This window comes from Panthera leo, chromosome A2 (assembly GCF_018350215.1).
Source record: "Panthera leo isolate Ple1 chromosome A2, P.leo_Ple1_pat1.1, whole genome shotgun sequence".
Lineage (NCBI taxonomy): Eukaryota > Metazoa > Chordata > Mammalia > Carnivora > Felidae > Panthera > Panthera leo.
The window spans coordinates 7,873,889-7,991,835 of NC_056680.1; the positions used below are offsets into that span (position 1 = coordinate 7,873,889).

Below are 117,947 nucleotides of genomic sequence, written 5' to 3' on the forward strand. Positions count from 1 at the left end.
CCCCTTGGCTGAGGGCTTCCTGTCACCCACCCCCGCCCCCCGCAGCCGGAAGGAGCGTCGCCACCCCTTTGCAATTTGCGCAGATCCAAGGCTGGGGTGTCCCGCATGGTGCGGACCGCGAAGCCCCGCCCCCAGCCGGAGACAGGGGGAAGGCAAGACCCAGCGCCCCCTCAAAGTGTGTGCCTGTTGGGGGGTGGGGGGACACCAGCTGACACAGGAACTTACCCTGTCACCTGAGAAATTGTGTAAGGAACTGGGGCTGTTTCTCCTAAAATGGGAGCCGCAGGAAGGATCAGTGCCCTGAAATATTTATCAATATTCAACATCAGTATTGCTGCCGTGGTCAGCAGGACCTTACGGAGTCATTGGATATGCGTGGGACTGTCACCTGGAAGAGGGACTACTTAGGGTCCATGAAGTCCCAAGAGATCTGATGGTAAGGTTAGAGGGGGAGGTCAAAAGGGCTTCCCTGGGTGGAGCTGAAATCCCAACAGGCGGAGCGCACCGAGCTGGCCAAATCCGCAGGCTGGAAGGCCTGGCCTTTCAGTCCCATTCAGCCCCGCGAAGATTCCTTGTCCGTCCACCGGCGATCAAGAATTGTCTAGTCGATATTCCAATGTGTGTGCGCCGCCTATACGTGCCAGTGCATCGGTGGAGGAAGAATGGAAGGATTCTGAACAGAGGCCTTGGGGACTTCCGCAAGCGACTCTTGCCTCAGGGATCATTAAGGAACAGTCTGTCTGTGTCCCGCTGCCTCGGTGACTATACGCTGCAGGAGGGCAGAAACTGCTCCTAGTTGTCTCTACACAGTGCCTGGAACATGGTGGGCACGGAAGTGCTTGCTGTCCCTGCCCTAACCCCTCACTTGGTGAATCCTTAGAGGGACTGAGAGATGACCAGGGAGGGTGAAATGTGATAAGGGGAAGGCACGCAGTGCAGATGGTGTCAGCACAGAGCCAGGTGCGGGGCTGAGACTCAAACACCAGCTCCTCGGCTAACCTTCTTCGTCTTTCCTGACCGTGAAGCTACCAGCAAGTGAAGACAAAGAGGCCGCAGAAGTCAGCCTGGGGCGGTTCGGTTTAAAATTTCCCACTAAACGGGGCGCCTGGGTGGCTCAGTCGGTGAAGCGTCGGATTTCGGCTCAGGAGTTTGAGCCCCGCATGGCCTGGAGCCTGTTTCGGGTTCTGTGTCTCCCCCTCTCTCTGCCCCTCCCCTGCTCATACTCTGTCTCTCTCTCTCTCAAAAATAAAGAAACAGTAAAAAATTTAAAATTTCCCACCAAAGTTGTCTGAATCAGCTGATTGAATCTCTGGGAGGATCCTGGAATATGTAGTCTGAAAAATGTTCCTGAGTGCCCTGTTTAAAATGTGGCCTGATATAAGCAAAGTCATGACCTTAAGGTCTGGATGGGGTGCTGGGGCTCACAGGAGGGAGAGTTCTTTATATAGGGGGAGCTGTGGATGCCTTTGCAAATTGTGTTCCGTTTCTTATAAATATAATTTGCCCAGGAGTTTTGAAGAATGCTAATTAAAAAAAAAAAAAAATAGGGGGCACCTGGGTGGCTCAGTCGGTTAAGCGCCGGACTCTGGCTCAGGTCATGATCTCACGGTGGGTTTGAGCCCCGGGTCTGGCTCTGTGCTGACAGCTCAGAGCCTGGAGCCTGCTTCGGATTCTGTCTCCGTCTCTCTGCCGTCCCCCCTCCGGCCCCTCCACTCTCTCCCTCAAATATAAATAAATATTAAAAAATAAGAGTAATAAAAATAAAGATAAAAAGCAGGAACAAGCCTCAATCAGGTAATTCTACACCCTGAGCTTCACGAATCTTTTCTAGCTCTCCTAGTCTGGAGATAGTTCCTTTTTTGTCTGAAGCCCACAAGAGGGCGCTGCATTCCTTTTAGCCCACACCTCCCGCATCAGCCCAGATACGGTTGATCAGGAGCCGGATCCGGCCTGAGGGCTGTGGGGAGCTGCAAAAGCATCACAAAATAAGGCAGATGGGTTGGTGGAAGCCCCGAGTTTTCACAGGTAACAAGAGCCAGTGAGGAATTTTAAGGTATGCAGGTAAAGTGCTCCGGGGTCCTGCAACGTTACCATTATCGTGCCGACTTTGACCACCTTGATAATTCTGAGTGGTGTTAAGCTGAGTAATTAATCAGGTTTCCAGTGCTTCCCTCATTCCTATCAGTGATACTACATTTATTGTGCTCTTACTGGGTGCCAGGTGCTACGCACTGTTGGTACCCCCGTTTTACAGATGAGGGAAGCCAGGCACAGAAAGGATTTGCACTAAGTGCCGGATATGGGTCTCCAGCCTAGTCTGTGGATTCTAGGGTATTCTTCCCCCCCCCCACCCCTTGCATTCTATCTTCTGCAATATTTATGTCCACTAATATTTTAAAACCAGAACGCACGCCCAAGGGAGAAGATATTCACTGCGTTGAAGGCACGTTGTATTGCACAAAGCAAGGGACTCTAACATCCAGAACAACAGTGCCCTTCACAGAACTAACGTCGTCCACTTGACGGCGAGTGGGAAGTTATCCGCTTACTGTCCCTATGGATCCTTCCTCTTTCGCCTTCATCTTTGATATGGCCTTCTAGACCGAGAATTCCCCTCAGCTTGTAAACATGCTGTCTTCTGAATCTCAAAAACAAAACCCCACACCGTCCCTGAATGCTTTGGTTCTCTCTCGCTTTCATCCAGTCTTTTTTCTGCCTCTTCTCACCCAGGTGTCTCGAAAGAGATGTTCTCTTCCCCAGCTTCCTTCGCCAGTTCAGTGCTGCCTTCTCAGCAACAGGACCAGTTCCAAGGAGGCGTCCCATAAACACTTACTGAAGGAATCTATTGCTTTACCTTCACAAATCGACCAAAGTGGTTCTCAGCAAGATTACTTTCCAGTCCACAAACCCAGGGGGCATTTGAAGGGTTCTATCTTTCTCAACTTCTTTGCCTTTCTTTCTTTCCTTTTTTCTTTTTCTTTCTCTTTCTTTCTTCCTCTTTCTTTTCTTTCCTTCCTTCCTTCCTTCTTTTTTCTTTCCTTCCTTTTTTCTCTTTCCTTCTTTCTTTTTCTCTTTCTTCCTTTTTCTTTCTTTCCTTTCTTTCTTTTCTTTCTTTCCTTCCTTTTCTTTCTTTCTTTCTTTCTTTCTTTCTTTCTTTCCTCCTTTCAGAGAGCACTCTTGTGCACATGAGCAGGGAAGGGACAGAGAGAGAGAATCTTAAGCAGGCTCCACACCCAGCGTGGAGCCTGATGCCTCGCTCGATCCCATGACCCTGGGATCGTGACCTGAGCTGAAATCAAGAGTAAGACGCTCTGAGCCACGCAGGTCCACCCCCACCTTTGCATTTCACAGCGTTGTTCCTTAAATCTTTTTGTGCTCAATTTTTTCTCCACTTAGCTTATGTGATGTTGCATTTTTGTTGGTTTTCCTCATGACTTCCTGCTGCTGTTATGTTTCTTGGAGCTTCTCTTCCATTAACTCTTTAATGTTTCTTGGAATGTGCCTTTAACCTGTTGTTCTTGTTATAATGTTTTTTTTTTTTTGAGAGAGAGACAGAGACAGAGCATGAGTGGGGGAGGGACAGAGAGAGACACACAGAATCCGAAGCAGGCTCCAGGCTCTGACCCGTCAGCACAGAGCACGACGCGGGGCTCAGACTCATGGGCCACGAGATCATGACCTGAGCCGAAGTCGGACGCTTAACTGATTGAACTGCTCAGGTGCCCCCATTGTTCTACACCAGTATGTGTTGCAGTGTGGTCCCTGCACAACAGCATCAGCATCCACTGGGCATTTGTCAGAAATGCAATTTCTTGGGATGCAATTGAATGAGAGACTTCTGGAAAATCCAACACCCATTTATGATTTAAAAACAACAACAACAATGTAGCAAACTGGATACAGAAGAGAGTTTCCTGAACTTGATAAAAGTTCCAGCAAAAGTTAAGGTACAGATTACAGACCATCTTTTGGCAAACATCAGATTTACTAGTGGCGGATTAGAAGCAGCCCTCTTATTATTAGGAAGAAGACAGGGTGCATGGCTGGTTCAGACAGAGGAGTGTGTTACTCTTGATCTCTGGGTCATGAGTTTGAGCCCCACATTGGGTGTAGAGATTACTTAAATAAAACTTTTTTTAAAAAAAGGAATAAGACAATTATCCCCACTATTACCACAACTAACCAACATTTCACAGATGGTCTTAGCTACTGGTATAAGGCAAGAAAAAGAAATGAGTGGTAGAACTATTGGAAAGGTGACATTACACTGTTATTGTTTACAGGTGATTTAGTTACCGGCTTTAAAAAAAAAAAAAAAAAAACTAGAAAGAGGGAGGTAGAAGATCAATATACCAACAACTTTCCCATATGCCAGAAATACCAATTTTAAAGGATCAAAGAGTAAAGATCTCACTGACAACAGCAACCAGACCTATAAAACTCCCAAGAAAAAACCCTTTGTGGAGTAAGTATAAAGCTTTCCTGTGGACAGGAAAGAAAAATTCCCTAAATAGATAAATCAAGTTCATGAATTGAGAGACCTAATGTTGTAAAAATGTTCTTTCTCCCCAACTCAATAATTTGAATGCAACCCAATTAAAATTCTGATTTTTCGTTGGATTTCATTCATCACAGGAATAAATAATGCAATAACAGAATAGCTCGGGTTTTTTTTTTTTAATAGAAAAAGGGAGAAAGGAGTTATTCTATATATTAAGACACGTTATAAAACTGTAGTAATTAAAATGAAGTTGATGCAAAAATGGATATTTAGGTAAAACAGCAGAGAATCAATAAAACAGAAGAGAGGTCCCCATGCACTTATGAGAATGTTCTATATGATTGGGATAGCATCTCAAAACTATGCCTAAAGAAGTAATGAGTTAAGAAATTGTTTGAAAAATAAATGGTTGAACAGCAGTAGCTATCCATACAAAAAAAAAAAATCCCACTAAATTCCTACTTGATACCATTCATACCAACAATTCCTGTTGGATTTAAAAATAGTACAAAAACAAAACAATAATATCGGAGGGAAAAATATTACCAAAATGTCTTAATTTCTCTATTATTCAGGATTCTTGATTTTAGCAGAACCAACAAAAACAAAGTCTGGTTAACTAAGGCAGAAACAATTTATGGGTAGGCAGCTGCAGAAAATGGTGAGAACCAAAAGTCCTTCTTAAATATGACACAAAATGGGAGAAACACCGAAAGTGATACATTTGATTGTGTGAAATTTATAAAGAGCTTCTAGAAACAGTAAGGATAGGGTTTGTTACCACCATTTTGGAGGACGATCTGGCAGCATCTAAGGAAAGCTGTGCTTAGCCTACAATCTAGTAAGTTCCACCTCTTAGCCCCCTGGAGAAATATACACATTTGTGCCCAAGGAGACATGGTTGAGAGTGGGCATTTCGTCCTTATCTGTAATTCTGAGAAATGAAAAGACCTAAACATCTGTCAGTAGTGGAAGAGATAAAACACAACATGGGTAGCTGGTAAAAGGAATGTGTGTGACATCGCACATGGAAAGATCTAGAAGTCTGAGGAGGAAAAGCAAGTTGCAGAATAATACAGGCAACATTGTGCCACTTTTGTAAGGAAACACAGAACATTACTTACTGCATTGTGTGTGTGTGTGCGTGTGTGTGTTTAACTTAGAGGGGGCTAGAATGGAGAGATAGTAATATTTCAGCTCAATCTATAATGCTCTAATTTCAAAGTTAATACTTAGGTATTTAACAAAGAGAAATGAACATGGCCCACAGGGCCCCATCTGACACCATGTTCCTACTCCCTCTCAGAGCTTCATCCAGACTTGCTTCCCAGTGCCTCAGGACCTTTGCACATGATGTTTCCCCTGTCCAGAATCTTGCCCCTCCTTTCTCCACCTAGTTGACGCTACCAGTTCCTTTGGATTTCTGTGGGAAAGCCAACTGCTCAACAATGCTTTCTCAGGGCCTCTGACCTAGGTCGAGCTCCTGGCTTTCAGAAAGCTTACCTTTGAGCTTAATTACATACGTATTTTGTGATTATGAACTCTAGCTCTAGGAGAAAGAGGCAGTGTCATGTTTGTTTCTTCACATCTGGTAGAGTAGCCATTCGGGAACTGGTTGGAAGCATTAAAGCCTAAGGGCTAGAAAAATAGGACTGTGTACTTTCCTAAAACAGTTGCTATCTTGAGGCCTCAAAGCTGACACACCCCAAAACACGGTCACTTCCCTTCCGGAACTGCGGCCTCCTCAAAGGTTCTCCACCTCTGGCTGCTTAAGGTTGAGGCCACCCGGGAGCATTCCTAATTCTCTGCCCTTCTTATCTAATCAGTCTCTCCACTCCCACAACCTAATCCAAACTGCCATCCTCTCTCACCAGGCCAATGCGATAGCTGCTTGGCCCTCCCCGGCGCGCCCCAGGTCCCAGCCACGTGCACGCGGCTTCCAGAGCCGTCGACGTTCAAATGCAAACCTCACCGTGACCCTCAGCTGCCTGCCACTTAGCACGGTTTTAACATGGCTTCTGCAGCCTCTGGCTTACCTGGAGAGTTGGCCCGGTTTCCCGGGGACTGGGGCGTCCTGGGACGCCAGGCTTTCAGCGTTCAGACCGGGAATGTCCCGGGCAAACCGGAACCGGTTGGAGGCCCTGCTCCACTGCTAGGCTATAATCTCCATGAGGGCGGGAATCGTTTGGGGCCTGTTCACTACCGTTGCCCCAGTGCCCAGCACAGCAAGGGCTTTTTTAAATGGCTGTTTTTGCGGAGTTTGAAAGGGAACGTAAATACTTACCTTTGTTGGGCCAGCAAGCTTACACAGGGCCTGTCGCCCAGTAGGTGTCCCAAGTACCATTTTTGCGGGTAAGAAACTGCACCTGACTGCTGATTCCCGAATTGCTTTACCGAATCAGCTAAACCTGACCTCCAGAGGGGGGAGGAGACGCCACTCTGGGACAGGCCGTGTGGCTTCTGGCCACTGAACTACATGCAAATTCCCCTGGACTCTAGATTCGATCACTGTTTCCAGAACCACCGATCTACACACTGGCCCCCACGGGACCCCCTTCTATCCCTTCTCACGATCACAGTGGCAGAGCTGCCCGAACCACTCTACCACTGAGTGGCCACGTGACCTCGGGCAAGTCGCTTCTCGGAACCTCGATCTGTAAAGAATTCAGGCTTGGCCTTCCTAGAACCCAGCACTCTCGGGCATCAAATCATGTGTAGAAACACTCTGCCAATGCTAAGAGGCTATCCAGATGTTACATTTGCAACTTCTAGTTCTCCCCCATCCACTCAGTGCAGCCAGCGTAGACTTGTTTTCTGCTTCCAGGAAGCGGCCCAGCCAAGACAGCCTTCAGGTGAACTGAGTGAATGAAGCTGAACAGATGGGCAGTTAGGCTTTCCCTGGAAGGGAAGGAATCAAATGTTTCCTGGCTCAGCTACTTGGGAGAGCCTATGAAATTCCTCATAGTTGAGGTCATACTTCTTCCCTCTTTGCTCCACTCTCCCAGCACAGAGAGAGTTAATCGGCTTAAGAGATCCAGGCCAGGGACGCCTGGGTGGCTCAGTTGGTTGAACGTCCAACTCTTGATTTCGGCCCAGAGTCGTGGGATCAAGCCCTTCGTTGGGCTCTGCACCAAGCGTGGAGCCCGCTTAAGATTCTGTCTCCCTCTTCCCTGCTTGCATGCTCTAAATTGAAAAATAAATAAATAAAAGAGATTGAGAGAGAGAGAGAGAGAGAGAGAGAGAGAGAGAGAGATCCTGGCCATATAATGCCTTCACAGGAATTGTTTAGAAGAGACCAGGCTATACGGAGCCTAAGAACATTCCCAAGAACCCCTTTGTCTTTTTAATACCCAGGCGCCAAAACAAAAGGCTCAGTCTGTGTGACTGAAGCACATAAGAATGACTGGATAGATTTTCAGTGACCTGGAAGGCATGTTGGGATGGTTTGCCTTACAATAGAGCTCCAGGGAGCCCTAAGAGAGGTGTCAAGGAGCTGGGTCATTGTCTTCAAAGCAGCCAAAAGTGACAAAGTGAGCCCTGTGTGGCCTGTCTACTGGGAGAAAGATGCCCTACATGTCAAGTTGATGGGCAGAGATAACGGGCTGCTTTCAAATTCAAAGTCGAAATCAAAGACTTGGGTACATCTCAGAAGACTTCTTTCTGTCCCCAGGTTCGAGACCTCCAGCTGAGAGCCCGGGTGGAAGACACTAGTTAGTTTGTTCTTTATTTTCATTGGAAAGTTATATGGTTACTTATCAACAAAATTGACTGTCCAGGGCAGAGATATCCAGTGGTTTCTATGTACAGGACCATCCCTGGGGTCCACACCTCTGCAGAGGCCTCACCCCTCGAGGCCTCAGTCAGCTCCTTCCCAGGCCTCCAGGAACCAATCACAAAGACACAAGGAACAAAAACGGGCCCGACCTCGGCACCTGCTTTCACCCCAAGGGGAGGTGGCGGCTGCTGGTATGGGCCGCGGGCCTATTCTCAGGGAGTGGGTGCAGGGGCCTCTCTCCTGGGAGCCTGCCCTCATGCCTCCCCTGCCCAGAAAGGCTCTCTTGGACATTCCTGGGACTACTCTGACAGGCTCGTGGGTCCCACTCTGGCCTTCTTTTCTCTCTACTTGTCATTTTAACACCGAGGCATCTCAGCCTCCCATCTTGGAGGATAAGCATTTGCTCTGGCGCCTTTTCTTTTGTCCCTGTTTTTGTACAAAAACAACAATACTCTCAATCGGACCGTTTTTTTGCCCAAGAAACAAAAGTGGCTCAACAGGTACAGTTCTGCTGGTCGATCTGCTTTCGGCAGGGTTCCATGGTGACGGCGACACCCACCCCGCTCCGGCCGGATGTCATGTGGGTCACCTCGCTCCAGGTGTCGGTGTCTGGGTCATAACACTCTACACTGTCCAGGAACGTGTGACCGTCGTAGCCTCCTGCAGGGACAGCAGAGGACACAATCACCCCCTCTGAGGGCAGGGGAAAGAAAGAGGGGGGAGGACCCACAAGAAGCCTTCCTGCTGGGACGTGAGCCCACCCCCAAAAGACGGGGCTAATCAGTTCTCTCCACCCAGGTTTCCGCCCCCAGGGCCTCACCCAGAACGTAGATTCTTCCCTGGTGCACAGTAATCCCCAGGGCGCTTCGCCGATGCTTCATGGGAGCTACAAAAGTCCACGTTTCTGTCTCCACATCATAGCGCTCCACGCTGTTCAGCTGGTCCTGACCATCGTAGCCCCCCGCAGCATAGATACAGTTGTGCAAGACACAGACTCCTAAACCGTACCATGCAGAGAGGGTGACTCCGGGGCCTGGCACTGGGGGCCTAGCCACCACCTTCTTGGGGGCGCCCTCCCCTCTCCCCTGTCCCGGGAGACCCTTTAGAAACAAAGCCGCGAGAGAAGAGCTTGGACTCGGTCAGAATCGAGCTCTTCTGTGTGTGCCACAGGGTTTAAGATCAAAACAGGAAGCCTTCCCCAGGCCTGGCCGAGTTTCATCCTCAGGAGTGGGAGGGTGTCCCTCCACCGTCCCCTCCCGCAGCCCCCACCCACCTGCCCCACTTCGGATGGTGTTCATGGGTGCGATCATCCGCCACTCGTTTCTCTCTGGGTAGTAACACTCGGCTGAGTTGAGGCGGTTTGTGCCATCAAAGCCCCCAACGGCATAGAGCAAACGGTTGAGGACAGCCACTCCCACCCCGATCCTTCGAGTCAGCATTGGGGCCACCAGGTGCCACTCGTCCCGCTCTGGCTCATACCTGCAAAGGAAGGACAGCGACAATGGCAGTCGTAGCTGACCTCGGGGGAACACGTACTGTGACCCGATATTCTGCCAGTTCTGTAGGCACTCGAGCTCTCTCATCCTTCTAGCTATTCTGAGGGAAACTGAGGCTCACAGCCCTCATCTGTTCAAGGTTACTGCCGGTGGCCACGCCCTGCCCCGCGGCCAGGCCCCGTGCTGTTATGTGTCATCCCACCCAAACCGCACCCAGCCTGTTGGGCAGGTGGTCCCCGTTGCCATCTCCCGTCACCTCCGGGTGACAAGATGGAAGCACAGAGGGATGATACGGCATGTCCAGGGTCGCCAAGGACGTGGCGCTGGGGTTTGACGCAGCCTTCTAAGACACCAGAATCCTAACTCTAGCAACTAGGCTACCACGCAGGATGGTTTTTGCCCAAGTGTGGGGCTTACTTAAAATTCCCATTGCCCAGCCTCACTCCGAGCCCACCACCGATGCCAGGTCTCCAGCAGTGGGCTAGGGAGTTTGTTTTAACAAGTGCTCCAGGGGAGAACTGTATCCTGGATCACACTTCTGCAAGAGGAGAGGGCAGAGGACTGGCTGTGCAAAAGCAGAAAGACCAAAATACTCAGCTTCTAAGCGCAGGGTCACCATGCAGTTGTGCAGGTTGTGCACTGTACAAGGGTACCATATCCCAGGGGCACCTTCCACACAGAACACCTCGTACATCTGTTTATTATGGCAATTTTGAGGCAGATGGCAGCGAGGTGTCATGGTTTAATAAAATTAGCATTTTACAGTAACTTCAAAAGCATAGAACTCTTTCCAGACCTGCAGAAGAAGAGTCGTATGGGTTTGTGACAGCCCTGTAGGCGATTCCCGGGCCCAGACACATCATCCAAGGTCCCTGACCCTACATCTCCCAGGAATTTAGCTTCACCTGGAGGCGTCCACTCCCTGAAGGCAGGGCACAGAGAGACAGGCACTCGACAACAGGGGAAGTCTCCACACCCCAACGGGTTGGGACCCGGTAGCAATGGGACCCTCAGCGTCCACCCCGTCCGGGCCCTGCCACTCACCTCTCCACACTGTTGTGGTGGATGCAGCCATGGGAGCCACCCACGGCATAGATGTGCCCGTCGATGACCCCAACCCCAATCCGATTGCGTGGCACGCTCATGGGGGCACAGGGTGACCACTGGTTGGTCATGGGGTTATAGCAGTCCAGGGCGCTGGAGTCGGTGTTGCCGTCGGGCGAGTTGTTCCGGCCACCCACGGCATACAGCAGCCCGCCCACGACGCAGCCCGCCAGGCCACTGCGAGGCACCTGCAGGTCCGCCAGTCGGAGCCAAGTGCCATCGCTGGGGTTGTAGGCCTCCAGGTAGCTGAGCGACTGGCGGAAGTAGCCGCCGGCGGTGTAGATGAGCCGGCCCACTTTGGGCGCCCGGCAGGGCATCACCTGCGTGGGCTTGTGCAAGGTCAGCTCCTGGAAGATCTTGACCAGGTAGTCCTTGCAGCGGGAGTCCGCCTGCAAGATCTCGCACTTCTGCAGCTGCATCTGCAGGAAGCGGGGTGTCAGCGAGTGGCATCGCACGGCCCTGAGCAGCGCCTGCACGTAGAACCGCCGCTGCTCGCAGTCGTACTTGACCCAGTTGATGCAGGCGTGGAAGACCTCGGACTCGCAGCGCACGTTCAGATCGTCTCGGCTGATGAGAGTCACCAGCTGGCAGTGGGACAGGTTGAAGAACTCCTCTTGCTTGGCCACCTGTAGAGGACATTACCGTGACAGGCTGACTCCCGCGTGCCGCTCCCCTGAGCCCGCCACGGCGGCGCGATCGGGGGGACACGTCTCTCAACCTGCCTCGGACAGTCTCAGTTGCCAGTTTGGTAAAACGGGGATTTGAACGGTATAAATTTCACAGGTCGCGAAGATTAGATGGGCTGGTGCCACACACGCCAGGCGTATGGGACGTAGGCACTCAGGTAAACGGGCAAAGAGACGATGTACCACGTACCTTTTTGTTTCATTTTGTGCTTGACCTACAAGGTTACCCGTTTGTTGTCTTTTTTAAACAACCTTACTTTTTCTTTGTTTTTCTTTTTAAGTTTCTTTTTTATTTTAAGAGAGACAGACAGTGCAAGTGGGGGAGGGGCAGAGAGGGAGAAGGAGACAGAGAATCCCGAGCAGGCTCAACACTGTCCGCGCAGAGCCCGACGCGGGGCTCGAACTCACGAAACCATGAGATCGTGACCTGAGCTGAAACCACGAGTCAGCCGCTTGACCGACCGAGCCATCCAGGCACCTCCGACCTTACTTTTTCAAAAGGGTAGATTGGCTAAAAAGGAAAAAGTAGCAGCGCTAGAATGTTCTAGAAAAGTGTAGGCTCTAAAGAAGAAGGCTGAGCTACAATATGGCCCACTACTTTCTAAGTAGGTGACTTGGGCAAATACCTGAAACGCTCCAGGCCTTGGTTTTCTTCCTCTGTAAAGGGGGTTTGTGTTAGCAGCTACCTCACAGCCGGGCGAGGTAGCCAACTATATAGTAGGGTAGACAGGGCCCCAGGCAAGTATTTCTTGTCAGGTACCAGTCTATAAAAGCAATTTCAGTCAGCCCACATCAGCAGGCCACCAATGCTCTGGTAGGTACCCCAAGCCCATGCAATCCCTTTAAAGAAACATTATGCAAGCCTGTCGGAAAGCCCTGCTCACAGACCGCCTTTCTGGAAGCCATAGGCCCTAGGACCAGTGCCAGAGGTCCACAGGGCATCTGGTCAACCCCACATGTGTGGTAGAAGGGAGAACATCTGTCCCTTAAGGGGAGAAATGGAAACCAGGGCACTATCTACCCCAGCTGATCCTAGCCCCTGGAGGAGGGCTTTGAACATTTCCAGGAAGAAGGGGCGCCTGGGTGGCTCAGTTGGTTGAGCCTCCGACTTCGGCTCAGGTCATGACTCACAGTGTGTGAGTTCGAGCCCTGCATCAGGCTCTGTCCTGACGGCTCAGAGCCTGGAGCCTGCTTTGGATTCTGTGTCTCCCTCTCTCTCTGCCCCTCCCCTGCTCACACTCTGTCTCTCTCTCAAAATAAATAAATATTAAAAAATTTTAGAGAGAAAGAAAGAAAGAAAGAAAGAAAGAAAGAAAGGAAGGAAGGAAGGAAATTTTCAGGAAGGCACTCTAAACCACGGGACTCTCCAAGGCTTGGGACCTGGGGTACAGCCCTCTTGGGTCAGACCTAGGGGTGGTACTTCCTCTTAAGAGAGTTGAGAAAATCCAACGCTTTGAAGAATGGAAATCACTTAGAACCGGGGTTGGCCCAGCCAGGGCTCAACAAACACTTATGATTAGCATCATCCCAAGGGCACAGCCACCAGTGGGTGCCACCCAAGAATTTGGGCTCATCACTGTGATTTTATAAGGAATCTGTCATTTTATGCTCACAACTTCCTCCACTCAAAAACGAAAATGAAACCAAGAACAGTGTAAGGACGACACTGCGTCGACCAAAGAAAACTCGTCTAAGGGTCACATCTGAGGGAGGCAGCATGTCACGGGTGTTCCACAAAGATCTGCTGACGGCCTGAAGCATCGGGCCCTGCTCCGCGCACCCCAGGGCTGAGCTGCTGTCATGTTCCCTGCATGGGAACGAGCTTCATGGGTCCATCTTCGTGGGTCACTGCCTTCTCTTGACCCCGGAGAAGTCAGTGACCCACGAAGATGGACCCATGAAGCGCTCGCCTTCCTCGGCTGTTTCCCAGAGTCACCCCAGATGTGTAGACTAGGACCCCAGAACCCTGTTTTTCTCCAGCTCCCTGATCTGACCCTTGTCCATCCGTCGCCGGTCCTTCCGACACCGCCCCCAAGCCCTGCCTTACGTCTCCCCCCACCACTCACCTCTCCGAAGTGCATGTAGATGTACTCGCGGGCTCGCTGGTGCAGCTCGGCACAGCCGATCTGTTCGGCGAAGTTGGCAATGCCAATGGCGTTGCTGGGGTCCAGCTGCTGCACCAGGAAGTCGCTGCAGGCGCGGACGACACTGTCGATCTGGTACATGACGGCACCGTTCATCACGTGGAGCACGCACTTCTCACCCATGGAGATGGAGGCCGTGTAGGCAAACTCAATTAGGCGCTCCATGACCTTGGGGTGGATGCCCTCAATGGACACCACCTCCATGCCCTGCTCCCGCAGCCCGTTGGTGAACATGGCCTTGAAGACAGGGCTAGATGAGGCCAGCACCACCTTGTGAGCCATGAACTGGGCGGCCGGCGCGTCCTCGTATTTGACCTGCAGTGTGACATCACACAGCTGCTGGCTGAGCCGCAGCTCGTTCATGATGCCAAAGGCCTGCTTGGTGTGGTCCTCTAGCGTGTAGCTGAAGGTGCGGTTGCCGTGCTGGGAGGGCGTCACCTCGGCTTTGCACTCGGTGGAGGCGTACATCACCGCGTCCCCTGCCCCCTCGGGGCGCTGTGACCTCAGGGGAAGGAATCGGGTGCGGGCCCCAGCCCCGCTAGGCCTCGGTTCCGGCTGCATGGGGTTCCAGGTGACAAGGGACAACAGCACCACGGGCACTCAGAGGCCTGGAGGAGGGAGAGCACAGGGCTGGGGCAGGGCCTGGGGTCGGGCCTCCTTTTATAAGATAAAGCGACTCCTAGACCAGTTTTCCTTCCCAAGCCCAGGCGAAGCAACGTCCGTTTGTGCTAACTGCCACGTGGCCCCACCAGCCCAGGATTCCATCTTAAAAACACGGGTCAGACGATGTCCCTCCCTTGCTCAGAATCCCCCCACAACCCCCCGTGGCACAAAGGGTAAAACCAAACTCTTCAATGGCCTCGTAAGCCCTACACAGTCGGCCTCCGTCCCCTCTCCCCTTGGCTCACTCTGTTCCAGCTTCCCTTCCCTTCCTAGATAGAGCATGTCTATTTTTTTTAATGTTTATTTTTGAAAGAGAGAGAAAAAGCATGAGCGGTGGAGGGGCAGAGAGGGGGTGGACAGAGGATGCAAGCAGGCTCCGTGCTGACAGCAGAGAGCCCGACACGGGGCTTGAACCCATGGACAGTGAGATCATGACCTGAGCCAAAGTCAGTCAGATAGAGCGTGTCTAGCTCCTTCTTTCATTCTCCTCACCAACATTTACTGAGTATCTACTGTGTGCCAGGCGCTGTTCTAAGCACTGGAAACACAGCAGTGAGAAAGGGGCATAAACTGTGCCCCCCCTGGAGATGATGAGGGATGGGCCATGAGTAAAATAAGCAAGAGTTGACTATAAATTATGGTTATTAAAAAAAAAAAGAAAAAAGACGACAGCACTGTGATAGTGTGACTTGGGGCAGTTACTTTATCTTTTTTTTTTTTTTTTCAACGTTTTTTATGTATTTTTGGGACAGAGAGAGACAGAGCATGAACGGGGGAGGGGCAGAGAGAGAGGGAGACACAGAACCGGAAGCAGGCTCCAGGCTCCGAGCCGTCAGCCCGGAGCCCGACGCGGGGCTCGAACTCACGGACCGCGAGATCGTGACCTGAGCCGAAGTCGGCCGCTTAAGCGACTGCGCCACCCAGGCGCCAAGGGGCAGTTACTTTAAATCACGTAGTCCAGGGCTCTGTGAGAGCTGAGACCAGAAGGATGTACACACCAAAGGGATGTTCCAGGCAGAGGGAAGGGCAAGGGCAAAGGCTCAGAGGCAGAATGAGAGAGACAATCTGGGGACTGGGAGGAGTGTAATGAGAGCGACTGACGACTAAAGGGAGGGTTTCCCATGAAACCTGTGGAGTCTGGAGGGCCGGGCCATGAGCTGCCCTTTTGAAAGGTCCTTCAGGGAGAAGCCGGGGAAATCTGCAAGAGGCTCCCCAGGTTCTCCATTTATCTTTCCCGGGCTCCGCGCACAGTCATCTCCTTCCTGTTTGATTTCCACCGCAGCACTTGTCAGAAACCGAAATGAGCTCCGAGCTCCGAGGCTTGCTCTGACTGGATGGCCCAAGCCCCGGGCCCTCAGCCCCGGCGCTTCAGAAGGCAGGGAGCCCTGCGTAGGTCACGGTGGTGCCCACCCTGTCGTGTGCCTCCCCCACGGCCTGCCCGGGGCCTGGCACTGCTCAGGGGTCAGTAAGCGACTGGCTGGCCGACTGCCCGCTTCACTGTGCCTGCCAGAGCACCCTCCTCCACCGGGGCCCAGGGCGCCGCTTGACCGCCTCTCCCCGGCTGAGGCCCCTGCCCTGCCTCCTGGTCTTTGGCCAGTCGGTCAGCGGTGCCCCTTGGACACTGGACACTTCCCCCCACGAAGCAGATAAGTGGGGGGGACTGCGCATGCCCTGCCTGAGCCGCCACCGAGGCCTGGAGAAGGGAGGAAGTGACCCCCGCCGCAGCCTTTCGACTGCCGACCCCAGGGCGCAAACCAAGCTCCCCAACGCGCCGCGCTCCCCGGCAGCCGGCCCGAGGGGCACTCCCTGGGCCTCTCGCCCGGCTTGCGTAGCTCCCGGGCCACCCCTCGAGTCGCGCCGTCCAACAAAAGGCCAGGACTCGAGCCGCGCCCTCCGCGGGGCCGCGGGAACCCCAAGGCGACCGGGCCCGCGGCGCCCTGTCCCCCGACCCCCGGGGCCCTCCCGGCCCGCGGCGCCCGCAGCCCGGGCGCAGGCCGCCTCACTCACCCCGCCATGGCCGCGCTCGAGCTCCGCCTCCGTCGCCCAGGCCCGGGCGCCTCCATCGCTGCGCGCCGGGGGGAGGCGCGGAGCGCGCGCAGGTCACCATGACTAAGCAGAGCCGGGCGCCGGCCGTGTCAGAATAAAAGTCCCCGCGGCCCCGGGGCCTCGGGCGGCGGGGACGGCAGAGGGGCCGTTCTCCCCGCCCCCGCTCCCGCGGGCGTTGGCGGAGCAGCGCAGCCCCAGCGCGGCGACCGCTACGCCCGTCACTACGGCGCGGCGCACCCGGCCGCGTGGTCGGAGCCGCCGTGAATCAGCCCCGGGTTCGAGGCCCGGAGCGCCCCTGCCTGCACCGGAGATCGGTGGACAGCCCTCCCGGCCGGCGCGCTCACCTCGGCCCCCGCGTAGCCTCGTAGCTCTCGCCGCGAGGTGGGGATGCCCGGGGCGCCGCGGCGGCTCCGGGCACAGTGGTGCCACCCGCGCGTAGAGCTTCCGGGAAACCCGAGGGTCCGGGGCCCGGCCGGGGCGGCTCCCGCCTAACTTTCGCTGTGGGGGGCCTGAGGGCGCCTCCGCTGTCGGGGGACCTTGGCTCCGGGGCCGCAAGGCCAGCGGGGTCTCGGACGTCGGGTGGGGGGCGGCCTCGGGAAGGCCTGGAAGGAGGCGGGGAGAGGGCGGGGAGGGCGCGGCGGGGAAGGAGCCGAGATTCCCCGCCCTTCCCGCAGGTGCCCGGCGCCCCGGAGCGAGGAGCGGGCGAGGGCGAGGGTACACGGCCGGGCGGGCGCGGTCCGTCCCCGCTTCGCACTGTCCCTTCCATCCGTCCGATTCGGTCGTCTCAGCTGCGCGGGGCTGCTCTGCCCGACCCGCTCTGCTCTCGCGAGCCCCACACAACCCAGGCCTCACGGTCCAGCGGCCGCCGGATCCTGCTAGAATTATTTACCTAGTTGGCTTTTCCTTGCCTTTATTTTTCAGTCCCCTCCAATCTAGAGGCGCGTGAAGCTCGCCTGCGGGGGTTTGAAGCCCGGCCCCGCCACTCTACCTCTGTAGGGATACTTCCATAACTCAACTTCTCCACTCTTCAGTTTCCTCTGTAAAATGGTTACTAATACTAGCAGCCACGTGAGGACCGAATGCGAATGCTGGTGCCCAATAGATATGAACAATTGTTATTTTTCATGGTAACGGATGCTGATTCATCATTTTTGCTGATTATGATATAAAGTTAATTTTTAAATGTATTTTATTTATTTATTTATTTATTTATTTATTTGCACGTGTGCACAGGGAGGGACAGAGGGAGAGACTCTTAGGCAGGCTTCGCTCCCAAGAGGGAGCCTGGGGAGAGGGGGCAACCAAAATCAAAAGACAGAGGCTTTTACTGACTGAGCCCTAGGCACCCCTAAATGTACTTGTTTTTGAAAGAATCCATCTTGGGGCACCTGGGTGGCTCAGTCGGTTAAGCATCCAACTGCGGTTCAGGTCATGAGCTAATGGTTCATGGTTCATGAGTTCTGGCCCCATATTGGGCTCAGCCCTGATGGTGCAGAGCGTGCTTGGGATTCCCTCTCTCTATGCCCCTCCCCTGCTCTCGCTCTCTCTCAAAAATAAATAAACTTTAAGAGAGTCCATCTTAGCCAAACTATGGAAGGAGCCTAAGTGTCTATCCATAGATGAATGGATAAAGATGTGATATATATATATACCTATACACACACACACACACACACACACACACACACACACACACAATGGGATATTACTCACCATAGATAAAGAATAAAATCTTGCCATTTGCAGCAACATGCATGGATCTAGAAAGTATTATGCGAAGCGAAACAAGCCAGTCAGAGAAAGACAAATACCATATGACTTCACGCGTGTGGAATTTAAGAAACAAAAGAAACAAAGCCAAAGAGACAACCCAAAAAACAGACTCTAAACTATAGAGCACAGTGATGGTTACCAGAGGGGAGTAGGGTGGGGGGGGATGGGTGAAACAGGTGAAGGAGATTAAGGAGTGCACTTATCCTGATGAGCACTGCGTAATGTATAGAATTGTTGAATCACTATATTGGACACCTGAAAGGAATATAATACTCTCTTTCTCCCCATTTGCGCTCTCCCAAAGTAAATAAACTTACTGGAGGGGTTGTGGGAGGGAGGATGAGCTAAATGGGTAAGGGGCACTAAGGAATCTACTCCTGAAATCATTGTTTCACTATATGCTAACTAACTTGGATGTAAATTTCAAAATAAAATAAAATCTATATATATAAACTTAAAAGAAAACAGAACGATTAAAAAAAACGAGGTCAACATTCAGCAAATATCTTAATCCTTTTCACTGGCTGCATAGTATCTCACAGTTTGGATGTGCCACAGCTTATTACACCAGGATCCTGTAGAGGGCCATGTGGGTTGAGTTCAATCCTTTGCCTTCGTACACAGTACTGCAATACACATCCGTGTTCATGCATCCTCCTGCACGTGTGCAAGTGTACCTTGGATAAAGCTCTCCAAGTGGCACCACTGGCTCACAGGGTCCATAGATTTGATTTTGAGATAGGAGAGATTGCCTTCCGCCACGTTCTAGAGGTTTCCCGTAACCTGGGCCATTCCGTTTATTCGCTGACTATGCTATAGCGCCCCTTCTGGAGCGGTCCAGAACTGCAGCTTCACTCAACAGCACCCCCTTCTACCGTCCTCTGGCTTGGATTTAATCCTAGACAGCAGGGATGTTGAATCTTGAAAATTCACTCCTAAGGCTGGCGGAATCTTTTCTTAGACCAACATCTTTTTAGCCTGGCATTTCTTTCCATTATTCACCTAGTTTTCATTGAGATGGACTCTTTTTTTCCTTGTATAAAAGACTTTATATAGAGTATCTTAGGAAGCAAACTTCCCGAGTTGAAATTTGAATCAGTTTGTCATCTAGCTTTTCAGGAATGCATGTATATCACATATGGTAAGAATTATTCCTATGAGATACTCGTTTAAAAAAATTGGGGGGGGCAATCTTCAGATTCTGTGTCTCCCTCTCTCTCTGCCCCTCCCCTGCTCGTGTCCTCTCTCTCTCTCTCTCTCTCTCTCTCTCTCTCAAAAATAAATACATTGTTGCACTATATGCTAACTAATTTGGCTGTAAATTTAAAAAACTAAAATTAAAAATAAATAAATAAACATTTACATTTGTTTTAATTTTTAAAAAAAAATTTTTAACGTTTATTTACTTTTGAGACAGAGAGAGACAGAGCATGAACAGGGGAGGGGCAGAGAGAGAGGGAGACACAGAATCCGAAACAGGCTCCAGGCTCTGAGCTGTCAGCACAGAGCCCGACGCGGGGCTCGAACCCACGGACTGTGAGATCATGACCTGAGCCGAACTCGGACGCTTAACCGACCAAGCCACCCAGGCGCCCCTTTTTAAAAAAAATTTTTTTAACGTTTATTTACTTTTGAGACAGAGAGAGACAGAGCATGAACAGGGGAGGGGCAGAGAGAGAGGGAGACACAGAATCCGAAACAGGCTCCAGGCTCTGAGCTGTCAGCACAGAGCCCGACGCGGGGCTCGAACCCACGGACTGTGAGATCATGACCTGAGCCGAACTCGGACGCTTAACCGACCAAGCCACCCAGGCGCCCCTTTTTAAAAAAATTTTTTTTAACGTTTATTTACTTTTGAGACAGAGAGAGAGCATGAACAGGGGAGGGGCAGAGAGAGAGGGAGACACAGAATCTGAAAGAGGAATATCTCTATACCATGAGGATACAGCAGCAGGAAGGGAGTTAACTGTTACCAGGTCATGCCGGTACCCTCATCTTGGACTTCCAGCCTCCAGAACTGTGAGAAATAAATTTCTGTTGTTTAAACTGCCCAGATAAACGTGTTTGTCATGGCAGCCTGAGCCGACGAAAACAGCAAGACGGCACAGAATCTGTGGGTAGGCAACAATTCCCCCCAAGATCTACTATTAAGTGAACAAAGCAAGGTGCAAAGCAATGCTAGAGTTGTACAAAGAGAGAAAAGTGTTTACGTGTCAGCTCATTTATCCGCAGAACAGCTCTGGAACTTTCCAAGGAATCCCCGTGGTGATCACGTCCGAAAAGGGGAACTGTTGCTTTTCAAATTTTGTAAAATTGGAACAAGTGGATAAATCCCCTACCATCACACTATCAAACAACCCAACGAAGGAGCGAGCTTCAGGTTCCCCTGGAAGATAAAGGAGTCTGGGGTTAGGGGTGCCAGGCCGGGGCGGCGGGAGTGGGGGGGAGGATTAGGTCCAGTCCTGGGAGTGTCCAGCCTTGAGTGTGTTTGTGTTCCAGGAAATAGGTTGATTTCCGGTGCGTGTGGCCTTCAGGGACGCCCTGAGCGAAGTCAGCGGGACACTCAGGCCTCCAGGCTGGGTCAGTGGCCCTCAAAAGACACTGCTGTCTTTGCGGCTGCCTGCAGTTGTAGGGTCTCCTGGAGCCCGAAGCCCCCTGCCCCTCCCCTGGGTCAGCAATGTGGCACTAGGGTCGGGAATGCATCTAGGGACATCCTGTGGCCACAGCCAGCATGCCTGGAGCTTCTCAAGGGCACAAAGAGGGGCCTCCCCCAGACAAGGATGCAGACCACCGAGGCAGGGAGCGTCTGGCTTTGCCACACCCCTCCACCAGAACCAGACACCAGGCCTACGGTTCTTAGGGCCCTGGGGCCTGACAGTCTGGGTCAGTATTATCCTAGCCCAGACACCAGGCAAGGTACTCACTGCTTGGAATTTCCTCATCTGTCAAATCAGGGTGAGGAAACCCACTTTGCAAGGTTGCAGTAAGGGTGAGAGGGGTGTCCTGGGCCTACCACTGTGGGGATGACTAGCCAGACACAATAAGCTGTAACTGTTCTCCTTATTTCATTATATTTTCATTTTTTTTACGAAGGATCTGACACCACGCTCAGAGAAATCCTGTTTCCGAGAGGAATTGGCTGAGTCTCCCACAGTCAAATTTTAGGTCTGCCCTGTCTTTGGTATCCTCTCCTCTAAACCGGGGAGGGAAACGGTCCTTGATTTTTTTCTTTCTCTCACACTCCATTTCTCGGGAATCCTGTCTGCTGTCTCCAAGACCTATTCAGAATCCATATGGTCCGAGTCCCCATCGCTGCTCCCCTGGACCAGTGCGGGCACCTTCACCTTGTTCTAGCTTCTACCTTCACCCTTCCAGAGATCTGTGAACAGCTGAAGCACATCAAGTCCGCCCTCTGCCTCTCACCTCGCTCAGAGCAAAACCAAAGTCCTCCAGGGGACCTACAGGGCTCTGCACTGTGGGTCCCATCATCTCCCTGCCTTTGTTTCTCCCACCATCCACCCCCTCCAGCGCTGCTCCAGCTGTGAGGGGATCTTTGCTTTTCATAGAACACGCAGGCATGTTCCAGCCTCAGGGCCTTTGCACTGCTGTTCCTCACCCTGAAATGCTCTTCTTTCAAGTGCCCCCAGGGCAATGACCTCTCAGCTTACATCATATGTCACCACTCCAGCAGAGAAGCATCCCCTGACCACCATCGCATCACGGTATTGCAGCTGGAATCATCTCCATGATTTCCCCCCTCCGATATTGCCCGTGCCCCCCATCAGAATGTCAATCCCACAAGGGCCGCGATTCTTGTCTGTTTTGTTTGTTCGCTGCTGTGGGGTTTAGCATCAATAAAATACATTTCCCTTCATCTCTTCTGTCTCCACCACCTTCGGCTGCTTTTCCTACAAATTCCTTTAAGAAGAAAAGTCTGCAAAAACAGGTCTTCGGGAGGGCAATGGCAGGCCAAGGGGCGTCAGTCTGCGGCAGGTGCCGGTACCAGGGTCCGGGCGGCTGTGGGCGCACCCGGGCCGCCAGTGGAGCCGCTAGTGTCCGGCCCGGCCCGCTGGGGTGAGGAGCGCTCGGAGCGGCTGGAGCTGCCGTCCAAGCCAGGGGGCAGCGAGCGGCTCAAGCGTCCCGAAGCCCCAGCCGCGCTCTCGGACCCCTGGGAAGCGCCGTGCCCTCCGCCGCAGGGGCAGCGGCCGCGGCGGCCGAGACACAGGAGAGCGTTGCGCAGGTCGCGGTTGGTGAGCGTGTAAATGATCGGGTTCAGAAGCGAGTTGGCCATGGCCAGACCCAGGAAGGGGTCGGCCTGCAGGAGCACGGGGCAGGCGCGCGCTGGGCACGCCACGTCGAGTAAGAGCAGCAGGAAGAGAGGGCCCCAACACACCACGAAGGCCAGGAGCACCACGCTGAGCGTGCGCAGCAGGGCCAGCGAGCGCGGCGTGTGGCGTGCCCGAGCCGAGGCGCCCCCGGCGGCCCGGGGGCGCTCCCGCAGGCGGCGCGCGTTGGCACGCACCTGGCAGTAGATGCGCGCGTAGAGCGCACAGATGGCGGCCAGGATGCCGAGGAAGGCGAGCACACAGAAGAGCACGTAGGCCTTGGCGTAGAGCGGCAGGACGGTGGAGCAGGCGTCCAGGCGGCCCAGGCAGTTCCAGCCGAGCGAGGGCAGTAGTCCGAGAAGCACCGACACGCCCCAGGCGGCGGCCACCAGCGCCAGCGTGCGTCCCCAACGGGAGGCGGGTGCGGGTCCTCGGCGGGCCATGGTGAGGCGGCGCTCGAGCGCGATGGCCAGGAGGCTCAGCACGGACGCGGCGAGCGCCACGAAGACGCCCCCTTCGCGCGCGAACCAGAGCGTGGGCGACAGGCGCAGCGTGAGAGGCCCCGACAGCAGGATGTTGGCGGCATAGACCGCGCCCGCCAGCAGGTCGGACAGCGTAAGGCTGCCCAGGAGCAGGAACATGGGCGCGTGGAAGCGCGAGTGGCGCCCAAGCACGATCAGCACCGCCAAGTTCTCCAGCACGATGAGCGCGCACACGGCCAGGAACACGACAGCGTCCGCACGCAGCCCGGCGCCGGGCTGGTAGCGTGCTCCGCGAAGCTTGCCTGTGTAGTTGTAATGCAAGACGATGACCTCGCTCACCGGCGCCGGCCGCAGCAGCCCGGGCTCCATGGGCCGCCCGCCCCAAGGCTGCGGAGAGGTAAGGTGGTGTGTCAGGTGAGGGGGCTGGCAGGGTGGGGCGGGGTTTCGCAGCTCTGGGAAAGGGGCCTTGACCCCCTACGCACCACTGCACACCTCCGCTGGGGCCCAAAGGGAGTTCGGGATGAAAAGGAGGTGGCCGTGGAGACAGGCCGACGCAAAGACACGCAAGGAATATCACGAGGGGACACGGTGACACAGAGTCCCACAGGAAAGGGACACGAAAAAGCCCATAATCTGGGCTATCCAGGGGCAGATTCAATCATAAGCAGACAGGAACGCACACAAATACAGTGACACGCTGACAAAGACATGTATACACAGTCACAAAGTAGGGGCAACCTGCACAGTCACACCCCATCAGGGAAACGAGAAAATATATTCACACATGAACAGAGCTACGTAGGCACGTACAGAGACCCAAATTCAGCCACACTCACACAGGTTCTCAAGCCCACTCGTATAGGCCACAATTTCACAACCTCCACCCAGGCCCAGCCCGGAGCCCGCAGCTCTACAATCTGCCCGCCTCAGCTGCACCCAGTGCCTCTCCCTGCTGAACCCCCGGCTTCCTATTTTGCAGAGACAGAGCCTGAGGGCAGCAGACAGGATCCAGATCTCACAGACAGGCTTTTGCAGAGGGGTGCACGTGTCATTAGGGTATAATAATACTTCACAGGGGCGCCTGGGTGGCTCAGTTGGTTAAGGGTGGCACTCTCGACCTAGGCTCAGGTCATGATCTCACGGTTGGGGAGTTCCAGCCCCATGTGGGGCTCTGTGCTGACAGTAAGGAGCCTGGAGCCTGCTCCGGATTCAGTGTCTCCCTCTCTCTCTGCCCCACCCCACTTCAAAATAAATAAATAAACTTAAAAAAAAAATACTTCCCATTTCACCCTTTAATCCCCTGGACAGCTCTCCCCTTAGTCCCAATTTACAGACAGGAAACTGGCTAAAAAGAAGTACCCCCCATAGAAGGAGACACAAAGGTTCTCACGCAGCTGCGCAAATACAGCTACTCAGAAACGGTCACACAGTCGTGCGAATCCCACTTAATAGATGAGAAAACCGAGGCCTGGGAAGGGGAGCCGACTTGTTTGGACCTGGCAGGAACAAATGCATCCCAGACGGCCTCAGCTGCACTCAAGGAACAAGCGCAAATACAAATCCACAGAGAGTCACGGACTCAGCCACGCTGAAGGTGGGGGGGGGGGGTGGAGAAGCATCGAATACAGGCAGACACGGGTTACACTCGCTCTGATGGGGACATCTCCCGCCTCGCCTCGGCTTGCCTGGCAGCAGGACTGAAGTAGCGAAACTTGCAGTGGCATGGCCCGGAGAGGGCGAGGCCAGGGGATTCCAGGCGTCCCCACCCCCATCCCCGGCCCCGCATCCAGCCCGGGAGTCGCCGGCTTCCCCCTGGCCCCCGCCCCAGGCCTCCGGGGAAACCGGAGACAAGGAGACCGGGGTAGTGGTCAGGGTAACCCCCTGCGGGCCAGGCTGAGTCCCCGCGCGCCTGGAGACCCAGTGCTGTATACTCACCCCTGCGCCCTGGTCGTGCGCCCCCCGCAGTCGCGCTGCCAGGAGCAGAGTGACGGGACGCTGCTAAGGGGGGGGGGGGGGGGGCGGGGAGCGGGGCTGGAGCTGAGGGGGCGGGCCCGCAACGCGGACCGCTGGCCGTCGCAAGCGGTTGCCCCCTCCCCTTGGCGCCCGGGCACCCAGCCCGTGGCTGCCAGCCTGTGCCACCCGCCGCGGCACCGGAGCGCGCCCCGGCGGCGACTGGCACCGGCGAGCCCTTGGCTGCCCCCTCCGGACCTGAACTTCTTTCCCAGGGACGCTCCGTCGCGGTGGGAGGACCCGGAATCGCGGGAAGGGGAGGTTCTCTGCAGGGGCGGTCGCAGCCTGCGCCTCTTCCCGCCCCACACCAGAGGGGTCTCGTCTGTCCTCTGGGGACTGGACACTGGCCCCTCCCTGTTTCCCGCCTACCTTCCAGCTGAGCCTCCGGGCTGCACCCCAAGAACGCCCCATCGTTGAGGGACCCTGGCAGCGCAGGTTAGGGGGGGTCTTCAGCAAGAGCAGCGGTGGCCTCAGTCCCCTTTCCCCAGCAGATAGGGACTCGGGCGCAGCCCCCTCTCCATTTCTCCTATCCCACACCTGGCTTACAGCGAGTTCGGGAGGAGAAGGTGAAGGCAGGATTCTGGTGGGAACCTCCCTCTCTCCAAATGAGAAAGGTCTGGCTCCTAAGCCCTCCTGCCCCCCCCCCCCCCCCATTGCTTCCAACACTGTGATTTACTCATTTAACGTGTTTCTGGGCTGTGTCCCCATCAGACTGTCAGTCCCCATGGAGGCAGGGATTTGCATCTGTCGTGAGCACTGCTGGGACACAGCCCAGGCCCTATAAATTAACCGATGAGTGAGTGAATGAATGAATGTTTCCCTCGCTTTCTGTGTGTGTATCTCTTTCATTGGGTCTCCCAGGGTGGGTCTCTTTCAGTCGTTGGCTGTGTCTTTGTGTCACTCTCCCACGCCTCTCCCAGGCCTCCAGCGGGCCAGTCTCAGCTGGCCCCACGCCCCCTCTCCCAGTTCCCAGGAGCTTCCTGGCCAGGCCCAGCTCCTGCACCCTCAGACCAGAGGCTCCAGGCAGGAAAGGGGCTGGGCCCGGTGGCCGCGGACCTTCTCCAGGATGGTGCCCTTTGACTTGGCCTCTGCTCGGGCTCTGCCAGCAGCGGGTGGGGTGAGGGCGTCCCAGGGGCGCTGAATCAGAGGCTGGGGGTAAAGGATCTCGGGGGGCACCCAGGCCTGGTTGCGTCTCCAGGTAGCCCCTTGGGAATCCTGGTGGCTTCTGCCGGCCGTGTTCCTTGGGGAGGCAGAACAGTTCCTTCTAGCTCCAACCAAAGATGCCAGAGACACATGCGAGGTAGTGCAGTCAGTGGGGCCAGAGTAAAGGGATGGGTAATGCTTTAGTGCTGGTGCCCCACAGCCTTGCCCTCCAAGCCCTGAAGATTCCCCAAAAGCTGTGGGGCCGCACAGGCCTGGATACATGAATGACCCTTTTCTGTAAAGGGGAAGCCACACCCCCTGTGGGAAGGTGGCCTCTTCACACCCCCAGGCGTCAATCTCACCTCCTTGGGGCTCAAAGCTGTGAAGGGAGGCTCTTCCGGCCTCCCTTCAGGGCCTCCAACCCTCCCTACCTCCTGTGCCTCTTTTCTATAGACTGGGACCCTGACTTCTCCAGAAGATGTCAGGAGACTGGACGCCTCTGTGCATCCACCTCGACCCGCCATTCCACACCTGTGGTACAGTTCTTAACACTCAGATCAGGTCCCTCTCCTGCTCTAAATTCTCCCATGGCTCCCTAGGTCACTCAGAGGAAACGCCAGTCCTCACCACGGTCCACGGGGCCCTGCTTGGTGTCTCCTCCTTACTTACTCCCTGCCTTACTGCCCTCCAGCCCCACTGGCCTCCTCCCAATTCTTCACACAATTTAGGACCTTTGTACTTTGGGATAGGTCTCCCTGGAGACCTCCCTTCTTCCAACCCTTCCCAGTTGGTCACCTCCTCAGAGAGGCCTCCATTAATCTGTCCCTCTCCTCCCCAAGCTCGCACAGCATTTGGCACCATCTGAAATTACCTTGATTATTTATTCATGTGGCCTATCATTCCCAGATCCAGGAAGGCAGACTCTTGTCTGCTCCTCTGCCCAGAGGTCATATAAAGATCAAGGGTCCAGAGTCTGTTGCCAGGCTCAGTGACTTTGTAGTCTAGGACTATGGGCAAAGGATATCCTCTCTGAGCCTCGGTGGCCTCATCTGTAAAATGGAGTCAATAACAGTATCCACTCTAAGGGATATTGTTGAGGATGAAAGGTATGATTTAGAACAGAACAAGGATATACAGGGAAAGCGCAATAAATGTTGGGGATTATTGGTCACCACTGTATCCCCAAGGAGGAATTAGGGGACTCCGTTCAGATCCCATGGGCCTCAGGCACCACCACCCCCAGCCCATTCCCACTGAGGAAGGGCGCCCACCCTTCCCTCCCCCACTGCTGCCAAGGCTGGTTTCTTCCCAGGGGAAGGGCATCCCTGGCCTCCCAGCTCCTGCCACAGCCCGCCCACCTGATGCATGCCTGGGCGGGCTCACCCACCAAGCAGGTTCTGCCACCAGAGCCCTCGCACACGCACACGGGGGCCACCCCACCCTGGTCTGCACCCACTCTCAAAGCAGAGTCAGTGCCTGTGACGGGACAAAATGCCTAATATGGTCCCTCCTTCTTCTTCTGTTTTTAAATGTTTATTTTTGAGAGAGGGTGCGCGCACAAGCCGGAGAGGGGCAGAGAGAGAGGGAGATAGAGAATCCGAAGCCAGCATCCGAGCTGTCAGCGCAGAGCCCGATGTGGGGCTCGAACTCACGAACCGTGAGATCATGACCTGAGCCGAAGCCGGACACTCAACCGACGAAGCCACCCAGGCGCCCCTAACACAGTCCCTTCTGACCCCCACCCCCCTAGAGAATAGGAGGACCACAGCAGGGTTCTCTTTCTGCCTTCTCCACCCCCTTCAGACCAATCCTGAGGCGTGAATGTGGCTGCAGGGGGTGCAAACTGACAGCTTTCCCGTGGCTGGAGACCAGAGCAGTCATGGTTTGGGGGGATCTCAAAATGGAGGCTCGAGGACCACCTCTGTCCCACAACCACACTCTGGTTTTGCTTAGCGGAGAGGCTTCCCAAACAACTGTCTAAACAGTTTGCGCCTTCGTTGGCAAATTTGTTGGTCACAAGGGTCCAGGTTAACAATTCCAGAACTGTTTATGTGCCAGGGTTGAACATAAAAGTTCATATTGCAGATATGGACAGCCAGGTTTCATGCTGCTGCAGAAGGAAGTTACAAATGAGCAATGTGGCTCAGTTCATGGGAGCATAAGACTCTTGATTGCAGGGTTGTGGGTTTGAGCCCCACCTTGGGTGTAGCGATTACTTGAAAATAAAAATCTAAAAAAAAAACCAAACAAAAAAACACAAGCAATGTGGTGCTGGGCTGAGGTTAGGTTAACAGTATGACATGTTTATTTTAATAGATAGATATAAAAATAAATATCACTGTGTGTATCCATGGGTCAGTTCACATATTTCCTAGATCTGTCTGCTGAAGGTTCAGAAGCATTGGCATTCTAGAAAAAGCATGAGTACACTCAGCACCCAGGTCTTGATTTCTTACAAAAGAAATGTATTGGGGTGCCTGGGTGGCTCTGTCTGACTCTTGATTTCAGCTCAGGTCATGATCTCACGGTTTGTGGGTTTGAGCCCTACCCAGGTGCCCCTTAAGGCTTTTTTTTTTTTTAATGTTTATTTATTTTTGAGAGAGAGAGAGAGAGAGCGTGAGCAGGAGGGGAGCAGAGAGAGGGAGACAGAAAATCCCAAGCAGGTTCCATGCTGTCGGCCCAATATGGAGCTTGAACTTGGGAAAGGTGAGATCGCGACCTGAGCTGAAGTTAGATGCTCAACCAACTGAGCCGCCCAGGCGCCCTTGCATTCGTGTAGTTCTTATTAAGGGTTCTAAAAGGTTCCCAGAAGAGACTTTCAATTGGTGGGGAAAGGGAGGAGAAGGGAGCTTGGTGGTGGGGCCTCACCTTGTGCCAAGAGGGTGGGCAGGACTTGGGCAGAGCCACACGTCTCTCTCCTCACCTGCTCACCCCAGGCCTGGCGAACTGCCCAGGGGAAAAGCTGACCTCATCCTCTTTTGGCATGTGGCCCCAGCTACAGCTTGGGTTAAATTCAGGCCAAGGACTTCTAAAGTGGTTAATGAGGGTTGGGATCCAAGTCCCCAGGAGACAGAGGAGGCAGGCCCTGATCTTTCCCCTCCAGGCAGTCCCCCTAGGTGCCCTTAACTCCTTGCAACTCTCACTTCCTAAGCCCTAGGCTTGGAAACTGGGAGTCAGCACCTCCTCTTTCTTGCCCCCTCACACTTAGACATTCATTTTACAGTCTAGGCAGGAGGGAAGGGGGAAAGAACAGCTGGGCAGAGGGAGTCAATCAGCACATGCAAAGGCCCGGGGGCTGCAAAGAGTGCGGTGGGTAAAAGAAACTAGAATCAGTCAGTTGGTTAGGAGCTTGGCTTAGGGGGAGGAAAGTACAGGGAAGGTGGGGGTGGATTGGGGGTGAGAGAAGGGTCAAGTCTGCTGGCCTGAAATGCCAAGCCTCTGCTATCTGACCACCACCTCACTATATAACTTGCCAAACCTCTCTCTGATCTGTTTCTGTATCTGTAAAATGGAGCCTTTCTCACCGTGATCTTGTGAATACGAATGCAGTCATTGGTGCAGTGTTAACACCTCACCTGACAGAGCAAACCACTCTGTAAATGTCAAGTATGTTTTAACAGCTTTATTGAGATGCTAATTTGCATGCCTTACAATTCACCCATTTAAAGTGTATATTTCTCTGCTTCGTAGTGTATCATAGAGTGGATAAGTACAACCACAACCAATTTTATTTTATTTTATTTTTAATTTATCTTTTAAAGTTTATTTCTTTTTTTTTAACGTTTATTTATTTATTTATTTATTTATTTATTTATTTTGAGACAGAGAGAGACAGAGCATGAACGGGGAAGAGTCAGAGAGAGAGGGAGACACAGAATCCGAAACAGGCTCCAGGCTCCGAGCTGTCGGCACAGAGCCTGACGCGGGGCTCGAACTCACAGACCGTGAGATCATGACCCGAGCCAAAGTCGGACGCTCAACCGACTGAGCCACCCAGGCGCCCCTAAAGTTTATTTCTTTATTTTGAGAGAGAGAGAAAGGGAGAGAGCACATGGGTGAGGGGCAGAGAGAGAGGGAGAGAGAATCCCAAACAGGCTCCGCACCATCAGCACCAAGCCCCACACGGGGTTCAGTTCCATGAACCCGTGACATCATGACCCGAACCGAAATCGAGAGCTGGACGCTTAACCTACTGAGCCACCCAGGCAGCCCTAGAACCAATTTTAGAATAATTTATCACTCAAAAAGGAAACTCCAGGGGCGCCTGGGTGGCTAGTCGGTTGAGCTTCTGACTTCAGCTCAGGTCATGATCTCACAGTTCGTGGGTTCGAGCCCCGCGTCAGGCTCTGTGCCGACAGCTCGGAGCCTGGAGCCTGTTTCGGATTCTGTGTCTCCCTCTCTCTCTGCCCCTCCCTCACTTGCGCTCTGTCTCTCACTGTCTCAAAAATAAATTTAAAAAAATTTTTAAAAAAAGGAAACTCCATACACTTGCCAATATTCTCATTTCTCCCCTCCTTCCACCCCCTGGAAACCACTAATCTACTCTCTATCTCCAAGGATTTGTCTCTTCTTGGCATTTCATATGCATGGAGTCATACACTATTTGATATTTTGTGTCTGGCTGCTTCTTTCACTCAGCATAACGTTTTTTTGTTTCTTTATTTTTATTTTTTAAATGTATTTATTTTGAGAGAGAGAGAGAGCACAAACAGGGGAGGGGCATAGAGGAGAGACAGAGCCCCAACGTGCTCCTTGCCATCAGTGCACAGCCCGATGCAGGGCTCAAACTCACAAACTGTGAGATCATGATCTGAGCCGAGATCAAGAGCTGTTCACCTACCCAACTGCACCACCCAGGCGCCCCACGTTTTTGAGTTTCATCCATGTCGTGGCATGAATCAGTACATCATCCCTTTTTATGGCTGAATAGGATGTCATTGTATAGATACGCAATATTTTTTCTGTTCAACTCGTGGAACTTGGGTTGTTTCTGCCTTTTTGGATAGCTAGAAAAAAAATGCTACGAATCTTCGTGTATAGGCTTTTTGTGTGGATATATATTTTTATTTCTCCTGCAAGGGACAGAGTGCAAGCAGTGGAGAGGCAGACAGAGGGAGACACAGAATCCGAAGCAGACTTCAGGCCCCGAGCTGTCAGCACAGAGCCCGACGTGGGGCTCGAACTCACAAACTGAGAGATCATGACCTGAGCAGAAGCCGAGAGCTGGATGCTCAACGGACCGAGCCACCCAGGCACCCCTTTTTTGTTACTATTTTTAATGATCCATTGTTCACCCTGCAGTCCACCTTTCCTCCGGTCCTCCTGCTCACAACCCTCTGTTCCTCCTTGGTGCTCTTTGAAGAAAGTTCAAAGGGTCCTGGCCTTTGGCATCTGGCTCTTTCCCCTTCACCCCACAGCATAGTTCTTGCCTCTGAATCTCCAAATCTGGCAACTTCTCCTCATGGTCAAACGGAGGCAGGCTTTGGGGTCAGACAGGCAGGGGCTGGAATCCTGGCTCTGATGATCTTGGGTGGATGGATTCACCTCTGTGAGCCTCAATTTGCTCATCAGTTAAATGGGAATCAGATTATTCCCTCTCTCATAGGGTTCAACAAAACAGTTCATGTCAACTCTTTTTTTTTTTTTAACATTTTTTTAATGTTTATTTCTGAGACAGAGAGACACAGAGCATGAGTGGGGGAGGGGCAGAGAGAGAGGGAGACACAGAATCCGAAACAGGCTCCAGGCTCTGAGCGGTCAGCACAGAGCCCGAGGCGGGGCTCGAACTCACCAACTGCGAGATCATGACCTGAGCCGAAGGCGGACCCTCAGCAGGCTTCCCGCTGCCAATGCGGAGCCTGACACAGTCTGAACCCACGAAACCGCGAGATCACGACCTGAGCCGAAACCCAGAGTCAGACAGACGCCCAACAGATCGAGCCACCTAGGTGCCCCAAGTTCATGTCAACTCTTTAGTGCAATGTCTAGCATTGAGTAGGGGCTATATTTATCAGGATGTGCTTAGTTGGAAGTTCCAGGGGAAAAAAAAAAAACAAAACAAAACTGAGTTCCACTAAAAAACAGCTCATATTCGTGTGAGGAAAAGGAAGGAAATGAATAGGCTGCTGTAACTGAAAATCTAGGGGTCTAGGAGTTGCAGTGACTTTAGGCGGAGCTGGATCAAGAAGCTCCAGGGTCCGTCGGAATCTAACTTGCTGTCCCTTGGCTCAACTAGGCTTTCATCTCATCAGGCTCCCCTTTGGGTGGCAGAGACGCTGTCGGGCACCCTGGATCCATGATTTCCACACGGCAGCCCCTTGGAAAGAGACATCTCTCCTTCATTGGTCCAGCTAGGATCACATGACACAACCAAACCAATCACCAGGCCTAGGGGATGGACTGCTCTGATTGGCCAGGTTGGAGGGGCGGAGTCATCCCAGATTTGTATGGGCACCTCCATTTAAGCCACTGAGAGTCCTCAAACCTTGGTAGGTTGCTTTCAGGCATCCGAGATGCCAAGGCCCCCGAGCGTCAGAAAGCTCAGGAGTTACATTTGTGGAGTTCAGTTTATTCCAGTGGAGTCTGAGATGCCTCCCAGCCATCACGTGGTGCCCTGAGTCATCCACTGGATCCGAGACGCGCATTCACCTGGTGTCTCGGTGGCTCACATTCTTTTTATTGCTTTTTATGGAAATGTAATTTCATTTCCCTTTGAAGGATACAATTGGAAAGTGTAATTATTGTGATATATAATTAATCCATCTGGAGATAATTACCTATTTCTTTCTTGCTTTTTTTTTTTTTTTTTTTCCTTCTTGGATGTTCTGGCAATACACCTCAATTCAGCTTTCCAAATGATCGCATCTTCCAGATAATGTATCTATAGGTAGAATTCTGTTTTCTTCCTGGGTTCTTTGTGCTGGAGAATTTCTCCTGCCCCTGCCCCAGGAATTATCTTCATGTCCTATATTGGGACATCTGTTTCCTCACTCTTGTGTCTTCCTTTTTTTCTTGGTTTGCCCCCTTGGTTTTCGTGGAGTGCATCCTGCAATAATTTTTTTTTTCAACGTTTTTTATTTATTTTTGGGACAGAGAGAGACAGAGCATGAACGGGGGAGGGGCAGAGAGAGAGGGAGACACAGAATCAGAAGCAGGCTCCAGGCTCCGAGCCATCAGCCCAGAGCCTGACGCGGGGCTCGAACTCACGGACCGCGAGATCGTGACCTGGCTGAAGTCGGACGCTTAACCGACTGCGCCACCCAGGCGCCCCAATAATTTTCTAAGACTATAAGAACGTGGGAGATGACATTTTTGAACCCTTCCGGGTTTTGAAATGTCTTTACTGGCTCCTCATACTTGATCACTGTTTTGGCTGGAAATAGTGGTCTGGGTAAAAAATCCTTCTCTATCAGAATTTTGGAGCTGTAGACCTACTGTCCCTTTATTTCCGGTGTCTTTGAATTTGCTGTTTGTGCTGGGGAATGCATTTCCTTCCTTTCTTTTTTCTGGCTAATTCCTCCACATCCTTTGCATCCCATGATGGACTTTTGTAGGGTAAACCAATAACAATTGACTGAGAACGTCCATTCAATTCAGTGACTGCATTGACTAATTTTGGCCACTGAAATGCAAGTGGAAATGAAATACATCACTTCCGGGGAGCCTGGATGGCTCAGTCGGCTAAGCGTCAGACTTTGGCTCCGGTCATGATCTCATAATCTGTGAGTTCGAGTCCCGCATCAGGCTCTGTGCTGACAGTTCAGAGTCTGGATCCTGCTTCAGATTGTGTCTCCCTCTCTCTGCCCCTCCCCTACTCATGCTCTGCCTGCCCCCCCCCCCAAATAAAATAAAACATTAAAAAAAATTTTAGGGGCACCTGAGTGGCTCAGTAGGTTAAGCATATGACTTTAACTCAGGTCATGGTCTCACGGTTAGTGGGTTCGAGCCCCATGTCAGGCTGTGTGCTGACAGCTCAGAGCCTAGAGCCTGTTTCGGATTCTGTGTCTCCCTCTGTCCCTGTCCCTCCCCTGCTCATGCTCTGTCTCTGTCTCTTGAAAACAAATAAATGTTAAAAATTTATTTATTTATTTTCTTATAATAATAAAGGGGCACCTGGGTGGCTCAGTTGGTTGAGCGGCCGACTTTGGCTCAGGTCGTGATCTCCTGGTTCATGAGTTTGAACCCCACATCAGGCTCTATGCCGACAGCTCAGAGCCTGGAACCTGCTTAGGATTCTGTGTCTCCCTCTCTCTCTGCCCCTCCCCCCGCTCACACTCTGTCTCTCTCTGTCTCAAAAAAATAAGTTAACATTAAAAAAAATTTTTAATAATAAAATAAAGTAAAATAAAACAACATAAAATAAAATTTAAGGGGTTCATGGGCGGCTCAGTCAGTTAAGTGTCAGAGTCTTGACTTCGGCTCAGGTCACGATCGCATGGTTCGTGAGTTTGAGTTCCACATAGGGCTCTGAGCTGACAGCGTGGAGCCTGCCTGAGATTCTGTTTCCCTCTCTCTCTCTACCCCTGTCTCGCTTGCTCTCTCTCTCTCTCTCTCTCAAAATAAAAATAAACTAAATATATATATTTAAAAATTGTCTTAAAAATAAAAAATAAATAAATGAAATACATCACTTCTATACGTCGGTCACTGCTGACCAGCGGCATTGGGAAGCCCCCCGCCCCCCACTGCTCCAGTCTCCCTCTTGTCCCTGTAGCAGCTGAGGCAGTGAGTTCAACATGGTGCGGCCACAGGGTGGTGGGTGCCTCCTCAGCTCGAGTCCCTGCATGACCATGCGGAGCCGAGCCCCTGCCCGCTGATATAGAACGAGTAACACGAGGGAGAGATAAACTTTGGTTTCCTTAAACTACTGTGCTTTGGACTTCTTTGTTACTGCAACGAAACTTGACCTATACTAATATAAAGCCCGCCTTAAATGTGTCTTCCTCAGAGAGGTCCTCCTGGATCATAGCCCCTAAACCAGATAACTAGATCACTTCCTTTCCCGGATTGTAAGCTTGTATTTTCCTACATGACCCTTACTGCAATCATAACTGCGAAGTTCTTTGTGCAATGAATTCATCACCAGTCTCCCGCACCCCACTTCTGAGACCCCGGGACAGAGCCTGGCCCGTAGTAGATGTTTGGGATACATTTGTTGAATGAAAGAAGAACGTTACCTCCTTTCAGCCGAAAAGGCAGCAACGAGCAGAGCTTTCTAGAGCATTTTCTCACACAACTCCGGACAGTAGCAGTGGCGTGAGAGGCAGCACAGGAAGCACGGCACAGCCCAACGAAGCAGGGATGTTTGACAAAGGAGAGTGATCTATGGTGAGAAAGCATCTATCCGCAGATTTAGTTTTCTTCAAGAGTGTGTAATTTATTCTAGCAACTGCTCAGCCTGGGAGGGATTTCCGGGGCATGATGTACTTCACGAAGGGGCATGGGAACGGGGTGGAGAGGCACGGAGGCATCCTTGGAATTGCTGAGAGACCCACGATAAGATTCATGCACTGACACCAAAATACAGTCACCGGAAGGCAATCCTACCTTACTGAATTCCACTCAAGGGCCATCTTGTGCCCTAACGTGACCATACTGATTTGTTCCTTCGACTTTACTGAGATGTCAGTGACATACAACACGCGGCATGTAAGTTACATGTTCCTGTTCCCCCGCGTCTTCTCCAGCACCGGGTCTGGGCAGTCTCTTTCATTTGCACCCTTCTGATGGGTTTGTGCTGGTATCTGGCTGTCATGTTGTTTTGCGTCTACCTGATGGCCAATGACATTGAGATGCTTCTGTGTGCTTATTGGCATCCATTTATCTGCTTTTGTGAAGAGCCTGTTGAAATCTTTTGCCAGTGTATTTATTGGGCTGCTTTCTAAATTGTCAATGCCCGGGGACTATGAAGATTATCCCTGGGGATAATCTGTATGACCTCTATTCCCAAGAGCCTCTATTTCCTCATCTGCAAAAGGGGGATAATAAGTGTACCTGCTTCATAGGGTAGCGCTGAGTGTTAAGTGACTTAAGACAGGTAAAGTCAGTAGGGAATTGATCTGGAACCTTGGAGAAGCCAGCTCTGCAGACTCAGAAACAGCTGGGAGGAGGCTTTGAGGATGGCTAAGTTCTGCAATCGTTTAGTCGTTCAACAAACAGTTACTGCGAATCCGTCGTGGCCCAACACTAGAGACATGAGGGAGTGGGGTTGTCTGGTTTTCTCTCGTTGTCCTTGCTAGCTCTGGGGGCAGGCACGTGGCGAGGGATGATGGATATTCTTGAAAGAAGAGTCAGGACAGTCATAGCTCCTGTCTCTGGGGGGCTTTTGCTCTCACAGGGCACCAGAATTAATGAGCAATGACACAGCCAATGAGGAATGATTACAGTTGTGGTCCAGGGGGGACTGAGAACACATAAAGGGCCCTAGACCAGTGGAGGTGAGGACAGGCCTCAGAACAGATGATGTGCAAACTGAGGCCTGAAGGGGAGAGGTACCAACAGGCTGTATTAGTTTCCTATGGCCACTGTAATAAATAACAAACAGGGTGGCTTGAAATGGAAATGGCTCCTCCCACAGTTCTGGGAGCTAGGAGTTCAAAGCCAAGGTGTCAGCAGGGCCGTGCTCTCTCAGAAGGCCCCAGGGGAGAGGAGAGACTCGTTCCTTGCCTCTTCCCTAGCATCTGGCTGTTGCCGGCATTGTTTGGTTTGTAGGCGAATAACTCCAATGGCCGCCTCTATGGTCACATGACCTTCTTCCTGGTGTCTATGTCTCTCTGTCTCATCATCTTCTTTTTTTCAATGTGTATTTATTTTTGAGAGGGAGAGGGAGACAGAGAATCTGAAGCAGGCTCCATGCTATCAGCGCAAAGCCCAACATGGGGCTCAAACCCACAAACTGTGAGATCGCGACCTGAGCCAAAGTCAGACACTCAACCAACTGAGCCTCCCCACCCCCCAGGCGCCCTGTGTCTCCTCTTCTTATAGGGACACTGGTTGTCTTGCATTCAGGGCCCGCCCGAATCCAGTATGACTGCATCTTCACTAATTACACCTGCCAAGACCCTAGTTCCAAATAAAGTCACAGCCACAGGTGCCTGGGTTTAGGATTTCAAAATATCTTTCTGGGAGAGACAATACGGCCCGGAAGGCAGACTGGCCTCTGACAATGCTAGCATTTGGAGTCTGAGGTGGTGGCCACAGTCGGAACCAGACTAGTCTGGGGTGGCCCAGTGGAGAGTTCCTGGGTTCGGGTGCCTGGCGACTGGCTTAAGGGGATGGGACCTTGCGGGAGGAGGGCAGAGGCAGAGAGGAGAAGAAGGAGTTCAAAGAGCAGGGCCAGCACGGATGGAGATACAGAGTGGGCGCGGAACAGCTCGAAGTGGTCATCCCTGAATCAGGCAGAGGTGATCCGTGGACACGAGGGAAGGACCCAGGAGACAAACTGGTTACAGTTCCTTCACTGTCCAGTAGAGTAGCGACCGGCCACATGGGGCTGGTGAACACCTGAAATACGGCCAGTCCGTACTGAGATGTGCTAAGGGTGTAAAATACACAGCGGCTTTTGAAGACAGTACCAAAAAAGGTAAAATAGCTCAATAATATTTTTTTATACTTAGTACATGCTGAAATGATAATATTTTGTGTATACCGGGTAAAATAAAAGGTATTATTATTTAAAACAATTGTTTAAATGTTTATTTAATTTTGAGAGAGAGAGGGAGACACAGAATCCGAAGCAGGCTCCAGGCTCTGAGCCATCAGCACAGAGCCTGATGCGGGGCTCGAACCCACAAACCGCGAGATCATGACCTGAGCCCAAGTCCACCAGGCGCCTCTAAAAAGTATTATTAAAATTAATTTTACCTGGGGCACCCGACTGGTTCAGTCAGTAGAGCACGTGGCTCTTGATCTTGGGGTTGTGAGTTTGAGCCCCACACTGGGTATAGAGATTACTTAAAAATAAAATTTTAAAAATAATAATTTGGAGGCACCTGGGTGGCTCAGTCAGTTAGGCATCTGACTTCGGCTCAGGTCATGATCTCACGGTTGGTGAATTTGAATCCTGCATTGGGTGAGCCCAAGCCCCTCATCGGGTGAACCCCGCTTCTCTCTCTCTCTCTCTCACCTCGCCCTTGCTCACTTGCGCCCTCTGTCTCTCAATAAAAAAACTAATTTTATCTGTTTCTTTTTATTTGTTTTTATTGAGATATAATGGACATACAACATTGTATTAGTTTCAAGTGTACAACATAATGAATTGATATTTGTATATATTGCCAAATCATTAGCACACTAAATTTACTTAATATCCTTCACCTCACATAGTTACAAATTCTTTTTGTTATGATGACAACTTTTAAGATAGCAACTTACAAATAGATAATATAGTATTGTTTTTTTTAAGGTTGTTTACTTTTAAGAGAGACAGAGAGAGAGAGACAGATGTGAGTGCGGAGGGACAGAGAGAGAGAATCCCAAGCAGGCTCCGAGCTGTCGGTACAGAGCCCGACATGGGGCTCGATCCCACGAACTGTGAGTTCACGACCTGAGCCGAAATCAAGAGTCGGTTGCTTAACTGACTGAGCCAGCCAGGCGCCCCTACAGTATTGTTAACTGTATTCACCATGCTGTACATTACATCCCCCAGGAAATTATTTATCTTATAACTGGAAGTTTGTGCCATTTGACTCCCTTCACACATTTCCTCACCCCTACCCTTTGCCTCCGGCAATTACCAGTCTTTTTTCTGTATCTATGATCTCATTTTGTTGTTGTTTCTTTTTTTTGTTGTTCAGGCTTTTGTTTTTTATTGTTTTAAATTTTCTTTAGAGAGAGAGAGAGAGCATTAGTGGGGAGAGGGGCAGAGCGGGAGAGAGAGAGAATCTCAAGCTAGCTCAGTCTCACAACCCCTGGATCACGACCTGAGCCACAATCAACAAGAATCGAACGCTCAACTGACTGAGCCACCCAGCCACCCCTTAAGGCTTTTTTTTTTTTTAAGAATTTTTTTTATTTTTAAGCAATCTGTATACCCACATGGGGCTCAAACTTACAACCCCGAGATCAAGAGTCTCATGCTCCACTGACTGAGCCCACCAGGTGCCCGATGTTTGGTCTTTTTTTCAGATTCCCCATATAAGGGAGATCATATGCAGTATTTGTTTTTCTCCGTCTGATTTAGTTCACTTAGCATAATGCCCTCAGGGTCTATCCATGTTGTTTCAAAAGACAGGATTAGGGGCGCCTGGGTGGCTTGGTCGTTTAAGCGTCCAACTTCGGCTCAGGTCATGATCTCACGGTCCGTGAGTTCGAGCCCCGCGTCGGGCTCTGTGCTGACAGCTCGGAGCCTGGAGCCTGTTTCAGATTCTGTGTCTCCCTCTGTCTCTGACCCTCCCCCGTTCATGCTCTGTCTCTCTCTGTCTCAAAAATAAACATTAAAAAAAAATTTTTAATAAAAAAAAAGGCAGGATTAAGGCTCAGTAATGTTCCATTATTTGTGTAGAAACACATTTTTCTTCTCTCTTCAACCACGAAGGGACAGTTAGATTGTTTCCAGGTCTTGACTACTATAAATAATCCCGCAGTGACAGGGAGTGCAGAGATCTCTTCGAGACCTTGTTCGCATTTCCTTTGGATAAATACCCAGAAGCGGGATTTCTGGGTCAGCTGGTAGCTTACGTCTGAATTTTGTGAGGATCCTCAATACTGTTTTCCAGAGCGGCTGCCCCAACATAACATTCCCACCCACAGTGCATGAGGGTTCCCTTTTATCTACAACCTCACCAACCCTTGTTACCTTTTTTTTTTTTTTTTAATGTTTATTTTTGAGAGAGACAGAAAGACAGAGAGACAGAGACAGAGTGTGAGCAGGGGAGGGGCAGAGAGAGGGAGACACAGAATCTGAGCTGTCAGCACAGAGCCTGATGAGGGGCTTGAACTCATGAACCGCGAGACCATGACCTGAGCCAAAGTCGGCCGCTTAACTGACTGAGCCATCCGAGTGCCCCTTGTTATCTTTTTTATAATAGCCATTATTGTTTTTAATAAGATTTTATACTTTATGTAATGTCTACACCCAATGTGGGGCTCGAACTCACAGCCCTGAGATCAAGAGTCGCGTGCTCTACTGACTGAGCCAGTCGGGTGCCCCTATAATAGCCATTCTAACAAGTGTGAGGTGATATCTCATTGTGGTTTTGATTTGCGTTTCCCTTACGATTAATGGTGTTGGGTGCCTTTTCATGTACCTGTTGGCCATTTGTATGTCTTCTTTGGAAAAATATCTATTGAGATCCTGTGTCCATTTTTATTATTTTTTTAAATGTTTATTTATTATTTTAAGAGAGAGAGTGGGAGTGGGAGAGGGGAAGAGAGAGAGGGAGACACAGAATCCAAAGCAGGCTCCAGGCTCTGAGCTGTCAGCAGAGCCGGATGTGGGGCTTGAACTCACGAGAAACATGAGATCATGACCTGAGTTGAAGTTGGCCGCTTAACCGACTAGCTACCCAGATGCCCCAAGCATCCAACTCTTGATTTTGGCTCAGATCATGATCTCAAGGTTCATCAGATGGAGCCCTGTGTCGGGCTCTACACTGACAGCACAGCCTGCTTGGGATTCTCTCTCTCTCTCTCTCTCTCTCTCTCTCTGCCCTTCCCCTGCTTGTGATCTGTCTCTCTCTCAAAATAAATAAATAAACTTAAGAAAAATATCTTGGGACACCTGAGTGGTTCAATCAGATGAGTGTCCAACTTCGGCCAAAGTCATGATCTCCTGGTGTGTGAGTTCGAGCCCCACATGCGCTCACCGCTGTCAGCCTGGAGCCTGCTTCGGACCCTCTGTCCCCCTTTCTCTCTGCCCCTCCCCTGCTTGCTCTCGGTCAAAAAATAAACAAAACATTTACAAAATGACTTGATAAATAGATAGGTTCTTCTAGCTGTTGTGGAGACTAGAGGAGTCAGAATTGGCCTGTGGACACTTGGTGATTGGTGATGGGGGCCAGACGTGGGAGGGCAGTGATGAATAAGAATGACAATAGCGGAGGCCCCTGGGTGGCTCGGTTGGTTGAGTGTCTGACTCTTGATTTCAGCTCTGGTCATGATCCCAGGGCCGCGTGACCCAGCCCTGAGTGCGCTGAGTGTGGAGCCTGCTTGAGATTTCCTCTTTTTCCCCTGCCCTTTCCCTGCTAAAAAAAAAAAAAAAAAAAAAAAAAAAAAAAAAAAGGACAATAGCAACAGTTCACACTGAAGTGGTGGCTGCTGTGAGCCAGTTCTTTTCTTTTCTTTTTTTTTTTTTTAATATTTATTTATTTGGGGGAGACAGAGAGACAGAGTGCAAGCAGGGGAGGGGCAGAGGGAGAGAGAGAATTGGAAGCAGGCTCCAGGCTCCGAGCTGTCAGCACAGAGCCAGACGCGGGGCTTGAACCCACAAAGGGGGGTTTCATAACCTGGGCTGAACTCAGATGCTTAAGTTCAGTGAGCCACCCAGGTGCTCCTGCTGTGAGCCAGTTCCTAGCATTCTGCATATTCATTTCATCCTTCTCCAATACCCTAGGAATTAGGGACTATTACTAGCCCGTTTGGCAGATGAGGAAACTGAGGTGTTGAGAGGTGAGGTCACACTGCAGCATCTGCCTAGGTGGCCATGACTATTGTGCTGCTTTGGGAGTATGAAGACAACTGAAGACAGATTATGAGGTGGACTGACGGATCCTGGTAAGGGAGGTGATGGAGGCTGCGGGTGGGGGTGGGGCAAGGGTATGGGAGGAAAAGCCAGTGCGAGCGAAATGCAGGGTCAATTAGGGACACACAGAACCTGGGGAGCCTGAGAGACATTCCAAGGGGCACAGATGTGGAGGCTGGCCCCCAGGATGGGGACAGAGACCCAGGCAGGGAGATGATGTGGTGGTACTCATTGGGAAGGGGGATGAACGGCAAGGAATCGAGGGCCACACCATAAAACACTCCCCTCCTCCAAGGAACCGGCTTGGGGGTGGTCAGGCACCAGATCAAACGGAAGGGGGTCACCTGTAGCCCCACAGCCCAGTTGTCCCCCCTGTTGTGTACCAGGCCACATGCTGAGTGTTGAGGGGCGAACAGTGAACAAGATGGACAGAGACCCATGGCCTTGTGGCACGGTGGGGACGGAGGTCATAAATATACTATATCTATATCTATATCTATATCTATATCTATATCTATATCTATATCTATATCTATGATCAGTGCTATGGGCTGAATGTTTGTGCCCCTCCACCCAATGCATAGATTGAAACTCTAACCCCCAGTGGGATGGCATTAGGAGGTGGGGCCTTTGGGAGGTGATCAGGGTTAGATGAGGTCTTGAGGGTGGAGACTCCATGATGGGATTAATACTCTTATAAAAACGTAGAAGAGACAAGATCTCTCTCTCTCTCTCTCTCTCTCTCTCTCTCTCTCTCTGTCTCTCTGTCTCTCTGTCTCTCTGTCTCTCTGCACAGCACCATGATCTCACATTTCCATCCTCCAGAATCGTGAGAAAGGAATGTTTATTGTTTAAGCCACCCAGTCTGCAGTATTTTTTTTACAGCAGCCTGAGCTGACTCAGTCAGGTTGTGGTAGCTGCTCTGGAAAAAAATAGAATGGAGAATGGGAAAAGAGCCTAAAGGTGGGCGTGGGGTAGATTTTGAGCACAGTCAGCCTGCTGGGATGACATCTGAATAAATTCCTGAAAGAGGTCCAGGAGGAGCCATGCAGATACCCAGGATGAGAGAACTAGGCGGGCAGGGGGAATGGCAAGAGCAAAGGTCCTGGGGTGGGATTGCACATGTTTGATGAGAAAGGAGGCAGGTGTGACTGAAGGCAGGTGTAGTTACGGAAGAGGGGAGGGAAAGTCAGGGAGGGGACTGTCTTTTTTCGTGCTGTTTATGACCCACGCCCTCGGCCAAATCTTCATCGTACTTCCTTCAGCCTGCTGGGGACAGGGCCCTTGGATTGGCCACTAGAGGCCACCCTCCCTGCGGTTTACAGGGTCACTCCGCTGTCATCTGCCTTTGAGGTCGCGATCGGGTTTTCCCTGAGCCCTGACTGTGCCTCAAATGTCATGCTAAAGTGCTTTACACGGATGAACTCAGCTGATCCTCCTAACACTCCTGAGTCAGACGCATTGAAATTTTTTTTACAACTTTATTGAGGTATAACTGACATACATCATACCACACACCTTTCAAGTGTTCAATCCGATGAGTTTCACATCCTGAAAAACAGCACCGGGATCAAGATACTAAACACATCCACCACCTCAAGAAGTATATTCTAGCCCTTTTTGGTCCCTCCCTCTAGCCTCTCGCCACCCCACCCCACCCCCAGACACCCCGAAACCGATCTGCTTTCGGTTACTAGAGACGAAGTTGCATTTTCTGGAGTTTTATATACACGGGACCAGAGAGTATATACTCTTCTTTTTTTATCTGGCTTCTTTCCCTCCGCAGGATTATCACGAAGATTCCTCAATGTTGTTGTGTGTATTTGAGGCCCTTTTTGGCTCCTAAGGAAACTGAGCACACAGAGGTGTAGTTTGGGGGAGTGAGGAGGGGGCGTCACACGGGTTTGGCCCCATAGCAAGGCGGGTCTCGGATGCGCAGGCCGCGGAGGGGCGCTCTGGCGGGTGGGACGCGGGCAGGTGCACACACGCGCGGCGGCCGCGCCTGGACCGCCTTTGCCGGCGCGCCGTCGGGGGCGGGGCCGGGGCGGGCCCGGGGCGGGGCTTCCCGACTCTGGAGCCTCCGATAAGGGCCTGCGGGGGGCTCGGACGCGCCTGGGCGCTGCGATAGGGTGGCGGGGCGTGCTCGTGGGGCGCCGCGGGGAGGCGCCGCGGCCCGAGGTCCCGGTGCGGCCACCCGGAACCGGGGCCGGGCGGGGCGGGGCGGGGCGTCCGGCCGTGTCGCGCCCGCCCGGCTCCCGGGGCCAGGGCCGCTAAAATGGCGGCGGCGGCGGCGGAGGTGACAGCGTCCCGCGCCGGGCCCGGGGGCCTGGCCGCCGCGTCGGGGGCCGACTAGCGCCTTCCTGGGCGCCGCGGCCCGGCCCCCACCCCGGGCGCTCGCGCGCGGCCCCCACCTGGGCCCTCCGTCCGCCCTCCCGGCGCGCCCATGAACTCCGTGTCGCCGGCCGCCGCGCAATACCGGAGCGGGAGCCCGGAGGACGCGCGCCGCCCCGAGGGCCGCAGGCCGCGGGGCCCCCGAGTCCCGGACCCCAACGGCCTGGGGCCCTCTGGAGCCAGCGGCCCGGCTCTTGGCTCGCCCGGGACCGCCCCTGGGGAGCCGGACGAGGTGGACAAGTTTAAGGCGAAGTTCCTGACGGCCTGGAACAACGTCAAGTACGGTGAGGAGGGGGCGGGCCCGGGGGTTGTGTTCTGAGATAGGAGCCAGCCGGGGGTTGGGCTTGGCGGGGGAGGGGGGGTGCTCGAGGTCGGTGGGAGTCCAGGAGAACCAGACGCTGGCCCTCCGAGTGTTCCACCCTTTGCTCGCCTCTTGTGAGTCACCTGTGGGTCCCCCGCCCTGTCCTGTCCTGCCCTGCCCCGGGCGGACCTGCAGCAGGTCCAAAAGGAATGTGTTTTCAAGTCTCCATTCCCGTGTGACCTTGGGCAAGGTTTCTTTGCTCTGCTGTGCCTTCATTTTTCCCCTCTGTAAAACGGATACAATAATCAGAACTGCTTTATTCGTCCCGAATTAATGGCAAACACTCATGTGGCCGTTACTACGGTCCCTGCCTCCCTCCGAGAGGACTGTGGCATGGATTTCCCCGTGCCAGCCCTGAGATAGGACCTAGGATGGTCTCCGTTTCACAGACCGGGGAGTAGAAGCGCTGTTGCTGTGAAGCAGGTGCTTCAAGTCGCTGGGTGCTGCCCCACCCACGTCTCCCCCCAGGCTGGGCAGTCAAAAGCCGGACCAGCTTTAGCAAGATCTCCAGCGTCCACCTCTGTGGCCGCCGCTACCGCTTCGAGAGCGAGGGTGAGCTGGTGGCCCCGGTCCGCGGTTGAGGGAGGCCCCCAAGGCTGTTCCTGACGGCAGCTGACAAGCCTGGTCTCGCAGGTGACATCCAGCGTTTCCAGCGGGATTTCGTCTCCCGGCTGTGGCTCACCTACCGCCGGGACTTCCCGCCCCTCGCTGGAGGCTGCCTGACCTCGGACTGTGGCTGGGGATGCATGCTTCGCAGCGGGCAGATGATGCTGGCACAGGGCCTGCTGCTGCACTTCCTGCCCAGAGGTGAGTGGGGGGAGGGAAGGGCCCCCTCAGAGTGCAGCGCCAAGGGCACAGGGCGGCACAGGGCAGCGGTGTTGGGCTTGTTTGTAAACTAAGTTTACAGTTAAGTTAGATTGTGTGCCAAGTAAGTTTTGAGGGGGGCGTGAGAGTTTATCAAATAAGTTGCAGGAATGGGAAAATTGTTGGGAAACGTGGCGTCTCGGGAGCCTTAGAATTGTACGTAAAGCATGAGCTGATGGGAAGCGTGCCCCCCTCCGGCCCCCACTGGCACCGTCTGACTGTGTACTCCATCCCCACCAGACTGGACGTGGTCCGAGGCCTCAGGCCTGGGCCCCTCTGAGCCATCAGGGTTGGCCTCTCCCAACCGTTACCGCGGGCCTGCACGCTGGATGCCCCCCCGCTGGGCCCAGGGCACCCCCGAGCTGGAGCAGGAACGTCGGCACCGGCAGATAGTGTCCTGGTTCGCCGACCACCCCCAGGCCCCCTTTGGTCTACACCGGCTGGTGGAGCTTGGGCAGAGCTCAGGCAAGAAGGCGGGTGACTGGTATGGGCCATCTCTGGTGGCACACATACTCAGGTGAGGGCCGCTGCAGGGGACACGGGAACCACTGGGTTTCCCCCAGGAACTCAGGCCTTCCCTCTCACCCCCAGGAAAGCTGTGGAGAGCTGCTCAGAGGTCACCCGCCTGGTGGTGTATGTTTCTCAGGACTGCACAGGTAAGAGACCGGAAACCACGGTCACAGAGTTCTCACCCTGAGCCAGTCGCTAGGACTTAACCTGCCTCAGAGGCTGAAACCAGTTCTGGGGCAGAGGGACCCTTGGAAAGGATTCAAGGCCCACACAGTGGAAGGTCCTCAGGATCCCTCCACTCCCTCTGGAACCAGGAGAGGAAACTTTAGGGGCTTCTCTACAAGTGATAGAATAAAGGACATAAGGACTTCCCTCCATCAGGTCCAATTTACTCCTACTCTGTAAATAATTCTTAAAGAATTCTTTTTTTTTAATTAATTTTTTAATGTTTATTTATTTATTTTTTTTATTTTTTTTTTTTTTTAATTTTTTTTTTTCAACGTTTTTTATTTATTTTTTGGGACAGAGAGAGACAGAGCATGAACGGGGGAGGGGCAGAGAGAGAGGGAGACACAGAATCGGAATCAGGCTCCAGGCTCTGAGCCATCAGCCCAGAGCCTGATGCGGGGCTCGAACTCGCGGACTGCGAGATCGTGACCTGGCCGAAGTCGGACGCTCAACCGACTGCGCCACCCAGGCGCCCCAATGTTTATTTATTTTTGAGAGACAGAGTGCAAACGGGAGAGGGGCAGAGAGAGAGGCAGACACAGAATCTGAGCAGGCTCCAGGCTCTGAGCTGTCAGCACACAGCCTGACGTGGGGCTCTAACTCACCAACCTGACCTGAGCCGAAGTTAGCCACTTAATTGACTGAGCCACCCAGGCGCCCTCCTCCAAATCAGTCTAGATAGGGTTTTTATTAATAGGAGCCTCGGTGGATTGGTATCAGGGAATCTACAAAACCTATTCGTTTTTATGCAGAATTGTAGAGATTTGGGCAACGTTTGATTTTCACGGACAACCCGATCTTACTCTGTTTGGGCTGTTAGAACAGAAGTGCCACAGACTATAGAGGCTTCTAAATAACGGGAATTTATTTTCGTAGTTCTGGGGGCTGAGAAGTCCAAGATCAGGACATCAGCAGACTCAGTGTCTGGTGGGCACCCACTTCCTGGTTCATTTTGCTGTGTCCACATGGTGGAAGGGGCTCTCTCAGGTCTTTTTTATAAAGGCACTAATCCCATTCATGAGGATTCCACCTTCATGACCTAGTCGCCTCCCAAAGGCCCCACCTCTTAATACCATCGCCTTAGGGATTAGAATTTCTTCTCCGGGGGCGCCTGGGTGGCGCAGTCGGTTAAGCGTCCGACTTCAGCCAGGTCACGATCTCGCGGTCCGTGAGTTCGAGCCCCGCGAGTTCGAGCCCCGCGTCAGGCTCTGGGCTGATGGCTCGGAGCCTGGAGCCTGTTTCCGATTCTGTGTCTCCCTCTCTCTCTGCCCCTCCCCTGTTCATGCTCTGTCTCTCTCTGTCCCAAAAAAAAAAAAAAAAAAAAAAAAAGAATTTCTTCTCCGTCTTTGTCTTCTTCTTCTTTTTTTTAATGTTTATTTTATTTTTTAAGAGAGAGAGACAGAGTGCAAGCAGGGGAGGGGCAGAGAGAGAGGGAGACAGAATCCAAAGCAGGCTCCAGGCTCTGAGCTGACAGCACAAAGCCCGACGCGGGGCTCAAACCCAGGAGCCATAAGATCATGACCCGGGTTGAAGTCAGATGCCTAACCCCCTGAGCCACCCAGGCACCCCCCCCCAACTTTTTTTAATGTTTATTTTTGACAGAGAATGCATGTGTGTGTGCGAGTGGGGGAGGGGCAGAGAGACTAGAGAGAGAATCCCAAGCAGGCTCACCGTGTCAGCACGGAACCTGATGCGTGACTCTATCCCATGACTGCAAGATCATGACCTGAGCTGAAATCAAGAGCTGGACGCTCAACCGACTGAGCCACCCAGGCGCTCTGGGGATTAGAATTTCAACATCTGAATTTTGGAGGGGGGAGACACAAGCATTCAGACCATAGCAGCTGCGTTTCCAGAAGGGTCGAATCCACTTTTCTGGGAGCCAGGCAGGGGCTTACTTAGCAGTAAGGCAGGAGGTGGGAGAATGGAGACCAGCGTTTTGGACTCGAGGAGGAGGGACACACAGGGACATTCAGCTGAGGGGCAGTCTGCTTGGTGTTGCCATTTCTATATGGGCAAACCCATGCTCTGAGTAAGTAAAGACTAACCAGGCCTGGAACTGGGGAGGTGCTCTGCCTCCTCCTGGTTTTCTGTTCTTCATCGAAACCTCGGGGCCTCAATTGCCCTGTCTGTAAAATGGGGATGTTGACACCTACCTGGAGGCCCTGGAATTGTCTGGGGGAATTTGGGGCGGGTGGGGCACCAGAAAGACATCCTTTTCCGCCGGTGACAGGAGTAGGACCCTGAGAGGCTGCATAGGCTTCGGGAGGGCCGCGCTCTGAGGCTTGAAGGGTGGGCGAGAACGTGACTTGCCGCGCTGTCCTTCCAGTGTACAAGGCAGATGTGGCACGCCTGGTGGCCAGGCCAGACCCCACAGCTGAGTGGAAGTCTGTGGTCATCTTGGTGCCGGTGCGGCTGGGTGGCGAGACGCTCAACCCTGTGTATGTGCCCTGCGTGAAGGTAGGTTCTGCCGAGCCTCCCCTGGGAACTGCCCCGGCTTCATTAGCTCGGCTTGGGTGTTTCTGCTTCCCCCGTCTCTATCTGTTGCTTCAGTGGTTCCGAGCACCTATTATGTGCCGAGCACCGTCCCAGCTGCTGGGGGCTTGGAGGCCAACAGGCAAACGTTCGTGCCCTCTGGGAGTGGGGAAGGTCAGACAGTGGATCTGAAACCACACTGACAGCTGTGGCATTACGCCGTAGATTCTAGAGGGACTAAAACTAACACTGAAGGGCAGATGGGGGTGGCTGCAGCCTAGGAAAGCCCCTCTCCAGCAGGGCGGGAGAGGAGGCAGAGGCGTGCTCTAGGCAAAAGGAATGGCAAGGCTGGAAAAAACCCTGGTGTTTTTACTCAGAATGAAGGCCAGAATTGTCCCTACAGCCTGCAAGGCTTTGCACTGTGTCCCTGTTCCTTGACCTCATCTGCCCCCACTCTCCTTTCTCAGTTCACTCTGCCCCAACCACACAGGCCTCCCCACTGTTCTCAGAACACACCTGCCCCAGGGCCTTTGCCCTCACTTCCATCTGCTTGGAGTGCTCTTTGTGCAGAGATACACTCCTAACTCCCTCTCTTACTTCATTCAGGTCTTTGCTGAAGTGGCACCTTTTAGTGAGGCCGTTCTGATTCCCCTTATTTCAAATTGCAAAGCCCTCTTTCATCCTTTATTCTCCCAGTGTTACTGCCCGCTGATGCGACAGAACTTACTCATCTTGTTCCTTGTTCGTCTCCTACGGTAGAATGTCTGCTCCATGAGAACAGGCTGGGGCTTTTGCTAAGTGTTTCTCAAGGGACTGTCTCTGACAGCACCTGCCCAAAGCACACTCCTTCACCCCCTTTCCTCCCTGCAGGAGCTCCTGCGTTCAGAGCTGTGCCTGGGCATCATGGGGGGCAAGCCACGGCATTCACTGTACTTCATCGGCTACCAGGGTAGGCCCACCCCTTCCCACTCCATCCTGCCCCACCTTACCCCTCCCCAGCCCCTCTCATGCCTCCACCCTTGCAGATGACTTCCTGCTCTACCTGGACCCCCACTACTGCCAGCCCACTGTGGATGTCAGTCAGGCTGACTTCCCCCTGGAGGTGAGCTGGCTGGGATCCCTGGGGTGGGGCTGGGGAACGTGGAGGGAGCCGGGGCCCTAAGCTTCCCACGTCTTATGCCCCAGTCCTTCCACTGCACCTCACCCCGAAAGATGGCCTTTGCCAAGATGGACCCAAGCTGTACGGTGGGGTTCTATGCTGGAGACCGGAAGGAGTTTGAGACGCTCTGCTCAGAGCTGACCAGGGTGAGCAAGGAGGGGTGGAGGGTGGAGGGCAAGGGGCAAGGAGGGAGTGGAAGAGGAACAGAGATCTTGAGTCTAGCAGACACGGGCGGGGCAGGGGGGTGCTACTTGCAGGCTGTGTTGTCAAGATTGTTATCCTGTCCCCAAGCTACTAACGCCCAGCTATGACCAATTAGACAAAAGAAGGGCATAAAAGGAGAAGTGAGGAGCATTGTTGCTTGAGCTGCCCCCATGAGCTCAAGTGGTGGGGCCTCTCCCCATCCCCTGGCTCTACAGCCCCACCAGGGCCTTACCCTTATAATAGTGTCAAAAGGTAGCCACCAGCCTTCCTGGGCACCCACCTCCCAGTTCAGTGGAAAGGAAGCCTCACTTTCCCAGCAGATGCAGCAAAAACCACAGGGTTGCTGTTCATTGGTTACACTGGGCCATATGTCCATCACTGGGCCAATCACTCGGGCCAGGGAATGGACGGTGCTGACTGGCTGGCCTGGGTCATCGCCCAGAGGGATGGGAGCTGAGCTCAGGAAGCACCTGATAAATATACCTATTGGGATATTTACCTACTGGGTAATACCTATTGGGAAATACCTATTGGGATACCAATTGGATAATTATAGGATAATTAACATGGTTTGGAGCTAAGCCACTCTCTCTCTCTCTTCCCTCCAGGTCCTCAGCTGCTCCTCAGCCACAGAGCGGTACCCCATGTTCACCCTGGCCGAGGGCCATGCTCAGGACCACAGCCTGGATGCCCTCTGCTCCCAGCTCTCCCAGCCGGCGCTGCGGCTCCCTCGCCCGGGGCGGCTCCTCAAAGCCAAACGCCCAAGTTCTGACGACTTTGTGTTTTTATGACGGGTGGCGTTGGGGGAGAAGATGCGCACTATTTATTTGTTTATTTATGTCATGCTGGGTGTGGGAGCTTGACATCGGGAGGTGATGGGTCTTCCCCTTCTCACTCCCTTGACAAGCGCAGCTGAGACCAGTCCAGGAAAGCTCTGAACTGGGGCCATTCGGACAATGGGCCTCCCGCCAGCTGGGCCCTCCTCACAGGGCAGGGAGGGAGAGCTTCCGGACACCCACTCAGGGCCTGACTCAAGTACTGTAGTTTGCACTGGACCACCCATGCCCCTCACTGGTCCCAAAGCCCCTACCCTGCTAAGGACGGGGGGGGGTACGGGAGGGAGGGGAACTGTGGCCACTGGGGGCTAATAAAGCCGTTTAATTTGACTGTGGCTATGGCTGGGCCCAGCATTTAAGGGATGGGGTCCAAGGGGTCCAAGGCGTGTCTCAAGGTGAGACGCTGGGGGAAGCGTGTTAGGTAGGCCTCACTTCCACAACTTCTTCGGCCACAGGCAGACACCAGGGTCTACACAGTCCCCAAGCTCGATTGGAGGGGAGGAGCCCCAGGGCCCCTGCCTGCTCCCCGGAGCTCAGGGGCCGCTCTTGGGACCCTGTTGCTTCCTCCGCTGCCGGCCCAGCTGCCGGAAGTGCAGCCGTTTGGGGTTGAGGCCAAAGGCCTGCAGTCTCTGGCGGCTAAACTCACGGCCACCAAGGGTCACGGTGGGGCCCAGGAGACGCGCCTTCTTGCCCCTCCTCCGCCTGTGGGGGACTGACTTCTGGGTGGGAGACACAGGACCCGCCTCTTCCTGTGCCGGGGGGCTCCCAGGCTGGGGCCGCTGCCCACAGGCCCCATCAGGCGCCAGCAGCTGCCCCGGAGGGTCGGCTTTGTCTCTGTGTGGCTTCCCTGTGGCTTCCGTGAGCGTCTCCGTCCTGAGGAGAAAAGCAGGGGCTCAGCCCAAGCCTGGCAGGCCTGTTCCTGAGCACACATCTCCCATTTTACAGATGAGGAAAGGAGAGGTTCAGAGAAGCAAGGCAGAAGATCAGAGGCCTGCCTCAGATTCAAACCCAAGTCTGACACCAAAACTGGGGCTTTTCTACTGAAGTCGGAGGCTGGACTGTATTGCTGATAATTCTGGTACCTGGGCTTATTTCAGCTTTAAATCAACTCTGTGAGCTTCTATCACCCCTGCTTTATAGATCAGGAAATAACGGTCTTAATACTATTACTACCTACATAGCATTTACTCTGTTTTAAACGCTTCAAATGAATGAATTCACTTAATCCTCAAAAACCCAGTAAGAAATGAGCCATCTTTACCCCCATTTTAAAAATGAGGAAACAGGCCCAGAAAAGGCAAGTGCCTTGCCCAAGGTCACACAGCTGTGGCCCAGTCAGAATTTGAACCCAGGTATCAGAGAAAGGAAGCCCCATTCCCAGGGCCATGCAGCAAAATGGCTGACCGAGCAAGACTCGAACCCGGGCCCAGCTGGCTCCCGAGCCCGCCCTCCTCCAGCCAGTGACACTCACCCCTCTGGGCAAAGTGACTTGAAGATCTGCCTCTTCTTCCAGGAGTTCTGGGCCTTCTGGCTGTATGCCCTCTTGTCCTGCAACTCCTCTTGCTCTGACCTGCAGATGCCCAGCAGACAGGCCTATTGCCCGACGCTCTGGGAGGGACCCGTGCCTGCTCACCTGCCTGCCTGCCGCCCCCCCACCCCCCCCCCCACCCCCCCCCGGACACCCGGCCCAGTCCCAACCTGTCACCTGTACATGCAGGTCTTCTTCAGGGAGCACCACCGGTTCAGCTCTTTATCATCAGCAGCGAGGATCTACACAGGGAGGGAGGGTGGGATCCTGCTTGTTTGAGCCCTGGGTCGGGGGGTGTAGGCGGCCTGGCTCTCTCGGAGCCTTAGCCACCTCACTGTTCAAAGCAGGGTAACGCTCCTCCCAAGTTCAGCAGGATGTCACCATAGCGGGAGAGGACTGATTTCTGCGGAGGCCACTAGAGGTCTTTGGCAGGGGACATCAGATGGGGAAACTGAGGCCCATCAAGGAGATCCTTGCCGTAGTCACACGGCCACGGAATGGCTGATTTAAGATCCCAGTTTGGGGGTCCAGGGGTCCCAGCAGCCTCAGAACAGGGCAAGGGTCTCTGCTAATGACCGGGTGTGCAAATTACAGATGAGGCCCAGCCTCCCAGCTCCAGGCCTCGGTTTCCTCATCTATAAGGTGAGCAAGCCCCTTAGAAACTATTCAGATTGAGTAAATGCAGATGATATGAGCTCCATAAACGTTGGCTTTGCGGGCCATGCACAGTCAAGCACCCACAGCCACATGGCTGAGGGACAAATGCCATTCCGAGAGCCATACATGTTCATCGCACCTCCGTAGCCACAAGGGGGGGCTGTTATTAGGCCCGTTTTAAGTGGGGAAACAGGCACGGCGTTCTAGGTCACGCAGCTGGTGAGTGACCAAAGCAAGATTTGAATCCAGGCCATCTGTTTCCAGGGCCACCCAACCGCAGACGTACGGTGACAGAATGGAAAGTACTATTTACAGGGGTGTCTGTGGGCACAGCCGCTGGAGGCAGGTGACATTACTCGTGTTGTTAGCGCTAACACTCCTCTTGTTTTCAAGGTGAGGGAGCAGGGGTGTTGCAACCCCTGCGGGGTCCACACTCCCTCTTGCCCCCGGGGCACCCCCTGCCCCTGTGCTGGGCACCCCTCTGGGGCCTCACCTCCTCGGTGCTCAGCCCGAAGTCGCAGGGAACCACAGTGCGGTACTTAAAGCGACAGGGCAGATCGTCAACGATGTCCTCGTAGTCCAGCCGGTAATACTCATCCAGGTACTCCTCGAACGTCTGGTCTCCTGTGAGGGGAGGGAGCCAGGCTGCCAGGGTGTGCCGGGCCCCGCGGAGCCCCTGCCCGCCCCCCCGCCAGCAGCCCGGGCCTCACCAGGGTTGAACACGGGCTTTTCCTGCCCCACCGCCGTGGCGAAGGGCGACTTGCGCTTCTTCTTGCCTGTCAAGGGGGCCTCGCGCCGCTTTTTCCGCGGCTGGCTGGGGTCGTAGTCAGCATCCATCTGCCAAGATGCAAAAGTCAGGCCAGCCCCCGGGGGGACCCCACACACCCCCAGGTCCCCCTCCACCCTGGGCACCTACATTGAAGTCGGGGTCCTCGCAGTGCGGTTCCTGCCGGCTCCAAGCTCCATCCTGCTCGGGCCCAGCCCATGTGTCCCAGTTCCAGTCATCTGCTTCCAAAGGAGACAGGGTAGGGGGTCAGGGTGGGACTTTGGACTTGAGACCCAGCCACTCCCCCAGCTGGTGCCCGCCGCCGTCCCCCCCCCCCCCCCCCCCCGCCGTGACCTCACCTTCAAGCCCTTCCTCTTCCTCAAATTGCGGCTTCTCCTCCTCCGTGGTGCCATAGTACTCGTCCCCAAAACATCTCTATGGGGTCAGAGCCAGGAGGGATCAGCAAGGCCTCTCCCCCCAGACAGTTTCATTCCTGCACCTTACATGGCTCCCAGCACCCTCAAGGCCTAGCTGCTGCCTGTGTGCCCAGGCCCCTCCAGGCCCCAATCCCCCTGATTCTGTTCCAACGAGCCGCGGTTCTTTCCCTCCCACAGGCCTTTGCGCCTGCAGTACCCCCTCCCCGGCTGCCTAACTGCGGCTCAGGCCTCCGGTCTCCGCTGCCTGCCCTCAACCCGCTCACCACCACACCTGCCAAAGCCGATCAGGGACTCCCTGAATACCCCACCTCCCCCTGCACACCGCCCATCACCACTCTGATCCCTGGGGGCACTCACTGTACAGTTAAGTGCCTGCCATCAGACTGGGAGCTCTGGGAGAGCAGCAACCACTATGTCGCCTGATGCTCAGTGACCACCAGACTGGCTCTCGCCGTTACATGAGCTCCGAGGCCGTTGGGCCCTTGCTGGAACCCCGGCACCCAGTGGGCACCTGGCAAAGGCAGATATTGCTCACGGTGTCACTTATTAAGCCCCTACTGTATGCCCAATGCTGGGCTGCATCTTGCTGCGTTCTCACAAACACCCCAAGGGACAGAAACTACCTCCGTTCTACTGAGGAAACTGAAGCCTACGCGTCCTCAGTCTCCTTCCCTGGCCTCCGAGGCTTGGTCGGGGGCCTCTTTGGGGCTCCCGGGGTCCCCGCTGCTTTCCTCATAAGGCCCTATCGCCTGTTTCCATGGCCTGACACTATGTCCCCTCTGACCCAACAATAAACATCCACAGCAACAAGACGAAAGGAAACACAGCTACCCCGTTCCTTGAGCATTACCAATGTTTACACGTACTCCTCTTAGGCCGTCCTTACAACAGCCCTGAGGTAGACAGTATGGCTGAGCTCACTTTGCAGACAGGGACACATGCTCAGATCGAGTCACTTCTCAGAGGTCACACAGCCGGGAAACCACCACTGATTCCAGAGCCCTGTCCCAAGCACTGCGTGGCGGGGGTGGGGTGCAGGGGCCGCACCTGCATGAGCTGGTCATGCTGGGTAGGATCAAAGTCGTCCTCCAGGTCCTTCTCCTCGAAGCCCAGTGTCTCATTGCCTGTGACCTGCCGCAGCCTCTCCAGCTTGGCCAGGATCTCCTTCCTTTTCAGGTTCTTCAGCTGCTTGAGCTCTTCCTGCTTCTTCGCTTTCTCCTGCAGGTGACAGGCCAGGGAGAGAGGGAGGGCGTGGGCTCTCCCCGCAGGGCTGACAGCCCTCCCCGGCCTGACACCCCCACACTCACCCTCTTCTTTCGCTCCCTCGTCTCCTCTCTCCGCTCCTTCCTGCGCTCGTCCTTGCGGCGCACAGAGGACGCGATGCTTCGAGGGTAGGTCTTGACCTGTGGGCAGCAAGGGAGCCCAGAAAGGGCCACAGAGATGATTCTGGGCTCTCCCGGCCCGGGCCCCAAGGTCCGGGTCCTGCTCGGCGCCCGCCCTGGCCACGCACCAAGGCCGAGTCCGGCTCCTCGAAGCGGAAGTTGTACTTGTGCTCAAAGTCCTCCTGCTTCTTCAGAAACAGCTCCCCCTCATCCGAGGAATCATCCACGGCCAGCTGGACGGGGAGGCTGGGGCCCCTGAGGGACGAGACGGGGCAGGGCTGGGGGTCAGCCGAGCCCCTGCACTCCTGTGTACCAGCTGTGTGAACTCATTGCCTCCTAAGAATCCTACTTTTGGGGCACCAGGGGGGTTTGGTTGGTTAAGCGTCCGACTCTTGATTTCGGCTCAGGTCATGATCTTACGGTTCGTGAGTTCGAGCCCCACATCGGGCTCTGTGCTGACAGCTCAGAACCGGCTTAGGCACCTCTCTCAATCCCTCTGTCTGCCCCTCTGCTGCCTGTGTGCACACTCTCTCCCTCTCCCTCTCCTCTCTCAAAATAAATAAACCAGCTTAAAAAAAGATCCCTACTTCCGAGGCACCCCCATTTGACAGATGGGGAACCCGGGGACAATGTCTAACGACAAGGCCACCTAGCTCCAGACCCCATGCCCCTCGCCCCACCGCTCTTCCTCACAGAACAAGACCTCTGCTACCATCTGTGCAAAAAAGTAAACAGCCGGTGCCCTTTGCTGTCTGGCTGGCTTGGCTCCAGGCCCCTGGGGGACGTGGTTACTCACGCTTCCTCCTCCTCCTCTTCCTCCTCCTCGCCCTCCTCCTCTTCCTCATAGTGTTTGTTAAGGATATAATCTCGCAGGAACCGCTCGCCTTCATCTAGCTCTGGGTCGTTCCAATATTCTTTGAGGTGGGTCTGGGGGGGCGGGGGGGGGGCAGACAGGACACAGGTCAGGGACTTGTGGGCCGGGAAGGAGGTAGGCACGGACACCATGTAGATTTAAGTAACTGACACTTCACGGCCAGCCTATAAACTAGAGGGGATAACCCCCATCTTATAGAAATAGAAACTGGCGCCCAGAGAGGGGCACGCCCCACCTTCAGACTAGGTGCTCTTGACTACTCCCTCAAGGATTCGTTTCCAGAAAAAGGCTGGAAACGGTATAGACACGAGAACTCACCAGTTCTTGCAGGGTATCGGTGTTGCGAATCTCCTTCTGCCCCTTCAGCCATTCCACGTAGTCCGCATCCTCCTGGGCCTGAGGGTAGGCCAGCACTGAGGGTCTGGGGACCCCTTCCTGTCAGCAGCACCCCCCCACCTCGGTCCATCCAGGCCCCAGCACTTACCTTCTCCTCCCTGGTTTTAGCGCGTTTCTGCAGCAACCCGGAGCCGCCCTCCCCGGCACTGTCCTCGCTCTCGCTGTCTTCCACAAATGCCCGGAAGCTGCCCACGTGAGAGAATAAGCCTCAGGATATGCAGGCTGGTCTCTGCCCACAGTCCCAGCATTAACCCCATTTACGGAGTCCTGAGCCCTTCACAACAAGCTCAGAGCAGTACTGTGACCCAGAGAGCATCGTCAACCCCATTTAACAGATGGAGAAACTGAGGCACGGAAAGACTAAGTGACGTGCCTAAGGGCACACAGCCATGAAGTACCACAGCTGGATTTGAACCCAGGCCTGTCCGATCCTGTGGCCTCAGTCCTATCCATTTGGCCATTCAATCCGCCCAGGCTCACCTTTCCTTGAGCTGTTTCTGCTCTTCTACGTAACTTTTTGACGAGATCTGCTGCAGAGAGAGCGACACAGGCCTCAGGCCCAGCCCCAAGCCCCTCAGCCCCCGACCAGGCCTCCACCCCACCTACCTGGAATCTCTGATTGGAGGTCTCCTCATCTGAATTTTCCTCATCGATATATTTGCTGCGCAAGGAAGAATGGGGCTCTCAGAACAGACTCCCCATGGCTCGTCTGTCCCGATGGGGTGGGCAGCTGTTAGAGCAGCAGTTGGGGGGCAGTGGGGTACAGGTGAGTCACTGACGATGCTGTTCTCTGGGGTTCCCTCAATCCTGGCGAGTCTCCGCCAGCTTCTTTCCACCCTTGCTTCTAAGACTCCCATGTGCCTGTCTGCCTGCCCTGGGAAGACTGTGGGGGGACGGTGGAGAGTCAAGGTCTCTCCTCACCCTTCTTTCTCCAAGATAACCTTCCTTTCGTAGTCCTTCAGGTACATGGGCCGCATCTTCTTTTGCTTCTCCTTGGCTGCTGGCACTTCCTCACTCTCCGAGGAGGATACTATCGGGTTGCCAGAGACACCTGCCATCACTCACAGCCCCCTTCCTTTCCCAGGCAGAGAATCCCACAGGGCTTGGGCCAGGACACCCCCAAGGTTTCAAATCCCCGAGCCACCAGTTCCCAGCTGTGAGACAGGTATCACACTTATACTACTTCAGTAGTAGCTGGCTACGCTCATTCAGCGAGTAATTCATGCTCTGAACAGTGCTAAGCACACAGTTGTTATTAACAGCAAGCGATAACCTAAAACACTGCTATGCACTGTAAACCTAGAACATATAACATATAAGCAAGGGTTCATTAAGTAGTCACAAAAGCCAGTAAGGCAGTGGGGAGCCTGGGCCATAGGGATGAGCAGCCCCAGACCTGTTCTCTGATAGAAGGTGGCATCTTTCTGGTAAATGCGGGGGTCCTTCTTCTTCAACAGGGAGAGAGTCCTGTAAAAGTCACGTTCTTGCTGGGGATCAAATTCCTAAGGCATGAAAAGGATCAGGAACAGACTTCAGAAAGGAGATGGGGAGAGCCTTGGTGGAGGTTAGGGGACACTAAGTAAGAGGGGCAGGTGGGTTGTGAGCCTGTGGAAATTAGGGTGGAGGGAGGGGTATACATTAGGAGGCTGGAGAAGGGATCCAGCTGGACAGAGGCAGGTAGGGGGCTCCAGGGTGGTATGAGGGGAGGTCCGAAGACAGCAAAGAGGTGGAGGAGGAAGAGGGCGCCTTTTGGGGGTGGGGAGGGGCAGGCCACACAGGTGCAGGATCTGAAACAGGGGAAGGGGGTGGGCAAGGGGAGGATACTTCCTGAGGACAAAGGATTGACAGCGGGGCAGGTGAGCAGACAGGGAGCATGTGTGGGACAGCAAGCAGGGGCTGGGTTGCACAGCGAGACCCCGAAGATCAGGGCTGATGTGAGAGGCCGAGCGTCCCATGTGGCAAAGAGATGTCCCACTTCGGGGACTGACAAATGGTTAAATTCTTGGGGATGAGGAAATGGACACAGCCGTTGCTCCTCACATCAGGATGGGCAGGTGGATCGTGCGTGGCGAGAGAGAGGAAGTAGGGGGGCATTGGGCCACCCCGTGGGGATGGGGAGGGCGCTGTGTGTCGTCCATGGGATTAGAAAAAGGAGGTTGGACGCTCCCGTAGGGTGGAAGGGGGCTGGAGACTAGCCACCCTCTGCTTATCAGGATAGGGGTGCGGTGGGGAGCTTGGATGCTTCCCGAAAGTACGGGGCCGGAGTGAGAAAGCTCACCACGCGCTCGTCGCCAGAGTCGGACTCAGAGCTGGAGTCGCCGCCGCTGTCTCGGTCCCCGTAGCGATCTTTAACTGCGGGGCAGATGAGAGCCCCTCACAGATGAGCTTGGAAGACCAGATCAACCCCCGCTTCCCGACGACCCTGTCCGCGCCGCCGCCCCGCGCGCATGCGCCCCGCACTCACGCCGCTGCAGCTCCTCGCGCTCCCGGTAGCGGCCGTACCGCGCGGCAAACGCCGCGTTTACCCGAAGGGGTGACGACCCGCGCGGTTCCGGCATGGCGGCTCTGCGACCCACTGCGCACGCGTGTGGCGAGTGTCCCAAGGGGGTGGGGCTACCCTCAGCCCCAGCCTCGGCAGGCCTTAAAGGAGGCGGAGCCTCGCAGGCCGCCCCTAATCCCTCCCCCAGTCTTTCCGGGATCCCTTACGCCACCCGACCGCAGTCCCCGCCCGCGGGTCACGCCTCTGTGGGTCAGACTACAGCCATCGCCCCCCCTCCCCCCCCCCACCACTCCGGGGCTCCCGGCACCCAGCTGACATCTGGGGGCCCTTTCTCCACTCGCGGTTTCCTGCCTCCCTTCCGTTCCGACAGCGTAAACCGCTGCCCCACCCAGCACACTCACCTCTGTCACCCTGGGAATTACCACTCTCTCCCCTCCCCCAAAGTATCCACGATTTGCGACCCCCGTGCCCACCCCCCACAAACATACTGGACGTGCGACTCTCCATCGCAGACTCAAAAATCAGAAGCCACCAGCTCTGTGATCATGCACAAGTCTTAATTTAATGGGTAAAAACATTAAATTATCACACAACAATATTTTTCCATAAAGCTTAATAAATAGAATCTTTTTTTTAACGCTGTACAAGAGACTGAAAAACAAGTTTCCAACAAAATATGAACTCATACTACCCTTCTATTGATTTTAAACACTCCCCCCTCCCCCCATGCTTGAAAGCAGTGTGCACATTTGAGGTCTGTCTCTGGGTACAGCTAGCCAAGGTCGCCAGGTTCCAGGAGCCCTGGAAGCGATGACCTCACTCGGGCTGGGGCTTTAAACGCTCTGCCCTTGGGCGTCTGCAGCCCCAGCAATCTGAGGCGCAGAGAAAACTGAACCGTTTAGACGGCTGTTGCCTGCAGGAGCCCTTCTCTGCCCAACACATCAAAAGGGGTGAGAAAAACAAATGAGAAATGTCCCTCAAACACACACACCCCACAAATCAACACCAACAAGCCACAAACTGGTGCCCCTCCCCTTTTGACAGGGGGCAGAAGGAGTGAGGGGAGAAAGTGTTTCTTTCCTCCTCTTTTGACACAGAACCCTGTTGGGTCTGGTTGCTGCAGTGGGCGCCCCGGGTCACAGCAGTACCACCGAGTGCCCCTGCAGTATGTCCATGAGATCCTGGGCCCCTATCCCCTGGGCCAGCTCCAGGGGTGTGAGCCCCCTGGCGTCCCTGTGATGGAGATCAGACTCAGAAGCCAGGAAGCTGACCACAGCGGTGTGGCCCTCTCGCACCGCCAGATGGATGGGGAGTGCCCCGGTGCTGTCAGGCACGTTGACATCAGCACCATGCTCTACCAAAACCTTCAGGGTGTCCAGGAATCCAGTGCGTGCCGCATCATGGGCTGGAGTGGTGCCGGAGGTGTCCTGGACATTGGGGCTGGCACCTTGCTTGAGAAGTTCCAACGCAATGGTGGAGCTTCCAAACATCATGACCTGTGTGGGGGCAGAGAGTGAGGGGTCCTCAAGGGAGAGGTTCCAGGAAAAGGGGTCACTGTAGAGAGGGATCATTCAAGAATAGGGAACACTAGAGCTCTTCTAAAGAATGGGGACACACCAGGGAACACAAGCTCTCAGGCGGTTGTTTGATACCCCAGAGAAAGACGTCTCCTTGGAATAGGGACCCCGAAGAAAGTGGTCACCCCACTAAGGATAAGAAAACCACGTAGGGAATAGCCTCCAAGGAAACGTTCAAGAAACCTAAGACCCTCCCCAAGGAAGCAGAGATATGCCCCATCCCATATGGGAAATTGCTAGGAAATGTGACCCCTCCCCCACCCCCAGAAATAGGCCTCATAGAATGAGAACTGCTCCAAAGAACTTGGAGAGCAACCTGAAGGGAAAGGAAATGCCCAGGGAATTTGAAACCCCAGGGTACTTGCCCTGAAGAAATAGGGTTCCCCCTGTAAAATGCCCCCCAGGGAATAAGGATGCCCATGCAACGTGTAACTGTGCCCCACTTAGGACTTCCCTTAATATACTAGGAATCTGGAAACACACACACACACACACACACACACACACACCCCAAAACAGGAATGGAGAGTTACCCAAATAACTGGATACATCTCAGAGAACCCTCCAGAAAATAGGGAACACCTGGAAACATGAATCCCTCCTTCCAGTGATTGGATCCCCCCACAGAAGTTCCAAGAAACAAGAGCCAGTCCTATGAAGCCGGGATCCAAAGAAGCTGCTCTCACATCGCGGAATAAGAACCTCCCCAGGGAAAATTAATCTTCTGCACCCAGAAAACAAGAAATCCTCCAGAGAAGATGGAAAGTCCTCCCCTCCCCCCACCTAACTCCATCCACCACCCACCCACGAAAGTAGACATCAAGGAGCAACAGCGCCCCAGGGGGAAAGGACCGAACCCCCCCCCCCCCCCCCCAGTCAGCCACCACCGCGGTCAAGGAGACTTGAGGGAAAGGGTCTGGGGTTCCAGCCTCGCCGTCGCTCCCGGCCAGCCGGGCCTCACCTGCAGCGCCGTCTTGCCGAAGCGGTTCAGGGCATCGGGGTGCACCAGCTCACGGTGCAGAAGGCGGCGCACCTCCTGCACGTCGCCTCGGGCCGCGGCCCCGCTTAGCCTGTCGCCTGCGCGGACCTCCTCCAGCAGCATGTCGACGCTGGCAGCCTGCGAAGCCCCCCGCCCCACGCCGGCGCGGTCAGTGTGGGGAAATCCACTGGCGCTGGCCCTAAGATCTCCCCCGAGGTGCACCTGGCCTGCGCGACGCTCCCAGCCCAGCACACTAGTCGGCCCTCTGCGCGACCCCCGCCCTGCCGGCGGGCTCCTCCCCCTGTCGGCCAGCGGGTCGCCAGGGGCTGGGAGCCGGGCCCAACCCTCCGCGGCTCGCAGGGCCCGGCCCGGCGCCCGCCCCTTGGGGGCCGGGTCTCCCCCCAACTCACCCTCCCTCCTCCTCCTCGACGGGCGGGGTCTGTTCTGAGCCGCCGCCGCTGCCGCCGCTGAGCTGGCCGCCAGGGGGCGGAGATAGCGCGCTTGAGGCCCCGCCCCGAACGCTGCGGATTTGTTTTCTTACGAACTCGCTACACTGTAGCCCAGCCGCGTTGCCCGGCGCGCGACCCGGCAGCGCCCCGCCCATGCGGCCAGGGCAACCAATGGCAACGCGTCGCCGGGGGCAGATTTACGCTCCGGCCTGGGCGGTGCCTATCCTGATTGGCTGAGCCTCGGCGACCGGTGGACCGCCGGCAATGGCGGGGTTTTCGGTTTTCAAACTCGCCAGGCGGGCGGGAAAGACAAGCCGGTTTAACTGACCCGCGGGAGAAAGGTCAGGGGCAGGGTAGCGCGGGTTGCTTCGGGACCTCGGCACCTCTGGGAGGAAGGGAGGCAAGGCTGGGGCAGCCCAGTTCGGGGTTCCACCGTTCAGTCACGGGATAAGCATTTATTAGCCCTTACTATGTTCAGAGTGTTTTATTTCATTCACTCACCCAGTGTGTGCCGGTACCGTTTTCGGCGCTGGGGAGCGTACATTCTGGCAACTACATAATTTTAAAGACCGTTAAGCACCGCCAAGAAAATAAAACGGGGAAATGGGGTGGGTGAGAAGGACTCACGTTCTGGCTCAGAGTGAGCCAAACCCGGCACAGCAAGGGCCGGGGCGAGGGCAAGTTCACGCTGCAGCCGCGGCCGCCACGTGGACGAGCCAGGGAGGCGAGAGAGCTGAGGTCGGAGGCGACTCTTGCAAATGCTTGCGTTGAAACATTTACTGAGCACCCTCTGTGTACTAGGCGCCCAACTGGAGAGCGAGCCAGCCAGGTGGTTCCTGCTGCGGGACCCCCACCATTTAGGCTGGGAGAAGACAGGAATTAAATCTTTTCAGAATGGTAAACTCTGTGGAGGTGATAAAACGGGTAAGTTATAGTCTCTTGGGAAAAGAAGGCCGTTGAAATAGAGAGGTCAGGGAGGGCCTCCCTGAGGTGACGTGTGCGACCTGAAAGGGAAGGAGCCATGTGACTATCTGGGGAAAGGCATGCCAGGTGAAGGGCATTAGAACCACAAAGGCCTAGGTGGGAGCGCACTTGTGCACAGGAAGCGTGAGGTCTAGAGGAGGAGAGTGGGAGAAGGTGAAGGCAGCTAAGTGAGGAGGAGGGGTAGCGCAGATCAGGCTTGGGTACTGCGGCGAGCGCTTGACTTTTACTTTTAACACAGGAAGCTCGTGGGAAGGTTCTGAGACCCACGAGCTGACTTAGAAGTTAACAGGCGCCCTCTGGCGGCCGCAAGAGGAACTGACGGTGGTGTGGGAGCCCGGTTGGAGCCTGGGCCCAAGGAGAGAGTTGGGCAGATGCCACGAGGGGGGCTGGGGAGTGGATGTGTGTTGCCCATCCCCATCCCGGCACTTCGGGGGGGGGGGGGGTGTCCCTGGCATTCCCAGTCCCCAGTCAGTAATATACACAGCAGCCAGATTCATTCTTTTTAATACCATCCTAAAACTCAGGGTGGCCTCTGGGCTCAGCAGCTGTGAAGGAGGGGCCCCGACACCCCTAAGGCAGGTCACTGCAAGAAGGCACTCACGAGGGGGGCTTCAAGACCCTCCTCTATTCTTCATATAAAATTGGAGGAGTGGGGAGCCCGGAGGCAGAGGGAGGTGGGGAGACTGTTCCTCCTAGCCTGTGGGTAGAGAGAAAGGCAGGGAGGATGCTGGGTGCTGGGAGCAAGAAACGGCTAAGTCAGGGGCCTTCCCTCACACACATCCCCCATCTTCCTCCCAGGAAGTCTACAGTCCCAGCCTGGGGAGAGGGAAGGCCCCATGTCTAGGCCCCACCTCTTCTCTCTCCTAGCTGGTACGAAGTTGATAATCTGCAGGGAAACAATGAGCAGAGACCATCTCAGAATTGGGGAAAGGGAACAGACAGAAAGCCCTCCCCCCAACCTATCCCCCACCCCAGTGCTCATGATCAACCCATGGATATGTAACAAGGACAAGAATGGGGTTGTAACACAGGGATAGTAACCATAGCAATAAGCTCGTTTCCAGGTGCAGATGGGGGTACTATGCGTTCACTCCCTTGCCCAAACCTGATCAGTACCCTAGAACTGCAGCTGCCCCCATTTTAAAGATGGGCCAAACTGAGGCCCAGGGTGGCACAGGGATAAAGACAGGATAGGCCTGGGGCCAGGCCTGTTGAATTTTGGTGCCCTCCAAGCCAGGGAGTAGTCAAAGCCCCGAGACCATCCTTCTGATCTCCTTGACCCCAGCGTCCCAGGGAGCCCGGCTGCCTTACCGCCACTCTGGGTGATGTAGCGAACCCACGGCAGGGCCTGGTAACCGCTTTTCTCAATGATCTTCATGTATCGGACCTGAAACGGAATAGAAAGAGGCGGCCCAGGTGGTGGGGGCAGGCTGGCTGTGGCGAGGGTACCGCGTGGAACGCAACTCGGGGGATTATGCTGGCGCGGTTGGGGAGTGATGAGGGGACCTGGCTCGCGTCAAAGGTTTGGCACATGCAGCGGGAGTAGGGGAAGGGGGAGGCGGCACAGGAGAGTGGGAAAGAGCACGGTGTAAGGGAATAGACACAATGTGGTTTTGGGGGGACGAGGCGACACAGGCCAAGGGAACGGCGCATGGTTTGCGGGTGGGTGAAGACACAGTGAACGTACTGGTGGGGAACAAGATGGCACAGGCCGGCTGCAGAGGGGAGGTGATACCGGCTAGGGAAGGAGCCAAGGGGTAGGAGAATGGGGAGCCCACTGCACTCACCTGGATCCCGGAGACAGTGAAGTAGGGGATCTCAAACTTGACCCCAATAGGGGGCCGGCCCTCCACCTCCTCCTTCTCCACGCTGGGGAGGCCAAAGTGGGCGCGCATCAGGTACTCCTTGCCCCCCTGAGGGCACATGGGGGCGTCAGATACACCAAGAGGCCTCTACACGCCCCACGCTATCCTCACAGTGGCCCCCAAGCAGGCTCTGCTCTCGGTCCATTTCTGACAAGACAGTAAAAGCTCCTGGCCGAGATTCACAGCCGAAGGTTTTTGTCTGTTTTTTTAATGTTTATTTATTTTGGCGGGGGGGGAGGAGAGAGAGAGGACGCAGGAACAGGGGAGGGGCAGGGAGAGACAGAGAATCCCAACCAGGCTCCAAGGTCAGCTCAGAGCTTGAACCCACAGGCCGTGAGATCATGCCCCGAGCTGAAATCAAGAGTTGGACGCTTAACCGACTTAGCCGGCCAGGTGCCCCTCACAGCTGAAGTTTCTAACGACGCAGCCTGGTCAGAGTGCTTCTCATGACCATCTCCCATTTTCCAGTCCCCTGATGAGCCCTCGCCACCCCCCCCACCCCCCCTACCCGATCCCCAGGGACTGATCGAATCCTCCGGCAGCCCCAGGATGGGGTATCGTGATCCTGTCTATTTCACAGATGAGCAAACAGAGGTTCCGTGGAGGGAAGTGGGTTTCCAAAGGCTGTCTAGCTCAGGGAGGCAAGGGTGGAGAACTTGAACCCAGGGCTGGTGTCCTCAAGACCTGGGAGGCAGGGACCTGCCGGCCTGGTTTCCGGCTTTATTACCCCTAAAGGATAACCATGTGCATGCATACATGGGTCTCCAGTTTATTCTCCGCCTCTCGTGAGCAGCAGGGGCAGGCGCCTCAGGCCCCACCCCGTACTCAGTACCCAGTACTCACCGGGAAGGACTTAATACTCCAAATAACGACATTCTTTTCGGGCACGTACTTGGCACTGCCTACACTGGTCTTGAAGCGCGGGGAGTCGGCATCACTGGGCACGGGCACGGATATCTCCACGCCGTTGGCCACCGACTGCTTCTTAAACTGCCCCTTGGCCTGTCAGGGGAGAGGACGGGGCGTGAAGAACTCACTCCTGCATTCTGCCAATGTTCAGCAAGCCCTTTCCCCACAGTACCTCACAGAGAGCCTCCCCAGCCCCGAGGTGCGTACGACCATCCTGCCCATTTCACAGGCGAGGAAATGGAGACGCGGGGCAGCTGCGGCAGTTGCTTGCAGACACACGGCCAACAAGTGGCAGAGCCGGGATTCACACCCACACGAGACTCCAGAAACCCCGTTCTTGGCGCCTTCCGTTTAGACCTTTCGCTGGTCTAAAATGCTGCCTCTTAGCCCATCACACAGGAGTTTTCATTTGATAGCTAGCATTTATTTTTTTTAATTGTTTAATGTTTATTTATTTTTGAGAGAGAAAGAGGGAGACACAGAATCCGAGGCAGGCTCCGGGCTCTGAGCCGTCAGCACAGAGCCTGACGTGGGGCTCGAACTCACGAACTGCGAGATCGTGACCTGAGCCGAAGTCAGACGCTTAACCGACTGAGCCACCCAGGCGCTCCTATTTATTTTTATTTTTAAAATAATTTTTTTTTAAATTTATTTGAGAGAGACAGAGCATCTGTGTGCATGGACACCTGAGAGCTCACCCGCAAGCTGAGGAGGGGCAGAGAGAGAGGCAGAGAGAGAGAACCCCAAGCAGGCTCAGCACTGTCAGCACAGAGCCTGAGGCGGGGCCCCATCTCACGAACTGTGAGGCCATGACCTGAGCCGACATCGAGAATCGGACACTTAACTGAGCCACCCAGGTGCCCCAAAGATTTTATTTTTAAGTAATCTCTACACCCAAGGAGTTAGAACCCACAACCCTGAGATCGAGAGTCCTATTCTCCACCAACTGAGGCAGCCAGGTGTCCCAAGGAGTTGAAATTTTAAATAAGGAAATCAGGAAAAGCCTCTGAAGAGGTGACATTTAGCAAAAAATCGAGGGAGATCAGGGAAGGAGCCACGTGGACATCTGGGGCGGGGAGGGGGTGTGATCCAAGGAAAGGGAACAACCAGTGTAAAGGCTCTGAGGTAGGACCTTGCTTGGTGTGAACAAAGAGGAAGCCGATATAGCTGGAATGGAGTGAGAGAGGGAGACCGTGGAAGGACACAAAGGTGACAGCAGATGGTCATAGGGTCTAGTGGGCTGCCAGGACTTTGGCTTTTCCTCTCAGTGAAGTGGGAGCCATGGAAGGTTCTGGGCAGAAGAGAGACACGCAGCCAGACTCAAGTGCTCACGGGTGTCCTTTAGAGGAACAGTGGGGGGGCAAGGGCAGGAGATGGGGGACCAGGGTAGATGTGGTGGAGGGAGTGCAAAGCGGGCAGATGAGGGATCTATTCTGACAGTATTTGCTGATGGTTTGTCTGTGTCCCCCAGGTAGCAAGCTCCCTGAGGGCAGCATATCTTTTATTTCTTCCCTCTTGTCCCTCAGTTCCCTTACAAAGTAGAGGCTCAGTTAAAACCACAATGTGAATAGTTGCGATTTGTGCGCCATTTAGACGTTATTGGGAACTTACTATGTTCTTACTGGGGAAAAGAAATCCACACAGGAGTAGATGCAGTACCGACGCAGGTCAGTAGAGCAGAGGCCAGAGGAGGTGAGAGGGTGGGGAGCCGAAACCGTGGGCCCGGCTGCTGGAACAGCAGCCCAAGTAGGAGCAACAGCCAATGCAAAACCCCCACAGGGAACTGTGCCTGACCCGTCTGAGAACCAGCCGGGAGACCCGTGTGGCCGAAGGGGAGTGAGGAGCCAGGGAGGGTGAGAGAGAAGGTTAGGGTGGAGATTGTGGGGAGGGGCAGATCAAACACCGTAAGTAAGTCATTGTTCCCCTGGGCCTACCTTGACCATGATCTCCACACGGCTGTGGGAGAACTTCTCAATGACGGACTCAATCCAGATCAACGGCTTGACCTACAGGTGGCAGAAGAGGGGGCTGTTGGAGGTTCTGGGGTCACCTCTCACCCCCTCCAGGGGGCCTCTCCCCTGCTTCACCTGGGTGCTGAGGCGGTAGGACATGAGCTCAAAGTCGCCGTCGGGTGGGATGAAGGAGATAGTGCGGTCATTGTCAAAGCGAGACAGCCGCACGCACTGGTGGAATTTGACGTCTTCCAGTTCCACAGACTTGTTCTTGCTTCCTGAAACTCGGAGCCAAGCAGGCAGGTGACCCTGGGGGTCTGGGACAGGGTCTTTAGCCCTGTCTTCCCTGCCTACCACTTATCATTACTTCTGTTTTAGAGATAAGGAAACTGAGGCCCAGAGAGGACAAGGAATTTGCCCAGGGTCACCGAGCTGGCCAGGGGCACAGCTAGGATCTGAACCCAGGGAATCTGGCTCTTGCTGTCAGGTTTTCTTTTTTTTTTTAATTTAAGTTTATTTTGAGAGAGGGAGAGAGAATCCCCAGCAGGCTAAACTGTCAACGTGGAGCCCGATGTGGGGCTTGAACTCACATACCGTGAGATCATGACCTGAGCCAAAACCAAGAGTCGGACACTCAACCAACTGAGCCACCCAGGCGCCCTGCTATCAGGTTTTTCAATATGATGTTCTTCTGTCTCCTACTCCCACTGAAATGTCAGCGCCAAGGGCAGGGATTGGTCTTTTTCTCCATTGTATTTGTGCCAGGCGGTATCCACTTTTGGCACCAGTGAACCAGCAGCCGCAGCACCGGCTGTGACCAGCAGAGGGCACGCGAGTGCTTATTTCAGAGCCGGCTGCGATTCTCTGGGTCCCCAGATGGGGTAGGGTCAGCTCCCTCGCGCGCCCCCCTCCAGATGCTTACGGCCAGTGAGCTCAAAGAGCACACGGTCGTTGAGGCCAAGCCGCAGCTCTGGCATTCCCGACAGAAACACCTTGAGCTTGATGGTGCCCACGATCTCGCTCAGCAGGACGCTGCCATTGGCATTGACCTGAGGGTGCACATGACACAGGACGGGGTGTCAACGGGCATAGAGCCTCCTCTCCTGCCCCCAGGCCATGGAAGGAGAGGGGTAGAGGTGTGGGGGGCTCACCAGCAGGTTGACAGACTCTATGACATCAATGAACACCTCATTCTTCTTGTACTTGATGCCCTCAGAGCGCCAGGACACAGCATTGGTGACAGTGGGTGGCACTCGAGATTTGCCGGTCTCCAGCTTGTTGCCCTGCTGTGTGATGTACCTGTCAGGAAGGCAGGGGCGACAAGCAGCTGGACCCAGGGACACTTCCCTGACCCTCCCCGACTTCCTTCCATTAGTGGCCCACTCACTCCTGCAGGATCTTGCTGTCGGTGGTCTGTGGGAAGCCGAAGTCCATGAGCTCGTCCAGCAGCTCGTAGACGATGACGAAGTTGTCTCGGATGCTCTCCTCCTCCAGCTCCTTGAAGTATTCAGAGAATACCTGGGGGTGTGGGGAAACAGACACCAACAGAGGCGTGGCTGTGGTGTAGCTGGGGCCGTGGGCTGCGGCCCCACTCATCCAGCCATCAATTCAACAAGCAGCTGATGGGTGTCTGCCATATACCAGTGCTGGAACATTAATGGTGAGCGGAGTCAACAATGTCCGTGCCTCCGTGGAACAGTCTAGCGAGGGAAATGGACTGGTAACAGAACCAACACGATACAACGTGCTGAGTGCAAAAAATGAGGAAACCACAAAGTGGGAACCCTGAGGCATGGAGGTCCAGGAAGCCTTCCTGGAGGAGGGATCGGAAGGGCTCAGAACTATTTTGTGTGTGTGTGTGTGTGTGTGTGTGTGTGTGTGTGTGTACCATGAAACGCTGTGTATCTGGTGCTATTTATGGAGTAAGGTTTCCAGTACATAAAATATACAAGATGACAAAGGAAACCCATTATATAGAAATACAGCTAAGCTCGTGGATTCCCTGAATTCTATCCACAGGGCTTTAGGGGTTTGGGGACCCCAAGTCCAGAGCCTCTGGGGATTAGGAGGCGTGACCTCAGCAGAGAGCCTGTCACCCTCCGTGTCTCACTCTGTTCCAGCCCCATTGGCCTTCTTTCTGTTCTCACCTCAGAGCCTTCGCATATGCTGTCCCCTCTGCCCGGGACATTCTTGCCATTCAGGCCTCAGCTCCAATATCACCTCCTCAGTGAAGCCACCACCATCCCTCCTGCCCCCTTGAGTATCAAGGTGAGTCTAGCACCCTCGTCACTGGTTCTCCTAATGTCCTGTTGAATCACCTTCATGTCCTTTAACTCCTCAGGACAGGCAGGGACTGTGCCTCTCTTATGCAGAGCTGCTCCCCTCTCTGCCTGGCAGGAGGCAAGTCAATACATATTTCTTGTTGGTTGGAAAGTATTTACCAAGCACCTTCTCAGTCATTGAAAATGGCATGGGGGTGCCTGGGTGGCTCAGTTGGTTGAGCTTCCAACTTCGGCTCAGGTCGTGATCTCCCAGTTCATGGGTTCAAGCCCCACATCTGGGGCTGTGCTGACAGCTCAGAGCCTGGAGCCTGCTTCAGATTCGGTGTCTCCCTCCCTCTGCCCCTCCCCCATTCATGCTCTGTCTCTGTCTCTCTCAAAAATGAATAAACATGAACAAAAATTTTTTTTAGGAAAAGGGGGCACTGGGATTGGAACCCGGTTTTCTCTGGCTCAGATTTGAGTAGTATACCCTCTTGGGACCTCTTTGGTCCTTGCCCTATAGGGAGAGATGATCCCACAGCAGCTAATGAGAACACAGAGATAGATGCGGCTTCCATGGGGCGAGGTCAGGGAAAGCTTCCTAGGAAAGATGGATCCTGAAAGACAAGGGCGAGACAGGTAGACAGACAGACAGCCGGCCGATGGGAAGCCAGAACTTACCTCCACCGTCTTGTAGAGGAAGGAGTACACGAGGGAGGCGTTGGCGTTCTTCAGCGTGGTGGCCACCACTATGGGCAGCAAGGTTAAGGAAAAGGTGCCATTTTGGAGGTCTCAAATGGAGCACGGACCCTAAAACCTCACCCTGTCCTCCCACCCTCATCTCACCTCTGTCCACCCACCCCCTGCCCCCAACCTGAACCACTGATGTGCTGTGCAACTTCTGTCCTCAGTCCAGCCTCTCTGGACCTGAGCTGCCAACACCCCAGGCCTCCAGGGACCCAGCCAGAGTCTGGATACAATAGAGGTTGCTGTGTTTGATCCACAAAAAGTGGACCCGGCCATGGCTCAGCAGCGGGGCCAAGGCGCCCTCCTCCTCCCGCTGCATGAGCAGAGGCATGAAGTTCTCAATCTCACTCATGGCCACATCGCCCTTGTAGTTGCGGCTGATCAGGGGCTAAGCGTGAGCAGAGAAGGCCCGGTCACTGCTGGGATCTGGGACCCTTCATCCGGGGGCATCAGAGTGTCTGGTTCTGACCCTAATTCCTGAGTGAAGGGCAGGGACAAGACTCTGCCACTCTGTGCCTCAGTTTCCTCTTCTGTAAAATGGGTGCACGATAACAACAGCAAACATGTCTGGAGTCCTCCAGGAAGACCAGGCCGTGTCCTACTAAAGACTGGATGTTTGCTAACTGATTTTGTTCTCACTACAATCTGCGGGGGGTGTGCCATCACCCTCTTCATTTGAAGGATGGGGAAACTGAGGTGTGACCCACGTGTATAACAGCTGGGGAGACTGGGAATTGAACCAACACACCCTGGATCCAGAATTCCCGCTCTTGCCCAGGGCTTCAGAGGCACCAAATTGGTGAGGTAGGGATGACAGGAGGGAAGGGGGAAGGAGGAAGGGAAGGCGGGAAGGAAGGCGGGAAGGAAGGCGGGAAGGCAGGAAGGCAGGCAGGAAGGAAGGAAGCTTATAGGAAGAAAGATAGATTATATAGCTCCTGTTAGCTCATATACCTCTGTCTGGCAGGAAATAAGCAGTCAATGATAATAGTACCTACTTCCTAAGGTGGTTTAGTCCAGTGTTTAGAACCAGGATGGCACAGGGCTGGTCCTCAAACACCCTAGGCTTCACCACCACCGTTTTTGTTGATATTAAATGACAAGACGAATGAGAGGGGGCTCCAGAAAGGGAGAGCCCCAAAAGGGAATGAGGGTCTCCTGCCCCTGCCATCTTCCCCAAATATTAATAATGTGGATGATGAAGGTGACAGAAATAACTTCAATCGACTGAATGCCTAATGTTTGGAGCAGGGCTACTGTGCTAAGTAGTTTACATTCATCGGGTTATATTAATTCCTATTGGGTGGGGACCTGTTATTCCCATCTTTACGGGTAGGGAGACTGAGGCTCGGAGAGGCAAAGCCCCTAGCCCCGGCACCTGGTTGGGAAACAGTGGAGGTGGGATTCGACCCGCGACTTCCAGGGATTGGGGGAGGGGTGTACCCGCTCTCCCGGAGCTTTCTGGAGCCTCCCGGCCTGCGAGGAGGGGCCGCCCCTGGCTCCAGGGGAGCGCAGCCTCACCTGTCCTTCCCCCGTATCCCCAGCTCCCGGCCTTACCTTGCCCTTGACGTCGAGGATGAAGACAGCCGAGGCGGACATTGTGGCGGCCGGCGGACCTGGGAGGCGGGGAGGGAGCGCCGGGAGGCGACGGCGGCGCCGCTTCCTTCTTCCTGCGGAAGCGCCGGCGCGCAGGTGAGAGCCCAGGTGAGTGCGTCTTAAAGGGGAGGCCTCCAGGTGAGCGGCGCGGTTGGCCGACGCGAAGACTGCTGCAGGGCGGAGCTTTGGAGGGGAGCGCTGCCCCGCCTCACTGTCCCTCTGCACCCAGGAGTGCTGATGGGAGGAGTCTCCAGACCAACCACCCATCCATTCGTCCACCCAGCCAGCAAGCCAGCCAGCCATCCGCCCACTCACCTATCCATCTACCCCCCTACTCATTCACCCACCCACCCGTCCATCCACCTACTCACACATCCCTCCACTCAACCCACCCATCCATCCACCCATTCACCTCCATCCATCCACCCACCCACCCACCCATCCATCCACCCACCCACCCACCCACCCATCCATCTACCCACCCACCCATCCACCCCCCACCCACCCACCCATCCATCCCTCCACTCAACCCACCCATCCATCCACCCCCCACCCACCATCCGCCCATCCATCCACCCACCTATCCATCTATTCACCAATCCCACCCACCCACCCATCCACCCCCCACCCACCCACCCATCCATCCCTCCACTCAACCCACCCATCCATCCACCCCCCACTCACCATCCGCCCATCCATCCACCCACCTATCCATCTATTCACCAATCCCACCCACCACCCACCCATCCATCCACCTACTCACCCATCCCTCCACTCACCCACACATTCACCCACCCACCCACCCATCCATCCATCCATCTCCATCCATCCACCTACTCACACATCCCTTCACTCAACCCACACATGCATCCTCATCCACCCATCCATCTACCCACCTACTCATCCACCCATTCACCCGCCCACCCATCTATCCATCCACCCACCCATCCACCCACCCATTCATCCACCCATTCATTCATTCATTCATCTTGTTTCTCCTCCGTCTTGTTATCACCCCCATGCATATCAGCCCCATTAGGGCAGAGATTTTGTCCTGTTCATCTCTGTGTCCCCAGTGCCCCATACTGGGTACTCAATATTATTTGTCCAGATCATTCATTCATTCGTACAATAACTATTGACTAATTAATTTATTCTTTCACTCAAATATTTACCGACTAGTAAATTCCTTCACTGAGGAACTGTGGGTAGCACTGTGAGCAGAAGAAATGTAGCTGCCTTTATTATTATTCTTAAAGTTAGTCTTACTGATACCAAAAATATTCATGCTCCTACTGTGTGACACGAAGATGTTGATAGAGGGGTGCCTGGGTGGCTTAGCTGGTTAAGCGTCTGACTCTTGACTTTGGCTCAGGTCGTTATCTCACTGTTCATGGGTTTGAGCCCTGAGTAAGGCTCTGCATTGACGGTGCAGAGCCTGCTTGGGATTCTCTCTCTTTCTCTCTCTGCCCCTACCCCATTCTCAATCTCTCTCTCTCTCTCTCTCTCTCTCTCTCTCTCTCTCAATAAATAAACTTAAAAAGTTTTTTAGAGGGGCACCTGGGTGGCTCAGTTGGTTGGGCATCCGACTTTGGCTCAGATCATGATCTCTTGGTTTCTGGGTTTGAATCCCACCTCAGGCTCTGTGCACAGAGCCTGGACCCTGCTTCAGATCCTGTGTCTCCCCCTCTCTCTGCCCGTCCCATGCTCATGCTCTGTCTCTCTCTGTCTCTCAATAATAAATAAACATTAAAAACAAATTTTTTTAATTTTTTTAGAAAGATGTTGATAGAATGTTGAAAAGATAGGGGTGCCTGGGTGGCTCAGTCGGTTCAGCATCCGACTCTTGATTTCTGCCCAAGTCATGATCTCACAGTTCATGAGTTCAAGCCCCGCATCAGGATCTGCACTAACAGAGTGCAGCCTACTTGGGATTCACTCTCTCCCTCTCTCTCTCTTTCTGTCCCTCCCCCACTCTCTCTATCTCTCAAAATATATAAATAAACATTTTTTGGAAAAAATAATGTAGACAAGGTAAATGATCAGTATTATTGTGAGTATATTAGAAAATTATTCACTCAACGAACATTTATTGAGCACCTACTGGGTGCTGGACTGAACATACAGAAGCCGCTTTCGTTATGGTGATGCTGCTGATGCTGTTGATGATGATTCGCAGAGTGAGTAAATATTTATTGGGTAGCCTCTGTGGCACTATAGGTGGCAAATGGACAAAGCCACTCCGCTGCTCTCTTGAAGGGAGGGTGAGAGGCACATAACATAAGACGATCTCTGATCATGACAGGAGCCCTGAAGGCCAGTAGAGTGGTGGCGAGGTTGGGGGCTGTTAGAGAAGGAATGCCGGGCTGTGAGACGGATCAGGGAAGGGACTGACATTTGGAAATTCCCTACCATGACATTATGAGTAGGAATAAGCCAGCAGAAAGAGTCCCCGTGCAGAGCCCGGCAAGGCAACTGGAACCAGCTGCTTGAGCTCAAGTCCTGGCCCTGCCACCAGCCAGCTGGCTGGCCTTGGGCACCTGCCCTCCCCTCCCTGGATTCCTGTCTGCACATCTGTGAGATAGAGTTAACTACACTCTCCTCATTAGGCTATTGTGCACAGGCATGGGTTATCACCCCCAATGGGACTCTTGGAGCAGGCCTGGGACGGAGCCAGCCCCCAGTAAATTATTAGTATTAGCTATTATTGGTGCTATTATTGTTGCTGTTGTTGTTATTATTATTCTTATTATTACTATTATTTACTGTGTAGTGGGGATGGTCCCTCTTGGGCCTCAGTCTCTCCTTCTGTTAAATGGGAGTAAGAGTCTTGGTGCTTCGCTCACTGGCCTGCCGGGCATACCTCGATATCTGCCCATTAACTGTTGTGGACCCCATACTGTCTGCCCTCCTAGCGGGACGAGCTGGGGCAGGAAAGGGAAAACTCACTTTCAGCCTGGCTGGAACTGATCCTGCTGGGAGCGGTGGGGAGGGTCCCGAAGGGCCTGGTGGAGGGGAGAGGGCACTCAGCTCTCCCAGGCTTCATCCTTCTGCAAACCCAGCCCCACACCTTTATCAGCTGCTGGGGGTGGGGTGGGGTGGGTGTCCCCATAAGGGGACTTGAGGCAGGGTGGTGAGAGCAGCAGATATGAGAACCACCACTCCCCTCTCTGCTGGTGTCTAACGTGGATAATATCACGGCACCGAGAGCTGATGTGCACGTTCATTGAACACTCCTAACGCTTTTTTTAAGTTTATTTATTTTGCAAGAGAGAGCGAGCAGGAGAGGGGCAGAGAGAGAACGAGAGCGAGAGAATCCCAAGCAGGCTGCGCGCTGTCAGTGCAGAGCCTGATGTGGGGCTCGAACCCACAAAGCACAAGATCACGATGTGAGCCAAAACTAAGAGTCAGACGTTGAACCGACTGAGCCACCCAGGCCCCACTCCTGACACTTCTTTGTGTCTTCCTCAATTATTTTTTCAAGTTTGTTATTTTTTCGCTGTTTGACTTTGGCCTTCCCATCTTTGGTCTTCCTGAAAATTCAGGACCTGAGGGGGAAAACATTTCCTGTCTTCTCACATTGGAAGAAGCAGAGGCACAGAGAGGTGAAGCCACTTGCCCAACGTCACACAGCTCTGAAGCAGCTGGACCAGAATTTGAACCTGAGTCCTGGCATTCAAGAGCCCAATCCCAACCCACTCCCAACTGCTCTGCCATATTGCCAGATACAAGTATTGCTACTAAATGGGGCGCCTGTGTGGCTCAGTCGGTTGAGTGTTCGACTCTTGATCCTGGCTCCAGTCATGATCTCACGGTTCGTGAGTTCAAGCCCCGCATTGCACTCTGTGCTGACCTCTAGGAGCCTGTTTGGGATTCTCTCTCTCTCTCTCTCTCTCTCTCTCTCTGCCTCTCCCCCACGCTCTCTCAAAATAAGCAAATAAACTTAAAACAAACAAACACATATTGCCACTACTAATAACAGCTCTCGTTTGTGTGGTGCTCATTATACCCAGGCCCTGCCCTCCATGTCCTCCATGTGGGAATCCTCCTAGCAACAATTAGAAACAATGCCTTGAGTTCTGGAGGCCTATTCCATTCCACAGATGGGAAAGCTGAGGTGAGGAGAACATCTGCTGACTTGGACAAAGTCATCCAGTCAGCAATGGAAAACCCAAGGTTTTATGATGTCTTTGCTCAAAAGAGGGGGATTCCTGCCCCTCTCCTACCTGTCCCCTGCTCAGAAGGTGGCCCGGGGGGTTGCAGACACTGTCGGGCCCTTGCCCCAGCCCATCACCACCGAACCTCTCAAGAGCCCTTCTCCTGGGTCCCTGAGATGTTTTCAGGCAGTAAATAGAACCCAAAAGCCTGGGCCCAGAGCCCTGGAATCTGAAACTCAAGGCCCGTTTGGCTGAAAAATTCATGAACCCAAAAGCTTCTGTGGGGTCAGAGAACAGAGCAGCTCTGTGTGCCCAGCCGCCCCGCCTCAGCTGCAACCTCTCCTATCCCCAGGGGCTGTGGCCTTGTCCCAGTTCCTCCGAGATGCCTACCGTCTGCCCCAGCCTCCCCTCTGGGACTCTGCCTCTAGGCTCCCCCTTCAATCCCTTCTCCACACTTTACTAAAGGGATCCATCTGAAACTCAAAACTTCCTCACTCTCACATCCCCCATGGCTCCCATTGCCCTCGAGTTGCCTGACCTGGTACAGTCAGGATCAACCCCTGCTGACCTCTCCCACGAGCCACTGCTTGAACCCACTACCCCAGATGAAATTGACTTCCTTAATTTCAGTTCCTCTCTCCCTTTCTCTCTTTCCTCAGACACCTAACCGCGCAGGATACAACGCCTGCCCCTTTGTGCTTTCTTGGCCTCTTTCTCAAGCAGCAAGGTCTCCTCTTCAAGGAGTCCTCTCTGATCTTCCGATCCACGTCTAGGTCACGTCTGTTCTCTGGGCTCTCTCAAATGTCCCATGCTTCCCTGTCACAGCTGTGTTGCACTGTGTTTTTAAAAATCTATTTTTTTTTAATTTTTTTTTTTTAACGTTTATTTTTGAGACAGAGACAGAGCATGAACAGGGGAGGGGCAGAGAGAGAGGGAGACAAAGAATCCGAAACAGGCTCCAGGCTCTGAGCCATCAGCACAGAGCCCGACGCGGGGCTCGAACTCACGGACCGCGAGATCGTGACCTGAGCCGAAGCCGGACGCTCAACCAACTGAGCCACCCAGGCACCCCTTTAAAAATCTATTTTTTAAAAAAAACCCTTTTATTATCATCGCTGTATTTATACATATGGCATAAACTACCATTTTATCCATTTCAAATGTACAGTCCAGGAACATCAAGCAGATTCACACCATTATGTAACAACCCTCACCATCTATCTCCAGGACTCCTTTCACCTTGCAGGGCGCCTGGGGCTCAGTCGGTTGCACATCCGACTTGATTCAGGTCATGACCTCGCGGTTTGAGAGGCCCTTGTCAGGCTCTGTGCTCACAGCTCAGAGCCTGGAGCCTGCTTCCAGTTCTGTCTGTCTGTCTGTCTCTTTCTCTGCCCCTCCCGCACTCACGCTTTGTCTCTCTCTCTCTCAAAAATAAATTAAAAAACAAAACAAAACTCCTTTCACCTTGCAAAACTGAGACTCTGTCCCATGAAACCCTAACCTCCCAGCCCCTTGGGCCCCTCCCTAGCCCCTGGTGCCCACCGTCTCCTTTCTTTCTCCATGAATTTGACTCCTTTGGGGACCTCAAATAAATGGAATCATACAGCATTTATCCTTTTGTGACTGGCCTGTTTAAATCCATTTTTAAAAATTTCTAATGTTTATTTATTTATTTTGAGAGAGAGACAGCAGGGGAGGGGCAGAGAGAGAGAGAGAGAGAATCCCAAACCGGGGTCTACACTGTCACTGTAGAGTCGGATACAGGGCTCCGTCTCACCAACCTCGAGATCATGACCTGAGCCGAAATCCAGTCAGACACTCAACCAACTGAGACACCCAGGTGCCCCTAAATCTATTTTTTACCAACAGGGCACCAGGGGCCCTTTTTCCTCCACATTCAGTCTTTTTTAAAACAAAATTTTAATCACCCAACAAACGCATGAATATTTTCTCCTATTAAAGAAAGAGGAAGAAAGAGAGAACATTGTAGATTGGGAAAAGGTCCCCTGTGCCCACCCCCCATCTTGGTCTTTCTGACAACCACTGATTCGTTCAGATCTTTTTCTATTAAGGTACAGGCAGGTGTGTGTGTGTGTGTGTGTGTGTGTGTGTGTGTGTGTGTGTGGTCATATCTCTCTATTCCCCCATACCATCCACAACTACCGACTAAATACAACTTACGATTTCTACTCACCAACAGGACCTGGCAATCTAACTGGGCTACTCTGGCAGGGTTATGGATTATCTGTGAATGGTGAAGTCAGGCTCCATGAGTTCAAATCCTTGTAGAGCCCCACATTCACTAACTGGGTGACTGTGGAGAAATTAGTTAACCCCTCTCTCCAACTGGAAAATGGTTGCAAGGATTTAAGACAAAGCACTTAATGAGTGGCTTAGCCTCTTTGTGTCACTTTCCCCCACTGGAAAATGCTTGTAAAGATTTAATATAAAGCATTTAATACCTCTTCTGATGCTGACTAAGCTCCCTATAAACATTCACTCTTGTTATAACCTGCAGGGCCACCTCCTTCCTTCTTAGGGTATTTAAAATTTTTCCACTTTTAAAACGAAACGTGTTAGGAAGGGGCAGATGTCAAATACTTGCCACAAACTGAACCCACCTGTGTGACCACAGCCCTGGTTCCTGTCACCCCGGAAGCTGCCTCAGAGGTGCTACCACCCACAAAGGCAACTGAACCCATGCTTAGTTACCATAGGTTGATGAACTATGTCTGTCTTAGAATTTCATTCAAAAGTACCTGGTCTTTGTCACTTGACACAATACTTTCTTTGCTACTCATCCACGCTATTGAACTTACCGGTAATTGGTGCCTTTTGATTGCTGAGGACTATTCTGTGGTATGGATGGGACCACAGTGTGTTGAACTGTGAATTCACAGCTGTTGAAGTGTGACTTCACCCATTTATGGACATTTGGGTTCCTACCAATTTCTGGCCGTTATGAACAAAGCTGTATAAAGTTGCTGTGAACATTCGTATACAAGACTTTGTATTTTCTTTCTTTCTTTCTTTCTTTCTTTCTTTCTTTTTTTCTTTCTTTCTTTCTTTCTTAATCTTATGGTTTTATTTTTCTGTGATAAACACCTACGAGTAAAATGGTTGGATCATAAGGCACCTGTTAAACTTTATAAGAAACTGAAAAAACTTTTTCTTTTTTATAACATTTATTTATTTATTTTTGTTTATTTATTTTTGAGACCGAGAGGTGACAGAAAGAGAGAGAGAAAGAGGAGAGCCACCCCGGCGCCCCAAGAGACCCTTCCCCCAAGTGGTTGTGTCAGTCTGCATTCCCACCAGCAGTGTAGGAGAGTCTCATTTGCTCCAGTTCTTTAAGCAATACTTGGTACCCTTCACCTTCTTACTTGTAGCTTTTCTGGTGGGTGTGTGGTGGCATATCTCTGAATTTTAATTTGCATCTCCTTGACGGCGTCATTCTTTTTGTTCACTGCATAGTATTCCCTCCCTCTCAGCGAGTTGCGTGCGCGCCTTTGTCCGCGCGCGTGCAAGCCTCCCCCGTTTTTTACAATGACGATCAAAGCAGCAGGTAGCAACCTTTGACAGGTGCTCCCCATGCACACGCGCCGCCGATGGCTTCTCCAGGGTCGATGGCAGAGATGAATCGCACAGGGTGAACACGGTTGGATTTAATCTTTTTTTCCAGGTAACATTTTGTCCCACAGCCTGTGCTCACCCCGCTGGTTGTTACCAGACTAAAATTCTTGCCGATCTGATGAATTAAAAAAAAAGGCATCTTTCTGTCTGTTTCACTGGTACACAGTCAGCGCTCAATACCTATTTGATGAGTGAATGGGTGGGCGGACGAATGAATGGGTGACCACTGCTCCTCGCCCACCAAACACGCCAAGCTAGAGAGTCTCCCGAGAGCCCAGATGGGAAACAAAGGTTGGGGCCCCACCCTCTCCCGAGCCCGGCCCCGCCCCCCGCCCCGCCCCGGCCCGCTCCGGGCTCCCATTGGAGGCAGCGTGCGGGGCTGGCCTGGCGGGCGGGGCGGAGCCGGACCGGGCCGGGGCGGGGCGCTGCAGCCCGCGGAGCCTCCCGCCCGCGCGGGCTGGGGTCGCTCCGGCTCGGACTCCCCTCCTCGCCCGACGCGGCCATGGAGGACGAGCGGAAGGACGGAGCCTACGGTAGGAGCCGCCTCTGGCCCGCGACCGCCTCTGCTGAGTTGGGGGGCTTTGGGGGAGGGGGACATCGGAGATCTCAAACACCCGCGCTGCAGCTGGGGGCCCCCCTCCGGCTTCTCCGCCCAGCATTCCTCTCTGCGCCGGCCCCACGCCCCCCTGCTCCCGCCGGGTCGCCCTGCGTCCCCTCTCCCGCGAGCCCCCGCACCCCCTCCGGCTGATGGGCCAGGACGCACGGCGCATGCTCCACCCGGGGAGGTCCCGTTATCTGGGCGGCTCAGATGCCAGGCGGGGGAGGGGAGGCTTGGCGACCGGGGCTCGGAAAAGGGACAGGGCCCCGACTTCCCCAAATCCCCCTCCTCTTCTGGTCGCCTTAGTCCGTTTCTTTCTGCTGCTCCCACCCCCCTGGAAGTAGCCATCTCGGGCTTCTGGCCAGATGGGGAAACTGAGGCAAGCCTGGGCAGACCGAATGCTGGGGTGGAAGGCCATCGGTTCTTGCTAGCGGCCTGGAAGGACAGAAAGAAGGGCGCCCTCGGTGAGGTCGCTGTAAGGAAGAGGAAACCATTGAGAAACTTTCCTGGCCGTGTACAAGGGGCTGGGGGGTGCCCGCTACCGTTTCGCAAAGTCCCTGCGACGCGGACCCCCCCTTCCGGGGTGGGTGGCCTTCGCCTCTGGGCCCCGAGGTTGGGGCCAAGATGAGGCCCCTCCCTACCCACGCCCTGCAGTGCCTCCTTTCCCAGGGTTCCCACGGAGGGGGGTTGGCATCCTCAGTTTCTCCTTTCTCTTCTCCATTTTGGGTCCCAGGGCTGAGCTGGGCACATGTCCCACGCAGCTCTCCCCTGGGGCAAAGGGGCGCTGCTGCCCCTCCTTGTGTGACAGGAACTTCCTGGAAACTGTGAGACAGAGGCTTTGGGGAGGGGGCAGGAAACCACTCAAAAATAATCAAGAAAAACAAGCTGACTGGAGACGTACCTCCCTCCCCACTGCCTCCACAGTGGCCTCAGCAGGTTGTAGAGAGAAACAGATGGGGGAGGCTGGGACCCTCCCTGTCCAGCCCAGCCAAGAGGGAAACACAGGGACCTGGCCACCACCCAGCCACTCCCCTCCCTGCCAGCCAATGTCCTGAGGGGCCTCCTTGCTCTTGGGTTTGGCTCAAACCCCAGACCCTGTATCTGTGGGTGCTGTGCATCCCTTGGGTGTGGCTGGCTGTCTCTGTCTCTGAACTGGGAATCTCAGATTGGAGCCCTGGTCAGGCCCTGCCTGCCTGTGGGCAGCACCTGAGGGATCTTTGATGTCTTTAAGGAGCTGGGGTGGGGGATGGCAGTCAGAGTGGACAAGGATGTGATTCATCAAGCCTTGAATTTGGCCAAAGGGAACCAGCCATAGATGGGCCTGAGCAAACCCTCCCAGGCCCTGCCAGACCCGCACTCCAGACAGGGGACCTCTGTGCCCAACGGAGGTTACGCTGGGCGCCGGGAGCCCATTCCATCAACAAGTATTTTTTGAGCATCTTACAGGCAGGGTCTAGACACTGAGAACACAGCAGTGAACAAAGCAGAAAAATTCTTGAATAAATGTATGATTTTAGGTTGTTGTTAAGTGTTGTGGAGCAGAGAACAGGACAGCATGTGTGTGGGAGAATCATCTAGGATTATTTTAGGTGACCCAGGGCTGGAGTTTGAGCCAATAGCCATGGGAAGATTTGGGAGAAGTGTGTTCTAGGCAGAAGGAACAGCAAATAAACCAGCCAGTTGCTTAATTATTTTTCTCTATGACGCCCAAGGAAGCCTGAGGTGGAGACTGCAGCTATGCCTTGCAAGCCAGGCCATCACCTCCTCCAGAGGGCCCCCCTGGCTTGACTCCTTGAAGTGGGGGATCTCACGTAGTTTGTAAATAATAGTTCATTCTCATCAGAACCAAAAACCTGGAGCCCTCAGGCTGCCCCATGAAGTCTCTGCCAGGAAATGAGGGGCTTTCCTTTGGGAACAGTGTTGCAAGGGTTGCTCACAGATCCCAGTGCTCATAGGGGCACGCCTGGGTGGCTCAGTGGGTTAAGCGTCCAACTTCGGCTCAGGTCATGATCTCATGGTTTATGGGTTCGAGCCCCGCGTCAGAGCTCTGTGCCGTCCCCTCGGAGCCTGAAGCCTCCTTTGGATTCTCTGTCTCCGTCGCTCTCTGCCCCTCCCCCACTTGCACGCTGTCTGTCTCTCTCTCAAAAATAAATCGACATTAAAGAACATTAAAAAACCACATCCCAGCCCTCACACAGCCCTTGTATCCCCATGCCTTCCCATCCATCAGCTTTCATGACCTCAGGGGGTGAAGTCAGACAGACTCAGGTTCAAGTCCTGATTCTGACACTTAGGAGCTGTGTGACCATGGGAGAGTTGGCGACCTCTCTGAGACTCTATCCTTGTCTGCAGGGCTAGGCAGACCATACTCACTGCTGGGCAGCATTTTGCACAGTGGCTGGTGGGCTCTCTACATGCCAAGAGGCCTCTGGGGCCCATAATGTCGGAGACATGGATTTTCCAGAGCTGATGGAAAAGCAGCCCTCTCTGTCTAGGCATAGACTTGGCGGGACTGGGCAGGGCAGGAAGCTCCCTCCTCTGCAGACACCATATTTAGATGATATGAGGAAACTGGGAAATGGCTCCTGGCCCTGACGGATGACATCAATGGGTACCGCCATCCTTCCCACCCACCCGGGCATGAGCATGGAAAAAGATTCTAGAACTTAAGACAATACACTCTGATAGGGGGCGGGGGGAAGGTGGGAAAAAAGTAATGGTGCTTGTGTAAAAAGCAGATTCCAGGGGCACCTGGGTGACTCAGTCAGTTAAGCATCTGACTTCGGCTCAGGTCATGATCTCATGGCTCATGAGTTCCAGCCCCGCGTTGGGCTCTCTGCTGTCAGCGCGGAGCCTGCTTCAGATCCTCTCTCTCTCTCTCTCTCTGCCCCTCCCCCATTCTCTCTCTCTCAAAAATAAACATTTAAAAAAACAACAGATTCCCTGGCCCCATTTGCTAGAGTCCAACTCAGCTGACAGCAAGGATCTGGCATTTGATTTTTAAAATATATTGTTGGGAGGGGTGCCTGGATGGCTCAGTCGGTTGAGGGTCCGACTTCGGCTCAGGTCATGATCTCATGGTTTGTGAGTTCAAGCCCCGCGTCAGTCTCCGTACTGATGGCTCAGAGCCTGGAGCCTGTTTTGGATTCTGTGCCTCCCTCTCTCTCTGCCCCTCCCCTGCTCATGCTCTGTTTCTCTCTCTCTCTGTCTGTCAAAAATAAACAAACATTAAAATATATTGTTGGGAGAGGACATTTGCTTGTTAATTGAAAGTTTATTTTTTTCAAAAAGAGGTGATACATTCACATGCTTCAAAATCGAAAAGATACAAAGACTGTGTGGCTTTATCATGAAAGGTCTCCCTTGCGCTGTCTCTCAGCATGACACAACCTTCTTGGCAAAGTGTGTCAGTGTTCCAGCATCTAGTGCTTTCTTCCAAATGGAGTCTAGGCCTTAGAACTTCGCGTGCAATTATATACATATTTCTTACCTAGTCGCTGTTTTTTCCCCCTTTTGCAAAAATGTCAGCAAATCCCTAGTGTGCGAACTCTGAGGCAAGATTGTGTGTGTTCAGTTTGAAGGTGTATCCGCAGTGCCTGGCACATAGTAGGTACTCAACAGCTATTTACCGAATGAAAAGGTGTTTGTTTCACATGTTGCTTCTTTTTTTTTTTCAAAGTTTATTTATTTTGAGAGAGAATGTGCGAGGGCAAGCAGGGGAGTGGCAGAGAGAGAGGGAGAGGGAGAATCCCAAGCAGGCTCCACACCGTCAGTGCAGAGCCCGACAATGGGCTCAAACACACCAACTGTGAGATCATGACTTGAGCCAAAACCAAGAGTTGGGAACTCCACCGACTGAGCCACTCAGGGGCCCCTCACATGTTGCTTTTTGTTTGTTTGTTTGTCTGTCGCTTTTTGTTTCTTTGTTTAATGTATCTTGGAGACATCTCTCATGTCCATGCCTGGAAATCTTCCTCGGTGTTTTTCTGACAGTTGCATAAAGTAATGTATGTATGGATGGAATAGTTTATATTTACCCAATCTTATATTTAACCAATCAAGAGGAATATTAAAAAAAAAAAATTTTTTAACGTTTATTTTTGAGGGAGAGAGAGACACACACAGAGTGTGAGTGGTAGAGAGTCAGAGAGGGAGGGAGACACAGAATCTGAAGCAGGCTCCAGGCTCCGAACTATCAGCACAGAGCCCGATGCGGGACTCGAACTCATGAATGGTGAGATCAGACCCAAGCCGAAGTCGGAAGCTTAACCGACTGAGCCACCCAGGCGCTCCTCCAGAAGAATATTTGAGACTTTTTATTGAAGCAGACAGTTCATACGTAAAAGGAAACAAATCCTAAATGCATCAGGCTCCAGAAGTTTTCACATGGTGAACACACCCATGGAATCAGTGCCCAGATCTGGAGGGAAAAAAAAAAAATTCCCAGCACCCCACAAGCCCCTCATGCCTAAGGAGGGCCAATCCCTATTATTATTTTAATCTTTTGTGGTAAAAAACAAAAAAACAAAAAAACAAAAAAAAAACACTAAAATTTACCATCATTTTTCTTGTATGTTTCAATAGTGTTAAGTATATTCACATTGTTGTGCTGTGGCCTGTTTTTGTAAGGCCAATGGACTAAGAATGGCTCCATTGTTTGTAAATTGTTGTTAAAAAAAAAAAAAAAAAGGAGCGCCTCTGTGGCTCAGTCAGTTGGGCCTCGGACTCTTGATTTCCGCTCAGGTCACAAATCTCAGTGAGATCGATCCCTGCATCCAGTTCCTGCCTCATGATGACAGCACAGAGCCTGTTCAGGATCCTTCCTCTCTCCCTCTCTCTAAAAAAATAAATAAATAAATTTAAATTAAAAAAATAAAAAGGAATATGCGACAGAGATGATACGTGAAACCCAAAGCTTCAAATCTTAACTATCTCCCCTTTAACAGAAGAAAATTTGCACATCTCCAGTAAGGACCTTCCCATTACCCCAGAAAGTTCTCTTATGCTCCTTCCCGGTCAATCCCCAAAGGGAGAGTTGTTTTTAAATAGTATTTAAATTTTTTTTTTAACATTTATTTATTTTTGAGAGACAGAGACACAGAGCATGAGAGGGGGAGGAACAGAAAGAAAGAGAGACACGGAATCTAAGCAGGCTCCAGGCTCCGAGCGGTCAGCACAGAGCCTGACACGGGGCTTGAACTCACCGACTGCGGGATCATGACCTGAGCCGAAGTCGGACACTTAGCCGAGTGAGCCGCCCAGGCGCCCCCCTCATTTTAAATAGGATTTTAATCTCTTACATAATAAAATAAATATATTCTCATGGGGGCAGAGGGGAGGGGCTAAAAATTAAAAATAAGCCCTCAACCACACAGAATATTTTAGTCTTCCTAGTGAAAGAGCCCTTTACATACCCTCGACTAATTGCCCTCATAGCAGAGGTAGCAGAACCAAGAAATCTTTTGCACAAGCTTAGCCTGTTTCTGTGTGTGTATGTGGCTTCTTTACGGTATTTTTTTAAGGCTCCTCTGGCCGGCTTAATGAAAAATGGTCCTGTTCCCAGGGTGAGATACTATGTTGTCCTGTAAACAGCTGAAGTAGATCTAACCTCCTTATGTTAGCATGTGAAATAGCAAAGTAGGAAAGAATATGTGTAGCAAAACAGGGCGTGGGGGGATCAACAGCTACAAATTTGCTTCTGCATGTGTACTTAGACTGTCTGGAAGGAGGAAAGGGAAACCAGGGAGAGGAAGTTTGGGCTCTGGGCCAAGGGTGAGAGGGAGAGTGATTCTTCTTAGTCTGAAGGGTTGTTTCTGGTTGCGCGGCGTTTTACCTCGATAAGCACACCGCTTTACTTAATATAAACGAAGTCACTTTTTGGGCAGGTGCGGTGCGGCAGCAGGTGCTGCCGTGGCGGAGCGGACATGCTAAGAGGGGGAAACAGGCGAGATGCTGAGATAAATGAGGGAAATTCTTGGAATGTCAGAGACGGGCTCAGGAGAAAAATCATGCAGGGAAGAGGAGTGGGAGTAATCTCTAGGGCCTTGAGGCGGAGTTAAAAATTTTAAGACCATGCTAAGGTGATCAGAGGCAGGAAGGAGGGAGCTGTGTAGAATGTTTCACGGAGAGGGCGTGGCCTGGGCACAGGGTACAGGGTCTGTGGGCCATGGAGAGGACTTGGGCTTTTGTTCTGAGAGAGGTGGGAGCCATTGAGAATTCTGAGCAGAAGAGGGAACCGGCCTGACTCGGGTGCCCACAGGCACCCTCCGGCCCCTGTGAGGCGCAATGGCAGAAGCCAGACCAGGACAGAGGCGACAGCACTTATCCAGAGGCATGAATCACCTGGTACCAAGGTGCTAAGTAAATGAGCACATCTACAGAAGAGCTAAGCACAGAGTTCTGACTCTGCCAGGTCCCAGAATCCAGCATCGCCTCTGCTCCAGTCCGGCCGCCTTCTTCCTAGCCCTTTAGCACCTGTACCTTTTGTGTCCCTGAACCTTTCATATACCTGAACCTCAGTGTTTCCATCCATGAAATGGGGTTAACAACAGCATTGGCTCCTTCTTGGGGCTGTCTTTAGGGTTCAGTGAACTGATGCGGGTTCAGCACTTAGCCGAGCGCTTGGTCCATGGTAAATGCTCAATCTGTGGGGGTTATTCACAGGGCATAGAGTTCAAGGGCATGGTTGTCAGGGGCAGAGTTCAAATCCCAGCTCCAACTGGCTGTGTGATTTGGGGTAAGTCAGGAAGCATCTGCGTGCCTTGGTTTCTGTATTGAGTCCTGTACACTGAGAGCCTTGCAAGGATGGCATGAGCTTCTAGAAATAAATGTCTGGCTTGGTGCCCAGCACAGGCCCAGCACACAGTAGGTGCTCTGTTTTTTTTTTTGTTTTTTGCTCTTAGCATTGTGACCAGGACTGTGACTCTCACCTTTCCTATTCAGACTCTTTCCTCCCCAAACTCTTGGTCAAAGGGACTCATCTGGGTGGCTGGGATCCCATTGCCCAGGCAGGCAGAGATTTCTGGGAAGGCTGAGTGAGCCAGCCTGGCTGTGTGGGTGAGGCCCTGGGCTGCTGCAGGCCTTGGGGACTTGGCCAATTATCTGGAAGCCACAGGGGCTGGGTGGCACTTGATGTCCTGGCTCTAGCATTGTGACTGGGCAGCCTGTATCAGTTTCCTTATCTCCTACACCCACTGCACCGGCTGGGACGGCCTTTGTGCCCAGCAAGGCCAGGACCCAAGGGTCCCCCACCCAGCCTGGTCTATTGGCCCAGCTTTTCCACACCTTCCCCCCATACTGTTACATCTTTAGTTCTGCCTCTGTCCGTATCTGCCACAGAAAAGGCCTGGGTTGGAGCCAGAGGGGCCTTGGTTTGATTCACATAGCTCTATCCCTCACCAGCTGCGCGGTCTGAGCCTCATTTGGCCGTCTCTATCAAGTGGGACCATGCTCCTAGTTAGTGTTTGTTGAACCCCAGACTTTGCTAAGTGCTTTTTGAGCATTGAATCCTGACAACACCCACGAAGCAAATACAGCTATCAATTCCATTCTCCAGGCAGGAAAATGGCAGCCTGGAGAGGGAAAGGGCTTGTCCATTCACCCAGCCCTTTTGTGGGCAATAATACCACTCCTGATTGTTACAAAGAGAGCACATGAAACCTGCTGGCACAGAACCCGGCTCAACACTTGCTGGTTCATGGCCTAGAGACCAAGGGGTGGCAAACTTTTTCTACAGAGAGGCCAGAGAGTAAGTATTATCAGCTCTGCGGGCCACGTATAGTCAATCTCGCGAACCCAGCTCTGCTGTTGTGGCCCGAGAGCAAGTCACAAACAACGTGAACAGGAACGAACATAGCTATGTACCAAGAAAACTTGACTTACAGCCACTGACATTTCAATTTCACGTAATTTTCACATGACAAAATAGTCTTCCTCTTTTGACGTTTTCCAGCCATTTACAAATGTAAAGACCAGGGGCACCTGGGTGGCTCAGTCGGTTGAGCATCCGACTTTTGGTTTCGGCTGTCATGATCTCACCGTTTGTGGGTTCGAGCCCCCTAGTCGGTCTCTGCACTGGCAGCATAGAGCCTGCTTGGGATTCTCTCTCTGCCTCTCTCTGCCTCTGCCTCCTCTCAAAATAAATAAATAAAACTTAAAAAGAAAAAAAAAAGACCATTCTTTGTTCTAGATCATGTGAGAACCGGCTGTGGGTGATTTCTTCCACCCTGCCCCCTCACCCCACCCCCGCCCCATGACAGTTTGTCAACCCCTGGCCTAGATGGTTACACACTGTGATCGGCAGAATCATGGTTCCCCCCACCCCCGCAAACATACCCACATCCTAATTCCTGGAACCTGTGACTATGTTAGTTTACAGGCCAAAAGGGAATTAGCAGATGAGATTAAATTTAGGGTTGTTTTTTTTTTTTTTTTTTCCATTTTTTAATGTTTATTTTGTTTTGAGAGAGAGAGAGATAGTGCGACCGGGAGAGGGGCAGAGAGAGAGGGAGACACAGAATCCGAAGCAAGCTCCCGGCTCCAAGCTGTCAGCACAGAGCCTGACGCGGGGTTCAAACTCATGAACCGTGAGATCATGACCTGAGCTGAGGTCGGATGCTTAATTGACTGAGCTACCCAGGCACCCCTAAATTTGGTATCTTATGATGGAGAGATTATCCTGGATTATCCAGGTGGACCCAAGGACAAGGGAGGACCCTTATAAAGGGAAGAGGGAGGCAGTAACAAGTCAGAGAGGGAGATGTGGTGGACGTGGGCTTGACGGGTGTGTTGGCTTTGAGGATGGAGAAGGGGCCATAGGCCAAGGAATGTGGGGGCGCTGGCACCCTTTAGAAGCTGGAACAGGTAAGGAAACAGATTCTCCCACAGAACCAGCCGAAAGAACACAGCCCTGCCAGTGCCTTGATTTTAGTCTAGGGAGATGCTCTGGGGATGTCTGACCTCTAGAACTGTAAGATAATGCATTTGTGCCATTTTAAGCCACCCATTCGGTGGCACTTTGATACAGCAGGCACAGGAAATTCATACAGGTCCTAACTCATGAGCTGGGTAGCCCCCCGGCTCTACTGCTCACCACAAGTATGTCATTTCTCTCTGGGCCTCAGTTTCCGCATCTTTCAAGCAGAGGTCACGATGGGATCAATCTCACAAACCTGTTGTAAGGATGAACTGAGGGAGAAGCATGCACCGTGTTGGAAAAGCGCCTGGCACATGGTGAAGCGGTCGGTAAAATGGAGGCATTGGGGCATTTGCACTGTTACCGTTTTGCAGGCTTGTTGCAAAGATTCAGCGAGTTCTCATCCTGCAGGGTTTGGATCAGGCTCGATGATCAGAATCCAGGAGTATTTGGGGCACCTGGGTGGCTCAGTGGGTTAAGCATCTGACTTGAGCTCAGGTCATGATCTCTCAGTTCATCAGTTCCAGCCCTGTGTTGGGACTGTCAGCTGTCAGCACAGAACCCACTTCAGATCCTCTGTTCCCCTCTCTCTCTGCCTCTCCCCCACCTGCTCTCTCTCTCTCTCTCTCTAACTCCCTCTCTCAAAATAAATAAATACACTTAAAAAAAAAAAAAAAAAGGAATCCGGGAGTATCCAACTTGCCCCTCCCCCTATTCCCACCTGCTAAAGTTAATGAGAGCTAATGGAACCCGTAACATGCTCACACCAAGCTTCCCTCCTGTATTTCTCAAGAACCAACAAGGCCAGGCCCTAGGCCAAGCCAATGCCAGGCGCCGCCATGCATCTTTAGTTCCATCTTACAGAGATAACTCAAGTTCACACAGCAAGGTCATGGCCCTACTGTCTCATCCACAGCCACCAACTTCTCTGAGAGCTGAAACCTCTCTGTGTGTCTTCCCCTGCCCAGCCTGGCCGGGTTATGCTCCTGCTCAGACACTCTCAGTGGCTCCCACTCACCCATCGGACCTGGAGTAAGGATCTCCTACTGGTTGGTAGATGACTGGGCGAGCCACTTCTCCTCCTTGGGCCTTGGTTTTCTCCACTGTAAAATGGGTTGATGATAGGACCCCCACTATAATGAGGACAGAGCTCGAGTCAGAAAGATACTCCGTAGTCAGCACCACCCACTCTTATATGGTTCCTTCCACTCTGCCAGTCTGGCTGCCATTCAGCTAACATGGAGAAACTTCCAGCGCTCCCCTTATCCCTTCTCCACCCTTACCAGTCTCACCTTTTATCAGATGTAGAAATATGTTCCTGTGTTTTTCCCTTCATACTTGTAACAGTTTTGAGGTGTTTTCTTTTTCTCTTTTAAGCACTTTTACTTATTTGAGTAATCTCTGCACCCAATGTGGGGCTCGAACTCATGACCCCGAGATCAAGAGTCACACGCCAGCCAGAGGCCCCAATCGTTTTGAGTTTTTATCTCTCTTGCATGATTAATCCATGTGGAATTTGTTTTGCTATGTGTTGGGAGTGGAGTTAACTTTTTTCTTCCGAATGCAATTGAGGCCACGACCTGATTTGTCCTCTCCCTGCCCACTGAAAATTCCACATTTACCAAGTATTAAATTCTTGATGTATAAAATTCACAAATCAACTTAAAAATTTTTTAATGTTTATTCATTTTTGAGAGACAAAACATGAGCAGGGGAGGGGCAGAGAGAGAGGGCGACCCAGAATCTGAAGCAGGCTCCAGGCTCCGAGCTGTCAGCACAGAGCCCGACGCGGGGCTCAAACTCACGAACCACGAGATCATGACCTGAGCTGAAGTTGGACACTCAACCAACTGAACCACCCAGGCGCCCCCGCAAGTTAACTTTTTAAATACTAGAAAACTCTAAGCTACATTTCTACTTTCAGTCTTAGCTACCTATACATGGTTTGTTCATTCAACAAACACTAGCTGAGTGCCAGGTGCTATTTTGGGCCCTAGATACAGTTATGAACAGAACAGATACAAACCCCTGCCCTTGTGCTGTGAACAGCAAGGGGGCAGACAATAAACAAGCAATATGTAAATGTGCGACGTGCCAAGTGGTGATAAAAAACAAAATAAAACAGGGTGACGGGACAGAGGGAAAAAGGATGCTGTTTTGGATAGGATGCTCAGAGAAAGCCTCTCTGAGGAGGCGATGACTGAGCAGAGGCCTGCGTGAAGTAGAGCCACATGGACATCTCTGGGAAGAGATTTCTAGGCAGAGGGAACAGCCAGTGCAAAGGTCCTGAGATGAGACCATGCCTGGTGAGTTTGTGTATAGCTAGTGAGGCCAGGGAGGCTGAAACAAACAAGTGGAGGGGAGAGAACAAGGGGGCGGGGCTGAGCACAGAGGGCCTTTTAGATGATGGTGAAGAGTTGGGGTTTTCCTCCGAGTGAGGCAGGAGCCATGGAAGGTTCTGGACAGAGAGACATACCCTGACTCAGATGTTCACAGACTCCTCTGGTTGCTATGGGCGGAACAGACAGGAGGGTGAGGGGAAGGCTGGGAGCTGGGAGAGCCGGGTGGAGATGCCTGCACTGGTGACAAGGGTGGGGGTAAGAAGTGGTTGGATTCTGAAGATTCTGATGGCAGAGCTGGTGTGAAGGAAAGAGAGGCGTCCCAGGCTTCTGGTCTGAGCACTTGGGAAGATGAAGCTGCCTTTTCTGAGCCGGGGCTGGTCGGGGACCATCAGGGGCTTGGATGTGACTGTGCTGAGTGTGAGACGCCCGTGAGACCCCCCAAGAGACAGGTGTCACAGGGGCGTGCAGTTCAGGGGACCGACATTTGGGAATCATCAGGGTGGAGCTGGTGGTTGAAGTCCTGCGTCTGCAGGAGTGTCCCCAAGGGACCTAGCATAGCTGGGAAGAGGCTGGAGCCTTTTTTTGTCCACTGCTTGGACTGGGTGGGTGGGACCAGCCAGCCTTGGGGTTGGCAGGAACCACAGGAACCACAGCATTTCTCTGGGAGGCCTGGTCACCCAAGGGCATGGCTTGGAGCCTTGAACCTCTCCTGTTTGCTGAAGCCTGTGGGCCAGGGGTCAGGTGGGGCTTCCACAGCTGGAGGCCCCTGGGGGGAAGGTACATTCCTTTAGGGACAAGCTGAGTTAGTGACCAGAGCCCTGCCAGGGAATGCTTGGCTCTGAGGTAGCAGCTACAATTATCGAGCACCAACTGTGTATGACCACACTATATAACCCCGTTGCTGACTGTATGCCTCATACTGAATGTGTGTTCCTGCTAATCTACTGCACCAAACGTATAATCCACTGTACTGTAAAGTGTGCAGCTGGCCTCAAAGAGAGCTATTGGGCAGGGTGGGGGGGGCGGGTACAGAGAGAACAGGCACATGACTGAGGGAGTATACAGTTGGCTTGGGGAGTGGATGGTTGGTGTGGGGGTGTATAATATAGTCAGCTGACTGTATACCCCATACTGGCTGCACAACCCTTTGCTGACTATATTCCTTGCACCAGCTGTATACCCCCACCCCTGCTGTGTACCCCACACTGATCAAATACCCCCATGGCAACTGTATACCTCTTTGTTGGCTGTATGCTTCCACACCAACTGTATAACGCCAGGCTGTATGCCCCTACTGGCGTCCCTCCATACCTACTGTATATCTCCGTATCAGTTAAACACCCTTACGCTAACTGTAGTACGTCCATGCCAACTGTATACCTCCTGGTATCCTGTGATTGGTCTTTGACCGGTTTTGGTTTTATACTTTCAGCCCCAATTCACAGTTGAGGCTGCACAGGGCAGGCAAGATACTGGCTGAACTGCCCTGCCGCTTGGACGGGGCAGAAGGAGCATTTGAATCTAGGGCCATGGGGTTAGAAGGGGAGTTTCACAAGAACAGATGCACAAGACTGGGCTCCCATTTGCTATTGTATATACTCAGCGCCCAGCCCTGGGCCTGCACCCAGTAGGCGCTCAATAAATACTTGTTCTACCGAACACCGGCTTCAGGATGCACAGTCAGGGTGTGTGCTGGGATGGTGAGCTCAGGTGTATAAGCCCTGGGGGCCACAAAGGGCAGTGCCAGGCAGGGATGTGGCATCTGGGCTGCAGGTCCCATTTTGCCAGTCTTCAGAAGACCGGCGATGTGGATTTTTATATGGAGTTTCCCAAACGTTTAACTGTTGGCATTTCTTTCTTTTTTTTTTTTTTTTTTTTCTTTTTTTTATGCAGACCAAAATAAAAACTGGTTTGAGAATTTTCAGCTCAAATACTCTATATTTGGGAGTTTGGGTGCAGCCATCTGCCTGCTTTGCGGCGCGTATCTCGAGTTACCTCCCTACGCCTCAGTTTCCGTACCTGGAGAATGGGGCAATCTCAGGCGCCCTTCCAGGGTTGAGAGGTGTTCCAGGCGGCGGCGTCCGGTTGGGACGCGGGGGGCGCGCCGAGGCCGCTGGGTGAAGCCAGAGTCCCCCGGGTGGGGGCTGGGCAGGAGGAGGAGCGGCGGGGGTGGGGGGGGGGCGGAGTGGACTAAATCGGGGGTGGCGGGTGAGTGGCGGGAGCAGCTGCGGCCCCGCCCGGGCCTCTCCCCCCTCCCTCCGTCCGTCGGCCAGTCCGTCCCGAGGCAACTGCTCCGCTAGGGCCGGTCAGACCGGTTTGGGCCGCCCCGCCTGGCTCTCCGCTGGGAGGAGCCGCCGCCAGTGGGTCCATCGGTCCCGCCTTCGGGACGCCCGCGCGTCCGGACCCAGTGCCGAGGGGGCTCGGAGCAGGCGGGCGGCGCCGGTGCTGGGCGCCCGCGGGGATGGGGGGCGAGCGGCCGCATTACTACGGGAAGCACGGTAGGCAGCGCCCCTCTTGCGCACCCGGGCCTGGCCTGTTGGAGGGGGCAGCGGGAGGACCCCGCGGGGAGCGAGAGTGGGGAGCAGACGTGCCGATCTCTGCCTGTAGCGCCTCATGCTCACGTGCCTGCACCCCTCGCCCTGTTCCTGCCCGGAAGCTGCCTCTCAGGGGTCCCTCCAGCCCCCCTCACCTGAAGAGCCTGTCTTCGTAGCCCCCTCCCCGGTACTCCTGCCGGAACCTTCTCCAGATCCCACCTTGGACCCTCCCCTCCCTACCTGGCTCCCAACCGCCCAGTCCAGCGCCCTCCCCAGTGGGTAGCCGCCAGGGGATAACTCGGGGCTGTTCTCGGTGGGCGACTGCTCCCCCTGCCTTGCCCTGCCAGCCCTGGGGGCTCGGGCGTGGTCGCCTGGAACTGGGGTGAGGCAGAAAAAACTCGCTGGCTCTCTGGAAGTTACTCTTCCCTGGGCCAGAGGGTACCCCTAGGGGCTTCTGGGTGGGGGGGCTCCCATCCCCTTCTCGGTCACCCTGCTCGATCTTCCTGATTTTCAGGAACACCGCAGAAGTATGACCCTACCTTCAAAGGACCCATTTACCACAGGTAAGGGCCCTGGGTTCCTGGGAGGGGTGGGGTCTCTGCTGGTATTGCCTCTACCCATTTCTTCACCTCCCCCCCCCCCCATCTGCTCTCCAACAAACTGGTGATAGATATTTGCAACTTGACAATTAAAGAGCTAATTTCCTTAATATACAAAGAGTCTTTACAAATGCATTTTTAAGTTCAGGCAAAAGACTGGAAGAGATAATTTCTAGAACAAGAAGTACCATAGGCAGTGAAGTTATGGGAAAGTACTCAAACTCACTGATAGGTAAAGGAATGGATAAAACAATAACCAAACAGAATTTCGCCACCATGGATTAGCAAAGATGAAAAAGATTGGCATTTAGGCTGTTGTGAATCTAACCCACACGGTGTCTTCTTGGAGGGAATTCGGAAATACGAATTTTTAAGTGTGCAGCTCTAAGGGCGCCTGGGTGGCTCAGTCCGTCAAGGTTCCGACTTCCGCTCAGGTCAGGATCTCACGGTCCGTGAGTTCGAGCTGTGCTGACAGCTGGGAGCCTGGAGCCTGCTTCCGATTCTGTGTCTCTCCATCTCTTGGCCCCTCCCCTGCTCATGCTCTGTGTCTCTCTGTCTCTCAATAATAAATAAATGTTAAAAAAAAGGTTTTTTAATAAAAAAAAGTAATAATTATGCAGCTCTTTGTTCCAAAGAGTAAAATTCTAGGGAAAAAAAATTCTCCATCAACCTTGTACACCTGGACAAAAAGGGATGATGTAGCTGCTTTTTTGAAAATGACAAGACCCAGCAATCTGAATGTGCATCTTTGAGAACTGGAACTGGTTTGATAAGTTACAGTGGATCTTTGGGTCCTACTGTTCCGAAACTGTTAAAACGTACAAAAACCCTTGTAAGTGGTGACGTGGATCACTGACAAAATATTAAGTGAAAAACAGCAAGACACAGAACAGTGGGTGTATCACAATCACTTGAGTTAACAACAAAAAATGGTTTTTGAACATTTGTATCCAATAAATAACCCAAAAGACTCAGGAGAGGGGCACCTGGCTGGCTCAGTCAGAAGAGCATGTGATTCTCCATCTCAGGGTCTGGAGTTCCAGCCCCACGTTGGGCGTAAAGATTACTAAAAAAGTAAATAAATAAATTGAAAATAAGAAAAATCATTAACAAAGTTTATTTACAGGGAGAGGGGCCGTGTGGGTGACTTATTTTTTCATTGCATGCATTCCTGCATAATTTAATGTTTATTTATATTTGAGAGAGAGAGAGAGACACAGTGTGTGAGCGGGGGAGGGGCAGAGAGAGACAGAGACATCATTGGAAGCAGGCTCCAGGCTCTGAGCTGTCAGCACAGAGCCTGACCCGGGGCTGGGACTCATGAGCCATGAGATCATGACCTGAGCCGAAGTCAGACACTTAACCGACTGAGCCACCCAAGCGCCCCAAAATAGTTTACATTTTAAAAAACATTACTGCCAATTGCTATTAGAGGTGTGGGGACGTGGGCACTCTGAATCAGAAGAGAGCTGAACACTGTGGCCCACTGCTTCAAGAACAGTGTAGCATTAGGTATCAAAATGTAAGGGTGCCGGGTTGTCTGGGTAGAGCATGGGACTTCTGATTTTAGGACGTGAGTTCCAGCTCCTTGTTGGGCGTAGAGGTTGCTTTAAAAAAAAAAAAAAAGGCGAAATGTACATGCTCTTTGGTACAGCATTCACACCAGTAAGGAATACGTGGCTGTGCGTTATGTGTTCCGGGCAGCATAGGGTCCATGATACACAGTCCCCAAGGTTCCCACAACAAAGATGCTGTTCTTTGTTCCCCAGGGGCTGCACAGACATCATTTGCTGTGTGTTCCTCCTCCTGGCCATTGTGGGCTATGTGGCTGTAGGCATCATAGGTGAGTGGAGGAGGGCACAGAGTCGGGGTTCCAAAGTGGGGGGGGGGGGGCAAGCCACAGCCTCTAGGGCAGGAACGGGGATGATGCTCAGGGATGGCCGTGCCTCAGTGTCCCTGGATCCCTCCACAGCCTGGACCCATGGGGACCCTCGAAAGGTGATCTACCCCACCGATAGCCGAGGCGAGTTCTGCGGGCAGAAGGGCACAAAAAATGCGTGAGTCTGGTTCCTTGGGGCCTGGTGGGACTGGGGAGGCATGGGCGGGAAGGCTTCGGCGGGAAGGCTTCGTGAGCACGGGAGAGAAGGTTCTAGGCTTCCCCCACCTCCATCCATCCATTAGTTTAGTCAACAAGTATTTATAAAGCTCCCACTTTCTCCAGCTACTATTCTAGGCCTGGAGGACACAGCACTAAGTGAGACATTAAGAGTCTTGTGTGGTCGCTCACACTTTAGGCGAGGGACAGAGAGGAGACAGTCCTGGATCTGGTGTCGTCACATGGTGATGAACAGATGAGCCAAAAGCGAGTTCAATCCAGGCTGTGGCACTCCCTGGCTGTGTCACCCAGGGCGAGTGTCTCAACCTCTCTGGGCCTCATTTTCCTCAGCTCTGAAATGGGGACAATAACAGGCTGTTGTGATGGTTAGATGAGCCAAAAGGCAGAGCTTAGAACGGCGCCTGGTGTGGAGTGGTCGTTGCTAAGGTTGTGGTTTTCATGAGGCATTTTATATGCCATCATGACAGTTTCCATCTCCCTTCCCCAACCCCAGGAACAAACCCTACCTGTTTTATTTCAACATTGTAAAGTGTGCCAGCCCCCTGGTCCTGCTGGAATTCCAGTGCCCCACCCCCCAGGTAATGTGGCCTCTCCCCATCTTCTTTGCTGTCCCTGCTTTCTGTCACCGGGGCCTCTTCTCCCTATAGCGACAGCTTCTCTCTCTCAGCCCCTTCTTTTCCCTGGTGAATGGGAAGTGGGACCTCTGTCCTGAGTGGGGATCGGGTGTCTGTCTTGATCCCACCCAACCCCTGCCTCCTGCCCCCCCAAGATCTGCGTGGAGAAATGCCCCGACCGTTACCTCACCTACCTGAACGCTCACAGATCCCAGGACTTTGAATACTACAAGCAGTTCTGCGTGCCTGGCTTCCAGGGCAACAAGGTGAGGGGAGCCCAGGTGGGGGCAGGGGGGCAGAGTGCTGGCCTGGGGCTTTAACCCCCCCCCCCCCCACCCTTTCTTGTCAGGGTGTGGCTGAAGTGCTTCGGGATGGCGACTGTCCTGCTGTCCTCATCCCCAGCAAGCCCTGTGAGTCTGGGGTTCCGTAAGCTTGGGTGGGCCGGGGAGAGGTTTCGGGGACTCAGCCTGACTGGTCCCTTTCCCTGCTCCATGCAGTGGCCCGGCGATGCTTCCCAGCCATCCACGCCCACAAGGGGGTCCTCATGGTGGGCAACGAGACAACCTATGAGGACGGGCACGGCTCTCGAAAAAACATCACAGAGCTGGTGGAGGGTGCCAAGTGAGGACCGCCGCCGCCCATCACAGCGGTGTCCCCCTTTCCTGGGTGGGACAGGGCATCCCCTGGGGCTGGCCCGATCAGGGAGGGGCTCTGACACCAGCCTTGTTTGCCCTTCCCCAGGAAGGCCAATGGGGTCCTGGAGGCGCGGCAGCTGGCCATGCGGATATTTGAAGATTACACAGTTTCCTGGTACTGGATCGTCATGTAAGTCGGGAGGGAAGGTGGCCCTTCCTGTCTGTGTGTCCTGGGGCTGGTGAGACGATCGCTGTGCTCATGCCCCCATTTTATCCCCAGAGGCCTGGTCATCGCCATGGTGATGAGCCTCCTGTTCATTGTCCTGCTCCGCTTCCTGGCTGGCATTATGGTCTGGGTGATGATCATCATGGTGATTCTGGTGCTGGGCTACGGTGCGTCCCCCCTCCCGGCACCCTCCCCACCCCCCAGTCTGCAAAATGCCTGTACCCTTTGACCCGACAGTGGCCGGCAAGAATCTTGACCTAAGCCGTGAGACATTCTCCATTCTTCTACTTGGTGTGTTTGTGAAAGATGTTCATCTCGGTGTTGTTTATGGGAGCAGGCGCTTGGAAACAACCTCAGTGTTTATCGATGGGGGATGGGTTAACTCGTAGGAGCTGTATTTTATCTACATCAACAAGCATTCTCAAGCAGACCACTTAACACAGTGATTAAAGATGCGAGCTCTGGCACCAGACAGCTGGGCATTAAATGCTGGCCTTGCCAATTCCTTCCTCCGTGACCGTGGGCAAGTGACTCACCCTCCCTGTGCCTCAATTTCTTCCTCTATAAAGTGGGGATAATTAGTATTTACTAGTTAGGAGGCTTAATGAGAAAAAGTGTGCAGATGAGATGCGGGGGGGTGGGGGGGGGCGTAGATTTCAGGCCCGTGGAACCCAGGGGTCATGCTCAGAATTCAGTGGTTTGTATTTTGATTATTTAGACAAACTTTCCAGGGGAAAGATGCCTGATAGGCAATCCAGTGTGAGGATACAGATATTAAAACACTCACGTTAATCACTGGTTTCTGGCTGGGTGCTGGCATCTTAGGCAAATTGTTTTTTTAATTTTTTAAATTTATTTTTGAGACAGAGAGAGACAGAGCATGAGCAGGGGAGGGGCAGAGAGAGAGAGGGAGACAAAGAATCCGAAACAGGCTCCGGGCTCCGAGCTGTCAGCACAGAGCCCGACACGGGGCTCGAACTCACAGACCGTGAGATCATGACCTGGGCCGAAGTTGGACGCTTAACCTAGTCACCCAGGCGCCCCCATTTTTTTTTTTTTTTTTTTACTTTATCTGGATTTTACAATTTTATTTTTCAAAGAGCAAAGGGGAACATTAAAAGTCCCTAATACGGCCCCACTGAATGTTAACACCCATATCCTTCCTCCCCACCCATGAATCATTGTTATAAGGTGGCAAGGAAAACCTCAAGTCACACAGCAGCCGGATACCTATTCAGTCACTCACTCATTCCTATAGGCAGGCGTGCATCAAACACGTATTGAGCGCCTATGTGTCCTAGGAAGTTTTCTAGGTCCTGGGGGATGCGGGGAAGATGGACCAGAAATAATAAACCAGGTGTGTGCAACTCCTGATCTCGGAGTCGTGAGTTTGAGCTCCCGGCTGGGTGTGGAGATTACATAAAAATATAATCTTAAAAAAGAATAATACTAATAAACTAGAAAACTCTCTAGCAGGTCCAAGCAGAGAGAGGGGGACAAGAAGTCGAGTGTGAGGGTGTGTGATTTGAAACAGGAGAAGGGGTTCGGGAAGTTCTCGTTAGAAGGTGCCATTGGAATAGAGACAAGGAGGGTGTGAGGAGTCTGGTACCAGGCAGTGGGCATAGCAAGTGCAAAGGCTCTGAGGCAGGAGGAAGCACCGGCAGCCTCTGTCCGCTCTGGTTTCTGCTTCTGCTCAATGGGGGTGTTTCCCCCTGCTTTGCAACGTCGGGGGAGCATTCCGTGGGCTGAGGTCGGTCCCCTGTGCAGGAATATTTCACTGCTACATGGAGTACACGCGACTGCGTGGCGAGGCCGGCTCCGACATCTCCCTGGTGGACCTCGGCTTCCAGACAGACCTCCGCGTGTACCTGCACTTGCGGCAGACCTGGATGGCCTTCAGTGAGTCCCAGCCCCCCCATCCTGCCCTCCGGTGAGGCCTGGGAGGGAGCGGGGACAGGCAGCTGGCAGCCTCTGCCACCCTCTGCCTCCCGCAGTGATCATTCTGAGCATCCTTGAGGCTGTTATCATCTTACTGCTCATCTTTCTGCGGAAGAGAATTCTCATCGCCATCGCACTCATCAAAGAAGCCAGCAGGTGGGTGCCAGGGTGCCCGGGGTTGGGCTGGGGTTTGCCCCGGGGGTGCTGGGGCCCTGATGCCTGTGTCTGCTCCTCCCCAGGGCCGTGGGATACGTGATGTGCTCTCTGCTCTACCCACTGGTCACCTTCCTCCTGCTGTGTCTTTGCATCGCCTACTGGGCCAGCACTGCTGTGTATCCACCGTCAGACCCAGATCCCTGACCCCCCCTGGGGTGGGGCGGGTGGCTAAGGGCCAAGCTTGCCTGGAAGTGACCTGCAGCTTGGGGGCAGGGCCGGAACCTGGTGGCAGGGGGTGGGGGGAATGGAGCCTTTCTGGGGTCCCTCGTCCCAAATGTTGGGCTCCTTAATGAACCTCCAGCTTCCTGTCCACTTCCAACGAAGCTGTCTATAAGATCTTTGATGATGGCACCTGCCAAGTTGCCGGGAAAACCTGCAACCCTGAGGTGGGGGTCGGCTATTTCCCCAGCAGCCCACAGGCTATCTGAAACCTGTCATCTCCCCGCTTGGGGACCATTCAGCAAACATTCAGTGCCTGCTGTATGCCCTGTGCTGGATGTGGGGAGCGTGGAGGGGAAGAGCTCCAACTGGGCAGCCCCACCCCACCCTAAATGCTGGACCACACCCACCTTTCTCCCCTTGACTTCATTTCCTGCCCCACACCCCGCCCTTAATCCAATGATAGCCAGTTCTTGTTTCTAGAACCCCTTCCTTGCCTTTCATAAGCCCCTGTCCTGACCCCTGTGGTCCTCATACTGATCTCTACCACTCTTGTCCTGTCCACGTGACCACTCAACTGATGCATGACCCCACTCTGATCCCCAGGATGGGTTATCCTGCCTCATCGACACCTGTGGAGTCAACAATCCCATCTAGCTTCTAGAACCCCTATTAAAAGCCCCTATACGGAACTCCCAATCCCTTGACTTAACTCTGACTCCCATGACTCCTGTCCCACTCCATGGGCTACCTGACCCGGGCCTGATGCCCAGAACCCCCTCTGAGCCCCTGGCCCCTATGTTGTGACCCGGCTCCCCATCCTTCCCCGCAGACCTTCGCCTCCTCCAATGAGTCTCGCCTGTGCCCCGGTGCCCACTGCCAGTTCGCCTTCTATGGCGGTGAATCCGGCTACCACCGGGCCCTGCTGGGCCTGCAGATTTTCAATGCCTTCATGTTCTTCTGGCTGGCCAACTTCGTGCTGGCCCTGGGCCAGGTCACGCTGGCTGGGGCCTTCGCCTCCTACTACTGGGCCCTGCACAAGCCAGACGACCTGCCTGCCTTCCCACTCTTCTCTGCCTTCGGCCGGGCGCTCAGGTGGGACGCCGGGTGGTCTGGGGCTGGGGGCGAGATGGGCTGGAGGAGCCTTGGCCTGGCCGCTGACCACCCCCTTGGCCCTCAGGTACCACACAGGCTCCCTGGCCTTTGGCGCCCTCATTCTGGCCATTGTGCAGATCATCCGAGTGATGCTCGAATACTTGGATCAGCGCCTCAAAGGTGCGGCCCACCAGTGGCTCACGAGGGCCAGTGGGAGGGGGGGCGGGGGGCGGGGTTAAGGCAATGGGACTGTGATTGGTTTCTGCTTGTAGGGAGCTTGGTTAGTTCCTAAGGTGGAAGAATGGCTGAGGGAGTCCAGTGGGTGGAGTTCTTAACCCTGGGGTAGCGGATGCGGACCCGGAGGCCTGGGGCACCATTGGTTCCTGAAGAGACTAGGATTTGTGTGTGAGGAGAAGAGCGGGGCTAAGACATTATTTTTGCTGCGGTGGAGCTTGGATTGGTTATTCTTTGGGGTGGGGCCAAGGAGGTGGCAAGGATTGGCCTCTGCTTGGGAGGCGGGGCTGGGGCAGGTGTGTGGGTTGTGATTGGTCCCTATCCTAGAAGCTGGGTTGAAAGGCTTCAAGATTGGGCCCCTCCTAGGGGCCGGAGCCCCCCGAGGGTTCTGGATCAAATTTCCTTTCCCTGTCTCTTTGAGAAGGCAGGCTCCAGAAATCTGGATTGTGTGCGTGTTATGAGGGTGGAGGGTGGTCCCTACCGGGGTGGGGGGGGGGGTTGTCTCCCCTCACCTCTGCGTCCTTCTCTTCTCTCTTAGCTGCAGAGAACAGGTTTGCCAAGTTCCTCATGACCTGTCTCAAATGCTGCTTCTGGTGCCTGGAGAAGTTCATCAGATTCCTCAACAGGAATGCCTACATCATGGTGAGTAGACCTGGGACCCTGAACCAACCTGCCAACTCCTGCTGGGTGAGAGCAGCCCTCGTTCCCAGCCGGTGGGCCTGATCCCTCCTCCTCCTCCTCCTCTTCCTCCTCCTTCCAGATTGCCATCTACGGCACCAACTTCTGCACCTCGGCCAGGAATGCCTTCTTCCTGCTCATGAGAAACATCATCAGGTCAGGGAAAGCACCATCATCTGGCTGCCTCCCTCCTCCCCCCGGTCCCTGAGCCCCTATTCATGCCTGCTCCTCACTGTCCCCTGCAGAGTGGCTGTCTTAGACAAAGTTACCGACTTCCTCTTCCTGTTGGGCAAACTTCTGATCGTGGGTAGTGTGGGTGAGTGCCGCTGGTCAGCCTACTGGGGGGGCTGTGGTTGGGGTGACTTGTGAAGTGCTGTCGGGCCCCACATCTTCTTTTGTGACGCCTGCCATGGTGTCTGAGGTCTTCTTGGGGGGAGGGGCCGCTTCCTTTAGTCAGAACCCTCAACCGTCTCGTTACCTCCCTCTCTCCAGGGATCCTGGCATTCTTTTTCTTCACCCACCGTATCAGGATTGTGCAGGACACAGCACCGCCCCTCAATTATTACTGGGTCCCTATACTGGTACGGACCTTTGGGGACGGGTGGGGATCCAGGGAGAAGGAGGCGCTGGGGTCCTCCTGGTCTCTTTTAACTAGACAGATGTGGATGGAGGTCAGAGGTGGGGGATTGATTATGTATTCAGTCCACAAACACGTAGTAAATACCTACTGTGTACCAGACACAGGGGGAGGAAGGGCTTCCCTCCAGGGGGCCTTCCAGTTCAGAGGCAAGTAGACATCAGTCAGTAACGATACGGGTGGCTGCATGATTGCACACTGACTCGTGCCACCTGGGGGGGTGCTTACGGGGAACCGTTAGAGCCTGTGCGGGAGGATTTGGGCAGGTCTGGGAGGCCCGGTGTCTTCACTGTGGAAGTGATGTCAGATCTAAGATCTGAAGGAGATAACAGGCCACATCCAGGCAGAGGGAACAAGATCGGGGGCCGTGAGCTGGGACTGTGCCAGGAAATGAAGAAACCGGTGTGGGGGGAAGGAGGTGGAGATAGGGGCAGGGAGGTGATGGGGCCGTGGAGGTAATGTCATGCACCCTAAGAGCAGTGCAGGCCTTGGAGCCCAGTGACCTAGAATTTTATCTGACTCTCTCTTTGCTCGTTCTAAGATGGTAACTTTGAGCAAGGTATTTAATCTCTCCATGGCCCACTTCCTTCAATCCATAAATGTTTATCAGATACCTGCCAAGGCCCTGTGAGCCTCCAGATTGCTGGGGGTATAGCAGTAAGTGGGACAGATACAGTCTGATGGGGATGAGGGCGTTATGTCTGTAGTACCCTAAACATGCATAAAATTGCAGCCAGGGTCTAGCTGTCAGAAGCAGCTTCGTAGAGGAAGTGGTATCTGAGGACTCCACGTATGAGCTGGAAGCAGAAAGATAAGGAGACCTTAGACTAGATTAAGTTGGGACGACAGCATGTGCAAAGGCCCTGGGGTTGAAGAGAGCAAGGAGTGAATGGCAGTACTTTGGATATTACTCTAAGGAGGGCTTATCAGCAGGGAAATGACCTGATCCCAGCCTGGGAGGGTGTGGCGGGTGGGAGTTGCCCTGGGAGCTGGGGTGGAAACATCTTGGCTCCCCTTGCCTAGACGGTGATCATCGGCTCCTACCTGATTGCCCATGGCTTCTTCAGTGTCTACGGCATGTGTGTGGACACGTTGTTCCTCTGCTTCTGTGAGTGACCCCTCACCCAAACCCTTGCCAGGCCCTGACTGCCTTCTCCCCTCTGGGCATAACATCTTCTGATGGGGCTATGCATCCAACGGCCAGGTGCCCCCAGCTTCCCCGGGCGTCCGAGGGCCCTGGCATGCCTTCTCGGCTTCCTCCCTGCGCTCGGAGCTGCTCCATCCCGTTGTGCCCTGGTCCGGCCTGCAGCTAGAACGCTCTGCCCCTGGGCCCTCGGCTTTGGGGTTTCTGGCTTTGTTGGGGGGGGATCTGTGGCTGCTACTAACTTTGGTCTCTCCATCTGTCTGTTTTTTGTTTTGTTTTTTGTTTTTTCTCTTCTCTTCCTCTACTCCATGCCTGCTGGCTTCCCTGTTCTTCCCTGCCTCCCTCTTTCCCTCCCTTCCTGACCACCCCATTTTCCCCCTGCCGGTTCCTGGGGGGAGCCCAGGTGAGGACCTGGAAAGAAATGACGGCTCTCAGGAGCGACCCTACTTCATGTCGCCCGAGCTGAGAGACATCCTGTTGAAGGGGAGTGCGGAGGAGGGGAAGCGGGCAGAAGTCGAGGAGTAGAGAGGGAGGGAGGCGTGGGGGCCACACAGGCCTCCTCCTTTCCTCCCCGTAGACTGGGGGTGCATGCGGGACTTCCCCTGCCCGGGAGCGTGGGGAGCGTGTGTGTGTCCCGTTCCCGAGCCTTGCACGGCTCGCCCCTCTCCTGTGTCTTGCTTCCTAATCCTCTGAGGCTTCTCTGTGGCCCTCGTCCCGTCCCCGCCACCCCACCCCCGTCCCCGGAGGCCCCTGCCCGGGGGCTCCCCTCATGCCACGGTCTCTGGGGCCTCTCTCCGCAGTGGAGGACCTGGAGAGGAATGATGGCTCAGCCGAGAGGCCTTACTTCATGTCTCCCAACCTCAAGAGGCTCTTGAACAAGACCAACAAGAAGCTGGCCGAGTCCTAAAGGCCCCGCTCCCCCGCGCCCCACACACCTCTCCAGAAATCTCACACCGGGTGCTCGGCAGCTGGGCCCGAACCCTTGGCCCGCTGGGCTCACGTGAAGTCCTGTCACTGCCGCCCCCCCCGCCCCGCCCCCACCTGTCCGGTCACCACTGGACCCCAGGGACCTGAAGGATTCGGGGCGTCTCCTCCCTTGTGCCGAGGGGCCTTCGGAGTTTTCCTGGCGGCGCCCCGAGACGCCACGAGTCACTCCAGCTCTCGCTGGCCTGGACGGGGAGAAGTCCGTTGAGGCCTCTGATGTCCGACCTGCAGTGGGGCCCGACCTCTGTGGGCCGCCGCCCGCTTCCTGTCGCTGCCTTCCAACGGGGCAGTGTTTGCGTCTGCGACCGTGGTGGCCGAAGCGGGCTGCGGTTCCTCAGGCGCCCGTTCTCTCGTGTCTGCTCCGGCCAGGACCAAGCCCCTTCTCCATGGCCGAACGGCTGACTCACAGGCTGCCACATGCGTTTCTTTCTTTTTTTTTTTTAACCTGGACGTGCATTAAAGGGTCTGTTAGCTTTTTCCTGTCTGTCTCAACGGCTGAGCCGGGGCCAGCTGAGGAGTGCCTTCTGTTGTCCCCTCCCCGCCGAACGTGGCTGGGGTGGGAGTGGGGTGGCCAGGTGGGGGTGTCTCCTGGCATGGGAGGCCACAGCAGGGGTGTCACGGAAGGAGAGGGAGCTAGTCTGTTGGGGGAGGGCAGCTGGGAGCAGAGCCGGTGCAGGAGGGAGGAGGCCGCTAATGGCTGTTTGATGGGAACCTGCTGGCTGGCTGGCTGGCTGGAGGAGTTGGGCCCGATTTCCCCCCTTCTCCTGCCAGCTACTGACACAGCTCTCTTTGTAAGAGAGAAAGAACCTGAATCCCCCAAGGGGCGATTTCAGGGGAAGGGGTGGGTGGGGGCAGATGCCGTGAGCAAACCGGGCCGCCTCTGCGCAGTCACCTCGCCTTGAGGATTCTTTTGCCAAATTGGTGGAACTCCATGGACCTGGTCTCCTGGTTCCCCCTTCGCCACGTCCCCGGCCCCTGACTTCATCAGCACCGTGTTAGGGTCCGGAAGAGGGAGAAACCCAGGCCTGGGGTCCCAGGCTCTTGTGTCTGCCCGCCATCCCTCAGGCCCCCTCGTTCTGTCTGCACACTCTTGCGTGTTAACTGCATTCCAACCACTAATAAAGTGCCTATTGTACAGAGCCCGGGCCTGGAGTGTTTGTGGAGTGAGTAGGAGGCTGGTAGGGGAACCCCAGCTTTGACTGTCCTGGGATTCATTCTCTGAGCTGGGGCGAGGCTCTCAGGGGAAGGAGGGAGGGCAGGGAGCCTTCTGTCTGCTGGCCCCGAGTCAGCCCGAATGGTACCCTGCGGGTAGCTCAGGTTTCTTCTGAACAAATAGCCCTTATTAGGTTCTCATCCCTACACTCCAGAAGGCGACGATGGCCTGTCTTCCCCCCCCACCTCCTCAGTCACATGGCCTTTGTCCCCAGGCCCAGGCACCTGAGGCACCCACAGTCTAGTCCAGCCCCTTTGGGCCCGCAGAACTGCAAAGAACTGAACCCTGTCCTGCTGCCTAGGGGCTCACTGCTGCCCCCTGGTGCAAGCTATCTGCCCACCTCTGGGCCCTCTGTCCCACACTGTCCTGCTTTGCCGCCTTTCTCTATATCCCTGCCCTTGTAATTTTTTCTTAAACAGCCACCATTTTTTGAGTACTTCCTACCTGCATACCGTATACCATGTTTTTTTCTTAAAGTTGATTTATTTTGAGAGAGGGAACTTCCGTAAGTGGGAGAGGGGCAGAGAGAGGGAGAGAAAATTCTAAGCGGGTTCTGCATCAGCACAGAGCCTGAGGAGGGGCTCAAACTCAAAAACCGGACTATGAGATCATGACCTGAGCCGAACTCAAGAGTAAGACGCTTAATCAACTGAGCCACCGGGGCGTCCCCATGGACCACTTTTATCACTCTCCTCAATAATTAAGACCTGGAGAATGGGCTACATTTTTTTTTTAATACTTGTTTTTAATGTTTCTTCACTTTTTGAGAAACAGAGACAGAGTGCAAACACGGCAAGGGCAGAGAGAGAGGGAGACACAGAATCCGAAGCAGGCTCCGGGCTCTGAGCTGTCAGCACAGAGCCCGACGCGGGGCTTGAACTCACAAACCACGAGATCATGACCTGAGCTGAAGTCGGACGCTTAACCAACTGAGCCACCCAGGTGGATGGGCTACATTTCTAAAGGTGGCACAGTGGGAAAGTGGCTTAGAAGGCAATTCAACCCTGGTCTCCTTGACCCCAGACCTTCCCGCTACTCCATACGGACACTTTCTGGGGTCCCCTGTTCACCTGGATTGTCTGAGTTTGGTCTTTTCCCTGTCCCCAGTTCCTGTTAGCCCCGCCTCCAAAATATCCCCTAAATCTGCTCACTTCTATCCATTATCTTCAGCTCCCAGCCCCTGTTATCATCACCTGAACCAATGCTGTCCCCTGCCCTGGTCCCTGATTCCTGCCATCCCCCCCCCCTTCTCCACAGTTCCCCACACAGGTGCAGAAGGATGCTTGTGAACACCCTAGTGAGTTCACACCCCTTCTTTGCTTAAGAACCCCGCATGGCTTCCTCCTTATTCAAAGTGAAAAGTCAAAGGAGCGCCTGGGTGGTTCAGTCGGTTTAGCATCCAACTTCAGCTCGGGTCATGATCTCGTGGTTTGTGGGTTCAAGCCCCACGTCGGGCTCTGTGCTGACAGCTCGGAGCCTGGAGCCTGCTTCGGATTCTGTATCTCCCTCTCTCTCTCTGCACCTCCCCAGCTCACGCTCTGTCTCTCAAAAATAAATAAATGTTCACAAATAAAAATAAAAGTGAAAAGCCCGAGTCTTCCCTCCAGCCCACGAGGCGCTGCCCCACCTTCCCCATCACCCCTGCCTTGCTGACCCTTCCAGACACCCTGGCCCCAGGGCTTGTGCCTGAAATGCTCCCCACTTGGCCCTTTGTGTGGCTAGCTCCTCATCCTTTGGCTTTCAGCTCAGGGGTCACCTCCTCCAGGAAGCCTTCTGTGCTTGTCTGAGGTTGGCTTATCTTGGTGACCACACATCACCCTCTTTCTCTTTCTTTTTCATGGCGTTTGTCACAATCTGCAATTATCTATTTGTATTTTCACTTAATAATTGTTAGCCTCCCCACCCAGAATGTCAGCTGTAAGGGGACATCGATCTTGCCCCTTTTTTACCACCTTAAACTAGAGCCAGGCAGGGTGTGTGGTATACAGCAGGTACTCACTATACAGGCACAGAACAGCTGAGTGACTACAAGGGGCTTAGCATAGTGCCTGGTCTGGGGGAAGTACACAGCGTTACCCGTTGTTATTAGTATATCAGTACACGCCAGCATGTAAGTTCCCAGTCTCTTACACATGCTCCAAATTCCCTGGCTGCTGTGTTCTGAGACTGTACCACACAGAAGCAGAAACAGGAAAACCAGTGAAGTTACGTTACTGCGGGGGTGCCTGGCTGGCTCAGCGGGTGGACCATGCAATTCTTGGTCTCAGGGTCATGAGTTTGAGCCCCATGCTGGATGTGGAGCCTACTTATAAAAAAAAAAAAAAAAAAAGATTAAAAAAAGGAGTAACCTGCACTAATCTGGGCACGTGCTGATGGCGGGACTGGACTCAGGTGGTCTTGGTGAAGGTGATGAAAAGCCTGCAGATTTTGGATGTAATTTGAAGACAGAGCTCACCTGTTTGATTGCATGTGCAAGAAAGAGAGGAGTCAAAGAAGCAGGAGGAAGCAGGGCTGAGAGGGGGCAAGCTCAGACAAGAGTCCTGGGAGGGCACTTGTGGCCTGATCCCGCAGGGAGCTTGGGAGGAGGTCACATCCCGGGGCTGTCCTGAACTGGTAGGTCACTGACTAAAGGTGGCCCCGGGCACCTACAATCCCAGGCACTTCTGGTTCTCTTGAGTGTGCAGGCAAAGTGTCCAGTGTGACCCAGTCGATCCTGTATTTTTTTTTAATTTTAAAAAAATGTTTATTTATTTTGAGAGAGAGAGAGGGAGGGAGAGCATGTGTGAGCAAGTGGGGGAAGGGCAGAGAGAGAGGGAGAGAGAGAGAATGCCAAGCAGGCTCCACACAGCGCAGAGTCCGACACAGGGTTCGAACTCACAAACCATGAGATCATGACCTGAGCCAAAATCAAGAGTCAGACACTTAACCGACTGAGCCACCCGGGGGCCCCTGGTCTGATCCTCTTGAGTGTGTTGGCAATGTTGTCCAGAACCCGGAGCAGTTCTCTGGGGAAGAGTTGGTGTCCAGGCAGTCGTGCAAAAGCACACAGAGCCCGGACAAAGAGAAAAGAAAGCAGAGCTGAAGGGATCTGGGCAGGTAGGTTCGTTTTGGATTTGCACATAGATGGTTGGATGTGTGTGTCAGGACCTCACAAAGGAATTCTAGGCCGGAGGCATTTAAGCGGGAACGCTCGGCGTTTGTCTTTCAAGTCAGGGGCTGGCTGAGATCACCTGGGGAGTGAGTGTAGAGAGAGGCGAGGCGGAGCTCTGGGGAGAGGGAAAAAGCAAAAGCGGACGGACTCGGGGGAGAGCCAGAGAGTGGCGGCACAAGCGCTCCTGGCTTTAGTGTGGGTGCAAATGAACGGGAGCGACTATTTTCTAGTGCAGGAAGGAGGAAGGTCATCAGCTGAGAGCAGAGCGCAGGGAGATGCTGGAAGCCATAACTAGGTGTGAAAAATTGGGAGAGCACTGCGTGAATGAGCATTGTGAGCATTGTGAGTGTCTTCTTTTTCTTTCGCAGACTTACCGAGGTGTGAGGTGTAGGAACAGAGTGCATTTCGTCGGAGGAGCAGGGGCTTGTGGGTATGTGCAGGGGCAGACACGGGAGGGACGGATGCTAGCTCTCCACCCACCGCTTTCAAAGCACTTGGGGTGAAAGCCGAGGTCTCCGTGTGGGTCTCCGGGGACCTGCAGGACCTATCCACCCTTTCTTGGACGGCCCTCCCCAACTCCTCCCACACTGGCCCCATTCCAGCCCCTCAGGCCTCTGCTGCTCCTTCCACAAGCGCTACCAACCTCCGGGACTTTGTACCGGCCGTTCCCTCTGCCCGGAACATTCACCTCCCAGCAATCTGCTTGGTCTCAGTCCCTCAGCTCCCCATAAGGACTTTCTTGTGCACTGCCTAACTTACGATTGCACCCGCCCCAGTCCCGCACCCCACCCCCCCACCCCCCGGCTGTATTTGGCCCACTGCACTTGCCACCGTGGGACATATTACATACTTTGCCTATTGTGTAGCACCTGCCTCCCCATCGCAGTCTGCTCCGCGACGGGAGGGCCATGGGGTGGTTCGTTTACTGTGTCCCCGGCAGCAGCTCCTGGCTGCACAGCCTCAATGCCTGCTTCTCCAACCCTCTCAGATGGTCTGTTACCAGCAGGCTAGACTCAAGCTCCTTTCTGCTCGGGTTGGCCAGCGTTCATTTCTGTGGTTTGCAACTCTGAGAGGTAGAGATTCAGAATTCTTGGAGCGATGAGGCCGGGCCAGGGGGACGGAGACCACTGCCCTGTTAGAAGCGAGGCACACAGGCACAGGTGTGCTGGCCAGTTACAGGGTGGCAGAAATCTCAAAAGTGGCTCAGGCAACTAACAGATACAGAGATGTCTCCCAGTCCTATAACATTCTGGAACAGGTAAAACTAATCTGGTGATGTAATAGGGACAGGGATTGGCTAGGACAGCAGGAGGGAACTTCCTGGGGGAGGGTGGGTGCCAATGTCCCTTATTTTGATCGGGGTGGTGCTTACACAGGCGTGTGTATGTAAACATTTACCAAGACGTACACTTAAATGATTGTGTATATTACACCTTCACTGAAAAAAAAAAAAAAAGTGGCTTAGGGTGCCTGGGTGTCTCGGCTGGTTGGGCATCTGACTCTTGGTTTCAGCTCAGGTCACGACCCCACGGTTCATGGGTTCGAGCCCCACATCGGGCTCTGCACTAACAGTGTGGAACCTGCTTGGAATTCTCTCTCTCTCTCAAAATAAACAAACTTAAAAAAATAATAGTGCAGTTTAAAATAAAAAAAAAAAAAGTGGCTTAAGGGAAATGGGAGTTTCCTATTTGGCTCCTGTCCATGAGGTTGGGCTGACTTGGGTGCAGTGGGGGCCAGGCATGGTGGGTGACCCACTCACTCACTTCTTCCCTGTTTCGACTGTTCTAAGCCAGGGTGAACAAGGACCATGTTCCCTGGTCTCAAGAGTTTCCTCTCTAGGGGCGCCTGGGTGGCTCAGTCGGTTAGACGTCCGACTTCAGCCCAGGTCACGATCTCGCGGTCCGTGAGTTCGAGCCCCGCGTCGGGCTCTGGGCTGATGGCTCAGAGCCTGGAGCCTGCTTCTGATTCTGTGTCTCCCTCTCTCTCTGCCCCTCCCTTGTTCATGCTCTGTCTCTCTCTGTCTCAAAAATAAATAAACGTTAAAAAAATTAAAAAAAAAAAAAAAAAGAGTTTCCTCTCTAGCTAAAGAGAAACAGATAATAACTGTATAACGGGTGATGATAAACACTTTGAAGTAACACAAAGCAGGATAATCTGGCAGTGCTGTTTAAGAAATGGTGGTTAGGGCAGCTGGGCGTCTCTGAGGTGGGACACTGGAGCAGAGACTCAGGGAAGAGAGGGAGAGGGCTCTGAATGCCGGAGGGAAGAGAGTATTTCAGGCAGAGTGTGTAGCAGAGCAAAGGCCCTGAGGCGACAGGATGCTTGGAGGAAGGTGTGGAAAGGCTCATCACACTGTATTCCAGGCTCACACCCTCCCAGCCCAGCTGCCAGGTCAGAAAGGCCTCTTCCTTCCTTCCTTCCTTCCTTCCTTCCTTCCTTCCTTCCTTCCTTTTTCTCTTTCTTTCTTTCTCCCTCCCTCCCTTCCTTTCTCTCTTTCTCTTTCTTTTTCTTCCTTCCTTCCATGTTTATTTATTCTTGAGAGAGAGAGGGAGAGAGAGAGAGAGAAAACGGAGGAGGGGCAGAGAGGGAGACACAGAATCCAAAGCAGGTTCCAGGCTCCAAGCTGTCAGCAGAGCCCGACGCGGGGCTCGAACTCACAAACCGTGAGATCATGACCTGAGCCGAAGTTGATGCTCAACCAACTGAGCCACCCAGGCGCCCCAGACCTTTTCTTTCTCAGAAGACTGGAGGCAAGTCCCAGAACTGCCTATGCCCTGGCCGGTTTTGCCGAAAACACCACGTCTGAACCATTCTTGGGCCAGGTAAGAAGTGGGGCTCTGATCAGCCAGATCCAGGGCAGAGGCTGGGCGGTGGGAGAACAAAATGGCAGAGGGGTGGTTCCCTAAGGGAAATCTTGGTTCTCAGAAGAACAAAGTGGGAAACGGAGACCCAGCAGGCCAAGGTCCCGGGTAGCCGGCTGCTCTGTGACACGGCAGCGAGAGCAAGAACTAGAACGGCAGCAACTTCAGGATGGCCAAGCGGGTCCTGGAGGGTGAAGACGACGAACTCCACCTGGTTGGGGTCCTGCATCCGCTTGGCCCGTATGACAGCGTCACTGTGTGGCCACGCCAATGTTTCCCCCCAAGTCTCAGCATCCTGGGGCTCCAACCGATGTGGCCCTGACTTGACTCCACTTTCACCGCATCTTTTGCTTTTGAAGCATTGCCGGGGCGCCTTGCTGGCTCAGTCCCTACAGCATGCAACTCTCGATCTCAGGGCCGTGAGTTCAAGCCACGTTGGGCACGGAGCCAAAATAAAATCTTTCAAATATTGCCGTAAAACACACATAAAAATTACCCCCCAAACCGTTTCTAAGTGTGCAGCTCGGTGACATTGAGCACATTCACAGTTTGGTGCAAAAGCATCACCACCTCCATGTCCAGAACTTTTTCTTCTTCCCAAACGAAAACTCCGTCCCCATTAAACACAAACTCCCCCTCCTGCAGGCACCCATCGTTCTACTTTCTGCCTCTATGGATCTAGACACTGCATATGAATGGAATCGTACAGTATTTAGCCTTTTGGGTCTGGCTTATTTCATTTAACATAACATCCTCTAGGTTCATCCACGTTGTAGAATATGTCACAGTTTCTTTTTTTCTAATTTTTAAAAATGTTTATTTATTTTTGAGGGGGCGGGCAGAGAGAGGGAGACACAGAATCGGAAGCAGGCTCCAGGCTCTGAGCTGTCAGCGCAGAGCCCGATGTGGGGCCTGAACTCATGAACCACGAGATCATGACCCGAGCTGACGTTGGATGCTTAACCGACTGAGCCACCCAGGCGCTCCTCCTTCTAAGGCGGAATAATATTTAACATTCCACTGTCTGCATACATCACGGTCTGTTGATGCATTCATCCATCAACGGACACTTGGGTTAATTCCACATTTTGGCTATTGTGAATCAGGCTGTGAACAGGGGTGTGGAAGGAAGTATCTGGAGTACCTGCTTTCATTTCTTGTGGGCATATACTCAGAAATGGAAGTGCTGGAAACGTTCATTTTGCTTAATTTTGGGAGCAAACATCATGTTGTTTTCTTGCTCCATCTTTTAACTGAGTTTTCTTCCTTGTTGGTTTCATTCTCTTTCATCAAAGTACACTCCCTGCCCCCCCCCCCCCCCCCCCCCCCCCGCCACACCTTGTATTTCCCTGGCTTCAAGATCAGAGAAACAAGGGCTTCTCCTGCCTCTAAAGTCCCCAGCCTGGTGCTCACGGGCTCTGACTGGCTGGATTTCGGTCACTCACTCCTAAGCCAATCACTGCAGTCAAGCCATGGGCTTAGTTTCAGAATATGACACCAGGGACTCATCAAATGAAGTTCCCCACAGCACTGTGGTGAACCCACGTCCACCCCACTGAAGGGGGAGGAAGGGAGGAGACACGGGTCCAAAAGGTTTCAGGAGGAAAAGTTCCTCAGTGGGACTGGGGGTAGGAGGCTGGAGTAGGAGAAATCTCTGATGAGGAGGAAGGCAAAGAAAGGAGAGCACGTCCGTGAGAACACTTCAGTCCCCGATGATGACAGAGCCTGTCTAGACAGAGGGAATGCGAGGGGAGGGGACAGACCGTACTCTTCAGCCACTGAGAAAGAGGCTGTAACTGGGAGAGGGGGTGCACAGCCAGATGACAGCGCCCATCGGTCAGGGCAGGGAGGTGAGAGACGGTGCATACTGGGGTTGTTAAACAGGAAGCAGTGGAAAGGCAAGGGTGGTAGTGGAAGGCTGGGTCAGGGTGGAGAAGAAGGGGCAAGAGAGGGCAGCTGGCGCCTTGGGGCTTCAGTCTTGCACATGATGACCAAGGAGAGAACACAGACAAGGAGCAGGATGGATGTAGCTTGTCCAAAGATCGGGCTGAGGGGTGCCTGGGTGGCTCAGTCGGTTAAACGTCTGACTTCGGGTCAGGTCACGGCTCAGGTCATGATCTCGCGGTTCGCGAGTCTGAGCACCGCGTTGGGCTGTGCTGGCAGCTCTGAGCCTGGAGCCTGCTTCAGATTCTGCGTCTCCCTCTCTCTTTCTGCCCCTCCCACTCTTGCACTGTCTCTCTCAAAAATGTATAAACATGAAGGAAAATTACAAAGATTGCGCTGAAAACCTCTTATCCCGCAGCTCCTGGTGAGTGGCCCCAACAGAATGCACTTGTTTGTTAAGGGCTTCAACTGCAGCCCAGCATCTCTTCCTACAAAACCCAGGTTGTGCGAGGCACCAGTCCCAGCAGGTGACAATCGGAACCATAACAGGTTCCCTAGCACTCACTTCACAGAGCCTCAGCAGACTCTTGAGATTCAAAGAACTCTCCAAACCTGTCCTGGGCTACTCTGCGGAGATTGTAGTTTGATCTAAAGGCTTTGCTTGTAACCACGATCCTACCTACCCCTTTATGCGTATGGAGCCCCTTTCACAGGGGCTGCCTTGAGAGCCTCAAAAGCAAGTTCTTCAGAAATCTACCCAGCCATGGACTTGGGAGTCAGAAAACCAGACACCTTCCCTGTTTTGCCACTTGGTAGCGCTGTTAGCTCAGCGGAGTCGCACCCCTCGGAGCCAGTTCCCTGGTGTCCGTAATTGCCGGTCTCTAACTTGTTACAGCCGGTTATCACCTTGTCAGGGTGACCTTACACAATCTAAACTTCCTTTAACCAATTTTACCTGAATACATGGACCATTAAATTTACCGTACCTTTCTTCACTCTTAAGCTCTATTTAGGAAAGCTCTTCAAGTGTGTGTGTGTGTGGGGGGGGGGGCAAGATGCTGAGTATTTGCGTGAAAAACAGAAAAAAAAAATACACACACATAATTAAGCCTCTCTGGGAGTAAAACAAAAAACTTCACAATGGCTGCCAAGAAGTAGGGAGGAGGCGGATGGGTTTTGTCCTTTCACACTCTTGCATATTTGATAGCTTGCATCAGGCGAATACATTATCCGTTCAAAACCCTCAGTAAAGTGTAAACAGAGAGGCAGTAGGTACAGTGTGCATCCATTTTAGTAACATTTTTTACACCTTACCTTTTAAATAACTGAGACATTTATTCGAGACACAGAAATGTGCCAAGTGCTTTAAAAAAAAATCACCATGGGGCGCCTGGGTGGCTCAGTCGGTTGAGCGTCCGACTTCGGCTCAGGTCACCATCTCGCGGTCCGTGAGTTCGAGCCCCGCATCGGGCTCTGGGCTGACGGCTCAGAGCCTGGAGCCTGCTTCCGATTCTGTGTCTCCCTCTCTCTCTGCCCCATCCCCGTTCATGCTCTGTCTCAAAAATAAATAAATGTTAAAAAAAAATTAAAAAAAAATCACCATTAGGGCGCCTGGGTGGCTCAGTCAGTTAAGCACCCGACTTTCGGCTCAGGTCATCATGATCTCATGGTTCGCTCGAGGGTTCAAGCCCCATGTCTGGCTCTGTGCTGACAGCTCAGGGCCTGGAGCCTGCTTCAGACTCTGTGTCTCCCTCTCTCTTTCTCTGCCCCTCCCCCGCTTGCACTCTATCTCTCTCAGAAATAAACATTAATTTTTTTTAACCAACGTTTTGTAGAAAGGAAATGAAGGCTCAGAGAGGTAGTTTTTGGTCACACAGGGGACTCAAATCTGGAACAGACGATGGGTCTTGTGTCATTAACAAAGGAGCTGCACCGTCCCTACATTTTTGCTAGGAAAATCGTTATTATGCCTTAAATCTTTTTAAGTTTATTTATGGATTTTGAGTAAGAGAGAGCACGGGTGCGAGTAGGGGAGGGGCAGAGAGAGCGAATCCCAACCAGGTTCGTTCTCACGAACCATGAGATCACGACCTGAGCCAAAATCCAACTGAGACACCCACGTGTCCCACGTTATGCCTTAAATCTTGAACGACTTCTTTCAGGTAGGAAACCTTTCCAATGATTCCTTGTTCCGAATCCCAGCAGCTTCTGAACAGCATCGCACCGGACAACATGCCTAGTAACGCCTGTCAAGCGCTAGCTTGATTCTGACACTGAAGCGGCGCCGGGCTTACTGTACATACTGTTTATACATCGGGGATCTCACGAAGCGCCCCGGAGAATTCAACATTAGCCTTTAAAATAGAAGACGCTCTGAGGCCTTTACTTATGAACCCCGAGCTGTGGTTGGCCGAGCGTCTGACTTGCAGACCCGGCTCTCCCACGAGCAGTCTGTGAATCCTCTAGTCGGGCCTCAGTTTCTCCATTTGTCAAAGGGCGACTGGAAGATCTCGAGTAGTTCGGCTCTGCCCTGCGGAGGCCTGGGCCCGGCAGGGCAGCCGGACACTACATTGGGGGTTTGATTGCAGGACTTAAGAACTGGAGCGCTCGCCGACGCCGGTCCCGGGGCAGCAAGATCTGTCCGGCCGTTCCCGACACCTGCATCTCGGGTCTT

At 53.5% G+C, this 117,947-nt stretch overlaps 7 protein-coding genes and 1 long non-coding RNA gene across 14 annotated transcripts; 3 read left to right on the forward strand and 5 right to left on the reverse strand.

Moving 5' to 3' along the window:
• Window positions 1-8,199: 8,199 nt before the first annotated feature.
• KEAP1 (kelch like ECH associated protein 1) lies at window positions 8,200-16,990 on the reverse strand. Of its 2 annotated transcripts, none has more exons than XM_042928403.1 (6): window positions 16,760-16,990; window positions 13,629-14,314; window positions 10,817-11,502; window positions 9,550-9,755; window positions 9,097-9,273; window positions 8,200-8,936 (listed from the first exon to the last, which is right to left on the reverse strand). In XM_042928403.1, the coding sequence occupies exons 2-6, from the start codon at window positions 14,265-14,267 to the stop codon at window positions 8,770-8,772; spliced, it is 1,875 nt and encodes a 624-aa protein (XP_042784337.1). In that variant the 5' UTR covers window positions 14,268-14,314; window positions 16,760-16,990; the 3' UTR covers window positions 8,200-8,769. The 2 variants fall into 2 exon arrangements, with proteins under 2 accessions (XP_042784337.1, XP_042784336.1); XM_042928402.1 differs by lacking the exon at window positions 16,760-16,990 and adding an exon at window positions 16,377-16,482.
• A 3,403-nt stretch (window positions 16,991-20,393) lies between these two features.
• S1PR5 (sphingosine-1-phosphate receptor 5) lies at window positions 20,394-24,944 on the reverse strand. The gene is made up of 2 exons (XM_042927429.1): window positions 24,931-24,944; window positions 20,394-23,382 (listed from the first exon to the last, which is right to left on the reverse strand). The coding sequence occupies exon 2, from the start codon at window positions 23,362-23,364 to the stop codon at window positions 22,168-22,170; it is 1,197 nt and encodes a 398-aa protein (XP_042783363.1). The 5' UTR covers window positions 23,365-23,382; window positions 24,931-24,944; the 3' UTR covers window positions 20,394-22,167.
• A 19,235-nt stretch (window positions 24,945-44,179) lies between these two features.
• On the forward strand, window positions 44,180-51,293 carry ATG4D (autophagy related 4D cysteine peptidase). The gene is made up of 10 exons (XM_042928408.1): window positions 44,180-44,502; window positions 45,048-45,131; window positions 45,213-45,386; window positions 45,684-45,960; window positions 46,035-46,099; window positions 48,511-48,641; window positions 49,527-49,605; window positions 49,682-49,758; window positions 49,842-49,961; window positions 50,628-51,293. Exons 1-10 carry the CDS (start codon window positions 44,271-44,273, stop codon window positions 50,808-50,810), a joined length of 1,422 nt encoding a protein of 473 aa, XP_042784342.1. The 5' UTR covers window positions 44,180-44,270; the 3' UTR covers window positions 50,811-51,293.
• Window positions 50,837-59,615, reverse strand: KRI1 (KRI1 homolog). 3 transcript variants are annotated; one of them, XM_042928406.1, is made up of 19 exons: window positions 59,360-59,615; window positions 59,174-59,247; window positions 58,292-58,397; window positions 57,817-57,925; window positions 57,502-57,556; window positions 57,376-57,422; window positions 56,984-57,080; window positions 56,818-56,895; window positions 56,422-56,552; window positions 55,754-55,880; window positions 55,551-55,646; window positions 55,291-55,461; window positions 54,166-54,241; window positions 53,957-54,048; window positions 53,751-53,877; window positions 53,534-53,664; window positions 52,561-52,625; window positions 52,327-52,425; window positions 50,837-51,728 (listed from the first exon to the last, which is right to left on the reverse strand). In XM_042928406.1, the coding sequence occupies exons 1-19, from the start codon at window positions 59,451-59,453 to the stop codon at window positions 51,389-51,391; spliced, it is 2,115 nt and encodes a 704-aa protein (XP_042784340.1). In that variant the 5' UTR covers window positions 59,454-59,615; the 3' UTR covers window positions 50,837-51,388. The 3 variants fall into 3 exon arrangements, with proteins under 3 accessions (XP_042784340.1, XP_042784338.1, XP_042784339.1); XM_042928404.1 differs by having other exon boundaries at window positions 57,376-57,425; XM_042928405.1 differs by having other exon boundaries at window positions 53,957-54,045; window positions 57,376-57,425; window positions 59,360-59,610.
• Window positions 59,616-59,935: 320 nt separating this feature from the next.
• CDKN2D (cyclin dependent kinase inhibitor 2D) lies at window positions 59,936-62,465 on the reverse strand. The gene is made up of 3 exons (XM_042928409.1): window positions 62,362-62,465; window positions 61,934-62,089; window positions 59,936-60,891 (listed from the first exon to the last, which is right to left on the reverse strand). Exons 2-3 carry the CDS (start codon window positions 62,072-62,074, stop codon window positions 60,532-60,534), a joined length of 501 nt encoding a protein of 166 aa, XP_042784343.1. The 5' UTR covers window positions 62,075-62,089; window positions 62,362-62,465; the 3' UTR covers window positions 59,936-60,531.
• Window positions 62,466-62,655: 190 nt separating this feature from the next.
• Window positions 62,656-76,822, forward strand: LOC122213962. The gene is made up of 5 exons (XR_006199711.1): window positions 62,656-62,741; window positions 63,202-63,324; window positions 70,263-70,378; window positions 72,660-72,819; window positions 76,725-76,822. It is a non-coding gene; the product is annotated as an uncharacterized LOC122213962 (long non-coding RNA).
• Window positions 64,174-73,064, reverse strand: AP1M2 (adaptor related protein complex 1 subunit mu 2). 2 transcript variants are annotated; one of them, XM_042928411.1, is made up of 12 exons: window positions 72,673-73,064; window positions 71,350-71,506; window positions 71,053-71,120; window positions 69,498-69,628; window positions 69,262-69,409; window positions 69,033-69,159; window positions 68,246-68,388; window positions 68,093-68,164; window positions 66,093-66,251; window positions 65,172-65,297; window positions 64,696-64,771; window positions 64,174-64,270 (listed from the first exon to the last, which is right to left on the reverse strand). In XM_042928411.1, exons 1-12 carry the CDS (start codon window positions 73,012-73,014, stop codon window positions 64,248-64,250), a joined length of 1,572 nt encoding a protein of 523 aa, XP_042784345.1. In that variant the 5' UTR covers window positions 73,015-73,064; the 3' UTR covers window positions 64,174-64,247. The 2 variants fall into 2 exon arrangements, with proteins under 2 accessions (XP_042784345.1, XP_042784344.1); XM_042928410.1 differs by having other exon boundaries at window positions 68,246-68,394.
• Window positions 76,823-80,909: 4,087 nt separating the features above from the next.
• On the forward strand, window positions 80,910-107,304 carry SLC44A2 (solute carrier family 44 member 2). Of its 3 annotated transcripts, none has more exons than XM_042928413.1 (22): window positions 80,910-81,034; window positions 95,404-95,452; window positions 97,258-97,331; window positions 97,461-97,545; window positions 98,098-98,182; window positions 98,374-98,484; window positions 98,568-98,628; window positions 98,716-98,839; window positions 98,960-99,043; window positions 99,134-99,246; window positions 100,847-100,978; window positions 101,074-101,173; window positions 101,257-101,349; window positions 101,535-101,619; window positions 102,225-102,487; window positions 102,573-102,667; window positions 103,260-103,363; window positions 103,482-103,555; window positions 103,645-103,715; window positions 103,892-103,980; window positions 105,060-105,144; window positions 105,584-105,934. In XM_042928413.1, the coding sequence occupies exons 1-22, from the start codon at window positions 81,004-81,006 to the stop codon at window positions 105,703-105,705; spliced, it is 2,130 nt and encodes a 709-aa protein (XP_042784347.1). In that variant the 5' UTR covers window positions 80,910-81,003; the 3' UTR covers window positions 105,706-105,934. The 3 variants fall into 3 exon arrangements, with proteins under 3 accessions (XP_042784347.1, XP_042784346.1, XP_042784348.1); XM_042928412.1 differs by lacking the exon at window positions 80,910-81,034 and adding an exon at window positions 94,685-94,853; XM_042928414.1 differs by lacking the exons at window positions 80,910-81,034; window positions 105,584-105,934 and adding exons at window positions 94,701-94,853; window positions 105,981-107,304.
• The last annotated feature ends 10,643 nt before the right edge of the window (window positions 107,305-117,947 follow it).

Bases quoted from the DNA above. Each gene is read 5' to 3' on its own strand.
- KEAP1 (XM_042928403.1), bottom strand. From the start codon at position 14,267: ATGCAGCCGGAACCGAGGCCTAGCGGGGCTGGGGCCCGCACCCGATTC. The intron at 9,756-10,816 runs GTGAGTGGCAGG...CTTCCTTTGCAG, and splicing joins CACCACAACAGTGTGGAGAG to GTATGAGCCAGAGCGGGACG. The intron at 9,274-9,549 runs GTGGGTGGGGGC...GGTACGGTTTAG, and splicing joins CACCATCCGAAGTGGGGCAG to GAGTCTGTGTCTTGCACAAC.
- S1PR5 (XM_042927429.1), bottom strand. From the start codon at position 23,364: ATGGAGCCCGGGCTGCTGCGGCCGGCGCCGGTGAGCGAGGTCATCGTC.
- ATG4D (XM_042928408.1), top strand. From the start codon at position 44,271: ATGAACTCCGTGTCGCCGGCCGCCGCGCAATACCGGAGCGGGAGCCCG. The intron at 44,503-45,047 runs GTGAGGAGGGGG...GTCTCCCCCCAG, and splicing joins CTGGAACAACGTCAAGTACG to GCTGGGCAGTCAAAAGCCGG. The intron at 49,962-50,627 runs GTGAGCAAGGAG...TCTTCCCTCCAG, and splicing joins TCTGCTCAGAGCTGACCAGG to GTCCTCAGCTGCTCCTCAGC.
- KRI1 (XM_042928404.1), bottom strand. From the start codon at position 59,453: ATGCCGGAACCGCGCGGGTCGTCACCCCTTCGGGTAAACGCGGCGTTT. The intron at 57,557-57,816 runs GTGAGGAGAGAC...TTCCTTGCGCAG, and splicing joins GTTATCTTGGAGAAAGAAGG to CAAATATATCGATGAGGAAA. The intron at 57,426-57,501 runs GTAGGTGGGGTG...CTCTCTCTGCAG, and splicing joins CCTCCAATCAGAGATTCCAG to CAGATCTCGTCAAAAAGTTA.
- CDKN2D (XM_042928409.1), bottom strand. From the start codon at position 62,074: ATGCTGCTGGAGGAGGTCCGCGCAGGCGACAGGCTAAGCGGGGCCGCG. The intron at 60,892-61,933 runs GTGAGGCCCGGC...GCCCCCACACAG, and splicing joins TCGGCAAGACGGCGCTGCAG to GTCATGATGTTTGGAAGCTC.
- AP1M2 (XM_042928410.1), bottom strand. From the start codon at position 73,014: ATGGCTGGCTGGCTTGCTGGCTGGGTGGACGAATGGATGGGTGGTTGG. The intron at 68,395-69,032 runs GTAAGCATCTGG...CTTGGCTCCGAG, and splicing joins GCTCTTTGAGCTCACTGGCC to TTTCAGGAAGCAAGAACAAG. The intron at 66,252-68,092 runs GTAGGCCCAGGG...CTCCCCTGACAG, and splicing joins GTGTGGAGATCATGGTCAAG to GCCAAGGGGCAGTTTAAGAA.
- SLC44A2 (XM_042928412.1), top strand. From the start codon at position 94,817: ATGGGGGGCGAGCGGCCGCATTACTACGGGAAGCACG. The intron at 98,183-98,373 runs GTAATGTGGCCT...TGCCCCCCCAAG, and splicing joins TCCAGTGCCCCACCCCCCAG to ATCTGCGTGGAGAAATGCCC. The intron at 99,247-100,846 runs GTGCGTCCCCCC...TCCCCTGTGCAG, and splicing joins GATTCTGGTGCTGGGCTACG to GAATATTTCACTGCTACATG.